This window comes from Chelon labrosus (assembly GCF_963514085.1).
Source record: "Chelon labrosus genome assembly, chromosome: 15".
Classification (NCBI taxonomy): Eukaryota; Metazoa; Chordata; class Actinopteri; order Mugiliformes; family Mugilidae; genus Chelon; species Chelon labrosus.
This window is the reverse complement of record NC_140348.1, coordinates 10,033,711-10,177,889: the sequence shown is the minus strand read 5'-3', so window position 1 is coordinate 10,177,889 and position 144,179 is coordinate 10,033,711. Positions and strand designations below refer to the sequence as shown.

Sequence of the window (144,179 nt, the reverse complement as noted above, 5' to 3'; positions counted from 1 at the left end):
GGCTTCAAAGCTTCAAGGCTCCACAAGGTTTAGGAGTGTGTTTATGGGAATTTTTGATCATTCTTCCATTTGTGAGGTCAGACACTGATGTTGGACAAGAAGGCCTGGCTCGCAGTATTTGCTCTAATTCATCCCAAAGGTGCTGAGGTCAGGACTCTGTTCAGCCCAGTCAAGTTCTTCCACACCAAACTCACTCATCCATGTCTTTATGGACCCTGCTTTGTGCACTGGTCATGTTGGAACAGGAAGGGGCCATCCCCAAACTGTTCCCACAAAGTTGGGAGCATGGAATTGTCCAAAATCTTTTGGTATGCTGAAGCATTCAGAGTTCCTTTCACTGGAACTAAGGGGTCAACCCCAGCTCCTGAAAAACAACCCCACACCATAATCCCCCCTCCACCAAACTTCACAGTTGGCACAATGCAGTCAGATTAGTACCGTTCTCCTGGCAACCGCCAAACCCAGATTCGTCCATCAGATTGCCAGATGAAGAAGCATGATTCATAACTCCAGAGAACACGTCTGCTGCTCTAGAGTCCAGTGCTTTATATCAGTGCATCCGACGCTTTGCATTGCACTTGGTGATGTATGGCTTGGATGCAGCTGCTCGACCACGGAAACTCATTCCATGAAGCTCTCTATAAACTGTTGAGCTAATCTGAAGGCCACATGAAGTTTGGAGGTCTGTAGTGACTGACTCTGCAGAAAGTTGGCGACCTCTGCGCACTAAGGTGGTCTGCAACTTCGTGGCTGAGTTGCTGTCGTTCCCAATCGCTTCCACTTTGTGGAGTACCACTGACAGTTGAGTGTGGAATAGTTAGTGGCAAGGAAATTTCACGACTGAACTTGTTGCACAGGTAGCATCCTATCACAGTCCCACGCTGGAATTCACTGAGCTCCTGAGAGCAACCCATTTTTTCACAAATGTTTGTAGAAGCAGTCAGAATGCCTAGGTGTTTGATTTTATACACCTGTGACCATGGAATAGATTGAAACACCTGAATTCAATTACTTGCATGGGTGAGTGAATACTTTTGGCAATATGGTGTATAAAGAAATATAGAAATGACTTGAGAAGTTGTATTGTCACATGACATTGGTATTTGACAATACAGACATAATTCTTCTGGAAACATCGAATAAGGGTTGAGAGAGGTCGAACTGTGCATCGATCTCAGCTGTCTTAGTTCAGCAGCACAGTTCGCCCTACTTATGTATTTATGATGCCATTAAATTGTAAATCCAACCCGTATTTCTCCATTAATTTGATAAAAGCGAAGAGGGAAGCAGACTGGACAGTGTTTTCATTTCCTGAGAAGAATAATGCGTTTTGTATAAAGTGGCTTTAAGCACGGTCAAACTCACACTGAGTGTTCAGCTGTGCCAAAGTGAGTACGTCTTTGAAGTAATTGAAATCGTATTGCTTTTATCTGTGGCATCCAAAAAAAAAACATTTCTGAATAATGAGCATCCACAGGTGTAGAGTGATCAATATTGCAGCAGGGAGCAGGAACACTCGCCAACAACAGGAGAACGCTCAATACACAACACATTTTGTACATATTTATTTTGTTATGCAGTGTGTCACACAGCAAGCACATTTAATTGAGTGCTATACTTAAGTGAAAATCTGAGGAACTCTGCTTTTCCTCCTTTTTTCCAATGTGAAATACTGAGAAAAAATACTGCAGAAAACAGAGTGCTCCTTATTTTGGCCATATTTAAAGCTGTTGTCTGAGCATGCTCCATCCATTAGTGTTTGAATCTGAAGCCCGCAGTGCTACTGGTGAATGAGAGACGCAGGGAGGGCAATGGAAGGGCATGGAAACTCGAAAGCAGTTCACTGGACACTAAATTCGTGTATGCCTCTGATTGCAGGATGAGTCATCAACTCTAAAATACCATTAAAAATACGTAAACTATTTTTTTTCTGTAATTGATGGGCCAGCCACTGACACACAGGTGACATACGCAAGATATATCTTATAAAGACGTATAATTATGTTAAATTAATGTTAGAAATCTAATGTGAACACAGGACTTTAACAGCAAAGGAGTAAACAGTGGTTTTGCAGTCACGGACACACAATTTATTTGGAGCTGTGTGCTTGTGCACCTGAAGAACCTAAGTTGCATATTGTCTCCCCTTTTCCTCTGTTTTGATTTCCAGTAACTCCCAGAGGAATCGTACCATATATTCCCCAGATAATTCACCATGCACAGTATATGCACTAACCCCTCTCCTCTCCTGTTTTTCTTATGTAATTCTGTGTTCCCAGCCCTTTCTGTCTGTGGCTCAGTATCACTGTGTGATGTCAAACGATAACACTGTTTACTGCACTCTGAACTGAAACCCTTCCAGATAATGATACATACGAGCCTGGGTCATCCGCCTCAACAGCATCCCTTTGAGTTTTATGTTTGTGTATCCATGGAAACAATACAGCGCTTTGTCCCAAGCTCTGTGATGTATCTTTTTTTTTTTTTTTTTTTTGTTTGCCAGATTTGTGCCTATGTATGTATGTATGTATGTATGTATGTATGTATTTCACAGACTGTGTGGTTTGAGAAACATGTGTCAGATGTGATTGTTTTTTTGTTCTAAACAAAGTCCAAACACATGCATTTCCAGATTGTATTTTTCCCCAGAGCTGAAAGGACTCGCTGCCAGCACCCCATCTCAATCTGACAGATTTGTCAACATGTCAGTCGGTTTTGCGGCTGATTGGAACTGGCGCTGATTAAATTTCTAAAAGGAAATTTAACCAGGCTTTTCCTTCTTTCTACCTGGGTGTGATAAAGTGATGAAGTCTATTATGATGATAATTGCATTCAAAGGCAACATTTTGTTGTGTGGAATGCTATTTTTTTTATTTTCCAGGAGTGAAATGAGGTAATAGGACTAACAAACCACACATTGGAAAACATCAGGGGAAAAGTCTCATGTTCCTGCAGACTTCTCCTGTATTAAACCAGATCCCAGCGGCTAAACAAGACCACAAATGACTTAATTATTTCTTGTATTCAGCTCTAAGCTGAACCTTCCAGTGCATACCAGTAGATTTTTGCCAGTCATCAGTTCAGCTACTCTTGTATTAATGAAAAGTTAAGTGACCCCTCATAATCATCTGATTCACTTCATCACATTTCTTTTTAGGTACAGAAAATCCAGAATAACAAACAGTGGCAGTGGGACTGATTATGTGTCATTACAATTGAAGGAGGTGAACTGGGATATAATCTGTCATCGATTTACAATACAGTCCTAACCTCTGTCCCCAAGACGTTTGACCCCTACACTCCTTGAGATTGAGCCTGACTTATAACTGGTCATTAGAGCATCATTCATTAGGGAAAGAGGACAGAGATAAAGAGTTCCCCCCTTAATGAGAGGCACGTAGCTAGCCGTTAACAGTCATGTCAGCTTATGGTTGTTATCAGACACTAGTTAAGCAAGTTTCAACCTCAACTCCGCACCCGTCCCTTAGAACTGAAGAAGCTACTCAGACGAGTGGCAAAACATTTTCATTCATTCATTCATCTTCTGTAACCGCTTGTTCCTGTGAAGTGTCACGGGGTCTGCTGGAGCCTATCCCAGCTCTCATTGGGAGAGAGGCAGGGTACACCCTGGACAGGTCACCAGTCTATCGCAGAGCTAACACAGAGAGACAACCATTCACACTCACATTCACACCTACGGCCAATTTGGAATCACCAATTTAACCTAACTAGCCCATGGATTCAAACCCGGAACCTTCTTGTTGTGAGGCATCAGTGCTAACCACCTCGCCACTGTGGTGAAACATTTTCAAGAAACATTTTCCTTTATATTAGTATTAGATATACAATTAACTATATACACAAAAAAAAAATCAGTGGGATGCCTCACCTTTTAAATGACATTACTGACTTATTTTGAAACCTTGCTCGTCAGCAAAAGGATCAGCTACCCTCTCACTGAAATCAGGCATGTTCTTGACTCCTTTCCTGTCCGGGGTAAAGCATGGCCAGTGCTTTGGGCTATTTGCAGCCAAGGGGTGGACCACCAATACTCCTTGGACAGTGAGTGGACTGTATTGATTATGGTAGAGAAAGGGATGTTGTTTGATCGCCTCCATGAATTATTATCATTATATTAATGTCATTTCTTTGACCCAGAGTAAAAATATACTCTATTTATTGCTAGTATCCCTTAACCATGCTTTCAAATGCCAGCTTACAATAGCTCATTTAACATCTGTTATTCTGTGAATTGTGTGTACTATACCGTTCCCTTCGAGGTGTTGTAAAAGTCAGTTAAAGATTTGTATCATTGCTTGCAAGGAAGCCATCGCATTCCTAAAGGGCACTTTCCAGCGTTTCCATTTTTTCTAATGGAGCCACTTAATGCTGAAACATAAGTCATGTAATGGCAGTATGCTGTTTGCAGGATGGCATGTTGCACAGCAGGAACTCCAGCAAAACATTTAATGAACTCTTCATTTCGCTGATGTCTCCTGGATGCATCTCTCCCTGCTTCTGTTGTGCTCCAGCATGTGTCCGTTTTTAAGAATCTCGCGTTTCAAATTAGAAATGCTCCCAGACACTTGTTTTGTTGCTTTGTACTTTGAGTTGAAATGGCCGCAAAACTGTTAAGACTTAAAAATATATATTTATTTTAGGCCCATTTTCAGCAAATTGCTTTTACATTAGCGACCTCTGTGTCAACAAGAAAAACTCTGTAAGACGCAGGATAAGAGAGTTTTTGATTCCAGTGTTTTAAGTGAAATACTGGAGATGTTCAGGCATCTGTTTGTTCATTTCTCTTTATTTCTAACACATAAACATGTAAATACAAAAGATTTTATAGAATATTAAAATACAGAAAAACCATTTACCATTTAGTCGTGCTATTGTTGCCTCTGGCTTTTTACAGTGTGTTGGCTGTGTACTCGACATGATGCAGAGTTTGTGCTGAGTTGGAGAGCCTTCAGTACTTTGGCTTGGATCACAGGCTGAAGCCAACAGCTACAGTTATCAGGTGAGCCGTCCTTTAGTACCAAGCACGTCTCAGGGACAAAAAAATAAAAATAAAAAGCAGAGCGAAGGCACTCAGAGTACAAGAAAAGAGCAGGAAAGAGGCAGAGCTCACACAGCTCAAATACAGTTTCCTGGCAATGTCATCTCGAAAAAACAACCATGGTGGATGCATGTCCACACACACGTACCGCGTTCCAGGAAAACGGCTTGAGGGAGTCTCTCCTAATCACCAACACAGCAGAGCAGAAGTGATGAGGGTTATAAACCCCAAAGGATGCTGACTCATTTTATTGATGAGTGTACACGCACGCAACACACACGTGCACACAATAATCCTCACTCTTTGCTAGTGCTGTTGCTGATATTTAATCAACGTGTTTTTGTCTGCTCATCTGAACTGGTTCAGCTGAAGGTGTGCAGGGGATTTTCATAATAGACAGAACAGACATTTAGACTTTCAGCAATAAAACACAATCATGCTTGAGACAAATGGCAGCAATAACGCCGTGGCAATAACCTGCTTCGTGACCTGTGGGATTTAAAATATTCAGGTGAGAATTTCAACACATGGCTTTCACAAAGGGGTGATCAAAACTGTTGATCACTCACACAGTGTCTCTGAAAAACCAGTTGCAATATTTTCAGTACATATATAAAAAAAATAAAAAATAGTTGGATGAAGTTAATATATCACAAATCTAAGTGCACAAAGATAGTGAGGAGCCTAGGTGGAAGAAAAGTGTGTTCTAGCAGAAAATCCATCTGCTATGAAAATAAGTATGAAAATAAAAAGGAAACGTAAATCAGATAAATATTCAGTATGACTCTTTAAAACTGCACGTAGTTTCCATTTGTGTGCACTGTTTGAAAGTAGGCTACTTGGTCAGTTCTTTGGTCAGTTTGCAATGTCTCTATTGCTTCTATCTCCCAGACTCTATGAGTTGAGATCAGGCTGGTATCTGGGCCGTACCATCTGTCACAGGACTCCTTGTTGTCCCTGTCGCTGAACATAGTTCTGGCTGACCGTTTGGGATCGTTGTCATGCTGCATAATAAATGTGGGATGATCAGATGCCTCCCTGATGGTACTGCATGATGGACAAGAATCTCTAAAGATAGAAAGTGCCTAAAACTGTCATGCAACAGGCTACAAGTGCAAAACGCAAGAAGATAATTATTAAAACTAACACCCCTCCCTACCTCACAAAGGCTTATCTGCCTATTGGCAAGACAATCCAGCAGCTGCAAAGATGACCACATTTTAGGACTACACTCACAAGTGTAGCTGAAACCTACTGTTTGAAACATAGAGTAACAGGCAAAGAACCAGAACAAATTGACCCCATTTGGATAAGAAGGTGGAGCTGGAAGGGAGAACCCTAAGACCCCTATATGGTAGCGATCCCTGGTTTGTGATCCCAAGGTAGCCACGTCCTATAGCATATCATGCTTTAACACATATTGTACTGTAAATGTAAATACAGTTAATCTCATTAATACACAGGATTAGATGTTACAATCCCTTGTGCCAAAATCCAAGGCAAAACACATTTAGAGGCCCTGTCCAACTGAGAAACCCTAACGAACCTACAGTCATGTGATATGATGCTTAACCTACAATCTAAATGAACTAAGTAAATGCTGCTGGCTTGTATGTCCCGCTCAGCAGCAGACGCTAACTCAAACCTTGTGAATAATAAGCTAACCAAATGCTGCTGGCTAGCTTAACCTACAATCTAACTAAACTAAGTACATGCTGCTGGCTTGTAGGCCCACAGAGCAGCAGAGGATAATTCAAACATTGTGAAACATAACATAACCTAACGCTGCTGGCTTGTATGGCCCGCTCAGCAGCTAACCATAGCTACCAAGCAACATGAAGACATCAGGAACCTGGCCTAAACAACAGCAGTATGCAGCATGTCATTGGGGTTTTCAAGTGGGCACTTCCCTTCACCGATGTTTCGTAAAGTTAGGCCCACGACACCTCGAGAAGGCTTAACAGTGACTTCCAGCGTCCTGGAGTCACCCCCCTCCACACTGCCACTTCTCACCATTTCTCACTATTAATATTAGACAGCAACTAATATTTCAATAATTAGCCTAGTCCTTTTATGAATCACGACACACTCTACCGTGGTTCGCCCCGTTAATGCAGACTAAACCACGAAATATCATGATATATCAAAGAAGATTTGAAACGACTGAGACCATGAACTCACCAGGAAAATGTTTACTGTGGTAAAACGTTGAGTAAGAAGTCAAGTCTTCTTTTTCTTCCATTAATTTTTTCCCAGTCTCTGGAGGGTTCTCTTGTTGGCGGTAAGAAAGACTCCCGGTTTAAGCCACTTTTGCGTCGGTTTCAGTTTTCTTTTCCACTGTCTATGTTTGCTAATGAGTTGGAACAGACCCGGCCCCTTGGATCCCTTCAGTCGTCACATTTAAATCATGTTTCTAACCAGCTCAGCAGTTAGAATGTGCGACTGTAATTAAAACTGGCGGCAATTCAAGGCAACAGTCTTCGCATTTTCTGCTTTCTTGAGTTTATTACATAATACGAAGCTACAGCCAGCAGTCAGTTATCTTCGCTTAACACAAAGACCGAAACAAAAAGGGGATGACACAGGCCTGACTCCATCCAAAAGTGACAAAATCCGCTTAGCACCGCATCGTAAGCTCATAATAAACATAATCTATCGCCTTGTTTATGTGGGCTTTTCCAGGGCTTACGTGCCAGATTTCTTTGTCAGGATCACAGACTGTATCCATTAAAATCCACAGAAATGGTAATACTCCAGGAAGTTTTCAATCTCTGTGCTAAGCTACATTAGCTGCTGGCACTAGCACTCCAAATTTAGTGTACAGACAGTTCATTTCCTTTTAAAGACCGCAGTGAATGTATTAAGCTTCTTACTTAATGCATTCACATCACAGCATCAGACACAATCACATAAAGATAAAGGCTTATTGGAAAAAAAAAAAAGGGCACGATGATGATTGCGTGCATTTGAAGTGAAGTTCTTGATTAATTCATGAAATTCAGACCCCTTTTCGGATCTCATTCCCTTTATCTGAAGCCTTGCATTGAAACTGGTCATTTCAGAGAGCGGGGTAAAGCAGTGCGAGTGCTCCTTAGCTTCAACAACATTGGAGATGGAGAACATGCATGCTTCTGCATTGCAGCTTGGCCAGTCTCCTCCATGGATGCGGTGGCACAAGTGTAATCTTTATAAATTGAGGATTTCTACATGCATTTTACAAAGACTTAGCATATTTTCTAGCTGCTCCTCCAGGTGTTTTTTCTTTCCTTTTATAACAGACTGATAAGACTCTATTCTTTCTTCTTGTTTCCTCTTCCATTATGCGCTGCTCCAATAAATTCATTTTAGTGGGACTTCATGTTACAAGTCTGTTTTCTAGTTCTGCTGCTTTACATAATACCTTGTAGCATTACCAGATGGTTCAGTCAGTCAGACAGAACCATAAATTATATGAACATATGAGGATTGCAATATGAGATTTCGTAGAGACATTCCTCGTCTCTTACTCTATAGAGGATTTTAAGCCTGTATGCACAGAACAGAGCTATCTGAACTTGACAGATCATGATCTTCTGGAGCCGCCAGCAAATCAGCAAATCTCAAACTGATTTATGTTGTTCACTCAAGCGAGATTGTGAGCTACAGTTCATGGTCTCTGTGGTGTATTGCTGTGGATTTTACAAAAGGAAAAATAGATTTGTAGGGTTAACAAAAGGCCTCCGGTAACTGCTCGAAAGAACAATAAATCTTTTGGTACACTCGGATTAAAATGAGGCAGAACAACACACCATAGAAGCTAAATGTCGAAAGAAAGCCATGAAACTTTAAGTGAAAAATAACAAATGGATACGGTTTGTTTTGTTTTTTTTTCTGTGAAGGCACCATCAGTCCAAAGGATGTGTGATTAGTAACATACCAAGCAGCAGACACATCCTTCGTTAATGTGGACGTCTCCAGTAAAACTGACTGGACCAGAGTTTAGTGGCCTTTTAAGCCACTCATTATAAAAGTCATTAAACAGTGCAGTGAGTCTAAAATGTTATAATCAATCAATGATGCACTTAGATATCTGAAGGAGTTAATGAACGTCCATGATTTTTTCCATTCACTGTGAGAAAGTGACTTTGCTGTAATTATATAGGTTCATTAGACTTTAAATGATAGTTCTTTTAATAATCTATAAAGATATCAAAAGCTATTACTCATTGATAAGTATGTCATTGTTGATCAGAAGACCATCAGAGGAAGTCATCAACCTTAAGGTTGCTAGGTGACCAGCAGAGAGGTACTAGATGAAAACTGTTGTTTTTGTATTACTGCTCCTGTGAAGATTTATTTATTTATTTGTTTATTTAACCTGCTTCCAGTCTTCATGATAACCTAGATACATCCTTTAGTATCCAACAAAAACACACACAGCAGGTACTGAGCTTCTCATCTAGGTCTAAAATAACGCAAATGATCATGTTTCACGCATAATTTTCTTACTAGTTTGTGATGCAACTGCAAACAATTACAATGCAACAATTTTCCTATTTTGTGTTTTTTCTTTTTTGAGACCAGGATGCTTCCGAGCAGCAGGTCGTGAAAGGTCAGACTTGGTTTTAACCGACTGGCACTGTGAGGGCTGCGGTGCTGAGGGGACACAGCTGGCTGCTGAGCTTGATTTACTCGTTTCACAGAAGATGTCTCCCCACATGAAGTAGCTGATTAGTTTGTTTGGATTAAAAGAGGCTGTTACAGCGAATAGAAAAGCAGTCGCGGTGACACTGATCAACTCAGTCCTATCTCGGCTCAGACTCCCGGCGGAACGGCAGTCTGTCACACCGCCGACAGCCTCGCCACGAGAGGATTCTCACGGCTGCGTCTCCCTCCCTCTCCTCTCTGATCTGTGTGGGCAGACGGGACTTAGAGGAAGATCATCCCTCCGGTCTTAATTAGGCTTTTTAATTATAGAGTGGAGATACTTTTCACAGAGCCCTGCATTGACTTAACACTTGAGCAAAAATGATAGCAAAGGGAGGGCAATCATGTCACAAAGACGAGCCAAGCAGCAATTCCTATTAATTGATAGATGGCTCTTTTTTTTGCTTTGATTAAAAGACTTGTGTAGCAAGTCGAATTCATTTTTGGTCAAGGAACTTCTGAAAAGATATAATTCACGTTGGCTTTCTTAAAGGTGTTCTTATACGTTTCTACGCTTCCTGTCGTAGAATGAAAATCCTGCCTCGGGGTCTGTGTTTCCTCTGATCCTGAAGGTATTGATTCTCTCATTTCAGACTAACATTCGCAGGGTTAAGGGCCCTTATGAGCCACATCTGTTTGCATGGTTTGGTCCAATCAGCACTGTTGCATCTGGAAAGAGTAACTGTCAGTAACTGCTGCAGGTAAATAAATTCCCTTTTAAATATGTTTTCCCGTCAAAGACAAGAGATGCAAAAGGCTGTGATGTGTTCCACAAAAAGGGAATGTGAGGAACCCAACAACAAAACAACAAAAGATGTTACAGTGTGAAGCAGGGTAAGCCCAACAGAAGCTGATTGCACTGAAGAACACAAGAAAAATCCAAAGAGTAGCAAAAGCCAAAACAACTCTCGTTGCGCAACTAGAGTCGACTACACTAGGAGATGCAAAGGAACACAAGAAAACCACGAGGGTAAAAGGAGGGAGAGCATCTCAATTAGAAGGACACGACCGAGCGAACTGATGAAGGAAGGATGGAGAGACAGGACAACATAGACACAAAGGACAGATGGGATAACGGGAGACAGGTGAAACTAATGGAGGAGCACATGGACTAAACACACAATGAAGGAGAGATGACAAGACACAGGTGAGGACAATGAGGCAGGAACACAAATGAAAATGCAGCTGACGAAAAGACACAGGGCAGGAGATCCTTTCAAAGTAAAACAGAAAGGAAGCACAGGGTAAAAACTGAATAAAAGAATAGATCTACACTCAATATCATGACGGTCTGTTCAGGACTTAATGGGTCTAAGTATTAGCTCAGGGATGTCCACACTTATGTAATTTGGTAATTCAAAGTTCTTATGTACTTCTAGTTTTTTCTCTGAAAAGTGTCCCTCTGTTTTTTCTGTGGCACTGCATTGGTTGTAATTCTTTTTAAATAAATGTGGAAAAGTTCTGACATGATTTATTTGTGTTTCTTTTTTTATATCACAAAAACCCGCAGCTGTGCCATAGAGGTCATATTTCAAAATCTGCTGGCGCAACTAGAGTTGATTTTTTTTGTTGTTGAAATGCAGCTGAAGCTCCACTGACTCCACCTCGGATGAAGGTTTCAAAAGCTCTTTGACATTTGTGCAAAACACTTTCATGTACTTAAGCCTTCGTAATAATCAGTTTTCTCTGTCACTGTATCGATGTGCTACAGTCATGTTTTCAAGCACGCTTTAAATGTCAAACATAATCTTGCGCATGATTTTTGTGTTTTTTAGTCCATTTCTGCCTCATTTCTTGTGTAGCTGAAAAATGATTACATGTCGGGTTGATGAGAACAAAAAAGGACAGCCAGGTTGAGATTTATATAAATATATATTTAATAGCTTTGTTATGAGCGTTGGTAATGGTTTGTCAGATGAAATGGGGGACAAAAGATGTAGGACAGGAAGATAAGGAGAGCGTGGTGCAGTGTTAGATTAGTGTTGATAAGATGGAGCTCATATAGAGGAGTGAAAGAGGAGCCTGAACATCTAGGTGCTGAGAAATGATTGTTATTTTCCAAGAAGAGGCTTTTAAAGTGACTCTGATGGACGGGATGGTGGAGATGGATGTGGGGGAGGGAGGGAGGGAGGGACTGAAGAAAAGGGCAGCAGGGCAGAAAAGATCAGCGCAAAAACAAGTGGAGGAAATGAAAGAGCGCACGGAAAAGGCAAGAAAGACAAGGAAATGAGTAGGAGGTGGAAATTATACCAGGGATTTGGAGACACTTGATCACAATGTTGAATATAAATGCGTACCACTAAGGCTTTGCATTACGGATGCATTTTTTAAAGACAGTAATTCTGGATTTGTCTCCAAGAGGGGCCGAAGTGAAAATGGAACCCATGTGTTAGGATGTGCTTGGGCTGTGTTTTGCCTGGTGTCCCTTCTTGTTCGTATCTCTCTTCCCTGTCTGTGCAGGCTGGGCGTGGCTGACCTAATTCTCCAACTACATCCCCCCATTGATCTTCACCTGCTCTACTCTCACACCTGCACTTCATCGTCTCATAAAGCTCCTGCAGTATTTAACTCTGGTTCACCCTCCCATACTCCGCCAGTTCGTCGTTGTACCTTTTTTTGCCCTGCTTGCCACGCTCAGCCTTCACTCATCTGTTCACCTGCTCTCATTGACCTGCCTGAAGATTTCCCACTGGACTCCTCCTGCCTTGCCTGTTTTTTGTTTTTTTTTGTTTTTTTTGTTCAGGCAATAAAAGCCTCCTCAAAGCCATTCCCGTCGTGGTCTGCGTTGTGGGTTCAGCATCCTGACTAGCGCAAGCTTAACACCATTAGCTTGTGGTTTGAAACACTGGAAGTCGTGTGCACAAAATGCTTGGCGTGGGAACATTAGCCTTGAGCTGTAAGGCAGGATTATTCTTAAATGATCTGTATTTAGTCCCAGGCATCGCCATTATGTTCATCTTTGTGAACGCGTGTTTTCCTACCTCTATGTTTTTGTTCTAAAAGGAACACTAAGGGCTTGACCAAATGTACCAAGCTGTTCCACTTAATTTCTGCAAGAGCTGTGCAGCCAGTTAATTGTCTGAGTCTAATGAGTCTCCTCCTGAGCTAAAGTATTGACAGGCTTTACTTCTAGGGTGCCAGTTATTAAATTATGCTTTGTCAGTAAAATTCAACACACAGTCAATTATGCTGCGCTGCGATTGTGGAGTTTTCTTTAACTCAGAATTAGCCATTTTATTGTATTCGTGTCCCCTTGAAATGTTTCACCAAAACAAGTCCCTCTTAAATGTTTGAGGACTGCATTGCCGGTGCATCCTGGGCTGTCGGGTAATTCGCTAGCGCTGTCTGGATATGCAAATTCAAAGAGCAGCCAAACTCGGACGAGGCTGAAATAAAACTGACAGTAATGGTGGATCACATGGGACTGTGATTCCTCCAGCTGTCTGAAGTCAGTTTGTCACAAGGATGGTGCACTCTACCACACAATCACACAGCCCTCATTTGTTTTCAGCCCAAGTCATTTACACCAGTTGAGGAGGAGACGAGAGGAAGGGCTGAATGAGAGAGGGTGAAAGGCTAATAGGCAGGAAGAGAAGATGAAAGGGGGAGGAGGTTACAGTTATTATTTACTGATACCTTGTACCCTTGGTGAGATAGACATGAGAGTAACCATGGATACCATCATGAGTCATGGGTAGCGCCCAACACAAGATTTATTTTTCTAATATTCTTTTGATTCTGTTATCGAATATTGCCATCTGTGACTACGGTTGAGAAAGATATTGTCATTGACGGATAAATGTGTTTCACTAAATTCAATTCTGACTGTTAACACAGCTGCATCTTTGTCTCACTTTCAACCATGCTGAGTTGATGATTTCCTCTTGTTTTTTTGTTTGTTTTTTATTAACTGAGGATTTCATACTTTGATATGAAATTCCTACTGGAAACAAAATAATCAAATGTTTAATTTTAAGTGAAATCAGGCTTTCTGTGACAGCTCAAAAAAAACTTGCCTTTCTGCAAACAAAAGGATTAAGGATTTATAATTATTTGATGTAAGAGAAAAAGCTTTCATTTGGATACTTTGAGAGAACATGCAAGCTTTGTGCAAAACTAAGTTTGTTGAAAACATATCCTCAATTTTAGATTAAATTTTCAAAGGATATTCCCCTCATTCAATAGTTACCCTTACTGATTCATTCTGAGTCCTCCGGCAAAACGAGAATCCAATATAGCAGCTTACAGCTGCTGAAAATTACATCTCCTTAGCTACATTTGCTCCTTGTTTCTGGCTAATGTAAAATACATCACTGCATGTGCACACAGAGAAGGAGTATTGCCAGAGACTCCAGGGGCCGTATTCCTATTCTTAGCGCAAAGAGTTGCTCCTAGTGGACAAATTCTAAGAATATTCTTAGAATCATGATGTTTTCTTAGAATTTCTCCTCAAAGTTAAGAGTAGATCCTGGTAAAGATGAAAGGTATTCCTAAAGAATCTTAGCTCTTGTGTGTGCAGTGTGCAGTTCAAGATCTCAAAACAGAAATATAAGTGTCTTTCTTTGATTCTGCAGTATCTGCTTCTTGGCGTAAACCAAGAAACTACTTAAATTGAAGTAGAAATAATCTATAAATATAGACAGCTTTAGTAGAGAACACTTCTGTTTTTGTTAAGATGGGCTCTTAGTGCAGCGTGTTACACATACACACACAGTGACATTTAATATAATGAGCCTCAAAGATATGTCACAGAAGCAATAGGATAGGTCAGCTGCAGCAACACTCAAACACAGTGATCTGTACAGTTGATACCACACAGAAGGTCTACACTTCTACGTGTTTGATCAGTTTCTGTTTTGTTGACACACACAGCACTTATTACAGCTACCATGATAAATAAGACAAGTCTTTGTTGTTGGCAAAAATCTTTTAATCTTAGGCAGAAACAAAAGACAGCACAATAAACTCTGAACTAAACTAATAATAAGAAAAAAATTAAACCATCAAATGCTCTGAAAGGAATTTCTGATGAGATGAATCAGTCTATACTTCTATCCTACCTGTCCTGGGACTGCAGATGGAAATTTACAGTTTGCTAAATCTGGTACAGTGTATCTTCTCCCCTGTGATTAATGCATTTTGTACATGGTCCCTGTAAGAAATAAACTAACTGAACTAAACTAAACTAAACTTTGAACCCGATGTCAGATCTGTATTTTAGCCCAACTGGTACTGACTGAATAAAAAAACTAAAAGCTCTCGCCAAAAGATGAAGACGAAAAAGAGCAAACACTAGAAAATTGACATACTAAGTAATTTATGAATGGATATCTCTGTGTTCTTCTATTAGCCGCTGCAGCGTCATTTGGAAATAAAGGACCTCATGGCTCAAAGCCTTCATCTTCAAGTCACAAACCCCACAAGTGACTGTGATGATTAGAATCAGAGCAAGGAAAGGAAGACTTGCAGTGATTTGGTTATAAAGTTGCAAAGTCTGTATGTATGTAGGAGGACGGGGTGGATGGATGGGTTGAATTAACTGGACTTTATCGTGTTTCATCAGCCACGTCCACATATAATGCCTTCGCTCGTTGCCCTTTATTTTATAGCCATCACTTGATCACTAGTGGACGTTGCAGGCTCTGGTTGCCATGGTAAACCTCTTGTGTATTTCCCCACCCCAAATGTTTCAGAGTGAAACAAACAAAACATAAAAATACTGCTAGTGTATGAATGGAGCTAGCCACCTGATTTTTAAAAGGGTACAGTCATCAATGCCGTTCCAGCTTCAGTCATTTCCACTGGTCTTCGCTTCAAAAATTGTGATTAGTTCAACTTGATACCCATCCACATTGTCATCGCTACCTTTGACTGAATTTTATGGACAATGCATGATCTCTTGTTGTCACATGACTGCTGCACCCCTAGGGCCATTTGCAGATACACTAAAGAAAGTTGTGTGTAAGCCCTCTAAATCTACGACAAGGAGAAGCTAAGCAGAGCATAGAACATGAACGTCCATGCTCACACATATTTGTGTGCTCACACTGCATCGACAGAGGAGGGGCTGTATGTAACACTGCGGGTAAAGCAAATACGGTGGATACGTCACTGCGTCACAAGAAAAGTTGACGCCCGTTCAACATTTATGTCGCGTGTCTCAACCTACACTAGCAAGTTTTGGACATCAGCTTGTCGCTTCATATTGCCGATTTCCTCTGGAAATAGGTTGTAGCTTTTTGTTCTCTCACTGCTAGTGGGAATGCACCACAATGGATTGACGATTGGCATGGCTGTCACGTTGCTGGGGTTACTTCCCTTATCTTAACTTACACTTGCACCAAGAAGTAGATTAAAATACAACTGCCGAGACGAAGAAATGAAAATTAAATTACTTAGAAAATTCTAATTTGTTAGAAACAAGAAAAATAATTGAACCGTACAGTAAAGCTGTTATCTGTCACCAAGCATTATCCTCGCATTATCTCCTCACACACTCTGCGCGCTCTACCTCAAAATGTGTGTCATGGGCAGACCCACTGAGCCACCAAATCTGTTTCTTTAAGGCATCACACACAACCTGAACCTCTGCTGAAAGGAAATCTCTCATTAAGTTCAATCTCCATATATATCCAGAGGATTTGTGTGATCTCTCATTACTTTTTCCACATCTGAAGGTTCTGCTGATTAAAGCCTATGTACGCTGGCTGGCCAAAAAAAAGTCACCGGGTTCGAATCCACGGGCCGACTGGGCCTTTCTGTGTGGAATTTGCATGTTCTCCCTATGTCTGCGTGGGTTCTCTCCAGGTACTCCAGTTCCTCCCACCGTCCAAAGACATGCTAGTTAGGTTATTTGGTGATTCTAAATTGGCCGTAGGTGTGAATGTGAGTGTGAATGGTCCTGTCCAGGGTGTACCCCGCCTCTCGCCTGATGACAGCTGGGATAGGCTCCAGCAGACCCTATGACCCTTCACAGGACAAGCAGCTACAGAAGATGAATGAATGAATGAAATAGGTATGAGCCTCCTATTGGATAATTACTGCATGGGTGATTATCTTTCAGTTGACAACAAGTTATTTAACCCCAACTGATGCAATGAGTAGCTTCTCATTTCTTAAACAACCATGTCAAAAGACACATCCTGTGGTCGTGGAAAAGATGCTTTAGAAGGATCAAATCATTGGCATGCATCAAGCAAAGAAAACATCTAAGGAGATTGTAGAAACTACTAATACTGCGTTAAGAACTGTCCAACGCATTATTAAAAACTGGAAGGATAGTGGAGAACCATCGTCTTCGAGGACAAAATGTGGTCGGAAAAAATTCCTGATCGAGTCTGATCGCGATAACTTCAACGCTTGGTGAAATCAAACAGCTGAACAGCTGAGTATCCTTAAGAAAACCACTAATCAGAGAGGCTAACTAGAAAAAAAGGCTTCAGTTTGCTAGGGAGCATAAAGATTGGACTCCGGAGCAATGGAAGAAGGTCATGTGGTCTGATGAGTCCAGGTTTACCCTGTTCCAGAGTGATAGGGGCATCAGGGTAAGAAGAAAGGCAGATGAAGTGATGCACCCATCATGCCTAGTGCCTACTGTACAAGCCTGTGGGGGCAGTGCTATGAAATGGGGTTGCTGCAGTTGCTCAGGTCTAGGTTCAGCAACATTATGTGCCCAAAGAATGAGGTCAGCTCACTACCTGAATATACTGAATGACCAGGTTATTCCATCAATGGATTTTTTTCTTCCCTGATGGCACGGGCATATTCCAAGATGACAATGACAGGATTCATGGGGCTCAAACTGTGAAAGAGTGGTTCAGGGAGCATGAGACATCATTTTCACACATGGATTGGCCACCACAAAGTCCAGACCTTAACCCCATTGAGAATCTTTGGGATGTGCTGGAGAAGACTTTGTGCAGTGGTCAGACTCTCGGACTCAGGCGGTCCAAGGAAATATTAGTGTGTGTGACCTTCTTTTACCCTTGACCATTCCATAACTTTAAGGTATCTTTTCGGTGGCAGTATTTAACAACTAGCTGTATTTCCCCCTATCAGAGAAACAAAATGGTTTGGGTGAGCTACTAGCTTTTTCCTCTCTTTTCAGTCTTTGTGCAAATGTAAGATAGTCGATCATATTCAGCATTCATACATTAGATTGAAACCAAATATCTCATCTAGAAATTTCGTCTTGTAATTTCATCTACAAATTTCCCAAAATGTCAAACTATTCCTTCAACATAAAGAGCACATGTCATCCTCTGTGAAGCAAGTGGGTTCTTCATGTTATGAACAGTTTGCAAAGAAACGTAGAGTGCACATAGGGCAGCTAAGTGATCATGCAGATATCTAAAATATGACAAGTACATCAGCATTCCCTGCATCGTCATAGTCTGCCTTTATCTGTTTCCTGCAGGAGAATTTCCACTAAATATGATATATAGAGTTGGGATTAATTCCAGCAGCAGTAGTGCTTCAGGAGAGGGCCGAATATATATTTAGAGTCCCTGTAAAAACTAAAGACCCTCTACATTTTTAATATGGGACAGGATTTGTAGATTTTATCCTCTTCCATCCCACAATCCTGTTGGAACAGTCAGATTTTCAAACTCATATTGTGTGGACAGCATCTTATTTTAAAGGAATAGTTTTGGGAATATGTATCATCAATTTTTCAGGCCAAAAGTATTTCCAATCTTTCCCTGTTAGCGGGGTTTTAAAGCCAAGCTTTAGTACTTCATGGACAGATATAAGAATGTTCTCATACAACTTTCGAAAAGTTGGTAAGACTACATCTCTAAGTGTCAAACTATTGCATAAAAAAACTTCTCTAGTTCTCTACTTCTCTCTCTACTCTTATTCTAGAAACATATAAGCTACCCAAGACCCTTTGTGGGTGGAGGAAGTCGGACTGGCTTCCAGGCTAGAAAGACGGACATAGGCTGGTAAAATCTAAGCTTCTGTCCTCAACTGATGAATAAAGTATCCAGGAATTAACATATTAAACATTTTGCATGAATAAAGTTTAGTCAAGAAAACAGATGCGTTTATCTCAAATGATTGTCTCCGAATTTGGTAATCAGTTCTGAGCAGATGGGGAGCCTCATTGACTAGGAAAACAGCTGGCGAATAATTTCAAGTGTCTCTTGGCAGTCTCAGTAAATTATAAATTTCAATGCGCAGAGCCAGTGCAGATTATGTCATTTACATTTAAGGAAGTATTACAGAAGGGAGGCAGAGAGAAGGCAAACTAGAGACAGTATGTAAATGAGAGTGCTGATGTTGATGCTGCTGAAGCAGTCCTCTGGAGTCAGCTGGTTTTGACATTTCCACAAAAAAATAAAAATATGAGACGCGACGGCACCAGAAGCACTGGGCTGTCACGCTTTACTGACCGACTGAACTTTAGGAACATTCTGAAATCCTTCTGCTCTGTGGCGTAGCTATATATCACTAAGGTCAAATATGTCTCTTAAATGTCAAGTTGAGAAAAAACTTAATCCAAAAACGACACTTGAAATTGCCGGTGAGTGGCATTTTAGGGTTAAAAATAAATAAATAAACACATGCATCACTGGAGAGTCTGCTCAAATGTCAGCAAACATCCAAGTTTATGTCGTTCACACGTATATTATTTCCAAGCAACACCATTATTTTTAATCAGTAGGTTTCACAATACACAGAGGAACACAATTGATGGAGTTCTCCAAACAACATTTTCTGTCTACAGATTTGTCATTATATTGAATAAACATGTCGCTCAGTGAAAAGGCATGCTTCACTGAACTGTTCTTTGAGCTCTGAAATAGAATGACAAATACTCTATCCTTTGGTCTCAGCTTTAGGTTTGCACCAGTATAGAACAAAGTATGTGGAAGCTGCAGTCATTTTAGCACATGACTAAAATCCATGGGTTCAAAAGTTATAGCCTCCTTCTTGTCCCTCATTTGTTCAGTGTATGTGTTGCTTGGTGTTTGCCTGACTCATCTACTTGTCAAGCTCCTGCGGTGCTGCTGCTATCAAATGGAACGGAAGTGAAATTTGAAATGGTCAGTATATGAACCCAATAGCAGCATAAAGAGGCATAGAATCGGTGTGGAGTTCACCCATTTAATTAGGCAGCCACAGGCAGGAAAACTATACACAGGAAAAACAGGAACAAGGAGGGCAAAAGCTGAACTCTTGGTTAGGAACAGATGACTGAGGTGGTCACAGAGTCAGTATTGGGAAGACAGACAGAAGAGAGTTGGAAAGTCTCACATGGAAAAGAACAATGTGGCGGAGGACTGGAGCGTGGAACTGGTGAATATATGCTGGCCTGATTACAGAGGATGAGGAGCAGCTGTGTGCACAGGTGAGCAGGGTCAATGGAAACTTACTGAGAGGAAGATGGGTGACTGACCTGTGACAACGTTAGCTATAAGTCATGTAAGGCAACTACTGGCATCTAGAACAGTTTAGCAAGCTTGATGTTGGAAATGTAAAGGCATTATGAAAAGGTGTTGCGACTAATTGGACCTAATAACGCTGTAAAACATCAAACAGGATAAAAAATAGTTGGATAAACTTGTGCTTTCGCCTTAACATATGTTAATACACTGAAGTCACTTAAGCTTAAAATGTTCAGATCTTCAGATTCTTCTGTCAAGTAGCCGGCCAGGGCCTTCCTATGTGGAGTCTGCATGTTCTCCCTGTGCCTGTGTGGCTTTTCTCCATGTGCTTTGGCTTCCTCTCTCAGCCCAAAGAGCCTGCCCGTTAACTGATGATTCTGAATTGGCCGTAGGTGTGCATGTGAGTGTGACTGGTTGCTTTTCTTCCTGTGTTAGACCTGTGATAGACTGGAGACCAGTCCGGGATGTACCCCACCTCTGCCCAATGACAGCTGGGATGGGCACCAGCCCCCCTCATGGTTATGGTATAAGAAGTCCGAGCACCAAATGGACGTAATTTACAAAACACAAATACAAAGAAAACTTTATAAAACATCTCAAGCAGAAAATTCCCACTTATGTTCATATGGATAAACATTTGCAGGCAGCGTGTATTATCTGTGCCCTTTTCCCCAGAAGACACTAGCGTGGTACAAATACAACAATCAGCTCTAATGGTTTTCTTAATGATTCATGTCTTGTTGTTGTTTTTTTTAATACAGATTTTTTCTCTGGGATTCCAGCCTCATCTTCCGACTCCAAATCAGCTCAGTTTACCCATCCAGACACTTTTCTATCGTCACGTCTTCCTTCTGTCAGCGACCTGCTTGACCTGCTCTCTGCTTTAACCACAGGTCATCTTCTCCAGCTTGCTACCCTTCATTATATCCATTCACCAGTCTGCCTCTGAGTCATTGGCTGTATACCCACGAATCAAACTAAATCATCATATTTAATCTTTTTAATACGTTACAGTTGATGATTTCATAATTGTGCATCTTCCGTGGTGATGTTTAAAGGCCGACACTGCAGCCACCTCCAGCTTTTACTCGCTGTTTTATATAAATATATCTGCCTTTAGTCTGGTATTCAACAGAAGGGCTGCAGCCCAGTCGGACTGAAATCAAGTTATAGGCTGACTCGGCCGGTCGAGGATACTCCCTGAATGTTTGGAACTATGGTCATGGTTCATTGAGACATCATCCAATGAGTTTTGATGTGTTGAAAAGCTGAAGGCCTCTGCTTCCCCTCTGCCTTCATTCTGCTGTTTCTGTCGACAGTAAAATCGATAACCGAAGCTCCACCGTGTCTCACAGACAAGGTTGTGCTTTGGGTTAGGACTTGTTTCTTTTTCTCCCCATGCTTTCCATGCAGGTTTGTTTTTGCCTCTTCAATCCCGTCAGCATTCTCAATGTCATAAAAAGTTGTTGTTTTTTTCACCACACAAATAACTTTTCTATTTTTTCTTAATCCTTAATTCCTTAATTAACACATAGCTTTTTATAATGCACCCATCCTAACTTTAGTATCTCTGCTTTTTCTGCCTCATTAGTATCTTCTTTTTCATTAGCATCTTCTTCACTCTTTAAATCCACTTCAGCTCTCTGAGTCAGGTGCAGTTCGTTCAACACTAAAATAATCCTTTTTCATATTAAGGCTGAGATTCTGCACGTTCAATGTAGTATTGAGCGTTTTATTTCAGGTGCACAGAGTGTGAAGAACAAAAATGTGGCACTAATTTGGATTTGGTAATTAGTTTGGTTTTGGTCTTTTCATAGCATTTAGAAGTCTGATGATGCCTTTAACAGCACGGTCTTTATAGATCTTTTGAGCAGTCCCGGTGTTTTCGCGAATGAGACATCTGTAATACAGTTAGTAAATGTCTCATTAATTCCAGTCGATACATATATATCTGCTGGATAGGTTTTACCTACATATGCGCATTGGTTGCTGAATGTTTTATCAGCAGGTCAACAGTTATCAGAGTTGAAAGCAGCCCCTTAATTTCAGGCTGGCTGAGCACAACCAACACTTTAGTGGTTGTAGTGACTCAGACCATGAACCTTTAGAGAAATGTGTTCAGTTGAATGAGAAACACTGCGAAACAATCAGTACTTGAGGAGGAACTTTAAAACAGCGGTGATCAACTTGGGAAACTCATTTCAAATTCAAGACCATTTCCTCCACTTCAGTAACAAGCTGGGTGGAAAAAATACTGCGTGGTCTCTCGATACCTGTCAGAGTGAAAGTAATTTTCCCGTGACCTAGCCTGTGATCTTGTACCTCCTGGTTCTCCACAACGTCATATGCTTAGTTTAATTTATTTGAGTTACACTGTGCACACTGAAAAAAAAACATATGCTCTAGTTTGAAGACCCATTGATCTTTCTACTTATGGTTTTCAGCCTGTTTTATTACTGTATGTTCTCAGATGTTGTTTGCTGATTATATCAATTAACCATCTGTTCCCCTGTGTGAACGTCAGTATCGCAATACGCTTCAGTCTTGGCACAAAGAAATAGTGGCTTGTTTGCCTCTGAAGAGACATTTGCTCCTGCTGAATTTACATCTCAACCCGAGCATTTCTCCTCGCTGCTGTTTTATAATTTACACAGTCTCCTACTCCTACAGAGAAGAATTTTTAATAAAAATCCCTCGCAGAAGAGTGGATGAATGCATCAAGGTTGGAATTAAATATTCTTCAGTATGAAAGACTGTCATTTTAATGTTCCCTTCCAGTGTTTTTTCATTTAACTGGACACATTATTTCTGTAAAAGGTTCAAAGTCTGAGTCACTACAACCAATAAAACAGACTGTTTGTTGTGCTCAGAAGCTATGCTGTGACATTTACACTAGAATATATTATTTACAGACATGTGATTTAAGTGGCCAGGTCATGACAATCACATACTTTAACAATATAATGTAATATATTATAACTAAGAACAGTGTGTTGAAAGCTGTGAAACATGAAGAATTTTTAGTCAAATTAACAACAAGAAAACTACAAATAAATGACAAATACGCATCCATCTATTTGTCATATAAAAAATACACCATGCATATTGTAGACCGTGTAGCCAAGACAAGTCCGCTTTAAAAGACAAGCCTCTGGAAAGCGCCTTGCAGAGACTCAGCGGGAATCAGCGGTGAAATGAAAGGGCTATTTCAGAGCTGTCACGTTGTCTGTATAAGACAAGATCCCTACCAGGTAACTGCAATGATTTGAATCCAGCCAGGAGCTATTGTTGCTTTTCCCCAAAACTGCATTTTTTCCCCCTTGTGTTGAATCAAGCAGAAATGCCATGGAAATCTTACTTTAAAAGGACTTGACATTATTTTTCCATTTCCTCTTGGAAAACCTGTTAAGAATAAACTCTGATGCACAAGAATGGGACAAACTGAGCCTTTTATTCTAACGTGTGATTTAGGAGGTTGGTTGAACATGTAGGAGTCTGGAGGTGGTCAGTAATGTTCAAAATGTTCCTGAAAGTTGAAATAAGGCGAGAGCAAAGGGTCAGATTCACTTCGGAGCCTGTTTTTCAGGTGCAGATATAACACATTCACATTAATCAAACAGGCTGAAGAACTGCTTTTTGTGTCACAGTGCATCTCTCTCGTTATTGCTAATGCATATGAGTGAGGATCCCACAAACAAGAAGGAGAGCTTGTAAGTGTTGTTTAGGTTTTTCTGCTGGATTTTTGCCATGAACTGTGTATAAAGATGGATGAACCCACATAGGTGTTTCAAAGAGCCGGTGAATCTCAGTGTGGTGGCTTTAGAAACCACCAACTTGACAAGGTCTGACTCCACCGAACTTCAGGCTACAATGACCAAAATCCTATTTCTACTGTAAAGTTTTAGTGTGGAGTTTTATTATGGAGGTCTACAGAAACTGAATCACTTTTGGAGCCGGTCTTTAGTGGCCATTTGAGGAACTGTTTTTGGCACTTCTACTGTGGCTTCTTTTTTCGGGCCCTGAGGTTTCCGCTTGGAGTCTCACAGTTTGCAGTACTGAGTTTTGTGTACATTACATAGCACAGAACATGTGGTAAACTACTATCAAATCTACAGCACAATGCTGTGTTAAATATCACAGAATACCGCATAACAGTCATACTCGATCAGAGTGTGACAAGGTCTTACCTGGGGAGAAACATGGGATACCTGTGTAAACCTGTCGCCAAAAGATCTTATGGTACAGTCCTTTGTTAAACATCCAAAGTGTGGCAGTATCATAGGAAAAAGTCAGAGAAAAATGAGAACTGTATGTTTCTTGTTGGGTGTGTCTGTCCCTGTGTTTTTCTCACTGGAGATTGGTCTGGAGCTGGGTGGAGCTGGAGCCACTTACATTCACACCTGCAAGCAATGGAGCCTCATCAACCATCTACTCACCTTGTCCATAAAATCCTGGTTCAGTCCTCCACTTGTCACCAGATCGTCTGCTTACCTTTGTGGTATAGTGCTGTGGCTCAAGTCTTTAGTTGTAAATACTGCTGTTGCATTTACTTATTTTGGTCTTCCCTGTCTTCAGCTCTTGGATCCATCTACTCACCAGCTCTGTTGTATTCTCCCTGGAATCCTCACCCAGCTCCGCCAGCCTTCCTCCCTGCTTTTCCACCCCTGCTTTCCCTGGATTCCCCACAAACCTGGTTCTGGTCCATCTCCGTCAACCTGCAAAGACAATACACCGGTTAAATCACTATGACCACTGGCTCTTGGTTTGTGACAAAGGCCCCATTTACACGTACATGCTTATTTTGAAAAACGGAGACATTTACCTTCGTTTGAGCCCTTCGTTTACACGCAAACGGAGAATTCGCCTCTGAAGACGATGCTTTCTAAAAACTCCGGCCAGAGTGGATATTTTGGAAAACTTCGGTTGCACGTTTGCATGTGAACTGACAAAAACGAAGGTTTAGGCAGCCGACATCACAGTATGCGCCAGAATGTGCACCTGCATGCTCCAAAAGTGCGACCTATGTTTATGTTTATTCGTCGCTTGCTTTCTATTTTCAGGATTCTGATTGGCTAACGTGGGCTTGAGCTTCTCGTTACACTGCCACCTACAGGGTTGGCATGCTCTTGATGGCATATATACACGGGTTCGTGTAAACGAAAACTTTTCTGAAAACCGATAGGTGTGCACGATGTTATTTTTGAAAACGGAGAGGATGAAATGTCCGTTTATGAAAATAACTGGCCACGTGTAAACGTAGTCTGAATTTGAGTGTCCAATTCCTATCGGCAGGCGTGACAATTACCACTTAAAGTCACCCCAGGAACATGCAGTACTGCTACCACAGACTTTTCTACAGGCAACGATCAGATTGTTTCTTGTGTGTTTGCTTTTTTATTGAAGCTGGAAATAGTTTTAATTACTGTGCATCTGCAACAACAGGCAGCACAATATAAGGTCGGTCCTCACTCGCAGCCTTAGGTTATTGAATCATCCATCTTACTTCCAGGTGTTCTTTGCCCATGCCTACACAAAACCACTACTTATTTATTACTTATTTATACGATGAGGTGGGGGCCTCAGCGTGTATTTGTGTTATTTATACATTTTATCACATAAATCCATGTAAAGATGAGATGTCTTATACCAGTTGCAGTCCTGACTGCATAATCCATAGACTGTAAAAAAAATGGACGAAACTGACGCTAGTATCTTGGGCATACGGGTGGTGTAATCTTGTGAGTTTGAAGCCAGGGTTTTTCCGACTCTCACACTTTACGGAGTGGTTGTCGTGGCAACTGTCAATTTATGATGTCACATCCTGTTTTATAGCATCAAGTAACTAACGAAAACTATTTTTTTTTTTTTTTTTTTCTGTATGTTTATTATTTCCGTATGTAACGTTGTATTGTCATATTATGACAGCGATTGTTATTCTGTGTATTTGTGTCTTTAAGCATCAATAAAAAAAAATAAAAAAAAAATAACTAAAACTAAACTCCTCAGAAAAATGGACACTTTCACATACATCAGCACTATATTAACTACCTAAAATGCCAGAAACCATCCTTGAAAAAAACAGTAACGTGGCGCTTATGACCTACACTGCAGCCAGCCACAAGGGGGAGCTCTACTTGCTTTGGCTTCACTTTTGAAGAGCTGTCAAGGTGTCCATTTTTATACAGTCTATGGTAAAACAGGAGCTAAATACATCACATGGTCACACAGAAACACATTTTCCCAACTTCGTTTCCTTAATAAATCCTAAAACTGTAAACCTGCTAACATTGCAGAGGCTGCACTTCGGCGCAGCCGTGCTAAATGGTAGCTGATAATGAGGATAACATGCTTATGATGTTTTCCATGTTCCCCATTTCCTGATTTCCTGATGTTGCAGCAAGAGGAAAAGTTAAAGATGACCACAGTCATTATAGTTCAGCTCTGAAGGCTTAATTCATGTCTGTAATCTGTGCTATGACAATCCATCCAATAATTATTAACAGTTTAACTATCAAAATCTCAAATATCCTGCATAGGTTTTTCAGGCTATATCTGTCCCCAGAACTACATTTTCTAGTGCAGCTATAAAGATGAATAGTAAGGGTTTTGTTAATCACAAATAAAGTCCTCACAAAAGTCCAGGGTTTGAGAAAGGAGGAAACTGCTCAGGCTGAGTAGATACAGAAGAGAGTCCTCAAGTTTAAGAAAATGTCGGTCAAGAAGTACGGACAGATTTAAGTATTTCAAGGGTTGTAACATCCAGCAGTCGCAGACAATGCAGTCTCTGGGTAAATGTAAATGGATGATACTCCTAATAAAGACTGCCGGTTTACTGCTAGGAAATGGACAGACAGAGTATTAAGGCTTTTTATCTACTGCTCTCATGAAAAAAGTATAAACTCTTGACACTCGCCGGAGCGGGCCTCAAATCCATTTGGGAGGAAGACGTCTGGAATGAATGCATTACTGAACTGGAGCCCTTTAAATGACAGATTTGATGAGAGGTTGCCCTCATCTGTAATGGCCATCTAATTTAGTTTTCATTAGTTTTTTCCCCAGTAAGTTAAAAACTTTACAACTTGCTAAGATGTTGAACAGAGTAAGACCAATAAAGTCCAATAAATACTTTTAGATGGCTCTTAGAATAGCAAACAGTAGTATCTGGTACTTAATAATGAACACTGACAGTATTACACTGTTTCATTTATTAATCTTGACCGAATCGTCCTTTGATCGTGTCTTTTCTTCTTCCCAGACTGCCCTGAGTACACACACGTAAACACAGGAGAAACCAGATCCCTACTACTGTTTGTGAGCTATTGATCTGCCCCACCTGTTACACTCTTGTAAATGTACATTCACCCCTCATTAATCCTCTATGAGACTCCCAGACGACCAGACACTTACCATAAGTATGACCGCAGGCTCCGTTTGTCCCTCTCTGTTCGTCCATCTGTTGTTCACTTCTTTCCTCGTCTCCCTCTCTGTATCTCGCTGACCCTTGCACACGTCTGCACGAACGGCAGTCAAACAAATTAACTCCAGAATAGCCCCAGAAGGCTGTCTGGGCCCAGCTCGATAAATCACACAAACACAATGACCACAGGGTGAAAGATAACTCCGCAGACATGTCCTGGAGTGGAGACGGTATTGGGGTCTGCAGGTTAGGGTCTGATCGGCGGGAAAGGCGTCTGCTTTTTTTTTTAGCCTTGATGGCAGCATCGGTCTACAGATGGCAAAGTTGGTCCACCTCTTAGAATGAAAGCAGATTAGGTTAGATTCAACTTTAATGCCATTGTACTGTACTGAGCAGCATAATAATAATAATAATAATAAATTTTATTTATAATGCACTTTACATCAAAGATCTCAAAGTGCTACAGGTTAAAAAGAAGAAGAAAAGGTTTAAAAAAAAAAAAAATCTAAAGGGGACCAAAAGCTTTGCTAAAAAGAAATGTCTTTTTTAAAACAGTCAGTGGATTGTGGTGCCCTCAAGGTGTCAGGGAGGGCATTCCACAGACGTGGGGCAGCAGCACAGAAGGCCCTATCTCCCATGGTCCTCCGTCTGGTTCTGGGTATGTGGAGGAAGTTTGAGTGAGTGGAGTGGAGGGAGCGTGTTGTGTTTTGTGGATTGATAATTTCTTTGAGATAGGGGGGTGCGTGTCCATGGATGCATTGGTGAGTGAGGAGGGAAACCTTGTAGTCAATCCTGGTGGAGACGGGAAGCCAGTGGAGTGAGTGGAGAATGGGGGTAATGTGCTCATGTTTCCGCACTCTCATCAGGATCCTAGCTGCAGAGTTTTGGATGTACTGAAGCCTCTGCAGACTCTTGCTAGGAATCCCGATGAGAAGACAAAGAGATGCAGCTTGACATCTTGGCATCTTAGTGCTGTAAGAAACTGTAAAATGCATGAATACGTGCTAAGTAATATGAATAAATAAATACAGTCAAATGTAGTAGGGCGACAAAGGGAGGTCTTCATATGCCTGGAAACTGACACAATTTTTGTTTTATTGTTATTTTTGAAGTTGCAAGTATATTATACATGTTGGCTTAACCTTCCTGTTGACCACGGCTTCCAATTTTGCCTTGGGGTTTTATTAAATTGCAGAATCTCTGCTTTAATTTGAAGGTATTCACATCCAGACTGGAGGATGGGTTTAGTAATCACTATTTTCAGGGTTGTACAGTATGGCAGTGTATATTCAATATATATTTGTAACATGAGTAGGTTTTGATAAATAGCTCAAAGAACAAAACTGTGTCAGTGTCCAAACACTTAAGGATCTAGCTTTGGTGTAATATTTGAACATACCTGAAGGATTGCCACTGGGAATTCTACATTCATGGTTACACGCTGATGCATCTTGACGGGGCAGAATGTTCTCAGAAAAGGCCCGGTAACACAAATAGATTATTTTGTTGATAGCACTGCAGCATTGCTTACTGCAACTGTTACCTCAGTTGCCTCTCTGAAAAAGAAGGTCATGAATCAGAGGAGGCTAGCTCCCTGGTATAAATCACAGTTCAAAGCAGGCAGTCTGAAAGCTGGAAAGAATTTGGCTTTTCACTAATTCTGAAGAAGCTCACATAGCCTGGAAAGATAGTTTAACAACTTATAAAAAAGCTCTCTGTAATATTAGAACAGTTTCTTTCCAGTACTGTAGCCTGGCTGACAAAGAGTCGTAGCTCTGTTGAGCCATCTATTCCTTTAGCCCTCAGTAGTAATGACTTCATGAGCTTCTTTACTAATATAATTGTAGGCATTAGAGAAAAAATTCAAGGCATCCTTCCGACAGCTGTCAGAGATGTACAGTGCCATTAGGACCTAATCAATATTTTTATGTCTTTCTGAGCTCACTTCAATAATTACAGCATCTTGATCCCATTGCAACTAAATTGCTCAAGGAGGCTTTTCCATGAATCAACACCTCCACATTAAACCAGATAAATTTATCCTTATTAACAGGGTATGTGCCTCAGTCTTTTAAGATTGCCGCAATTAAACCTTTACTTAAAAAGACTCACTCTAGACCCAGATGTTTTAGCCAACTATAGACCAATTTTCAACCTTTCTTTTATTTCTATAATTCTAGAAAAAGTTGTTGCTAAACAGTTGTGTGGCCATTTAAACAGGAATGGTCTGTTTGAAGAGTTTCAGTCAGGGGTTCATCATAGTACAGAAACTCTAGCTCCAGTTAAAGTTACCAACGATCTCCTCATGGCTTCAGACTGGAATGGACTTGTCTCTATACTTGTCCTGCTAGGTCTTAGTGCTGCATTTGTCACTATTGATCACAATATTTTACTACAGAGACTTGATCAAGATTAAAGGAACTGCATTACACTGCTTTGAATCAGTCAGACAGTTTGCAGTTTGTCCATATCAACAATGATTCTTCTATTTATACAAAAGTAAGTTAGTCAGGATTCTGTGCTAGGACTTATACTCTTCACACTGTATATGCTTCCCTTAGGCAGTATTATTGGAAAACACAGCATAAACTTCCTTTGCTATGCAGATGACACACAGCTATATTTATCCATGAAACCAGATGAAACGAATCAGCTGGTTAAACTCCAAGCATGCCTTAAAGACATAAAGGCCTGGATGACCCTTAATTTCCTACTCTTAAACTCTGACAAAAGACAAGTCATTGCATTTGGCCCTAAACATCTCAGAGATTCATTCATTCATCTTCTGTAACTGCTTGTCCTGTGAAGGGTTGCGGGGGGTGCTGGAACCTATCCCAGCTGTCATCGGGTGAGAGGCGGGGTACACCCTGGACAGGTATCCAGTCTATCGCAGGGCTAACACAGAGAGACAGACAACCATTCACACATACATGCACACCTACTGCCAATTTAGAATCCCCAATCAACCTAATGAGCATGTCTTTGGACGGTGGGAGGAAGCAGGAGTACCCAGAGAGAAGCAGGAGTAACCGGAGAGAACCAGGGACACAGGGAGAACATGCAAACTCCGCACAGAAAGGCCCAGTCAGCCCAGTCGGCCCATGGATTCGAACCCAGAAGGCATCAGTGCTAACTACCACGCCTCAGTGCCGCCCCATCTCAGAGATTCATTATCTAATCACATTGTTTCTTAGGATGGCATTACCTTGGCCCCAAGTACTACTGAGAAAACTCTTGGTGTTATATTTGACGAGGATATGTACATTATGACCACCTTCATAGTATTGTCTAGGTCTCCTTTGTGCCTCCAAAACAGTTTTGATTCATTAGAGAATGGACATGGGCCTTCTGAGGGTGTCCTGTGGTGTCTGGTAACATAATGTTGTTAGTGGGGGCCTTTGGGTCCTATGGGTTGAGGGGAGGGGCCTCTGTGGATCATCCCAGAGATACTTGATTAGTTTGGGATCGAGTAAATTTGGAGGCCAGGTCAACACCTTGTGCTGTTCTTCATGTGTCATTGCTATGGGGTGGGGGTGTCTGGTCTGGTCTAGGTGGGTGCTACATGTCTAAGTAACATCCACATGAATGACAGGTCCAAAAGTTTCCCAGCAGAACAATGTATTGTTACAAGATGGTCAGTGTTATTTACTTCTCCTGTCAGTGGTTTTAATGTTGTGGCTGATCGGTGTACATACTGTCTAAAGAAAAATGTGCTATAAAGTGATTCACCTGAAGGATTCTGATTAGTAGTGCATGGGTAAAATAGTAATTAGTATCAAGCAAGCTGTCAAATGATGTCAAAGCTGTCAGCCTGCTTTAATGCTACAGTGGTAATACCGGTTCCCATTTTAGTTTTCTTTAAATAAACATTTATTAATTTCAAACCAGTCGACCTTAGAGCAGAGCTATCATATCATCACTCCTATCTATATCCCACTGAGTAATAAATGTATTGTGTGGTCAGATGCAGGTCTATAAATCAGAGAAAATAAATTGTTCAGTGGGTGGCGGGTGGATATTTTATGCATGCATGAAGGCTCTGATGGAACCGATCCACACCATTGCTATTAGCCAGTATGTTTTAACAAAGGCATATAAAAATATTAGCAAACCCAGAATCCATGTAATGTTTTCAGGGGATTTTCTTACAATCTTCTTATCAGCAAATCTTAGACTGAGATTTTTGTAAACACCAAAGATGTTCATATAGTCAGTGAGAGCGCATCGTCATGGTGGTGTTAGCATTAAACTCTGGCCAGCGCTGTGCCTGAGCTCACCTTCACGGAGCTGTGAGCATGACTGCAGACTCTCAGGCTCGGTTCATGGTTGAAACGAGCAGCTTCACAGGACGTGACCATGCTGAAAGAAAAAAGTGTTTATAGCTGCTGCAAACGGCCACACAGAACCAGGAAGAGCCATTCATCACAGAGAAAGGTGAGACATGATAATTGTTTAAATATCGTGGTAATGGTGCACATTTTCACACCTGAAGAGCGACAGAAAAGTGTTACGGGAGAAGTTCAAACCCTCGCCTCTTTCTCACCCTCACAGGTTTCATGACGTGAAAATGTCAGATTGCAGGTGTTGGAAATTCACAGAATAAGCGACTTCATTCCTCCACCTAATTCTGACATGAAAAAGAAGGAGGAGTTTATACAGCTATCAGACAACCTGACCAAGCAGTAGCATATTGTGATCCTCAGTTACATTTACATGCTCGCACGCTCTAGTTTTGCCTTATCACCATCCATTGCACGCAGAGTTTATGAAATGAGATGCACAGACATGTTTGCACTTATATGATCATCCGTTAGACACACGCACTCGGTTGTCACATGTGTCCGTCTTCTCTAGAGAATTCACCACTGTGTGTTTTTGCTCTTGCCCTTTGCACCTGCAAATCAGTGCAATCGTCGTCAGCTTGTGGGGAAAACAGGAGTTGATCCAGGCCACTTCAGGTCACCTGTTAATGAGTCGGCGGTGTCAAGAAATATACACGTGTTCCATCTTCGCCCCCCCCGGGGAGCCCCAGTTCCACATAAATACATAATGAGAACATCAGATGCATAGAAGATGGAAGACTGCCAGACAGTAAATCAATAAAATAAAACCATCTATTCCAGTACAATTTCACTGGCTCCTCTTCTCCTGGGAACACAGTGAGTTACACTGATCAGCCACAACATTAAAACCACTGACAAGAGAGACCTACACAATATTAGGAAGGTGGTCCTGATCAGTGTATTTGTCAGTTATAAGCATCTAATTGTTTATTTAGCAGCAAATTCGCAGGATGTTAACAAGTGTGTGTGTGTGTGTGTGTGTGGGTGTGTGTGTGTGTGTGAGAGAGAGAGAGAGAGAGAGAGAGAGAGAGAGAGAGAGAGAGAGAGAGAGAGAGCAGAGTTTTGGTGCCCCCTTGTGTTAAAAGTAAGAACTTAAAGTTTTTATATTCCCCCATCACTGCAGATGCACATTGATGAAGTGACTCATTCAAACGCTCTAAGTAATAGTGATTTAGTAATTAGTTTACTTTAGTAAGTAAGTAGCTTATAATTAGTTTAAAAATGTTACATGTTTACAGAAAAATTTAATAATCCCATGGATTGTCCAGGTGAATGAATGAGCGAACAGATTAATGGATGTGTTTGAATGTGTCTCAAAGCAGGAGGGAAATTGTACAATTAATAATTTTATTAAATATCTAGAGTTTAACATTTTTGGCAGGTCTTGTAGTTTGCCCTCGAACATAAAGAAAATGTTTTGCGAGCTGTCTGATGGGTGTAAAAATGAAATAACATAACAATACAGCAGTTCTGAATGCGTGAAACAGATGCACAGTGTTTAAAAGAATGATTATCAGTTAGAAAAGTCTATTACAGATAATTGTTTCTATCTCAACTGTCCATTTTGAAATATGTGCTCACAAATAAACACCAGCATGTACAGTTAATTCACTGTAGGATCATTAAGCATAATGAAGTCTAACTAAAGGCTCACTAAACTGATATAGCTTGCAGCAGAAGGTCATATATTAAGCACTGAGAGGAATAATCTAAGTTTTATTTTGCTAAATCAGACAAAACTCTCTTTATAGATGAATCTTTTCTCAAAGTAATTATTCCTTACAGTACTTGTTGTGATTTTACAGGCAGGATGTGTGTGTGAGCTTCTTTTTTACGGTTTATAACCTGAGGATACATTTTTTTCTGGTATGAATGCGACCTTTCTAACTCCGTAACGGGCTCAGAGTGACTCTCTTCCTCTGACTGTGTCTTGGATGTCGAAGGAACTCAATGCAGCATTGTCTCTAAATGACATTTTGTGTTTGTGAGGGTGGTCGTCGTGCAGCAGGGCTGTAATGATCCTCTGTGCATTACAGTCTCGGCAGTGCATCTTCTCACCGACTGCAGCCACAGAGCAGCGGTGGCAGCGCGCCTGCGCAGTGCATCCAGGGGCTCGGCGGCGTTCGGTGCTGAAGTGGGGCGGATGGCAGAAAAACAGCGGCGATGGCCATTACACCCCAGGATTCCCATTTACGATGTCGTTAAATAAGCATCGGGACATCGCGCTTTCACACCTATCCTCGTAGGACACTGACAGCCCGACACAAAGGGGTAAGATGCTGATTATTCTGCGCTAATGCTCCACACGGACTGGCTAGCTGACGTTAGCACGGCGCTAGCTGCTGCTCAGCTGCCACCGCCTCCTCTCGCTGCGAGAGATAGCGGATCTGTCGGCTAACGCTAGCAAGAACAAAGTGGGTGGTGTTTGATTTCTGGGAGGAAAAAAAAAAAATGTCCGTGCGACTGTCAGCCCCATGCAGCCCTCTGTGTAATTACGCTGCTGTCACTCGGTGGTGTCAGCTGGAAGGGGATCCCCTCTCCCGGCGGGTTGGACCTGCAGCGGCTGGGCTCAGATGGTTCGGGCAGCTGCAGGGGAAACCATGCAAAACAGCCAGCCAGCCGAGCAGCTAGCCAGCAGAGCTAGTGCACAGACTGTGAGAGCAGGGTCCGATGAGCCTGTCTGCAGCTTATCTGAAGATATGCACGGGCCTTTCGGGCAGATGCGACAGCGCGGTGCATCCGCCCGAAACTATCCTGTCAACTTTCTCACTTTGAAGTGCATTTTGTGCAGTCTGTCCGAGTTCATTTTTCTTTAAATGTCATGCACTGGAAAGAGATTCTGCAGCGCGCAGATGAGGGAGCACCCACTCTGCAGTTTCCCATGGGTGTGTTGAGTCAGAGGAACCCAGGCTGTGTTGCAACTACATCCTGGGAGACTTCCTGATCAATCTCATTAAGATAGTTTCACAGAATACCATCTGTCTTGTCATCATATTGGAGATTTATATTATTTACTTGTAGGGTGGAGATATTTTACATGAAGACATATTAAATTGAAGAAAGTCTAAAGCACTAGTGTGCACATTGAAGTAGTCCCTGAGGACACTGGTGATGTTATGTTGGCTTCCTGCTTAATTTGCAATAGTAATTAACTGATTACTTAACTTTACTGTCCTTTACTTGTCAAACTCTGTTTTCTGGTTCAGTCTAGACATAATTTGTGTTGAATCATCCAACGACTCTCTGTAACCACTACTTGCTTTGTGTGGCCAACATTCAAAAACCAAAACACAACCCAGTACATTTAACCACTTCAATCAGAACAGACTGGCCCGATCGGAAGGAAGTTTTAATCAGATTTAGAGGGATAATCTAAACCTTTCACAACCCGTTCAGTAGGATCACGAAAGGTTAATAACCCTGTAAATACTTGATCCAATTGTTCTCCTCCGGGTGGAATAAAAACATTATTTCTGTCAATGTTTGCCCCACGTGGGGTAGACGTCAGGCGATGAGTTTCCGGGTGGTACTGAGGAAGCAAAACAATGAGGTGTTCAAAATCGATGGCGGCAGCACCGTTGAATATGTGGCTCTGTCTTGGTCATCTTGTTCTGTTGAACGAATTCAGCGTAGAAGAAAACTACTTCTACAGTTATACTTGCGACTGATTTGACGGCCGACAGCAGACAGAACCAGTTTGCACATGTCAAAAAGACAGGGAAAAAAGAAATATTGTCCATGTGAACGTAGCCATTTCCCATTTCCATAAAGCAAGTCTTAGCAATTATTAATTTAAAACCTGATATGGATCACTTTTATTAAATTTGACCAATCAGTCCATCAACAATCCATTTCGTCCAAGATGCCGCCCTCCTGCTCTGTTTGCTGTTCCAGCCTGTCAAGATTTCCAACACTTTAATAATCCTCCTCTGTTTTGTGAGGAAGCATGTTACCAAAGTTACTTTACGGCCCACTTCCTCCTGGGAACAGGCGGTGGAAAATCTCACAACGCAAAAAGCCTTATCTTTGGACACAACTATGAAAAATCCCTTTTCATAGTCTTTTAAAACACAAGGGAAGCGTTTGTTTTCAGGCCAGTTTAAACTGGCATGAACAGATATTGATGCTTCTCTCACTGAGAGACTGGTTTTACAGTAGAGCAGCGCATTGTGTCATATGCGGTGGATTGTAGCGACACGTGAACGCCCTCTGTTTGTCTCTGCGCTGCTGTTTAATCTCACTTCACATCAACTGAAATGATCTGTTTAGGGAAAATCAAAAAGGCTGACTCTGATTGAATCAAAATGACATGACATTTAAGCCACCACTAAAACATCTGCAAACTTACTCTAACTTTTAATTTTTGTCTCCATGTCGCAAAGCACTACTGATCTGTTCATAACATAAAGAGTCTCCAGGGTCGAGGTCAACATGTGAACGCTTCTAAGCTGCTGTTATGAGTAAGCATGTTGTTGGAACAGTAATTCCTGTATGAAAAACATGCAACCTCCGAGGCTCTGCAGCCATTAGGCCTCCCTCAGGGACGGAGCCCAGCATATGGCATCTGACTGTGATTGAGTGTTGGGTTGCGGCACCAATGATGAGCTTAATCCTTTGCACGATGAATGTTTAAACTAAACGTAATAACGGTGACAGCATCATCAGTCACTTACTGCGTTTGGTTCATTTCCTGGTTTGCTGTATTTGGTCTTATTTTAGCCACATCCCCTAGCTTATCGCAGATACATCAGTGCAGCTGCCGCACAAGAAATACATCTGAGGAAGTTTAGAAACAGTTTGACGCTGCAGCAGATGACTGATGTCATAATGGGTTATGCATTTAGTTAAAAATTATTTCAAATAGTAGGACAAAAGCTCCTTTAATTATATACATTTCCACTCATATGAAACAGGAAAATACTGAATATTTACATTTTTACAAGCAGGAAATGGATATATAACTTCACTTATTGTGAGTTGACTCTCTGATTAATAAGATCATCATTTCAGGTCTTAAACTATGTGGCATCTGCATAGTTTGTTCAGCAGTTAAACCAAAAATGTCGATGTTAAAAAAGGGATTATGGCTGTTATGTTATTGTTTGATTTTGGCGTTTGTTTGAGTAGTATCTTGAACATGTTAACTGGTGAAATAATTCCGACCCTAAAGCTTGTATTTTCTGTTCTTCAGATGCTGTACTGTCACTGCTCCCTGTACTCTCAAGTCCATAAATGACCCTTTCACCGAGACCCAAGGAAGCCTAGGAGGTGACGCAGAGAGAAGCAGAAGGAGCGCGTGAAACAAGGAAACAGGGGGAGGAAGTGGTCACATCTCGCCTTCAGCTCTCGTCTCCCTTTCTGTGCCAGTCGGTCAGGGATGGTGACACCAGTAACCTCTGTTCCTTGTGCTGAAAAGAACCTCCTCGCCTTGCCCAGCCAGTCCGTTAGCCAGACAGATACTCAGACGCTCCATCGGTCGCTCACTTTGTCCACCAGCCTGCTATCATCCAGCAACCTATTACCTCATGCAATGACTGCTCTTTCTGACCTGTGTTTAGGAACTCACTAATTCATGGTAAGTTTAATATCTGTTCGTCACGTTGTTGCATCTCTCAATTTTATTGTCAAATGAACGTTTACACCTTTTGACTGTAAGGCTGGGTTACAGTAACCATAAATGTGTTTAAGACAGCAGTTTTGAAGATTTCAGACCCATGTGGTTACTCGTCAACAGCAAAGGTAGTTTACAGAATTATGGAGGGTGGGTTCTCTCCGGGTTAGGTTGATTGGTGATTCTAAATTGGCCGTAGGTGTGAGTGTGAATGGTTGTCTGTCTCTCTGTGTTAGACCTGTCCATGGTATACCCCGCCTCCCAATGACAGACTCTCCAGAGGACAAGCGGTTACGGAAAATGAATGAATGAATAGTTGGTTTCATTCTGGAAGTAACTTGATCTTGTGTTGCACACAGCAAGTTTTTAAAAAGCAACGTACAGTGAAAAGTGTTGGTTCCCTTGCTGAGATGTTGGAGGTGTGCAGCTCTTCATCCAACAGCTCACTGTGGCTGCTCTTTTTTGTTCACTTACTCTATGCAATATATTTCTAACTGATCTGCTGTCAGAAAATGCCAAGAAAGGACTTTTTGATTTCTTTCTGTGTTATAGACGTGTTTTTGTTGAACAATAGTCGTAAGTTCTAAACTCACCAACAAAACACGTTCCATGTCCTGAGACTACTTAATAATAGAAGTTGACTTGAGATTTTTGAGTCAAATGCTTTTAATGAGAAGCTGAAACAGTGGGAAATGTTTAGATTGCGTTAGCAGCCATCTCTGAACACATCGGTTATCTCCTGATGATTATTTACCATTTTGCGTTAATATTACATTAAAATTTGCATTAAAACCACTGACAGAAGTAAATAACATTGACCATCTTGTGACAGTAAAATGTTCTGCTGGGAAACTTTTGGACCTGTCATTCATGTCGATGTTACTTAGACATGTACCACCCACCTAGACCAAACCAGGCACCCTCACCTGATAGCAATGACACTCCTTGATGGCAGCAGCCATCCCCAGCAGGATGCAGCCTGACACAGACACACACACAAAAACGGTTTAGGAACAATTCAAAAAAACATGAAGAACAGCACAAGGTGTTGACCTGGCCTCCAAATTCACTAGATTCTAAACTGATCAAGTATCTGTGGGATGATACACAGAGACCCTCCCCTTAACCCATAGGACCCAAAGACCCCCACTAACAACATTCTGTTGCTAGACACCACAGGACACCCTCAGAAGGCCCATGTCCATTCTCTGAAAAGTCACAACTGATTTGGAGGCACAAGGGAGACCTACACAATATTAGGAAGGTGGTCATAATGTTATGCCTGATCGGTGTACAGCCAAAGGCTCATTCACCATTGGGTTACCTCATTCATCAATAAATAGTAACTGCACAGACATTTATTTACATGAATATATTCAAGATTGACACTTTAAAATGTTTCAGATGGGAACTTCAAAGAAGCTACATCAACATAACACTAATAAGCCTCATGTGAGTGCTAATGTGAAACAATATGTGATAGCGGTTTTAGAGGTTCAAGGAACAAACAATGTTCGTTTACCGTGGTTATTCTGTCCTAGGGCTTTTACACTCCCTATGACCTTATCAGATCCTGTATGATGATATCCTAGTGCTCCCAATCACCGTTGGAACAAAGGGGGACTGTTTTTATATCGCTGCTGCTCTTTGATGTCACACTTATGCAAAGTAGAAAAGTTTAGATCTTTTTTGAAGCTAGAGGCGGATACAAATGGCAGTGTAGTCACAATCCATAGCTTCTTTTTAATAATAGAAAACAAAAGAACTGTGGTTATTTTTAGGGTGTGTGGGTTGTAATAGTTTGGACCATTTGTACTGTTTCCACCTATGAACAAACCTCTCCTCTCCTTTCTTCTTATCTAGTTTGATTGCACTTGACAAGTCACTGATAACTGATCAAACTGGCAAAAATCCAGTGTCACATCAGTTTCTTACAAGTATTTTTTTTTTGGTATTTGAATAATTATTTGGTCAAACTGCTGTTAAAAAGTAGCATTATTCAAAAGACTTCGTAGTGGGATTTCCACAGATAAATTAGCAAATATTTAAGCCACCATACGTAGCACCTCCTCTTTTAAAAGAAAATGAAAAATTAGGATGTTTTCATCGTGTTTGTGAAGGTTCTCAGTCATCCAGGTCATGTTATATCCAAAAAAACAAAGATGCAACAAGAGTTGGTTGGGTTTCTTGACAAGAGATTGGTGAAACGTCTTTAAGAAAGTCCACATGCCCTTGTTTCAGCTTTGTATTGTAGATATGTTTAAGGTGATTGGATGGATTCTAGTTTCAGATTTGGTTATGTTTTGTCAGTCAGATCTTTTAATACTGCCGGTAGCCCAATGAAGCACACCTGTGGTGCCCCTGGATACTAACATGTAGATGCGTTAATGATATCTGCAGCTTGACATCCTCTTCTGTTGTGTTAATGTTGGATTTTTTTTCCACATCATAATGCATGAGCTGCAAACTCATCTGCAGTTGCGTGACTGACAGTCATTTGTGCAACAGGATGTGATGTTGAAACAAAGTGGAGGCTTCACAGTAGAGCTGGTTTAATGAAGGTTTTTGGTTAGCATCTTTTATTTAAGATTTCACGTTACATTCTAATCTGAAGACTTTACAAAACCGCTGCACGTATTTGACGATTTTTGTGGCTCTCTTTATCCCCCCCCCCCCACCCCCCCACCCCCCAACCTCTCATCTCGGCGTATTTGTATTTCCACTCCACATTTGCATGTCCTGTCAATGCGGCCTCCTTCTCCGGGTTTGGAACAAAGCCGTAGCCTCGCTGTCGTTTTGCATCTCGCAGCCTGTTTTTCCAATGGTGCTGCCTGGTTCGCTGAATAACTGATGGCCGCTCCGCCGGTCAGACGACGGCATTTGCATATCAGGCTGGTCGTCTCAGGCTTACCTGCCGTGCATCATCACTGTAATAAATCACATGTGTGTGCGCACAGTGGAGGGAACGATAGAGACGAGAGACAGGAGACGGCTCCTCTGATGAAGCGCTGTTATTTTTATGTGGATTTTTGAGTTGTTGTTTAAATTTGAACCATGACTTTACAGGTAAGAGTTCCGCTTCCTCAGTAATACTTTAGATTTCCAGAGTGCACGACGCTTTAATCTGTGGTCACAAAAGAAGAATTTTCTCTGATCTTTGCAGATCTTTCCTGGTGTCGAGTTTGGCTCTCAGACAGAGCTGCTATAGTTTAAGCTTACTGCGCTGTATCCACTGTGGGATAAGGACTTTCCCAGCCTATTAATCTATGAGTAGATGATAAATAGCATTAGCAGACTGTATCTTATTATTTCTCACATTAGAATGAGTGCTTAGATAGTGGTATTTTTACTTATAGTCTCCTGAAGGGCTCAGAGGCAGCATGTTTGCAGATAAAGACCGTTGTGCTGTTAAAGCGACTCCTCTCACTACTTCTACCTGCAAAGGACAGCACAAACGCCGGGGGAGATCTGCGGCGATGGTCAGCATAAAACTTTTCCACGACTGACTTTAATGGGGAACAGAACAGTTTTGTTACTCGTGGTTAAAAGAAATTGCTTAGATATAACTGCAGTGGCAGAGAAATAGCTCAGCAGGAACATTTTAGTGGGCAATGCACAGTTCATGCCCAAGTGTGTCAGATTCTAGGAATAGCTGAGAGTCATACATTCTGTGCATATTTTAGAATAATACTCAGTAACATCAATAAAGCATCTGGTAGAAAATGAGGGGAACAAATACGAATGCAATGGACTGGATTTTATGACATATACGCCTAAGGTCTTAAACTTCATCTGACTTGAAGCTGAATAAGAAGAGATCACTTGGAGGTGAACAGCAATATTTATTTAAGGAAAAGGAGAAAAGATCCAGTGTTTGGACTTGACGGTTGCACGTTAGCAGGTCTGCAAAGGCAGAAAAACAGAATTACAATGATGTTTTAAAAGAGGAGGTATTGACTTGTGCTATACAGGAAGAGAGTTTGTTAAACAGCAGTGGCATGAAGTGTTGGTGTCATTTATAAGCCCGCTCAGACGTCAGCGCTAAATTCAGTTTGACCGGGGTCACTGTAAAAGAGGAGCACCACCTTATTTACGCTGTAACACTGTCTGAATCTTCGTGTCCAGTCTGTGGATGTTCTGAGGCCACAGCAGACAGGAGATGGAAGTCGAAAGAGCTGCACTGGTTAATGTGAATGTGCGTGAATTTGTGCATTTGCAACATCTCTGCGTATGTGATACGAAGATGCTGTTTCTGTCTGTGTCCCATTGAAATGCGTGTGTAGTGTGTCAAAGCTGAGTGAAAGACTTGGCTTAATGCCAGAAACCTCCTACCGTACAAGGAAGGGAATCCTCTCTTTCCTGCCTGAGTGCTCTCTATCTCTGTCTCTCTGTGTGTCTCTCTCTCTCTGTTTCCCTCTCTTTCTTCTTTTCTCTCTCTCTCTCTCCTTCTTTTGCTTCATCTGCTTCAGTTTCTTAGATTTATTTTACCCCTCTAATGTAATATACTGATGGTAAGAAAAAAAACAAAAACAAGGGGACCATATTTCTAACTGTGCTCTCTGTCATAGTATTATTCATTTGAGGAGAATTTAACTGTGTTTATCCTCTTCGTTGTGTGTATTCGTTGTGTGTATTCGTTGTGTGTATTCATTGTGTGTATTCATTGTGAAGCCCCGCAGTGTGAGTGGAGTGGAGATGAGAAAAAGGCAGGCGGCTCATATCGAGGCCCCACCCCAGGCCCCTGGACAGCCCCGACCCAATACCTGCTGCCTCTGCTGGTGCGGTTGTTGCAAGTGTCTCTGGTAAGTCTGTACTACACTGTACTGTACTGTACTGTACTGTACGACACTGTACTATACTATACTGTACTATACTGTACTGTACTGTACTGTACTACTTTATACTATACTATACTATACTATACTATGTCATAATGTCCTATACTGTACTATACTATATAGTCATGTACTATTAACCTTTGGTGACTAGCTGGTGAACACAGTGTAGTAGAATTACTTGGAAAGAAATAACCCCAGAAACAACACACAGTTGGCCCTGCCCTTAATCCTGTTACCTAATCTCTGATATTGCACTGATGTTGAGTTCCCTAAAATTCAGCTGAATAAGGGCAGACTTCATACTGACACAGAGCAGGTGCCTGATGCAGTGAGTCCAGCAAATAAATTAACTTTTGCCTTTGAATTTCATTGCACAGAATCCTTTTTTGGAGTTGTTGCTGTCTTTGTTTTTGTCTCATCTTATTTATATACATCATGCCGTCATTGAGTTCCCTGAGTTCTTTCCTATTCACGGCCAGCTTTGCAAAGGGCCGTGTCGGTGATTTTACGATTGAAGAACCCGGATTTGGTTGTTAAATATTGTGTTGAGCAGATTTTCTTCTGTTTTGTACAAGAAACATCTTCCGCGGTAGACGTGTGTGTGTGAAAGGTAATTATAAGAATGTACAGGATGAGTTTGGGTCAACCAGCAGTCAACAATACTGAAGTACAGGAGCCATGTGACATTCATCCAAGCAACAATTCTTGGAGTGAACAGAAATTATGCACCAATGCATTATGCATTTGATAAGACGGGCTTTCAGCCAGTGTGTTAAGTTCAAGGATGGCCCGTCCTCATATTACAGTACCATGTATCAGAGGAGACGGCGCAGATGTGATAGGTGAGATTATGTATAAATGAAGGGCAGGGCTTTGAAACCGTTACAGTGTATTTTTAGTAAAGCAGGATGGTTGTTATGACATCCAGAGGAGAGCCTGTTGTTATTTGCAATGGAAATGGTTTGGGAAAAGGCAGGTATTTCCCCTTTTTAGCCGAGCGTGTGAATAGTAGGACAGTGATACAGTTTTTATTGTTAGAGCTTAAGGCCCTGGATCTGAAGAAACGCTGACTGCTGTGTTTAAGTAGTAGCTTAAAAAAAAAATTGCTCAAGATGTTATGGGACATGTATGTATATGTGCTTTCTATGATAAGAGGTAGATGAGAGGAGCTATACTGCTTTCACGTCTGTGTGTCAAGTATAAGGCTGGAGGGCTCTAGCCTGACGCTGTCCAAAGCCTATGCCTTCTAATTTTCATTAGCATGGCATGTCTTGTTTAATTTAATCTATAGACAAACAGGAAGTTAAATCAGTTTTGGTATTTCAGGGAAGCAGCACTATGCTCAGCAAGATCAACCTTGTTTTGCAGCTTCAGCAAAATCAACCTTGTTTTGCAGCTCTACTACAGTTAATACTACAGTTAAAAGGATTAAAAGTATTATACTGTATTATACAATATGATACGATGGCGTATACTGCCTGTATACTATATACACTGTATACTATATACACTGTATACTATATAATGTATAATTCTGTACTATGCTAAACGATACGATACGATACCGAACTATACTGTAATATACTATATTATACTATACTGTACCATATTATGCTATACTCTATACTATACTAAACCACACTGTACTGTACTGTACTATATTATAACTCTTCCACAAGTTCACACAGCCAACACAACGAAAAATGCATCAGTATCCCAACACTCACAGAATGCCCTGACAGTTGAGCACTAAACTGCCCCACGTTGCCCCTGAGCAAGGCACCAAGACCAGGAGCTGGTATGCTGCTCCTACAGCTGCCTTCACTGAGCCTCCACTCTTGCCGGGAGAGACGAGTGAATGAAACATTGTTTTCAGCCAGTGAATGGTGAATGTGCTGCTTCTTTCACACCACTTCATCTGAAGTGGTGGCAGCTTGTGGACTGTGACTCTGCTGTGTGCTTTTCAGTCAGATGCTGGTGTCGGACCTGCAGAACGAGCCTGGAAAATTGTCTTTGGTAGCCCATGTGTTTATTTGAGGGATAATTTGGAGCGCTCATGTGAGACAGTTGAGGCCTTTGTGTGAGTTACATGGAAATGACTGAAAGCTCTCTGTGTCACTTATTATTTTTACTATGATTTCGAGTCAAATGGTTGAGATGTGTGTGTGAATTAGAGGAGATCTTGTCAGCCGCTGTGCTTGAGTTTTAGCAAGCACAGCGGATTAGAGGTGAGTGTGTGCAAAAGTGTTAACAGACCATTTTTCATTTCATTCCTCTCAGTTTTTCCCTACTTTCCGACCCCGTCCACTCACATACTCTCTAACCCCTCCTCGCTCGCCCTTACACAAGGCCCTTATCTGGTTGGGGTGCCTTCTATTTCCATCCACACATCACATGCAAAACAGCTGTGAAGAACAGCCTGTATATTTAGCTGTATTGTGAGGGCGCCGGGGGGCTGTGGCTAGCTTAGCCCATTACTGCCGCACAATGGGGACTTTGACAAGAGACAGCGAGAGGAAGGAAAGATCCTCCATGGTGGGACAAAAATAGACAGCGCAGTGTGTGTTGCATTGTGGACTCAGCGAGTGTGACTGAGCTACGATAGACAGAGAGGCTACCATGTGTATTTCGAGTGTTGATATAAAGACTTCAACTGAAGCTTTATTGTTTTAGTGCGATTCACAGCTGAGAGAAGTGAACTGTACGAGTGTGGCGGAACCAGTATCTGCTGCCGTTATTGATTTATCTTGGTCAATTGGTTATTTGTTAAAGGAAGGCAACCATCACAAGTTGATGTATCCAAATGGTTTGAAGATGTTCCCATTACTGAGATATTAATGAGAAGCTGGAACTGCATAATGTTTGACTCTTTAAAATATTTGCAATAAATTTTCATATGATCAAACAATTTTAGCTATAAAAGGAGAGATAAGAGTTTTTTTATTTGTGCCCTCTCATTAAAGGCTGTTGTAAAAAATTTCACTGGATCCTCCATTTCCCACAATGCAAATCAGTACGACTCAGGCACAAAGGACACTATTTAGCTGTTTTCACAGGCTGAGTTTTAGTCCAGTAATGTGAACTTATATATATATATAAATGTGGTACATTTATCCAACGAATCCCTCTACTTTTTAGGTCTAACTTTGAAGTAAAGTTTAATAAAATTAAAGTACTTCACATAAATTAAATATGTCCATTTTACATTTGAAACTAAGAGCCCCAGTATTGCTAGTAGTATACTTGGTGAAACAGAAACACACAAAACTTGCTGCTGATACATGAAAGGGACCTGTTACTGTGTTTCTGTTCCTCTCTGATTGACGTCAGGAGTGTGAGGTCCTATTTTTTTTTTTTTATCTGGTGCTACCAAGTCCGGGTCCTTATATTTAAACTACGTATCTCCTTTATCAAGTCTCTAATACACTGTGCTGCTGTACAGTGCAAAATAAGTTGAATGCAGGCCTGCATAAAAGACTGAAAAATGGCCAGTCATAGCTTTTCTTTTAACAGTTTCAAAGTGGATTTTGAATGTCGTCTTTGGAGATTTAAGGTAGGAACCGTCCTGCTTGTGGTGCTGTGCATTGTGAAGCAATTCCTGGGTTTACCCGAGTGCACCGGGGTATTTTGACAGCTGGCGTACCCCTGGAACAAAAGAGAGAGGACTGATAATGAATCTGGTTTTATATAGCTATCAATTAATTAGAACTGACTCCGTCGGCTATGATGCTAATCTTTTTAATCTTGATTAACTTTTGACATCTAGAGTGAGAGGACAGATGGAGTTGTTTGAGTACAGGGAATGTTTTTTTCATCGATGGTTACAAAGGATGGTAGATGCTGATCCACATGTAAAAATATTTCTGTATATTTCAGAGATTATATACATTTAGAATACATAGGTAAGAATAGATTAGACCTTTGTAACTCAAATGTACCATTTTTAACTGCCAGAAACACGTTCAATTTAATTTAAAAATCTTAATCCTCTGTCGCCTCTAATGCAGGAATGAAGACAGGATGGAGAGGAGTGAACGACAAACCTGCACCAAGATGGACAGTATTGAAGCTGCTGAAGAACAGTGAGTACGGTTGTGTGTTCGTGCCAGCATGTTTGTGTGTCTGCACGCCTCCATTACTCTCACACGCTAATGTGCGTGTTCAACTGCAGACACCCCAGCCTGGAAGAGTTGCTGTCGTGGGCACGGAGCTTTGAGATGATGCTGCGCTCGCTGGAGGGCCGGGAGATCTTCCGGGAGTTCCTGCGCTCCGAGTACAGCGAGGACAACCTGCTTTTCTGGATGGCCTGTGACGAGTTGAAAAAGGAGACAAATCCCTCTGTGGTAGAGGAGAAGGCCAGGATCATATATGAAGACTACGTGTCCATATTATCCCCCAAGGAGGTGAGCGACAGCAGAAAGAATGAAAAAATCATTTTGATTAAGGCCTCAATTGTACTCCTTTATGGACGCATACTGACACCCTGGACATGTAGTTGTTCTTATTATGGTACTTTTGAGTTTACATAGGTGACACGTGCAGTTGGACATCTTGTAGTGAAGTTACAACAAAGAAAATTCCCATAAGCCATAGCCTAAATGTTGATGCTCACACACCATACTAACATGCTTCATGGCTGTAAATTCTTGGTCTTGTTACAAACCTAGATACAGTGGCTTAATAAAGTCACTGGTAAACAGCAAACCATTAGTTTATGAATCAAATTTGTTCTCCTTGTCCTCCCAGGTGAGTCTGGACTCGCGGGTCAGAGAAGGAATAAACCAGAGCCTGGCGGAACCCAGCAGCCTGATGTACGAGGAGGCCCAGCTCCAGATCTACACCCTGATGCACCGCGACTCCTTCCCCCGTTTCCTCAACTCCTCCGTTTACAGAGACCTCCTGGCCAGCAGGAGGCGCACCTGCCTCGACACCTAGACTCCTCCGCCCTCCGACATTGCCATCGTACGCCAACAAGACTACTACTTAAACTTCAAATACTACTATGGTGCCAGAAGTTGGGTTTGGAAAATCTCTCCCTCTTTTTTGATTGAAAAGACTGAATGCCATCCAAGATAGCTGGTTGTTTTTGGGGTTTTTTTTAATTTATATTTTTTAAGCAATTTATATCCAGTTCTCCACTGGAGCCAGGTCGGCCTTTGCTGGTTGGTTATTGGTCAGTTTGAGACCATTAATGCTGGCCAGTGATTGTTTTGCTAGCAATTTGTGCTGTTTTGGTTGACTGGCCAACCCACGTATCAGCTTTCGGCTGAAACGGCCAAACTGATGGCCAGCTGTTGGTTAACTGTGGACAAGGACTTCTCAGGCGGTGGGGACAGACAGACAGAGAGAGAGAGAGAGACACAAAAAGGACAAGCCCACTGTTCCTGTACTGTAATATTAAGACCTCATGCTTTTTGCTCACTTCAATAACATGTCTTTAATCATTCCGTTTCACTTTTATTTTGTTTTTCTATGTCCGTCCCATCCCTTGGATTTGGTTTCCCTTTGATTTCTTCACTGTCCAAACGTGACACCTAGTTGCTGGTGGGAGCTGGGGCGTCTTGGCCCATTTAACCAGTAGAAACACTGGCTCTGCATGCAGCTCTCTCTCTCTCTCTCTGCACTAGCTTGACGATACGAGCCGCGGACTGCAACCGTTTTTGAATACTGAGAGGTATTAAGGCAGGGGAGCTGTCTTTCTGTCTGGCTGTCTGTGTTCAGTGAAGGGAAAAAGTACACTTCTGCCAATTTTAAGCTTACTGCTACTTTTTTTATTGAGGAGGTTTGAAGGCTTCTGCGGCACAGGCAGCAGCGGCGGCAGCAGCACCCATCCATCCATCCATCCGTCCACCCGTCCATCCATTCATAAATCCATCCATCCGTCCGTTCAAGCACTTTCCTTCTTTAGGATTCTTTCACTGGGAGAAGTAAGGGCTAGAATTGTGGTTGGGCAGCTACACCTATTATTGTTGTTACTCTTGAACTTTAAACAAAAAAAATATCTCTCCACTGAGAAAATCACAATGCCTTTTACGCGTAAGGAAAGGCAGCACAAGCGCTGCTGGAGTTTTTCTGGAAAGCAACCACAGTTTGTCCAACGATCCCTACCGCCCATCTTTTTTCCCCGTCCCTCCAACTCAGACCATCACAGCCTGACAAGCACAGGTGCCCAGTGTGGGGGAGAAAAATAAAATAAAAAAAAACACACGCCGCTGGAGAAAATGAAATGAATCCCACATTGACTCCAAATAAGTAGTCATCAACATTTTGAAGTTCTTGAGCAGGAAAAAGAGGGTTTACCTTCAAGTGTTTTACAATGAGCATTATTGAAGGCTGGTTCTGCTTGGAGGACGGTAGCAGATGCCACAGACACTAATGTAATATAACAGGGTTACTAAACCCTGGCTTTTGTCTGTAAGGCTTTAGCTTTCGACGACATTTTGGGGGTTGGACGTCTAGTAGGAGCACGGATGTTGGTGCCAAACATGATGTCAAAAGATGCTGTGAAGATATACTGATGTGGCTTGTGCCCAGGCTGTAGAGTATCGACCACTCCAGCCTGTGGTAGCCCTTCAGATAGCTGCTGCCTGCTCAAGACACTTGCTTTTTCCCAGAGTTAGTGAAGAGGGTTGGCGTAATTATGCTAACAGAGAAGTCTACCGTGCTACACACTAGCCTTTTTTAACAAAGCCAACTTGGTTTCAGCATGCTGTAGGCAAGCAGTTAGCATGCCTGTGCTAGCCATGCTAACCCTCCATCCCCACTGCCAGCCCTCACACACTCTGGTTTGTTTTTCTAATCTGACTTTGACAGCATGCAATGATAACAGATATTTGTGTGTGTGTGTATGGTGCAGTTACACACTTAAAAAGAAAAGTTTATGGGGGTCTTGCCAAATGTCCCATTAGCATTTTTTAGTATATAAAAAGATGTTTTTTTTAATGATGTGAACATGACCTTTGTTCCTGTGGACGTGCAGTAGAAAGTGCATGAGTGCAGTATATGCTTTGATTTTTATTTTATTTTTTTTATAAACTGAGCCTCCGAGTATATTCATCATGCCATTTGATGGATAGCTGACCTCCTGGTTTTGGTTGGGTGGTGGTTAGTGCAGTCTTAAAGTGTCAATGAAGCAGTGCCACTCCTCATTGATAAATGTAGGCATCCATGTTGCCGCCTCCTTTAACTACCTGAAGTTCACGTGCCAAGCTTGGTCTAGATCCAATTAAAGAGCAGGTGGAGCGGGATGTCTGGCAGACTTCTAAAGTGCAATTGGATGTACGTAGTGATGATAGGCTGGAGTTGATTTTAGGCTGGGGCTCGCTATGTCAGATTTGTTTTGAATTGTCAGATCTTGTACATTTCGAGACGGGAGTCAGGTGATTGAAAATATTTTAATGCTGCTGTTGGATCATGTAACAAAACTGGCTGCTTCTAGTTAGCATCTGCAGGTTTTACTGGAGGAACTACTAAGGAAATTCAGGGGTTTAGCTGGAGCATCATTGGTGCACATGGAATTGTGGGATTTTGAGTTTTCCTCCAGACTTATTTTTACTTGCAGTATTAAAAATACTAACTAGAGGAAGCTGCCAGTTTGGCTGTCATGTTCCGACGAAAGCTGTTGTGATTTACTGGACGCGAATCATCAGTGAAAGTTGAGACAAATAATCACTCCAAAGTTTTGCAATGTTCCTTATTAAAATGTACTCTATTTAACCTTTGGCAATACAGTACTCACATGCAGACTACATTAATATATCCATTAAGGGCTTGATTGGTATTGCTTGGCTGCTTTAACCAAGAGCTGTGCATGCATGCGCCCAGTTGTTTAGAAGCAGAGGAATACAGAACCAATTCTGATACTGAAGAATCTGTTTTACTCCTCGGAGCGGCTTTCGTTTCCTGGAAACGAGCCTGCTCGGCGTCGTATTCGGACATCTCTGGAACTTTTCGACTCAGCAGAGAATGCCTGTCACTCATAAAGCTCTCTCTTGCAGACGTAAATCCCTCCTCTGCACACGTTTCCTCTTTGCCGAGTCTATATAGTAACTAACACGAGAATGTTTCACCAAGAACCAGATAATGAAATCATGGTGCAATCAAACCAAGTTTACATTTATAAGTAGTGAGATGTGTGTAGCTTATTAGGTACTCAACGGGGAGCTAACCGCCAGCAGGTTTGAAGCTGGTATGAGTCTCTGCCCAGTGCTACAGTCTTGAGTTTAAAACTGGGAGCATTTTACAGGGAGGACAAGCGAGGCAGGTTTTCTGCTCACGTCCCTCCCTCTTAATTTATTGTGACTTTTACAGGGCGTGGATAGAAAAAAAAAAAACACAAAAAGAGTACACGGTTGTTTATTTTTAATAACTGCATTTCAAATGTGGATTTTACAAGCAATGACGATGATGTGAAGTGACGTAGTGTCATCGCTGAATTTAGATTTTTTTTTTAATTTAATTTAATTTTTTTGTCTTTAAATTTCCATGGGTTCCAAGTGAGTGGGTCTTTGATGAAACGTGGCTGTGGTTTTATTAACCGAAGAAAAAGAAAGAAAAGGTTGAGAGCTGAAGTGTCCTGACGGGATGGGAGGAGGTTTGCGAAGCTTTGGCCTTACTGACACGTTTTATTTTTTTCCTTTGTATAGAAAAAAAACAACAAAAAAAAAAACAACGAACGTCTCTGTAGGCTTTTCACTACCTCTCATGTTGGTTAATTTATTTCACATCTAGTTGTCAATGTACAAGTTGTTTTTAGATCTACTTGAAGCCTAACACTGTAAACAAAAATGTGCACAGAAAATGACTATGTATATGACCAGAGGGGTTAAAGAGAGCTTGGCCTAGTCAACATTTTATTTTTTTTTTTTTGTCTGTCTGTATGTATGTTTGTTTTTAATTGTGTTGAGCTGAACTAGATTTTGCATCTCTATAAAGAATTCAGGAATCCACTGTCTAAGGGCTAATCCCATTTTTGCCTATGCAAATCTGTTACTGTGGGTGAGTTGGGAAAGGGCCAGCTAGCGCACCTTTCACCTGTTTTAGATGGACCATGGTTTACATTGCCCTTTGCTGATATTCTTCAATCTTATTCAGCAAAAATGTACGCTTATTTTTGTTTCTATATAGATATTATATATAAATATATATATATATATATAACAAGTAATATACAGAGAAAATAGTATATGCCTTCGTGATGATAAAAAAAGAAACCTTGCTGAAAACAAATAAATGTGTTGTCTGACATTATGTGGCTGTGTGCTGGAGTCTTGGTGAGCTAGACGACTGGAATACAACTGGCAGTTGAGCGACTGTCAGGAAAACTCTCATTACTCAGGCTACGAGAGTAGCAGCTGACCGTGTGCAGTATTTCTGAACTGAGGGGAAAGAAACTTTTATTTATTTACTGTGAGGAGCAACTGCATCACGACTTTCTGTGACAAACGTTGCTACCCTGCTCCAGCCTGTGAGGTAAATGAGGTGTTTGGGCCACCCAGGGCTTGTCCTTGTCCTGTCATTTTTCACTTTAACATTTGGTCATTTTTTTTTAAAGCAAGACTATGTAACTTGAGCCAAACAATGGTTGTTGTTGCCGCAGGTGACGGTTAAGGGCAAAAATAAAACGTTATCTGGAAGTAGCACGTGATAGGTTTATGCTTCTGTGTCAGATCTCCGCTGTGCCGTAGCTCCACACCATCACTGTACCCTACGCTGTAGCTTCAGTAGCAAACCTCTTCAGAAATATAACCACACGTCGTCCAAAAAAATCAAACTCGCCCTCCGCCTGCCTCCTACACAACACCTACCTATACATCTTCTTTTTCTGCGTTGCAATGATTTTGCTAAAAGTTACTAGCTGTGTAATTACACAATAATTCTGACACACCAGCGCACAAGACTTACCAGAGGATATGGCACTCGCATAGGCTACGGTCTGCTTCGTCAAGCCTGAGCTATGCTGTAGCACTATGCTACGTTTACTCTTCGAGCAACAAAAGTTAGAACTGAGTCAGCGTGGCCAGCAACGTAATCGCAGAGTCGCTGTTGAAGTGTTGCTCAAGCGCTGGTTGACGTTGCAGACGTTATCTGATTTACCCATGAAACATGGCAGTGTCGGGTGACGTTTGAATGTTAACTGGTGAAACAAATGCACATGATTGCCTGATGCATCACTGTGTCTGTGGTGCGTTGAGAGGAAAAAAAAACAAAAAACTGAAACCATTTCAACTTTGATATGTAGCGTGTCCCGTCTATCAAGTAGCGTCATAACACCATTTTCTATTGAAAACAATTTGCTGCTCGTCAGAAATAACTGTTGTTCTACATTTATGAACATCAACTCGATTATTTGAAGTACACGGAGAAAGCAGAGAAGCCGCCAGCTTGCAACGTGATTAGAGAACGAGGCCAACACACCAACGAACAACTATATATGTGTACACTGGGGTAGGGCGCCTGCGTAGGCTACGGCCTATTTTCTGCATAGATCTGGTGCAGAAGTATAAACCAAGCTTTAAAGTCAGCAAACTTCATCAGGATAACATTAGCCACCACAAGCTAGTGGTCACACCTATTTTTATTTCTATTTCTTCATTCAAAAGTTACATAGTCTCACTTTGAAGGACTGAGTTGGAGCAAACTGGAAACATGCTAGCCAATAATCTGCCTTGGAGATGGTCACCGTCTATACATGCAGTAAGCAGCATTCATTCATGGATTAAAATTAAAAGTTTCCTCATGCCATGAAATACTTCACGTTTAATCACAATTGTTCCGTTTTGTTGTTTGTCAGTGGAGACTGCACTGAAGCATTGTGAATTTGTGACAAAGTGAGTGCAGCACCGTGTCACCAGAATACAGCAGCAACCTATTTTTCTATTCTTCTTCCTGTTCTTTGTGTAGCCACATCCGGTCAGACTATCACTGTGTTAATACAGTAGCGTTGACATGAGAGCGGAAGTGTGTTTTCTTTTTTCAAATAAAAGGACACAGTAATAAGTTACTCAGCTCTCACTTTTAGCGTCAAGTTGGATTTAGTTCAAATAATTTATTTTTTAACATAGTTTTTTTCACTCCTAACCCAAAATGGAAAATAGAATAGGGAGGTTGATGGTGTATAGATTTTTCTTTCCCACAATGCAGCGTGGCTAAAGATAGACGGGTTTATCGACTGACATTGTGTGTTCCCTTCTGTTGGATTTGGTGCCTCTTTATGCTTTACAACAGACCTCAAGATCTCTGTCTCGCTTTCCCTCTCTTGGGCTCTCACTTCCTCTCTTTGTGACATTACACACACAACACTGTTACTAGCAGCTAGAGCAGAGACAGCCCTGCTATACAACAAAAATCACGTCAACGTTTTATTACTCCTACATGAGAAAAACCTCGTATTGTCTCTTTCGTACCTCTTCCAGAGGTGTTTATGCTACTTTGGGAAAGAGATTACGTTTGTGCAGGTACAGCTTGAAGTTGGTTTTTAACAGTTTTAGGCAATCACTTTTCTCTTTATTGATTTAGATGCCTAAGCCTCTTGGTTTTTGTCATGCCTTTGTAGATAGATTGCAGTCGTGGAGAACTGAACTGCAGGTGAAAATAAAAAAAGATTTTACCGTCACTTTAGGCGACTAAACAAGTGACATTTTTTCTATCCAGCATGCTTTGTGCTAAATAAATGAAATAATTCAGTTATTTGCTATAAACGATACTGTATGAGTATGTATTCAAGTACTGCAGTATGCAGACAATTAAAAATATGAGAAACTCTTTTGAGAGGTTCATATTTTTCTTCTAGTATGTTTGACTAATATCGACGGTTATGGGTACTTCTTGTTTTGAGTGTCTCATGAATTGCCAGAATGACTAAATGACCCTCTTTGTATTAACAAAATATAGACAACGGTTGGTTATTTCCACATGCATGATTTGCAGAGAAATTTTACCAGGACAATGCTTTTTAATCAGGATTCTGGTCAGTCAAGCTCTACTTTTCACTATTTTCCACTGGTTGCTTCACAACTTTTGATGATGACTGTTTTATTTACATCAAGAATCGTGAAATTTGAGCTTTGTGGTCACTAATGGTCAGTGAGAGTGAAATTTTATTTCTCATGCGGAGCCTCATCTGAGACACTGATCAGATGTGACCTCCATTTCAATATACAGAAAAATACAGAAATGAGAAAATGACCATTGAGCTTTAAACAGTAGCCAGTATAAGGGTGAACTCATGAGTCCAGTAGAAAACAGAGCACTGTGTCCCCATCCTTCAGGGTCGTGCTGCTCAAGAGTATGATAGTTTTCATCATGACATGAAAAGTTTCAGAGGAGACTGATCATCAGTCCTTAACTGTAGCATTGAAAAGACTTTTCTACCTTCTGAGCTGATGAAACGGCTCATCTCACATAGCCTCATCTGACAGCGATGTAAATTGGTACTTGAAGACAGAATGGGAACAAAACTTAATGCATTCGGCATTTGTGATGTTGTGCTACGAGAAACCTTACTTCTCTGCATGTGAGTCAGATAGGACAACCTATTTAAGATTGAAGAAATATTTGTGCCCAAATCTAGTCACACGATGTGGACGCAAATAGATTTAAACATTCGGCTTAGATCTGTAAAACTTGTTCTAACATGATGGGTGTGAAAAGGAAAAATTTCTTCATAGACTCTTTATTATATTTATTTATATGTTAACTATGAAGCTACAGGTAGCCGGCTAGCTTAGCTCCATTAAGATAGTTAGCCAAGGCAAACTGGGTGAGACTCCCAGCTTAAGCTAATTAAGCTAATCTATTGAGCCAACATAAAAAATAATGGGTTATAAGACCAATAAAAATAACTATTTATTGTTTATAGTGGGTGATTTGTCAAACTATTCAATGTTGGATAAATATTAAGCTAAGCTAACCGGCGTGTTGTTCCAGCTTCATATTTATCGTCTCGTGCAACTCTTGTCAAAAAAAGCGACAAGCAAATAGTCATATTTGCCAAATGTCAGTTTAAAACATAAAAAAAAATATCTGAGCTATGTAAAATTTTAAAAAACCTTAAGTACAGCAATGCCTCTAAAATGTGCCAAAATTATAATCTCCCTTTTGTTTCACTGTAAAGAGGTCAAAGGAATTGTTGGGATATAAAATCATGCTCTGTTGGACTCGATATGTTCCTGATGAAACACATTTTGTCGTCTTTTCACAATGCTGTTGTGGGTTTGTGTCATCTCTCTGAATCATCCACATGTATTCTACTTATCAACGTGTAACCGACATATTTTTTAAACAGGCACTGAACATTTTTGTGACATGACTGATGTAGATTACAAGCAACCTCATCAGTTCCAGCTGTTCACTATTTTAAATTAGTTTTGTACTGTTTTTATTTATTTCGGCTGATAGCTTGTTTCAGTCATTGTTTAGTTTTTTTTTGTTGTAAGACACAAAAATTGTTGTTCATCAGCCTTTAACTTCATATGAGTTAGCATCACGTTAACAGCGTGCTCAGTTGTGGTACATTTTAATCTACAGTTCTGTCTCTGTCTTTGTTTACACAATGACATCTTGCATTAAAAGAAAACTATGGTAACTGCCCTTGAATATCTGTAATTTAAATAGTGCTGCTAGAGAAAGAAATCTAAATGTAACAACTTACAATAAATACTTAATAGATTTTTGCCAAATGTGATTGTGTCTTCTTTTGACCTAAGGTTTCGGGGATTACCAGTAGATATGACTGTCTCTGGAATGTCTCTAAACTGGAACCCAGACCAGACCCACCCACGAATGTTTCGTGGGGGAAAGTTGGTCGGGAACCGCTCAGTTGGTTATGCGGGCTTTATGCAGGGATGGAAAGACGAGTAACAGAGAGACAGACTTGAATTACAATAAAATGACTGGTTGCTGGACTGTCTGCTTGCATGCAGAGGTATTTTTTTGACAGAAACACACCAGACTCATATGAGTTGTTGGAGGGATTGCAAAGTATTTTTGTACATACATTCATTGTCCCCGGAGGATTGTCCCTGCTCGCTTTGATGACTCCCTGACTCTTTGCTACTCCCATTAACAAGCCAAAGTGTTCACGTATCCAATATATCAATATCTGCTTGATTTGCCAAGCAATGCTGTGTGCTGTCAACACACAACTAGCATTGCAGTAAGCCTAGATAGTCAATAACATTAGCTACACCAAACTGAAACATGTTAGAAAATACTGGATAGGACATTAGATTTGGTACCGATGTTCTCCTCAGGATGAACCTTTGATGACCTTTTAGCTTTTTGTCCAATTAAGCCTTCCACATTTGTAACAGCGTGTTAGCATTGCTGTGGTTAGCATTTAGCTAAATGAACCACTGTTCCACAGTCTCACACTTTGCTGGTGTGTTTAGCGCTAATGCCTTAATTAGCCATTCTTTACTTTCAAAAAGAAGAAGGTGTAAATGTCATTCTAAATATAGTGTACATCTCCGGAGAGGAACACTAAAACCTTCATTTGACTCAGCGTGAATCTAAAGATAGAAGCTCAGAAAATATCTGCATTGAATCAAATCTGTAGGGTTTTCTTCAGTTTCAGTAGGCCATAGAGTAAAACTATTCATACAGGGAAGTAGTTCTCCACAGTGTTTCCTTTGCCTTGGGGAAAATGTTTGACTGAAGGAAAAAAAAAGGTCAAGAATCACATGTTGGCCTCAAACAATATGCAGTTTTCTTTGTAAATAGGGATGTGTGGGGATGTTTGGCATTTTTGCAGACTGGGTAAAACCAAAAATATAGAACTTATTCTCATTTGAAAGCAACAATAATGTTTATGAATATCCACCCAGGACTTTTAACCACAGTAAGAGGCCCCGCTTCATTTAAAAACGTCTTTATTTCATCAACCGGATCCAAGATCATGTTTTCAGACTTTACATTCAGACAACAGGGTGAGACCACATGCTGAGGACGACAAGAGAGGAGGCAGGTTCGTGTGCATGGGTGCTCTCTCTGTATGTGTATATGTATAAGTTTTCTTACAGTCCTCTCTGCGTATGGGCACAAGTATATGGGCATGTGTTCTGTCTCTCTCAGACAGTCTGCTGATCGGCCGGTTCTAGAGCTGCTGAGGCGGACGCTGAGTCCTCTTGGCTCTTGTCTAATTCTTGGCTGCACCCTCGGTCACTTGACTGCGTGCCGTCTTTCACTGTGATGGCAGCGTTGGAATTGGTCGCGTCTATACTCTCATATGGCTCTGATGTCCACTGAGGAGGAAAGGAAGAGAGAGGAGGTCAGAGGAAGGCCACAGCAGAGACATAATAGAATGACATTTGTTTATAGGAAATAAAAAGCTTTTCAGTTTTCCCACAGGGCAAAAATATTGCCCCCGGTGGTTTGATAAGATTGTCGACCAATATTTTTACCTTGCTGGCTTTCTTTCGGATTCCCCAGCTTATCTAGAAATCTATTAAATACCTCTGAGATGCATTAAAACAAATGTTAACAACACCTACTATTTATGAATGCCAGAAAACTGCTTTATGACAATTTTTAATTATAAAAATTGACTAATCAAAAGCCCGGAGACATTTACCAGAAATGTAAATGTTGTATTCCCTTCTAATTTGATTACAAGCTGGAGTAATGTTTAATGCAGCCTTTAAAGTGGTGCTAATGGGAAACTTATGCAGCATCCAGTAGGTTAAAAGTTCTGCCTCCAGGGAGCTTGAATGTGCTTATGGTTCACGTTATATTTATTTATGTTGATGTTTGAGAAATTGGATTTATATGCTTTCTGGCAAAGAGTCAGATGTGATGATACGTTGTTCTGCATAATGAATTATGATTAGCTTAGATTAGTATATGTTTTAGGTTGTTTGTTTAATCTATATAAGAAAGAAAAGTAGATGTGGTTAAATTAGGTGCAATTTGTTTTCTTGGCAGATATAAGAGCGATGTAACCCTCGCCAAAAATCAAATGAGGAAATTAAAAATTGTAAAAAGTTTAATGGTTAAATGGTTTTGCCAAAGTCCGAGTCAAGCTGCTTTTTGGAAACGTTTTAATGATGGGAGTTCGTGACGTAGTCTTGTCATGAGGGTGGTGCTGGAATAAAGGTCAAAATCAAAATCAATTAGGAAACATTCACTGGCTACTGGCCATAAAAATGAAGTGGGCAGCAAATGTCAAATCTTCGTGTCATGGTACATTAAATATCCCTTTAAATTGAAACTTACAAGACATTTTAATCACTATATAATGTGCACTTCTTGTCCTGTACATGATTCTATTTACTGCTGACCGGCCGTGTTGTAACGAGGAGGGTGGAGATGTCGCACCCTGCTGTGGATATAGAAGCAAGCACTCTGTAGACTCGTTCCCTACCTGTGTGGCTCTGCTGCTGGACCTGTGCGAGGGCCCCATGGCGATGTTGACGCTCGACGAGGACTGCGTATCAGTGGTGTTGCCCCCTTCAGCAGCGGACAGCCCAGAGATAACCAGGCCGCTGGAGAAACTACGCTTCCCAAATAGAAGGCTGAGCGTGGATGAAGATGAGGAGACCTGGCAACAAAGGAAACGATGCATTTCTAGCACTTGACACTAAACATGGGAGCATATTTATAGGTGTGTACAAAGTTACTACCTGGCTGGAGCGCTGTTGCTGCTGCGCCGCCTGGAGTTGCGAGCTGATCCCACCTGCTCCAGAGAGACGAGGGACCTGAAGACAGAGAAAGGTCCTCCATCAGTCTCTGTAAAGACACACTAAAGTAGTAACAACAGAGCGAAGAAAGCCGCCTAATAATGTGTGTCCATACCTGGGAGAATATAGAGGCTATAGATGTGTTAAAAGACAGCTGACTGTTGGATAGACGCTGGACGAGCCCGTGGTTGGAGCCTGAGTCCAGGATAGGCCCCGACTGGCTGCTGACGGGGGGGCGCTGACTCTGAGGCTGCACCGAGCGACTGCGGTACTCTCTCCTGGCTGAGGAAACACACGGAAACATGAACGCTAACGCAAAGAAAATAATATAACATGTCACAACCATACAAACCTTTTAAATCACATGTGCTAAGATGGTTGAGTTCAGCCTGATCAACTATGCACTTTACAAGCTAATGGTCATCCCAAATAAGGTAATGCTACGCCGAAAAGCCCTGGAGGGTGATGAACTGAGCATGAATTAGAATTTTTAATTTGTAAGAGGACTGTTGCAGATTTGGTCTTTGTGGCTAATTTCCCCGTTCATGACTGCTGTACAGGATATGAACTTTTATTTGACTTGATTATTACATTACATTTGGGCTTAACGTTGTGTCTAATTAAGGGCGTGGGCGCTTCAAGTGACATGTGAGATTTTGTTTGTCTAGGCATCAACTGATCCAGTCCGGCTCCACCTCTTTGCCCATTTCTGAATAAGGACTAAGGTGGAGTCAGTCAAGATTTCGACGGCCAGAGGCACTCCACTAAGCTCCAAAACCACTCTTCAGGAATCCTTGCGGATGACGCCACAGACGCTTCGTCCTCCTCCATTTACAGTCAGTGGCTGATGTGTGCGTTGATGTGTACCTGCGTTGTGGTGTCTGTGGCTGTGTGTCGTCCTGGCTCTGTGCTGGTAGAGGCTCAGGCTGTTGGACGTGACGGAGGACGGACGGTTGTGGCTCAGCGAGGAGGAACCACCAGCGCCACAGTCGACATCCTCCATGTTGACGCCACTGTTGCAGCTGGTCAGGTTGTCTTTACGCACCCTGCACGACACACACAAACACACACGGCTCTGATTTATTTATTCACATCCACATCAGCGCAAGGGACGCAGCAGGCCATCAAAAATTTAGCCAGCCTTGACTATCCCATCTGGTTAACCACACACACACACTTACGCTCGGAGAGAGATGTTACGTAACTGTGCTAGCATATGTGTCGCATACTCTTAAATTAGTTAAACGTGTTCTGGCTGACGAGGCACGATCCACCTCCTCGGCTCCTTTACTACTTAGTGAAATTAAGACAACACTTTTAACTTGAGGCAGATGAAACAGGATTAACAGTCTAATCTAATCTGAAAGGAAAACTCAGCCCCTAAGAAGCTTAAGAGAGAGCCACACAGTCATGAAGATACACGTCAGCTGACCTGTAGAGGTTAATGCAGAGTCTGTCTGATAAGCTATGCTGAAGGTAATGTGTAAAAGAGCAACTGAGAAGCAAAAGGGAGGATGAAAGTGAGGGAAGGAGGAAAGACAGGAGCAACATTTGCCGTAACAGCAGAAAGCCAAAGCTTCTGGCTGCCCTCCCACTCTGGAGTCCAGCCGTCTCTTCCTCTCAAGCGTGCACTCCCACAGTCCCTCTACATGTATTTAAAACTACATTAAGTTGGCAGACAAATCTCTTCCCAGCACTGACTTCCACCAAGTCAATATCTGTAAATCCAGAGAAGCACTCACTCAGCAGTCGGCCGGGGCATTACGCTGCCGTTCGCATCTTATCCAGAATGATTTATGTCAAAAGCAGCCAGCTGACTTAGTGAACATTAGAAAATTACCACATATTGCAAGCTTTATGCCTCGTCGTGGAGCCATGAAGCCTCCTTTAATGGCCGAGAAACACACTTATCTGATTGATTGAGACTTGAACCACTTTTATTAGAGTTGGTTATAAACAGGGTTTTATACTGAGCAGAAATCTGCTTAAGAAAACCATGAAATATTCACTTATTTGGTGTTATACCACTGCTTCATGCTAATATATACACCGATCAGCCACAACATTAAAACCACTGACAGGAGAAGTAAATAACACTGACCATCTTGTGACAATTCAGTGTTCTGCTGGGAAACTTTTGGACCTGGCATTCACGTGGATGTTACTTAGACATGTACCACCCACCTAGACCAGACCAGGCACCCCCACCCTATAGCAATGACACTCCTTGATGGCAGCAGCCATGGCACACACACAAAAATAGTTTAGGAACAACTCAAAAAACATGAAGAACAGCACAAGGTGTTGACCCGACCTCCAAATTCACTAGATCCCAAACTAATCAAGTATCCGTGGGATGATCCACAGAGGCCCCTCCCCTCAACCCATAGGACCCAAAGACCCCCACTAACAACATTCTGTTGTCAGATAACACAGGACACCCTCAGAAGGCCCATGTCCATTCTCTGATGAGTCACAACTGTTTTGGAGGAACAAGGGAGACCTACACAATATTAGGACATAACATATAATATTGGTTATAATGTTATGCCTGATCGGTGTATATATTTAGTCATGTTCATCAAATGCTCAGGCACAGTTTGCGCCCAATCGAAGGGTTGCCATTTCAATGAATTTCTTTCCACGTTTGGGTTTTAATGCAGCCAGATAAAAGAAAAATATTTAAAGAGGAAAACTGATTTTGACATTATTATTTTTTAAATACACCAAGGGAAGAGGACCCTGAATAATCAGAAAGTAAAGCCAATGCTAGCAATATTTAAACGAGGGCAAGAGGCCAAAAGCGGATGTGACCTTATGAAAGATTAGTTGTAAAGCAGAGAGAAGGAGCATTAGCCCTGAAAAGAGATGTAAGTTCTTCAGACACTTGACTGTACTGACACATCAGTCACATCGGTGAAAATTGGAGGCATTTGTCAGAGAACTCAAATATATTTTTAGGTTTCTGCACCAATCAAAAATTACTTTGTCAACGGAAACATTCTCAAAAACCATAACAACATCTGCCACACGAAGAGATGACATTTAAGAGAAGTAACAGCAGCCTCGGACAGAAACTAACCACTGGGGTTGTGAGAGACCCGCCGAACGTCACACTGTGTGCCGGAGAATGATCAGACAACTTACTCTGCAGCAGTGTCTGTAATTCCAAAATTAAAATCTCTTGTGAAATGATATGTTGTCCAAGCAGAGCTGAATTCAGTCACATATGGCCTCTGAGGCTAGATGAGTGAAGGAAGCTTTCAAATTATTGCTCTAAATAATTGAGCATATTGAAGGATCCTCGGAGGCTGATGGTTGATCCCTAAATGAACCCACAACCTTTAACTTACAGCATCATATTCTTAGTCACCAGAACAAACAAACAAACAACCGTCTGTTTTCTGTTTGTCTTTAGCATGTGAAGAATGCTAATTGAAGAGCAAAGTCACAGGAAGAGTTTTTTGGGAAAGGTTGAGTCTGAGGAGGCAAGGAAGAGAAGACTTACAGCCTGCACTCATGACTTAGGAGGAAAAGAATGCACTGACCGTAACCATTTAGAGCAGAGCCAGGAACGAATGGCCTCCAGGCTCAAAGCCCCTCCTCCAATGCTGCGGAGCGTACGGTGTGTTCCCGCGTATGACGTTGTCAGCGGTGACACGTACCTAAGAAACAAAGACGTGCAAAGGTGAGGTGAGGCCAGGTTTCAAATTTATGCAAACATCACCTTCACGGTACCACTGTCAATGTGGCAGCAGGGCTATGAATGATACATACATGGGATATCCCAGGGGCTGGTCGCAGGACGAGTTGACCATGTTCCTCAGCGCTTGCTTCGAGTTCTGGATGCTGCCCCGCTCCGGGTTACGGTTCCGTAAAAACACCAACTCTTGCTGCTGACCCGCCCACAGACCTCGAACACACTCCTTATTGATCTGCAGAGAGATGAGGCAAAGGGTTGTCTTGAGGACACCTGGCAACAAAGGAAATAATGCAATTCTTGCATTTTCACTAAACTGTAAGATGGGGGTGTGAATGATTGTCTGTCTCTCTGTGTTAGCCCTGCGATAGACTGGTGACCTGTCCAGGGTGTACCCCGCCTCTAGCCCAATGACAGCTGGGATAGGCTCCAGCAGACCCAGTGACCCTTCACAGGACAAGTGGTTACAGAAGATGAATGAATGAATGAATGAATGAATGATTCTTGAAAACTTTATTCTAGCCAAAGACATATTATATACACACATCAGGCATAACATTATGACCACCTTCCTAATATTGTGTAGGTCTCCCTTGGTGTCTGGCAACAGAATGTTGTTAGTGGGGGTCTTTGGGTCCTATGGGTTGAGGGGAGGGGCCTCTGTGGATCATCCCACAGATACTTGATCAGTTTGGGATCTAGTGAATATGGAGGTCAGGTCAACACCTTGTGCAGTTTTTCATGTTTTTTTGTTGTTATTAAACCGTTTTTGTGTGTGTGTCTGTGTCAGGCTTCATCCTGCTGGGGATGGCTGCTGCCATCTAGGAGTGTCATTGCTATGGGGTGGGGGTGTCTGGTCTGGTCTAGGTGGGTGCTACATGTCTAAGTAACATCCACATTAATGTCAGGTCAGAATGTTTCCCTGCAGAACAATGAATTGTCACAGGATGGTCAATGTTACTTCTCCTGTCAGTGATCAGTGTATACAACATGTATAACTGTAGTTTTGGCCTCCTCATGTTTCTTTTCCTCCTCTATGTGCCAGAAATGCAATTTTAATTTAATACAAATGCTGCTCTTTTTCTGCTCTGATTTAGTAAGAATGAAATTTAATTCACCTTTTTGTTCAGTCACACATTCAGAAAAGTGACTGGTGTCTCCAAGAGGAACCTTGTCCAATTATGTTGGTAGAGGTTTGTCATGCTTTGTGCATGCTACAGAGCTAACTAAGCAAACCTTTCAGGCAGTCAGATGGATTCGCATTCAGACTCCAACACACGTGACCTCATGCTTTTATCACCATCTCACATTATTCATTCACTTTCCAGCACCGCACATATTTTGACTGTGCCGAGGCTGCAGCCTTAAAATTGTACATAAATCTCCTCCTCCGCCTCTTTTACCTTGATGACCTTGAAGCTGAGGTGGCGTTTGTACAGCATGATGATCTTATACTCGTCCGTGCCGTCATCGATCATGTGTCTCAGGGTGAGCAGCGTGTCGCGGCTGGATAGCACCGCCTTACGCCAGGCGGGGTCACTCTCGTGGCAGATGACCAGGCTGCTGCGGTAGTTTGTGATGGCTTCGTACAAGATAGATGCCTCCTCGGTCTCCTCCAGACAGGTAAAGTGATCCTGGAAGGACAGGAAAGTCATCGCGAGGCACCGAAGAACATCAGACTGTAGGACAATGTCTACTCTATAGAATCAGGACGATCTTATTTAAATTATGCACAAATGCATTTTTGCAGAAGGAGAAGACAGGGGCATATAGAGGCCAAAGTTACAGTAGAGGGGCACGGCAGCAGCCATTCAAAGCACAAGTCCTGTTTACCTGATGCAGTTTGAGGCTCATTCTGACTGCAGGAGCCACCACCTTCTGCAGGAGGTCCAGGTCAGCGAAAACCCACTCGTCTTTTGTGGCGATGCGGAAGTCGCCTTTAAAGAGGGTGTTGAAGCCATAGAGAAATGATTCCAGGCTGTGCGGTGGAAGGCAGGGGTTTGTGGGAAAGCAGAGAAACAGACACGGGGTTATGGATCTGTGAGGTAATTGCAGTAAATAAAACCCTTAAAAGAAAAGAAATCATTTTATTTTAGAGAGAGAAATCACTTTGAATGATGTGGATGTTTACAGCTTTAGCTGCTGATGCCCTCTTCTGGTGTCTCTGTCTAGCTGCAAGTAAATATGCTCTGCTGCTGAGATCCAATCCTGTTTTAATGCAACTCTCTTGACAGTTCATTAAGCACACTAGTGAAAAAGAATGCAGTCTGATATAACAGTCCCGCTTTAAATCCCCCTTCATGACTGTTATAATGATGAGTTTATGTTGAATCAGAGTGAAACAGGTGGCAATTCAACTCTATGGTTATTTTAGAGGATGTGGTTTGTGGTGCTGTTAAACAGGATTGAATTAAACACTGAGGTGTTTCTGTTATTTGGCTTAATAATAGAAATGTGTGTTGCTACAACACAATACAACTCAATAGCACTATAAACCACAGCCTCCAAAATGAAAACACAGCTGAATCAACAGCTCTCTCAGTTATTTTAAACAAACGCTGGATACCATAACCTTCATGGAGCTAAGATTTAATGCAGGGCTGTTACATTAAAATGATTTATTTTCACTAGTGTACTTAATGAACTGGCAGGTGAGTTTTGCTACTTTTGCCATTTATATAAATAATAAGTAACGTAACAAACAAATGTATTTATTTATTATAATTTTAGATAGATCAACTGTTTGTACTTCATTTTCAGCAGCAGATTGTTATATTCATTAGCTTACCATTTAATTTAAATTATTTTCAAGGTAAGGGAGAAGGGGGTGAGCCCCAGTTTCGCACACAACTTGTATAAGGTTAGGTTGCTCTTGTTACCCCCAGAAATTTGTCTTGAGTCTAAAATAAAATTCATTATTCATTCAGCAAATTCTAAATAAAACGCTAAGACACCAAAGTCACATACACATAACACACACAAATTAACTAATCAGGACAGAGTTAGATCAGCTGCTCCAGTGTTCCACAAGGTAAAATGAAAAGCTTTGAGCAGCTTTGAGAGAGCACAGATAGATATAGCAGCCTTATATCCCTGTTGGAAAAGTACATCTGACAGCGAGGTTAGTCCACCATAGGTAATACACTAACTATGGATAAGTACCTCATACAACCGCACTTCATATGTCAAGAAACCAAACTATCCCTTTAAGCAAGAAGGATCGGCCCTATAGTATTTTGGTTTGTTTCCTGTTAAACGCTCAAATTAATGTTTGTTTCACCACAAGTCAAAATGCCTTGAGGGCTTTAATCTCACATCCGAGAGCAATCACAGGTACTTATTAATGTATCCGTGCTGCTCTTGAACCGGCTTTACCTGTTGGACATGTTGTGCGACGCCGTGCCGAGGGATCTCCTCCCCAGGACGGAGAGAGCGTAAGACAGAGTCACCAGAGGAGAGTCTTCATCACTGTCCACGGGCTGGACACAAATACAAACACATGTGGGCCAAGGATAAAAGTAAACAGAGAGCCTAGCACAGTGTGTTCATGCTGACAAAACTGAGCTGAGGTATATCACAATTTGTAACAAAAATGTGAGTAACTGCTGACTGGATGATGGTTAAAATCAATCTTATTTGTAGCCATAATAAACAGCAGTATAATTAGAGCATATAACTACAGCCCATAATGTAGTTCAGGGATCTACCGTCTCCATCTTCCCAGCACAGTGCTGGATCCACTCCAGGTAGACGTTGCAGAAGCTGGCACGCGTCACCCCCTGCAGGCAGTGCACGTAGTCTTCATCGATCTTCACACTGAAGACCTGCGGCTCGCGCTCGATGTGGTGCCACTTGGTGTAGGACTGCAGCGCCTCCTGAATAGTGGCGTCCTTGAGCCAAGTGGACAGTTTGGGAGAGTGCACTAGATAGTAGATAATACTCTGAGAGGAGACAGGGAGGAGGGTGGAGGATCAGACGAACGCTAAGAGCAGAGAAAGCAAACACCTGTACATCTGTACGTGGATGTGTGCTAGAGCTGCTGAACATATCTGGAGTCACCTATTGGCAAGGTGCCAAATGCAATTACGATTAAAGCATAAGATCGTGACGCATCTGCCAATAAAACTGCTTCACCTTTTGACAGGCAAATCTTTAAAGGCCTGTGACAAGTGGAATATTCAATTTTCAGTCTGCCTCTGAAGAGTGGCTGACTGTAGGCCTATGTCATGAGTGGATGTCTTAACAAAACTACCCAGCTACTGCCGTGACTCATTTTAACTAAATCCATAAATCAGAGTGTGAGAATAGTAGCTCCAGGTTTCTCTGAACTGATGCTTGCTGGTGTTTAGTTTCAAAACACGGATTAGCATTTATGGCTGATGGAATATGGTATATGCTAACATGCTAACTATTCCGCTACTTAGCAGACAGGCTGCTGTCTCTGTCCTGCTCCATTAATAGGTTGAGGAGTTTGTTCGTCCCTCGGGCCACACAGCTCAGAATTTCCCACAGATCAATAAAGTATCTATTCTGCCCAGAAACAGCAGTAAATATACTCACAAATGATCTGAAAAACCTTTACTTGAAGTTCCCTAAACTGAGGCCTCAGTATTCTCACTTCTGGCTGTTTCAGCTCGGAGTGTGAGTGTACCTTCAGGTAGTAGGTGATGAGCAGCTTTCGTAGGTCGTACACTTGCAGCATGGTGGCAGCGTTATTCTCACTGATGCTGTAGCCCTCCAGCAGGTATTTGGTGGCCATCACCTCCCAGGCCAGCCAGCGCAGGTTGAAAGCGGCGTTGCAAGAAAGCATGTGAGGCAAGTGGCCCGGCTCGCAGCAGCAGCACGCATCATCTTCCTCCACGCCCTCTGTGATGGCCTCCACCTCTCGCTGCTGACAGTACGTACCTGGGATGGAGAGACATGGAGGTAATTAGTAGGACAGATAGTCATCTTATTAGTGGATCTGACAAATGGACGGAAGGGGAAGGGACGGTCAGACTTCACCTCTGAACTCCAGACCCCTCAGCTGGAAGGTGACCAACCCGTTGCCAATCTCGATGAGGTGGACCAGGGCGTTGAGGTAGTCAGAGGCCAGAATGAAACAGTCCCCGGAGCTGTAGTTGCCCCATCGGCCCAGCATGAGGTCGCCACAAAGTGAATGCTGCAGTGAGCGAGTCAGGTACTCGTAAAAGATGGAGTTCAGGTTGTTATCATCACATCCTGTCAGAGGACAAAGCTCACAGTCAGGTGGATGGATGGTTGTCGAGGCAAAGGCTCAAAAATGCTCAAAAATCTATAACGCTGAATGAAAGTAAAGGATAATAGGTCTTCTTTAGTTAGAAAGGACTCACCTGTCTCCTTGTCCACCTGGGACACCAGTCTGCTGTTGGAGTTGTCAATACGCTTTGTGCTGCAAGGGGCAGGAGACCAAAATAGTCAAATCTATGCAGCCCAAAAAGAAGTCAAACTTTACAATTCAAGCAAAGTTGACAACGTGTTCACACAAGTCCCACACAACAAGTTGAAAACCCTGATAGAAAATAATCCTTCTAAATCCTCCAAGGACTATTAAACGATATCTGAAAAGCAGATCAATCCACGGCCTCTGAAGCACTTGAAACGAAATACTTCAGGATTAAACTGACACTGTTGTGTTTGTTTGTTGAGCTTTATGTTGTCGTGTGTTTCTTTTTGGTGTTTGGCTGAGGTCCACAAAGACAACTAAGATCCGCCAGAGATAGTTTTAATGTCATGAGTTTCAATTCCAGTACTAAATATAATCACAACAAAGCTGTGCAACTATTTCTGGAGAGCTTTTAGTGAGCTAAAATACACACATCAATAAGTAAAAGGGAACAGAGAGGCTGCACTGTGCAAATCTGAGTGAAGAGAAATGGGACTGGTTGTTCCTTCAGTAAGTAAAATAAAAACAAAAAACCTGAAATGAGTCCATAAATTACATGAAAGAAGTTGTTACTGAATATTTCCTGACTTCCCTGCAATGTAAATGGTAGTAGATTACAAGTATATACGTTTTTCTAAACCAAACCATTTCCTTAAAAGTGGAGCATAGATTTTAGCAAACATTCCTCCAACAGTGCAACAATGCAGCCCATTGGTTTTTAACTGCACAACAATGGAGCGCTATGGTACAGAGACGTAAGCAATACAAGGCAAACTAACTAACTAGCTAACAAGCTGTTTGACCGATTCTTTAAATAACATCTCCAAACTCTGGGCTCACAGTGCCATATAACGTTCACACACCTACAGTGCCACTTAAAAGTGTTTGTGCCCGTCAGAATTTAAACATTTCCGCATGAAAATGATCAGGACATCAGTGGATGATCTCCTGAACTCCTGAAAGTAGACACAGAGAACCAAACAACCAACCAAACGAAAGAAGCAAAAATATTATACTTGTGTATTTGCCTTTTCAGGCAAATGAGCCAATATTAAATATCATATGAGGTTTCAGTATCTGGTGTGACCCGCTTGTGCAGCTACAACAGCAACTAAATGTTCTTCTGATGGTGGATTCATGAACTCAGATATCAGAGGATGTGAGAGAGGCCTTTAGTAGCTTAGAGGGTTCATTTGTGACTTGTTCATCATACACTTCCACAAACATGTGTTGTGGAGATCAGACCTTGGCAAATCCCAGATTTATTTAACAAAATGAGGCACTGGACAACAACACCTGAGTCTGATTATATTGACTGGAAACACTTCTAAACAGATGGAACTATTAGGCCTTGAAAGTAACGTGTAATCCAAGAGTGCCACTTACTCTTGCAGTGCACAGATATGTAATATTGGCACATTTTCCTGAATAAACAAATATAATATTTCTGTTTCATTTGTTTGATTGGGTTCTCTTTTTTCATTTCCAGGACTTGTGCGAAGCTCTACTGATGTATTGAGTCATCTTTATGTAGAAAACTAGAAAATTCTGCTTTTGATGCGTCACTGTACATGTGGGAGAAACTGACTCACTGGCATCTTCAGGGCCTTACTTGTAGTTTCGTTCCCAGAACTTTATGGGCCTTGGATAAGAGGAAATGAAGATGGCGCTGCCCAGGAAGGGAGCCAGCGGCGTGTAGAAGATGGTGGTGAGCAGAGTCTGGAGCAGCAGCATGGCTGAGTCTGCAAACACACACACATGTCAAGGAAAACAAATCGCTTTCACACACACGGACGCGCACATGCAGGTCGCCGAGAAAGGATACGAGGCACGGCAAACGGCTGGGCGAAGGCATGGAAGGCGCTGCCCCAGGCGATCTGCCAGGGGGCGATGTAAACCAGGATGAAATGGAGTTTCAGCAACAACTCGCGCATCTGAACCGAAACAGAGACACTAAATCATTACGGGGCTGAACAGAACTCAGAGGAACAAGGGTCTGAAACATGTGGCGTTAAACACAAACTAAACTAAAGCTAGAGTGACACTTCAGTCCAGATCTCTGGTGTCAGTCTGGTCAACACAATATATTTATAAACACAATAGTAATTCAGCCAAAGCTCCTCCAGAGCAACAGAAAGTCAATGAACTTATTTAACAGGCTGAACTTCCTGTGAGGTGTATACTGACCTGTGGTGTGAACCTAGTGGAGTTCCCCTTCAAATGAAATTCTTTCAAAGGTCACTGATAACCCAATGTGTCAAGATCTGAGTCTAAATGATTATGACTACATTTTTATCTTGAGTATTAGCTAATTTCCGCGCCTACTTGTTGCATATGTGTGATAACTGGATGCTTCCACCATGCTGTCATAACACATAACATGATAACAGTATCGTCAGATGTCTTCTAACTGCTCTGCTACCTTATGGAAGACGATAGACATTATAAAGAAATCCAGCAGGAAGCTCTCGGAGGCGTGCGGACAGTCGAAGTGGAAAAAAACCAGAGTGAAGAGCAGAGTGAGGAACTGGAAGCTGGGGTCACAGAAGGATGTACGCAGGAGTTTCAGTCCGGCAACTGTCGTCAGGAGAACGTCACAGCTGGAGACAAGAGATTAAACATTCGGATAAACGCACTCGCACCTCAAAGGACGCCGTGTTTATCTACAGCTTTGTGTTTTTGTGGCTGTGTGCGTCCAACTCACTGGATTCCCAGCTTCTTGCGGTGGCTGAGGGCAAAGCCGTCATTAGTGAGCGCGCTCAGAACGATGGCGGGGTACACCACGTACTTCTCAAAGCAGAGCAGTCCCACGTACAGGCGTTCAAACCACATCAGCACTGCGTCCTCTAGAACACAGATGAGCATAAAGAGCTTGTAAAGGATTTCCAGGAAAATGTTTAATTGAATCACAACTCAGTAAAGGAATACACACTGAAACATCATAATCTTTAAGAAAGTACTGCAAAGTCTTCAGGGTTCATCACTGCACCAGTCCATCAGTAGGTGTCAAAATATTTTACTGGATACACCAATCAGAGACAACATTATGACCACTGACAGGAGAAGTAAATAACATTGACCATCTTATGATAATTTAATGTTCTGCTAGGAAACTTTTGGACCTGGCATTCATGTGGATGTTACTTAGACATGTACCACCCACCTAGACCAGACCAGGCACCCCCACCCCATAGCAATGACACTCCTTGATGGCAGCAGCCATCCACATCAGGATGCAGTCTGACACAGACACACACACAAAAACGACCTGGCCTCCAAATTCACTAGATCCCAAACTCATCAAGTATCTGTGGTATGATCCACAGAGGCCCCTCCCCTCAACCCACAGAACCCAAAGGCCCCCACTAACAACATTGTGTTACCAGACACCACAGGACACCCTCAGAAGGCCCATGTCTATTCTCTGATGAGTCACAACTTGTTGTGGAGGCACAAGGGAGACCTACACAATATTAGGTCATAATGTCATGTCTGATCGGTGTAAGTGAAAACTGCTGGAGCTACAGAAAAAATCAGAATTATCTATCCTTTGGATACCACATTGAATTTGCAACAGATGTTGTATTTAGGTGTGGACCATTCACCTGACACCAACATCCATAAAGCTACAAACAAACTGCCTTGACATTTGTGTGTTTTACACTTAAGTATTAACTCTTATAAAGTAGGGTTTCTGACCTCTGGGTTCAAATTGATAGTACTCCTTGGTCTTGAGGACCGGGTGGGAAATCCACAACCAAGGGTGATGCTTCCTCAGCTGGGGGATCAGGTAGTGGGTCACAAACCCCACCGTTCCCGCCAGAGCGTACAGCACGATGGTCACAAAGGGCTGCAGACAAGTGTGTTAATAGTTAAAAAGACATAACCAGGCAAAACCTAAAGCAGGTAGGAAGGTATCTCACCTTGAGAGATAAGAACACAGTGCTGGCTGTGATGGCGAAGGTTAGGATGTAGGCGACAGAGCACACGACAACGTCCGACAGCAGAATCTCCTTCTGCGGAGCAAGCATGGGTGGGAGGGAGGGTCGAGCAACAATCGTTTTTAATCCACACGAAAACACATGAGTTTGTCAGGCTCGTTTAATGTGTGTGATTGTTTCTGTGTAATCGCTCCGAGCCTTCGGGTTGTGGGGATCAAAGACACAATCCCCATTAATACTGTAAAAGGCGGCGGGAGGCCTGTGTTCTCTGATGCTTAATTCCCTGTAATCACACACAGTGATCGACAGCAAACGTCTCATTATCTTTAATGCAGTCTGCCTCCGTGCACACGGCGGGTAAGAATTCACAGGTGCACCGTGGTAATGAGTATTGATTGTACGATAATAATTATTGTGAGCCGACATTAGTTAAAACGGGGCTGGACTGTTGGATTAGTGCTAAGAGGAGACAATGGAAAGTGTGTTACAGTTCAGAAAACAACAACACGTCTGTTTGTTTTTATAGCAATCTGTAGTTACCATGGAGTTCTGCAGTTTCTCGGGCAGTGGGTCTTTAATGGCCGTATCTTCTTCCTCCTCTTCCTCGCTCTCCACCAGTGCAGGCATTACCTTTGACTTGATCAGGGACCTGTCAATAAAAAGATTAGAGTATATTAGGTCTAATTGTTAAATAATCTGAGGATGTTTTTGTTTGTTGTTGTTCTGCTATCCTGAATAAAAGCACAGTATTGCTCAAATCTGTGCCCGTGTCAGAGGAATCAGCTTTCTTTTCCACACAGACACTCTGATACTCACATCAGGACAGATGGGTCACTGCTCTGTCGGCTGAGGTGATATGAGAAAACCACCAAAAGGCCGCAGAAACCAGAGAACAAGGCTGGAGTGTGCTGCTCATCCCATGGCTCCTGTAAGTGTGAATCACACAAACATGCACGTTTCTACAGCCGCTCCTTTTAGATCTTCACTTTTAAATCTGCCTCCCTTAGCGCCATTCTCGCATCCTACAGCAGCTTATCTTTAAATTCCCCCGCCGCAGGCTATTCATAACTGAACTAAACGCCTTCCTCTAAAGCCAGGAAGATAAACACAAATTCATTTCAGTACCGGGGGTACAACGCAGAAGAGGAGGTAAAAATGACTATATTTGCTGTACATCCTCTGCCAACTCTGTCTCTGTTTTGTTTCCCACCTTGAGAGCTCCGAAGCAGAAGCCGTACAGCAGGGACAGAGCAATCAGGCTGCGGAGGATGCTGTAGACTGCAGAGATGAGGCTCGTGGCAGCTGAGAGTCACAAGTCAGAGCGAGGATGGAAATACAAGCAGACATATTAAACACTGAGCAGGTTCACATTTAGTCAAAGGCACTAAAATATATTTTGTCCGCCCAATTAATTACCATATATAATCCACTATGATATTCTCAATATTTAGTGTTACAGACAAATGTGTTGTAAAGACATAAAGTCAAGTATCAGGGGCTGTAAATGTCAATTCATAATTAACAGATGCATCAGAACAGAGCATCTATAAATCAAACAATACGAGTGATTTTTATCAACCTGTTCCTCCAAAAAGGTGCATGTCAATCTGCTCCAGCAGGTAGATAGTAAAGGTGTTGATCTGAGGGAAAAGGCCCACCAGGAAGGTGATTGGAAAGCAGTAGGTAAACCCTGGAAAGCAAAATACATTTATTAGCATCTGTCTGGTTGTTTCTAACAGCAAACAAAGGATACGTTAATATATGTGTGTGTTGTGGTTATATTTATCCCTACCCACTAGCAGGTCTCGTAAGAAGCTCAGTATGTCGTAGCAGACGATGGTGACTCCGTACAGGGTGGAGACGGGCAGGTCTTTCATTCTCAGCAGCTGCTCCAGCAGCCAGATCAGAGTGCAGAAAATACAGAAGTAGGCCGCTCGGCTGTAGGCCACCAGCTGGTTGTGACCCTGGAGACACACACATGAACTCTCATGAACACAGAGGTTTACCATGATTTCCATCACATCTGGATTAAAAATACACCTGACAAGAGTTACCAGCACTGTTTAAAGTCAGAGCAGTTATATTAGATTGTACACCGATCAGGGATAACATTATGACCACCTTCCTAATATAGTGTAGGTATCCCTTGTGTCTCCAAAACAGTTGTGACTCATCAGACAATGGACATGGGCCTTCTGAGGGTGTCCTGTGGTGTCTGGCAGAATGATGTTAGCAGGGGCCTTTGGGTCCTATGGGTTGAGGGGAGGGGCCTCTGTGGATCATCCCACAGATACTTGATCAGTTTGGGATCTAGTGAATTTGGAGGCCAGGTCAACACTTTGTGCTGTTCTTCGTGTTTTTTGAGTTGTTCCTAAACTGTTTTTGTGTGTGTGTCTGTGTCAGGCATGTCTGGTCTGGTCTAGGTGGGTGGTACATGTCTAAGTAACATCCACATGAATGACAGGTCCAGAAGTTTCCCAGCAGAACATTGTATTGTCACAAGATGGTCAATGATATTTCTTCTCCTGTCAGTGGTTTTAATGTTGTGGCTGTGTGAATATTCCTTGCACTTTCATGTGTTTTCTCAGTAACATGATACAACTGCCAACAATCCAGTTAGATCAGATCCTAGCTGGGCAAATTGGGTCAGTCAAAACACAGCTGAAATATATTCAAATGGAAAAAGGAAGTGGTTTTTAGACTGACATGCATCAGTAAAGAGGAAGAGCGGTCGCAAGCAGGGACACAGAAGATGTCATGTGCTCCAAACATAATGGTGAATACCATGCAACTCAATGGGATTTTTTTTTTTCAGAGCAGTTTGCTGTGTCGGTAGAAAAAAAACCCAACTCACATGTGTTGGCGAAGCCGCATCTGGTTGAACACTCTGCAAAAGAAACCCACAGATGCCAGTACTGAATCACCATCAACATGAAACCAGTTGAAAACACCAATTTCAGAAGAGAGGAAGTGAGTGGGAGCAGCAAACAGGAACTGGTAAGTGTGGGGACAGTTTTACTTTTAGTCTGCATGAGGTCACCACATCACACATTCTGATCCAACACTTTCCTCAATCGTCAAGCACGTTAGTGCTCAGCCGATAAATATTGAGAGGAGGTTAGCTTAAAACGATTGTAAACAAACATTCACAGAGATTTATGTAATTACCTTCAGTAAAGAATACTGGCAGCTGGCAATGACCAGGCAGAACTGGAAGACCCAGAAGTCTTTGAAGCAGCCATGATTGAGAAGCACAAAACCCAGAAAGGAAACCAGGAAGGCCATAAAGACTGCAACTAGATTCTCCAGGACATCTTGGTTTCTATAAAAAAATAAACAAACAGCATTTAAATCCTGAGGCAGGTCACGGCAGTGCACACAGGATTTTACTGGGCCTATAACCTAGCTAATGAAGACCGTCATGCACAGAATTGGGCCATTCACTAAAAGAAATAGAATGTAAGGGGCTGAATTATTGCTCAGTTGATGGCTACGATGAAAAAACAAGGCATATATTGTCGCAAATCATTTCACTAAATTGACCAAAGCACGGTGGCATTAATGAAAAGGTCGTGATGCATGAACAAGTCCAACAGTATTTTAGACACCACATAGCCAGCGAAATAAAGCATAAAACAGTGTGTGATGCAAAAAAAATAAAAAATTCAGGGGCACAGAGAACTATCAAAAATACAGACAATTGTATTTTATTGTGTATTACCTGTCGAGAAGGGCAAGCAGTGTGAGGCGGTCGTATAAAATGTTGATCCACTTCCCAGGAAATAGTTTGAGCTTGTAATAAATTTTCCTGGTGGGCTTCTCCTGAGTGGAAGTCTCCGACGACTCATCCAAAGAGTCCTCTTCCTGACACAGACATGAACACAAACAACTGACACCTGAATGCAATAAAACGCGAAGCAAATCAACAAATGAACAACAGTCTGCTATTTAAAACCTTGAGGATTCCAGGTGCAGCAAAATCTGAACACAGTCAGCATCACCGTAGCCACATAAAGTGGTCCATTAATGATTCAGTGCCCGTGTTATTTGGGCCTCCACTTGATCCAGACAGCTCATGCTGGTCTGCATCCAGAGGTGATGGACACGTAAACAGCAGCAGTGACTCATATTTATGTGGGGTCAGTTAATCACAGGTTGAACGAGACAGAACACCAGATTTAACAGTTGGTTTACCGACCGTTTTTATACTTGACCTTTATGCTGGCAGATTCAATTCATCTATTTATTGACTGTTGATTTAGGGTTTACTGTTCACCTCATGTCTAGAAGGCGAAAGGAGTGTACACACTAGATGAGATTAGCAATGACGTGGCGACAAGAGACCAGGAGATGAAACAGTGATCCATTCTTTAAGTCATGGCTCCATAACAGCACAGATAACAGATTTATAAGCACTGATAGGTCCTCCAGCTGTGTTAGTTTTAATATATCAGGTTTAGATCATAGATAATATTGGTTTGCAGAGTAAAAGGACAAAAAGTAAATAGACACCTGGAATATTTCAGGGTGCGTCCTTCGTGGCCGAAGCCTGTGTGCCGGGATGATACGTCGCTGAAAAGGGCAGTCTGTGTGACCGCCCGCCAGGCCGTCCTGACACTCTGAGTTGGAAGAAGTTGACAGCAGGTCGCTGAGGAAACACACACACAGCAGGTTGATGTGACTGTGTGGTATAAAACCTGATTACACGGGCAGAGATGAAAATGCAATGCGGTGATTGAGGAGGAGAACGAGCAGGTATAAAAAGCACAGAATGAAAACTGTCAAGAAAACACAGCTTGTTGCAGGATAGAGGGTCATAAGATGACGAGAGGGAGGAAAAGAGCATGAAGTGAAGATTTGACAGCAGTACCACATGTTGCCTGTAATGAGCTCTGCTCCTAGCGGCAGGTTGAGAGCTCTCTCCGCGTACAGCTTGCGAGGCCTGTCTCCTGTTGCAACAAACAGATACGTAAAGCTTGTCAGACATTTTCTGTTTTCTGTTTGGATAAGTAACGTGCAATAACTGATAAGCGGGATTTGTTTAGCGGGCAGACACCCGAGACCGAACAGATGAACACCTTGGAGCGGTTCCAGAAAAATGTCATTTAATCTGCCAGCTTTTTGAGCTGTTTCAAAAGTGAAGCTATCAGCCGCTGGCACAGCCTCCCGTTCATAGTGTGTATTTGCGCAAAACATCTGAATATTGTAAGAGCATCTCAGCTCACTGACTGCCACACGTGACTCAGTTTATCGGCTACTAAAAAATCATCACATTTCTATGAGCTGACGGAAGGATGCGGCTATGTAGAGCACTTCAAATAGGACTAGCTGCTTACTGTGTACAGTATGGAAGGTGTAGGCCTCTTCTTTGTTGGTGGCTTCTGGTCTGCAGATGACCTGCAGCATGGAGCTCTCAGACTGAGACGTTTGAGAAGGCAAAGAATCATAGTCTGGATCCTTCTCTCTATCTGTCTGTGGACTGCAGACAAGACACTAAATCAGAAAAAGATCTGGCCTTGAAATTGTGCAATAAATGTGTTTGGCTGAATTCAGCTGCACATTTTTACTGAAACATCGAGTTTCCTTTACCTGTCAGGGGAGACGATTGGGATGTGTGTGGGTGGTATAGCCTGTAACGTGTTGGTAGGCAGACTAGTGGGGGGTTTGGGTCTCTCTGGTTTGTCGTCAGGGTTGGTCTCTGTTATCGTTTCATCTGGTCTGGAAGTTGTACTCTGATTCCCTGAAGGTTATAGTATTTAGCATTTGTTTAAAAACTGCATTTTCATTTTGGAGGCTGCAGTTTGCAGAAGCTATTTTTTGTTCAGTTCAGTCCAATTTAACAGCACCACAAACTACATCGAATTATAACTCGAAGGGGGATTAAATGTTAACCCTTTTCACACTCTATGGGCTAAATGAACCATTTTTTATACCGAGGGTTTTGGCATCTTTCAGCACGTAATCTTCCGAGACATGCAACGTTAACAAATATTTTCTCTGTGTGTTGGTGGAGACCAAAACAGAGCTGAAAGTAAAGTGACTATTGGAATTACATCCAAAAGAACAATAATATTGCTTGGTTATTTTGGCTGCCTGCGAGTGGGGAAGAAAAAAATCGTTCATAAACTTAAAAGGCATTGTTTACATTAATATACAGTGGTGCTATACACAAAGAGCATGAATTTAATTGCAAGCCGTAAACCGATGCAGACATTTCACACATGGATGCTCTCTCTGCTGTACCTTCTTCTGCAGCGTCCAGTTCCTCTTTTCTCTCTGGCCCCTCCTCTTCCTGTGTGCTGGCACCTCCTGCTCTCATACTGAGGGACCCCAACAAGGACACAAACTCTAAGAAGTTGGATTCGTTGGGAATCTGGCCCTCCTTCGCCTCCAGGTCTGACTTGGAACTGGTCATGGTGGTCTGACAGAAAGACAAAAAATTTGTGTGCATGTATGGGCAGATGGTTTCAGACTAAAAGAGCAGAGGCACAGAAATAGAAACAGAGCTACACTGCCAACATACTGTGTTATGTGATCGATCTGAGAGCAGAACAGCATCTTTCCCGCTGTCCATGCTCAGTCCTCGGATGTGAGTCCTCCCTCCAGGTCCGTAGCGGCACAAAGTTTGAGGCAGGCGAAGGAACCCCTGAGAGTCCACGTTAGGTTCCAGAGGGTCCGTGTCGTCGGGGTGGGAGTTGACGTCGATACCTGACGAGCTGTTATCGTTTGTCAGCTGCGGGCTCGGCGTGCCGTCAGTAGGCATTTGCATGCCAAGATGCTCCTTGTCTTGATCTGGGCACTCCAGTGTGGTGGAGTCAGGACTGATTGTTTCTCTACATAAGTGAAACTCTTCACTTTGGCTTGTGGTCTGCAGCTGCTGCTTCGGGGAGGGGTCGTCCTCCGAGCCAGTCACTTCTTCCCCCTCTTCAGGCTCCTGCTTTTCCTCTTCGGGGGAGTCGAAGGTGATGACTGGGATCTTGATGTGACATTCTCCTGCATCCTTCTGAGCCTTGCAAGTCACACACAGACACCAAAATACTGTATATCACAGAGATACAATGTAGAGCATGGATAAGCTGATACACAATTTATGAGTAGAACTGGTGCATATTAAATATATTTAAGAGGAAATGCACAGGAGAGAACAAGATATTAGAGGATTAAACATTAAAACTAAAGATGAGTCTTACCCGTGCGTTCTCCAGAAGGCTCTGCTTGACACTCTCTTCCAGCTGGGCCGCTGTCTGAGGGTCACAGCTCATGGTGATGATGATCTTGACCGTGTCGCTGTCGTCCAGCTGAACCGACACAGGCCCGGGGCCAGAGTTATCTACCAGAACCACCTCAATTTCATCAGAACAGTAGGTCTCCTCCACTGGCTCAGCCTGAGAGATGACGAAAGGTGGGAAGAGATTTAACGACGATCCTATAAAATCCACTGCTTTGTATTGAAACCTCTTAGTCACCTCTGTCTATGTCCTACCTGCGCAGGGGGTTCTGGGATGTCGATGAATTCATCCTGGTCGTCTTGGGGAGTCTCCAGTGAGTTGTTGTTGGCATCCGAGTGTTCTTTATGCGCCTCACTGTCCTCCTCACTCTCGCCTTCGCTTCCCTTGGAAGAAGGCAAACCTTCGTCAACAGTTTCCTTGTCTTCAGCCTCTTTGTCCTCGCTGTCTTTGTTCTCTATTCTCTCCTGCTCCGAGTCTTTCTCCTCTGTCCTTTCCTGCTCAGACTGCTCTCTGTCAGTTACTGTCAAAGCGCTCTCGATTTCCATTCCTTCTTTCTCGTATCCAGCTTCAGTTTCATCTATTTTCCCGTTCCCACTAGAAGATACAGTCCGCGTTTCGTCTCTTTCAGCTCTGGATGGGGGCCTCTGCTGGGCCTGCAGCAGGGGGGTGGCATGGTCTGGATTGGGACTGGAGAGATCATCTGGAGACGGCTCTGGGCTTGGGTGCAGGCCTTCTTCCAAAGGCTTCTCCTCTGCAGCAGTCTCACCCTGTCCTGAAATGAAATCCAAATTCATTGATTTTAAGTGTAACAATAATTGCTCTAGTCCTAAAACTCCTGCCATGGAAATGGTGTAGTCTTTTATTTGGCTGCAGTGGTAAAACACTTAAGACACGCTACTGAAGCAGTGCTGGACAGATAAATACAGTCTCATTGCAATAAATGAACTGCAGAAGGCGGATCGATCCCTTTGCTATTAAAGACAAATATCAACATTTTGTTGGTCAAACATCTGATGCAATGCACCACAGCGTTTATGTCCCTTTTTAATTCAATCAGCTGACTTTGCTCTGACTAATCAGCCAGTGCATTAGGTCATATATTTACCGGAAGCTGTCAGCTGGTATTGTTGGCTGGCCGCTAGTTCTGTGCTTCTCTGAGCATATTTACAATACTGATGGGTTTGCAGAAAAGGGAATAGTTGTTGGTCTGGGTTGTCTGACAAGACTTCCAGTGCTTCAGGGACGGGGAAACACAGTTTGATTCCAGCGAAGATTGATTTTGAGAAAACACCGTTTCCCCCAAACACGTATAAAGACTGATGAAAAAGTTTTTGATGACGACGACCACATGTTACAATGCAGTTCCTGCTGCTTTTCTACTTTTCATGCTAATTCTGTTAGTGTATAATTGTACTAACTCATTTATAGCATCCCATAGAATTACTATGAAGTCATCTTTCATTTCCTCCTTTGTAGAAGGCTGGTGAAAATGTTTCTGCAGGTTACATTTATAGTCAGTTGCCAAACTGATAACACAATTTGAAAAGCAAATGGAAAGAAAATCTTGGTGCCTCTATTGCAGCTAACTTCATCATACCAAAATAAAAAATTGAAATGCTTCTCCTTGTCAACTTTAGAAACAGTTATTCTTGTTTCGGTCAGTTTCAGTTTCGGTCAGTCATTTCTGTTTTTATATTTTTCAGAATCATTGCCTCTGATATACAACCAGATTGGCATCTGAGCAACCTCTGTTCATTTTGCTCAGAAACATGCACACATCACTTCAAGAAAACTCCAATACCAGCCTTAAATCACAGCTGGACAATAGGATCTCACATTTAAATGCAAACTCTTTCCAAGTGATGGATTTTTGGCAAACTCTAATTAAGCTTGGCATTAAAAAAAACATACAACATACTACATTACTCAGATTTTATCTGATCTTTAGAGACATTTTACGGATTGGGTGGCACTGAAGGATTGTTTTAATGTTGGTTGTAAAAAGCAAAGAGCACCCCTGTCCAAAGTGTTCAGCTGGGTTGCAGTCTGCATCTGCCTAATGACTGACTTCATTGAAAGTTAGACACCCTGGTCTCAACCTTACTCAGGAGCCAAGTTTCCAAGTGACATCTGACGACCGAAGGCTCCAAATTACAAAAAAAAAAAGGAAAACATGGCTCCCGAAAAAATCAAGAAATGGCAAAAAATCACTGGAAATGTATACACCCATGACAAGATCGTCAATATGATTCATTTAGCCCAAGCAAACGGTGAGTCTGACTGGTCAATTAGCAAAAGTAGTTCATAAACAATAGCTAAGCCATAGCATCTCAGCTCTAGTGCAGACCTGCACTGTGTCAGCAATCTGTTTGGTATAAGCATTTTGTTTTGCTAAATGTTCTCAGTAATATGTCCTTGCATCTTAGTTTACATATTTTACTAAGAATATGCAGAAAATGCATTAGTCTGGCTTAAGACAAGACAATTTATGCGCAACGTGTGAATTTAGACATCTATCTCCAGGTCTGACTACGCTTCATGAAACTGATCACCAGTGCACGTATGGAAGCGTCTCAATTAGTTTTGCATTTATATACTAATATACTATTTATATCTTAGTCGAACCAAGACAAAGATCAGCCTTACCTTCCGCAGCCTTCACCTCATCTGACTTTGAACAGTCCTGAAAGAGATATCACAAACACAGTATTAAAATGTGGACACAATCTAGGTCAACACAGCGTTTTCACACTGGCAGGTGTCCGTGTCCGAGACTTCACTCACCACCCCGATGAGTCCCGGGTCGGTTTCGGTCTGCTTCACCGTCACCTGGATCACCGGACTGGGGCGCTTCCGACCCAGCATCGTCATGGCAACGCTGTCGGGGACTGTGCTGCTCTTCCTGTTGGACAAAGATGAGAGAGACGGGTGAAATTAGATGATGGAGGCAGAGATGGAGAGATGGAGGGTTTATGGCAGTCACTTTTAGAGGAAATCATCTGATTCTCTGCCTCTCATATTTTGAATGAATACACTGACTTACAGAGTTGGGAAAGAAGGAAAAATATTATTTGTGTCTGGACTTACTCTATCATTTCATCTCAATTTAAAAAAAAAACAGTCACAAAGAGAACAGGAAGTGAAGGATTTTCTTTTTTAAGTCTCGAAGCAGATCAAGTGTGTCACGGCAGACTGGCCGACTGAAGATCACTGACCTCCCCTCATTAGGTCGCTCATCCACCAAAGCTTTACTGAGTCTTTGAAATGAGGCATAGGCAGAGTCGTATCCCACTTTGAGACACTTGACTTCAAAGAAGGAGAGGAAAAATAGACACAGGCGGAGACTGAGAAGACTAAAAATGGAGACTTGGTCATAGTTATTCTTAGCCACATCAGTCCAAAAGGCGATCTTAATGTTTCAGTTACGTGTTCATAATTAAGTTGTATCTTTGGGGACTTAGACCTATCGCCCAGATTTTGTAATGAATAACGGGGCAGGGGAGCAGAGCAATGAGTAAAAATGCCAGTCCATTGAATACATTTGTATATATCCCTGCTACTAACCTGATGCTGGCTGGCAGGCAGGAGTCCGAGGCATTGCTTTTTTTCTCCTGAGCCTTGCTGAGGTCAGAGAGGCTGCTGCGAACCACTGCCTCGCCCTCGTCGAACATCATGTGCAGGCGGTAGTTGGCCACCTTGATGATGATGAAGAAGACAGTGATGGAGGTGCAGTAGATGCTCAAAGCCATGGCAGTAGGAGGCAAGGCCTGTGGAGATGGAGGGAGGAAGAGAAGAGCTTCGTTACATTCAAATCTTTGGAGTCTCCTGATATCACCAGGACAGTGATTCAGTCTGTCTCCACCGATTTGATTGATCTGTTTTGACACATTGGTACAGTGTACTGGAGGAGTGGCTCATAGCAAAGAACAGGTTAATTAAAGACAAAGCATCTGCACCATGCTGCCTCATGAGTCATACTGATCTGAAGAGACTTGTTTCTGTTTCATTCAGTGTCTGCAGCTTACATTTGCAGACCGGCAAATAGGACTTTGTGCTTTAACTTGATTGTTCCCGAACTTTAAATCATTGTTTTGGATGTGACCTTCAGAAAAAAATGCTAATAAACCTGAAATGTGAAAGATCCCTTGCAGAAAGCTTGTTTTGCAAGAGAAGCAGCAGATGTTTTCATACTGAGTGGAAACCGTCAGTGAAAACAGTTTATATATAACAGTTTATATAGATTGAAGGTGTCAGTCACACATCTGAATCTGTTACTTTGCCTTAGTGACTCTCATTCATGGATAGCACACATTATAGCAGCTACAGTATGATGTGCATGACATATAATCAGCAATGTGTAAAGAGGATAAAACTTTAACTATTTCCTCACATATGGCAACAGACAAACTGTGTTTGTACTCAGATAGATGTGGTACCAGTCAGCTATTAGGATTAGACCCATTTGGTGCATACACGTGGCTGCCATCACATTCATTCATGCACAGCTGAGGTTAAGGTGTGTTTTATTCATGCAACCTTCCTGCTGTATGAAAGGAAGACAAAGGTCAGTGAGGATGTCACTTAAAAGAAGGAGTTCCATTTGTCCCAGTAGACAAAGTCGGGGATGTCTGTATATTTTTAAATGAGCTATATTTATCTCCATTGCAGTCTGTTTACTGCACGTATTCCAAAGGCCGTGGATATATTACTGAACCACAGTTTCTGTCACATCCAAGAGCGGCCATGCGTGCCCTCACTGCATGCATGCGGGGAAAAATACTGCGACAGTGTCCTCTCTTTCAAGCATTTTATCTCTCACAGCGCCGACCACAACAGAATAGCGTTGCCGAGCTGCTCCAAGGATGGGTAAATAAAATGCTAGCGTGTACCTATTGGCACCTTGAGCACCTCACACCCCCCTCGCGGCCTTGAACGTCATGTTCCCCAATACAAACTCACCAGATGGAGAGACAGGGGTAACATCAGAAGAAATATCCACAGATAGAGGTGGCACGAGTTGTTGAATTTGTTCTGGTCCGGGTCGTGGTACCAGCCCCCGGTCAGGGATGCCCAGACTCCCTGACGCAGGGTCTGCACAACCTGGGAGACCATCTCTCCTCCTCTCTCCTCCTCTACGCTCAAGTTGGACGGAAGGATGATGATGCTGCTGCTGCTGCTAGGCTACAATGAAATGATCTCCTCTAATGCACGCTACGCCTCCATGTTGGAGCGACACGGCACGTCTCCGGAGCCTCCTCTTTCATGCCTCGTCGGTCTTCCTCGGCGTTGTCCTCTCGTCTGCCTGTGTCCATCCCGATGTCGGTTCCTGCATCCCTGTTGCCGCGGTCCTCATCTTGTCCTGTTCGTCTCTCTCTCTCTCCTTCCTCCCTCTATAGCTGCCTGTACAGATGCGCATCTCTGACCGCCCCCTCCCTTCCCAGACCTCCTCCTCCTCTTCCTCCTCTGCCTATCCACCCTCTCCTATTATGCGAGTATCACCTTCAGTGTTTGGGATATGTGCGCGCATCCAAACGATTTGCTGGGAAAATGAGGCGTGCAATAAAACCGAATTGTGCATATTTGCATCTATATATATGTAATAAAAATTATGATTAGGACGCTCACGATGCATGTCGGCTAATAGTTTGTTATATATTATATTATATTATATTATATTATATTATATTATATTATATTATATTATATTATATTATATTATAAGTTGATAGTAGTGTGTGTGCGTGTCATCATATGGTCCATTATTCCCATCATTTCACTCGCGGCGCGCTCTCCTCTCTCACATTCCTCCAGTAACTCCTCCCTCCTCCCCCCTACTGCTGCCCAGGTCACGTGTCCACCACTCCACCAATCACAGTGCACCACAGCCAGTAGCGAGAGCAGCAGCGGCGTCCCCAGATCCTCGCTCCAGCCACTGCTCGCTCCGACTCCAGTGTAGTCTGGCGACAACGACGGTGGGGGGCTTGTTTTGATTAGAGTTGACGGATTTTTTTTTTTCTCCCCCCACTCATGTTTCTTTTTTCTTTTTATCCCCGAATTGATGCGCTGAAACCGAGGATGTTTTGTGCGCCTTTTGAGTCCTCGCTCTTTGGTTGCTCTTCACAACCGCGAAAGAGAGAAAATAAATTTGGGAATTACCGATCTTAAAGCGGAGAGAGGAGCAACTTTTCCAACGGGCTGACCTATGCTAAGCTAACCCGCTAGCCAAAAGTGTGGAATGCAGTTGATATTCCTGTTAAAAGTTCACAAGCGAGCAAGTGAGCTGCACGTATCGCGGGTCGGTGACTCTGTGAGACTTGCGAGGGACTTTCTGCGTGAAACCTGCCGCAAGGAGCCTCTCTGTGTCCGGTCGGAGCGGACGGTGCAGGTGCACCTCCTGCGGCACCTGCGAAAACTTGGTAACTTAGCTCCATCGGTTGAGAGCTAACTTTAGCTTGTTCTCCTTAGCATTGACCAGAATCAGACAGTGTTGTGGAGTCGTTTTTGTCGTTTATACTTGAAATGGTTGAAGTCACTAGTTGTTAATGTTCCAACTTTATATTGCCTTGTAGCCGTCAGCCCGTTAAGTGGTGGCATTAGCTGAACCGTATCTGGGCTAATCCTAGCCAGCAGCCTCGCTAGCTAGTTACTGACCCTCACACTTGTACCGGAGTGGCGACGTGGATACACGGTTGGAGACGCTCTCTCTCTCCCGCAGGACTTTGGACACAATTTAACTTTGCCGTGGGTCACGCAGGGAAATTCCCTCTTTTCTCGTATGATAGTCGTGCAGATGTGACACCACGATGATTGCAACAGGTTACATTTTACCGTTTTAAAGTTTTCATTTTGTTCTAAAAGCTCTGCACCCTATGGTGCCGCTACGGCCACCGAGAAATGGATGTCTCGCAGGCCGCTTTCCCAAACGGTGAAGGGCGGCCGGGCGGCGGTGGGACCGGGGAGCATGCCTGGACAGAGTCCCCCACTGTTCGGGCGTGGGCTCACTCAGCCCCGCTGTGCCCGACTCGATCCCTGTGGACGGCAGCGTATGACTACGAGGCCAGCGGCGAGGATGAACTCAGCCTCAGAAGAGGGGACGTGGTAGAGGTCCTGTCCAAGGACGCTGCTATCTCCGGGGACGAGGGATGGTGGACGGGCAAGATCAACCACCGGGTCGGGATTTTCCCCTCTAATTATGTCACGTACCAGCCCGCTATTTACCGGCTCCCCGCTACGAGTGTGTCGGTGGGGGTGCGAGAGCGAGTCCCAAGCTCGCCCGTCCAGATCCCCTTCAGTGAACTGGTTTTAGAGGAGATCATAGGCGTGGGTGGATTTGGCAAAGTTTACCGGGGCACATGGAAAGATCAAGAGGTCGCCGTGAAGGCGGCTCGGCAAGACCCAGACGAGGACATAACAGCCACCGCCGGCGGTGTTAAACAAGAAGCGAAGCTTTTCTCCATGCTGCAGCACCCCAACATTATTAAATTGGAAGGGGTGTGTTTGGAGGAGCCCAACCTGTGCCTGGTCATGGAGTATGCCCGAGGCGGGACACTGAACCGGGCGTTGACCGGAAGGCGAATCCCTCCACACATCCTGGTCAACTGGGCCGTGCAGATTGCACGCGGGATGCACTATCTACACGAGGAGGCCGTGGTACCCATCATCCACCGTGACCTGAAGTCTAGCAACAGTAAGCAAATACTCAAGAGTGTGTGTGTGTGTGTGTGTGTGTGTGTGTGTCTATGCTGATGAAATAGAGATAACAACAATATATTTAGAAGATCATCGATGAACCATAGGAGGACCATGCACCTGTTACACATGCAGCAGACCCTAGTTACTTATTTATAGCTATGTTTTAGTTTGCAACATGTGTTGGTAAAACACATAATAGTACTACAAACCACAGCTTCCAGAATGAAAACACAATTGAATCAATGCTGAATACTATAACATTCATAAAGATAGGATTTCGTGCAGGACTGTTATGATAGAATGCATTCACCAGTGAACCTAATGAACTGGAAAGGGATAAAGCTCACCACGTCACTGGTACAGGTCTGCCCTTTACTCAGGATGGATTTAAAGCCGTGTAAAAACTCTGTGGTGTATGAAGTGGTGGGGGATGCCATCGAGAGGATGTGAAATAAAGTCAGAGTTTGCTCAGCTGGGCTGCCCCCACTGCACTCACCCCCTCCCTCAACCTTTAAAACACACACCTTCCCAGCCCCCCACTCCACCATGAGCTGAAATGTTGTTCAAATAAAACAGTGATTTACCAAACACATGACGAGACACACTCAGCCCACACTGTCAGCTCATGTGCTTGACCAACCAGAGTCAGTACCAGAGTCCAGAAGCTAAACAAAAAGTCAGACATAGCACTTATCTAGTTATAGTAATAGAAACTACCATTTACTTATGGGCTTTCTGTAATGGAGGGCTGGTCTCTTATTGAACTGGAAGTATTTATCTTTTAGGCTTTCATGTTTGGAAAAATGAATTAGATCAAGTCTCTCTGTAACAATGCGTGTAGCTGAACTCGGATCAGTGCAGTAGACCGACTGTTCTAGTTGTTCCACGGACTGGTAATTGACAACAGGCCAGCAAACTTTAGTTTCCCAGGACTGAATAATGAATGGACAGGAGTCGATGAGAAACGGGGTCTGAGTCATATACTCACTCACACAGGCTTCAACTCAGGTGTATTTATGTGTGTAATATGACGCCAAACACTATTTCTTCCTTTTTGTGAGAGACTCCAGAGACTCTTATCAACCTGGGGCCATGTGGGGAGTAGCTCTGGGGTACTTCTGTCTATTTATCTCCAGCTGTGGGAGCCAGTGTGTAAATGTAAGGACCTAACATGTGAAATGTAAACAGACCAGGCCCTCTGTGATCAATAGATTAAGACAGTTTAATTGGATTTGCAAAAGACAGTGTTGCACAGATGTTGAGGGCCCTATGCAGACCATGAAATCTGTGCACGCAGGACAAATACAGATGTGACCATAACTTTTCAACCTGCAAACATGACACAAACTAATTTAGTGTTTCATTTACGCTCACAAGAAGATGTGAGATGTAAGAAGAAGTATGTGGTAAATAGTTTATTTTTCCAGCAGAGTAATAAAACATATTCATTCCATTAAACATTATTATTATTGCATTATTTTAAATTTGATGAATCTGTTTGTGTGGATGTCATGAACTGAGTACAAGAGCCCAGCCTTACAAGTAGTCTTATTTAAGATGATCGTTAATTATAGGGCAGATGGAGAGAAAAGATTTAACTGCTGTTTTAGGTTGTTTCAGCTAATCGGATGTTTGGCGAACATACACAAATAGACCCCCCCACTCCCCCCGATGAGACACAGTGCTGCTAACACCAGTCAGTGTGTTTGTCCTGCCACTTCATTGTGACCCACAGACAGCATAAGCTTTAAGTAAAGAGGGAGAATTTAAAGTTAGGAGAGGTTATTAACTGTGTGTGCTTTAGTGCAGTACTGAGCTCTGTTGAAACCTGATTTCACCAGAAGATTGGTCGGCTGTTAAGGTTTTCTGAGTTCATACAATAGCTAAAACTGGATGCTAAGCTGTTGCTTTGGGTCAGAAGTCTGAGCATCTGTAGTCAGTATACACTGTCATCTAAACAGAGAGAGAGAGAGAGAGAGAACGAAATAAGCTGTATGTGTTTGCTCAAAGCCAGGGCAGTGAGTTCACACAAGACTCTCTCCTACACACAAACACACAAATGGCACCCTGTGGTGTGCTGGGTTGTTTTCCCAGTAGAAAAGGCCACAAAAAAATAGAGTAATACAGCTTAGAGAAATTGTTGCATCTGTTCCTGAGGTCTGTTTGTCTTGGCATTAAATGCGCGTCGGCTAGTCTAACAGAATAAAAGGAGTGAGAATTATCTAGGCGGGGGGTAAAAAGGAAAATGGATAGACTGCAATGAGTGTTAGCAATTAGCAATCTGTCCTTTTTTTTAAGATTTAATCAGCAAAATGTCTAGTGGTGTGGTTGTATCTCTTCTCTGTTCTCCTCTCCATGTAAACCAGGACATAGACAGGTACACGCGTACAGAGAGAGAACAACAAAACTTCGGTCAACTCCTCTGCCTGTCATTTATCAACTTGCAGTGTACACATGCTCCACACAGACAAACATACAGCTATTTGATCAATGATTAGCCTGTAAAGTAATATGTTGGAAGTCAGCAAGATTTGTCCAATCTCTTTTGTGTTTTTCAACCTAATCTGTAAAATCCCAGCCTGCAGGGAGGAATGTTGCTAATGAGGGATAAAAGCTTAACATACGTTTACACAATGGACTGGTCAAGCAGCGGTTGCTAGGCTACTGTGGCCAGAAGAATGGCTAGGACTCGGAGGGTCTCAAAGCCCTCGTTTTGTTTTGTTCCGTTCATATTTAATCTCCCAGAGAGCAGCGGTACTCTTTTATTGCCACAAACTGAGGGGGTTTCCCTTCTTACTTCGTTATTTTTCTCCTTCCTTTTCTTCTTCTTGTCCGCTCCCACTTGTAGCTTATTATTTTTCATGTCTACTTTTTTTCTCCATTTTCAGGCTACAAAGGGTAATGGTTTTAACATCAAGCTCTTGAAGTGATCAAAACCAACTAAGAAGTTATCCTTCTTAGAAGTAATGTTTGGTCTGTTTACTAATACTTTCCTAATGTCAACTTTATTCACTTAATTAAACATGCATGTCATATAGTTTGGCCTGGAACAACCCTGCAACTCCATGGACAATTTCTGGAAAGTTGCTCCATGTAAGGCAGATGTTACTGTGTGTGCTCAGAGTTTGTACATATAATTGTAACGGAGGTACATTCCCCCTAATACAAAAACATAGCTCATACGAGTTTTTCAGGGTTTTAAAGTTAGATTACGAGGTGCATAGGCAAAATCAAGCTGTTGGGATGTAAACAGTACATGTTAGCAGGATAAATATATTATTTTCTTCAGGGATTCGTTGTTTTCAGTCTTCTTTTGCTTACTTTGCCTCTTGTTAGTCATTGTCCCTCCCTTCTTAACCATCTCTGCTTTGATGGAAAAGTTTTCTTCGGGCTAGTACTGGTAAAATACATAGAGCGTCAGATAAGAGCAAGAAATCACAGTGAAACTTGGCTCTGAGCCAGCACACATAACCCACATTAACTAGTTTCACATCTTGGTGCGAGTGATAGTATGCCAGGAATGTGTGCTTGAACGCCACTGAAACCAATGGAGTTCCGTTTGGAGCGTGTGCAACTGCATTCTCCCATCAATCTTAAGCTATTGTTAGACTTCATCACGCCGTCCCACAGCCGTCCCCCTCCCTCTACCCGTATCTCACTCCACTCACCCATCATCTGCAAAAACACAGCTTACAGAAGCACAGGGAGAACTTTTCTTTTACGTCGGTGCACTGAAAGTTGTACAGCTGTGGTAATGAATGCAGAGGACGCGTTGATTCAGAGTTTAGAATAATGACAATCAAAACACAGAAGAGAAACTATTATGAAAGCAGCCAGGTCACAGTGGTAAGGCCTTCGCAGATGACAAATGCACCTGTTATTTCTGTCTCTGCTTGGGTAGCACACAGCGCAGAAGAATTTTTTAATTGACTGATTAAAGTGGTCAAAGGTTTAAGAGTGTATTGTTTAAGTAGAGAATTAATGTTGTCGTGGTTACTGACAGATTTACTATTAGTCGCTCTGGGCATTAACATCTGCTTAATAAACGTAATGTCATGTATCATATCCTATCATAATCATAAGCCGTGACTTTGCTTCTTTTTTAAATTCAAACAGATATGCCCAGCTACTGTAGAAATTAGCGGTCCCCTGTTACACATTTTCTGCCAAATTAAGAGAATAGACTTACGAGCACGCTGCACCGTTATCTATAATCATTGTTATCTTCCCTGTGAACCACCCTACTTCTCTAGGAACCACTTTGCAAAAGAACTTCTCTTTAACCTTGTTTTCCATTACTAGGTCACAATGAGCCACACTACATGTCCACTGAGGAAGCATCCCTCGAGAATCTTTTTTTCTGCCACAAATTTCTCTTGTCTTGCTCCACTTCTGGTATAAGGAGACTACAAGAGGAAAAGTTACCAAAGCTTGACTAGGTGTTGCAAGGCAACTTTTCTCTGGCTTCCTACAATTACCCCTGGTGACACGCAGACAGTTACTGCCTGTCTTTTCTCTGACGAGAGAATGGGCAGAGGGGAGAGAGGAGGAGTTGAGATGCTTTCACTGTGTTTTTTATGACCTCTCCCTGACTGCACCTATTGTTGCAGGGCTGGGTGAAAAGGAAAAAGGCCCACAGCTGAGAAGAGAGCTGCCTTCCAAATCAGCCAATCCCCTCCATTCCCCTCTGTAGCTCCCAAGAACACAGATAGATGCTAATACAGCATAAAGCACTAAATGTACACCTTTAACATTTGATGTGTTTTAAATAGTCTGGCTACGGGTTAATTCAGCTTTATACAGACACAAACTAGGAGAGGAAGAGGACGGACAAAGAGCAAGTGGCCCAAAGAGATGTGACCATGATAGATGGTTTAGCCTACCATTAGCCCTGATCCTTTTCCCATCAACCAAAATGCCTGGGGGCACTCTCATTTCAACCAGCATGGACAGACCAGTCACTGAATGTTTAGCAGCCTTGTTTCTGCTTACTACAGGAAGCCCTCTTATGCTCATGCTTAGTCAGATGGCACAGTTAGGAAAATACTGCCACATCAAGTTAGAACACTGCTCTCCATATTATTACTGCAGACATGGACGGCTTTAGTTATAAACTGGTAGAAGCACATCATTAAATTTAGTTTTAAAGCATTATAATAAATTGTGGGCATCATTAGAAGTGTAGATTCACACAGCGCTGTTGAAACAAATATACTCACTTGCCAGTTCATTAAACAGAGTAAGAAAGGTTTACCACCTTTCACCTATTTGATCAATTTGGAGGATGCAGTTTGTGGTGCTGTTAAACTAGATTGAATTAAACACAAAAGTATTTTTGTTTGCTAAAATGGAGTTGTAAATAATAGAAACTTGTGTCCGTATAACACAGTACAATTCAATAGTACTTCAAACCCCCCCAAAACGAACAGCTCTCTCAGTTATTTTAAGCTAATGCTGAACACCATAACCTTCATGAGGATAAGGCTTAGTAGATTTAGTTAGAATGCATTCTTTGTCACTAGTGTACCTAATGTTTTTAACAAATGAGTGTAGATTAAAAAACTACCTTTGTGTTGCATGCATGGAATACAGTGGTCCCTCGTTTATGGCGGCAGTTACGTTCTAAAAATAACCCGCAATAGGCGAAATCCGCGAAGTAGTCAGCTTTATTTTTTACAATGATTATAAATGTTTTAAGGTTGCAAAACCCCTCACTACACACTTTATACACTTTTCTCAATAACTTGCAAACATACCGCTCTTCAGTCACACTGCCAGATGTATATGTAAATTTGGCAAGATGAACGCATTGTGTACTGTACAAGAGACACCGTACGGAGGAGATTGATTGACAATGGTCTACAGTCCCTTAGCCAATCAGGACGCAGAAGACGACACGGGACTCTCCCTTAGCCAATCAGGACGCAGAAAACAATGCGCTGTAAAAAAAAAAAAAAAAAAAGCATGAAAAATTGCACTAAAAAAATCCGCGAAACTGCGAGGCCGCGAAAGGTGAACCGCGTTATAGCGAGGGACAACTGTATTACAGGTATGATACAGCTACATTAAGGCTATGAGATATCATTGAAATGCACAAAACTGTGAAGGTACTGTGTCTTCTAAAACTTTTCGTTTATCACTGGTGTGCAGAATGTCTGCTGCATATTTGCAGAGAGTTAAATCTCTGCTATTTTTAGTTTATTGACAAGAGAACAAAATGGTCATGTTTGCCCAAAAAGTGTATATATTTTCTTTTTACCTTGAGGCTGTGAAAGCAATGGGAAGAAGCGTGGGACCTGCTTTGAAGGCAGGAGCTCTGCTTCTGATCTTCCCACTGTTTCACCATGAAAGATGGGTCTGCCTCGAGATCCACTGTTGGAAAGGGGAATTAAATGGGGGTTGGACGGAGGGTGGGGTCTGCCTTCAAGGCATATCCATCTCCAGTTGCGCTGAGCTGTTATCCGCTTCCAAACATTTTCTTTTAAAAAGAGTAAGTAAATATAGACCAAGACGAAGAAACAGCAGAAACAACATACAGTTGAGTTAAAACCTTTTCAGGCGTGAAGAACTTCTAAATGAGTCTAAAGTCGTGTTATGATGATCTGATCCATTTTAATGTTTTGATTACACCAGACCAGATTCACACATCAGCTGTAGACACTGGCAAAACTAATAACAGTAATTACAGCATAGAGCATGATTGCAGGATACAGCTGTATTTACAAATGTCAACTATAGTTTATTGTAAGAAAAATAATTTATAGTTGAAACAAACACTTTTAAGTAGGAGCTTAGTATGTTGCCATTTAGTTTGCCAAAAACTTACAGGTCACACTTGGATTAACAACCAGTGATGATAAGCTATTATGTGCTCAGAAAAGTCTTTCTAGCATACCAACAAATTTAAGTGTTAGTTGTCACGCACTTGCTCTAACCTGGGGATATTTTACTGGCATGCAAGTGTGTGAGCTTGCAGTTCTTAAAATTTACCTTCATGGCCTATTTACAGTGAAACTAATAATTGGGTTACACTTACTCCACCTCCCTGTGTTTAAATATCTTATCCAAACAGGTTTTAGATGGTCCAAAGGCAAATCAGTACTCAAGGTTGACTATTCACAACCTAATTTTGTGCATTAGCTCAGCTGTAATGGCTTAACGTGCGATAACTTTATTCTTAGCCTGTACGAACAGGATTTATCTTTCCAGTACAGGGTGGGGTTTTGCCTGGGGCTTGACTTTTAGGTTGACCCTTAACAAAAGGGAGCCAAAGCCTCTCTTTCTTCTTCTCTTGAAGGAATTTTTCAAGATACATTTCAACGTAATGCCTCATGACCTTATTGTCTTTTCGTTTGAGATTTGCTACAATTTCGATATAAATTATGGTATGTTTCCTTCTAGTTATGAAAGTAAAATGTAAAAGGAAAAAAAATAATTTTTAAATGAAACAGAATGGACTTTCCCTGTAGATCAGGCTTATATTTCAAGGTCAGACTAAATAACTTCTTTGTACCTGCAAAGATTAACCTAAGAAGTTAGAAAAGGGCGAGAGGTTCGTTAAGAAATCCACTTCAAAGAAGGTCCGGTGTTGGTGGTGAGCCATTAGTCAGTGAAGTAGCATCTGTCTTCTCTGTTAACCATTTTACCAGATTAGTCTCTTACATCAAGTATTAATTCATAACATGTTTAATGAGAATGGTTTTATTTCATTATAGTGTAATATGTTAGCTGTGTACAGTGATTTGCTGCACTGCACTGATTTGCATTCCCCTCAGTAATTGATATGGTGTGTTGTGCTGTAAAACAAACATAACAGCTTTTAGAGATCTGCCATTTTCAGATTCTTTACACTTAATTAATGGACAAAAACATGTCCATTGCAAATTCACTTTTGTTTGATCGTGGCATAAAAGTGTTTGATCACAGCTCAAGTTAAGTTATGAGGGGTGATTTGTGGCCCAAAGCAGAAGGTGTTGATTTTTCCATCTCTCATTACATCCATGTGCAGTTCAAATTATTCGAGTATTTATGCAGAAAGTTTAAAGATAATAACTTCAATAATAATTCCTGTTGATGGTCATTGAACAGCAAGTCAACACTACCATTATGCAATCAACTTCTATTTCTGTCTCAAGCACGTATCACCTTTGACTGTATAATAAGGTGGACAAACCCTCCTAGATGTCACCTGTGGGGTTTTTAAGATGGTTTTGAAGCTCAATTTGAGTTATACCAGCTTTCGCCTTCTTGCCTGTGCCTGACTCATCCCAACTTGCAGCTTATTCAAAAGTTGTCCAAGAGATGAAGCTAGTAACCTGACCCAACCATGACGTGTCACTCTAAGCAGCCCTGGCATTAACTTGGTATGCTTTTAAGCTTGGATATAATACTTTAAACAGACTGTGGGTATTGACTCACTTTTGAAGCCTGCCTCGGGTGGCCATTTGAGGTACTGCATGGTCACCCCTTGATAACCCTGAATATCTCAATCTGTAGAGATGATGATTGGTTGGTCACTGTTCCTGTGTGTTTAAATGGATGCAGAAAATAAGTGCCTTAAACATAATAAACTTTGAAGCTCAGTTCATTCATAAGAAGCAACACAACACAGTGTGACTTGGAGTGGTGATAGTCCACAGACCAGATAATTTATTAGGTTTGAGAACATACATTACATATAACACGTAATCACGGGTAGTTTGACCAGCAGTGTCTATTTAGTGTTGTTGTTATTAGTTTAGCTGCTAATAGACTCCAGTAGCCAAACAAAATGGCTGGCTGATTTGTGGTATAACGTCAGCATGGAGTCATGTAGACAGGAGCTAGGTCTTTTATCAGAAATTTCTAGAGGGCTGACACTGAAGTCTCATCAAGGTACAAAGAAAGTATTTGGTGTGATATCCTATAGGCCAATCAACACAGGCAGTTCTAAACCACTGTTCTTCTGGGTTGTGTAACTAACCCATCATAAGTCATTATAAACCTACAGAGCCTGCTGGGAGGAATCTATGGAATCACTGAGAGAGGACTTCACAACAGGAAGTAGGAGTATATCATTGGTCTAGTGAAACCTGTTTGTAATGGAATTCCTATTGTTGCAGCCTGGGTAGAGGATCCCCTCTGAGCCCGAGGCTAGTAATGGCACCAATACCCCTGTTATTAGTGGAGACCCACAGGAGTCACACTACAGTTAAAATGCTGCTTGAAATCATTTCAGGCCCCTTGAGACCATACGAAAATTCCCCCCAGTTTGTTTTTGAAAGGAGCTTGTTTATAACCAGGAGTTATCTGTTTAAGTGTTTTTCCCTTTTTATGTGTGAACGATGCATTATTAAAGACAGATTTCCAGAATACACAACCCTTTAAAGGATAATGGGGCTGTATTAGAAATATGATGCAGGAATTTGCAACATTAATGTTTACACCACCGCGTATTTTATTTAATGTCAGCATGCTGTAGATTTGTATACAGCATCTTACACTGGCAAGCTGGAATATTTGTACATAAAGACAGAGCTCAACACAGCAGACTGGCCACCAACTACACAGCACAAGTATAAATGCTTCCACCAGCGGAGGCTCTTAATAGATCCCTTGTGGGTGCATAAACTAAACTTAGGATGTAACAGTGCTGTGGGCATTCAGAGTATGCCTACTTAATGGATGTGAGTACTGATGGACTGGTCAGTACGGAATAGTTAGTCAACGACAGACTTGCTGTTTGTGTTATGGCTGCAAATTCTCATCAGATGCATTTTTGCTTAAAAATTGTCAATTAATCAGTTAACTGAGTAATACTTTCTTTTGTATTTGCCCATCAGCCATCAAGACTCTAGAATTGCAAAAAACTTTGTAATTAAAGTTAGATTTTAATAAATAAAATGTTTATATGAATGTCTTGACTTCAAGCATTTGCACAGAGGAACGACCCCTGTCAGTTCCATATATGCATGACACAGATCTGTATTTAGTATCAGATAATTCCGTGAGCTTGTGAAAGGATGGGAGTATTCATGTACATACATTTGTTTCAGTTTCATGTAGATACAGATACATGAGGAGTTTTATGCATTTGGCCCAAGGTCTCTGAGTTAATTTCTGCCCACGCTATCTGTTCTTCAGCTCAGCAGCTATCCTCCTTTGCACCCCTCCTACACCTTTCAACAGATCTGGTTGAAGTTTAACACGCTTGCTGTGTAGTTATTAACAATACTGTCTTACGTGCGATTGAAGAAGTCCAGTTGGGTTTGTTTCAGCTTTGTTTTGTTGATATGAAAAGAATACTTAACTGTAATGCAGGTACTTGTTTGTGCATGACCGAACTGCGCAGTAAAGCTTTGTGTGCGTGTGTTTAGGCATGTCTTGGTTTTGTGCTGATGTGTAGGAGTAAGTCCAAGGTCAGCAAGTGAATGACTTGCTTCACGTAGTACTTGCACACAGACATAACAAAGCTGTTGTTGAAAACTGTTAACGAAAACTTTAACCTGAGTGTACATGGTGACACAGTACTCAAATGCCTTGATATGTTTTTCAACACTTCCACTACGTATCTTTGTCATTACAACCTTTTTCCCATGGGAATATAAACACAGACCGTATGCGCCAACAATGCCCCCAGGTGTTTTTGAATCTTTACTGTTTTCCTAGACTTTAAGCTCTCTGTCAAGCCACCTAAGGCAGCCTTCATCCTGTCAGATTTGAGCTTCTCTGCTACATTTGTTCGGTGTAGTTGACACAGCCAATAAGGAGCTGCAGTGATAGCCCTGTGTGTAAATAATGAAATGGGACAGTTTGTAATGTGAGGAGAACTTGGCAGTGGTAAAAACAAATGAAGAAAATAATACCAAGAGGATGAAAGGATCAAAGAGTCTGTTTTGGCTGAGGATACACAACTTTGTGGAAAAGGGCTGCGTCGTGTTGTCAAAGGGATAACAAGAATATTTGGCAATTGGTGTATCAGCACACTGAGTAGGTTTATTACCTCTGAAAGGAAACATTGGACATTAGAAAAAATGTTGCTACTCTACTCTGCAGTCATCACCTGGCACAGATTGTGTGTTGTTGAGTAAAGAGGTTTCTCCCTACTCTGTCCCCTGTTTACCTTTTGTAATAATCCTCTACATTTTCCTCCTGGCACAATCTGTCAATTAGCAACTGTTGTCATAATTAATGTAAAGTAGTTTTTCTTTTTAACCTCTGGCTTCCCATCTTATCATTTTAAACTGCAAATCTTGTCAAGACATGTTAAGGTGTTGCTTCAGACTGGAGAAACTATATTGGACATTTTTTCACAATTTCTGTTTACTTTTTATTGAACAAACAATCCATTGATCAGGAAAATACTGTAAATGAATGTAAAGTGGCATGATCCTTTGCTGCAGATCTACATTTTACACCTGTATGACCTGTTGCTCTTAATTTTCTTTTCTTTCTTTCTTTTTGCACTGATTTTTATATTTAACATTATGTATTGGATTCGGGGCAGAGCAAAAATAACTTTGTAGCATCACCAACAATTGGAGTAACATGCCTCTTACTGGAAAGTGATCTACAATTTATCTACATCTCTTTTTGTAAGAACATAGGAATTAGACTAACAGGAAGTTCTCACTCGGTGGAAATAACAGGAACTAAATGTGCAAGCTACTTTTAAATATATGAATAGTGTTTTGATGGTTCTTGTATTCTTGTAGAGCTGTACTGATATTTATTTTAATCGGATACCTCATCCCTGATAGGACTGTGCTTCTGGCTTAAATTGTACCAACTCTTCGACTCATCAAGTGTAAAATAAAATCTGTTAGTCTGATTATCTTTCTCAAATGTATTATTGTCTGGTGCAATCAGCACCAGTCAGAAGAACGTATGTGCGTGTAAGTCATTGTCTTACGTCAGTCCATGACTGGCACAGGGGGTCTTTACTTCGCACGTCAGTGGGGTTGTGGCTTCACCGTGGCAGTGCTCTGAGGCCAGGTATAGTGTTACCCTCAGGTTTGGAGGGTTCCGGTCGTCTTTAATGTGCTAAACAGTTTTACGACCTGGGGACAGGTGCTTTGTGGCGCTGTCAGCCTTCTGTTTCTACAGTAATAAATGACCTGCATACCGCTGTTGGCCCTCTAGAATATCGACTATCATCCCCTCACCTGCATGGTTGTCCTGTTTTTTCTGTCCCCCTACTCTTTGTGTCTCCCTTTCTTTCATTCGCCTTTCTCCTTTCTCCTTTCACATCTGTCACTTTCCTCCAATCTTGTCTTTCCACTTTACCGCCTTTCCCTTATGTATCTTTATCTGCCTTTTTTGCTTCAGTCTAATGTATCGTTTCCTCATCCTCTCTGTTTTCAGTACTATTACTTGAAAAAATCGAGAATGACGACATTGGGAGGAAGACCTTGAAGATCACAGATTTTGGCCTGGCCAGGGAGTGGCACAAAACCACAAAAATGTCAGCAGCAGGCACCTACTCCTGGATGGCCCCTGAAGTCATCAAGTCATCGCTCTTCTCTAAAGGCAGTGACGTCTGGGGGTGTGATAAATATTACAATACACGCTATCCAATATTTAACTATCTGCTCTTTCAAATTGTTGATTTTTTCATTGTTAAATAATTATGCTTTTTCCTTTGAATCTGCACCATCTACCAGTTATGGAGTCTTGTTGTGGGAGCTGCTAACAGGAGAGGTGCCGTACCGCGGCATAGACGGCCTGGCTGTTGCTTACGGCGTCGCAGTTAATAAGTTAACCCTACCAATCCCTTCCACTTGCCCCGAACCCTTCGCCAAGCTCATGGAAGGTAAGTGTGGCCAACTCTGAATGAGTCAAAATATTTTAGCCCTGAAATAACCCACAGAGTCAGCAATAAAACCAAAAACACTTCGTCTGCACCTAAATAACATGACAAAGCTTTTTCCTCTTCAGGGAATCCATTACACCCAGTTGGTTCTCTAGCTAATGGTAATGTGCTAGAATGAAACTCTACACACTCAGATCAAATTTGCTTTCTGTGAGGATTTCTGTTCAGTAGTTGTCTTTTATTGGACAATATTTTAAAGATGGTCATAAAGAAAGGTGAATGTAATGCAGAGTTTGAGTTAGAGACTTTTAAGTGGATTCACATTGAAGCTTTCTCATTACCAAAGTTTGCCTCCGGGCCTTCTGTCTGTTTGGGTATGTTATTTCCTGACACCAGTGTTTGTTAATGCTGTATTTGACTGCATAGACAAATTAGCACGTATTTAAGTACCCGATGAAAGTGTTTTTCAATGTATACGTTGCTTTTTATGTGTCCAGAGTGCTGGGACCAGGACCCACACGTGCGCCCCTCCTTCTCCTGCATCCTGGAGCAGCTGTCAGCCATTGAGGAGGCGGTGATGGCCACAATGCCTCAGGACTCCTTCCACAGCATGCAGGACGACTGGCGTGTGGAGATCCAGGAGATGTTTGACGAGCTCAGGACCAAAGAGAAGGTAGGACGGAGTGATGAGAGTCACAGACACACTGAGCCGCTGTCCTTATCCAGTACACACAGTACAAGGGCTGGCAAGTAATTGCTAGGTAGTTGTTCTATTTTAGTGATGATACATGCAGACTAATCTGTTATTAGGACCATGATATATTGCTCTGGACAGCTTCTTACGGACTATAAAGTTTAATTGGTTACTTTCAGTGTGAAGCTAATTGGATGTTTAAGAAACTGAGTCATTAATGCCAAGGCGTTTTAGCGTACTTCCCCTCGTTAAGACCTTAATCTGCTTCCTGCCTGAGTTTGCTGGCTTAAAGTGGGGTGTTAATTAGTGTTTAGAGAAACAGCAGGATCAGCATACAGAGCTGCTGGTTCAATGAATGGTGAACTGAACAACACAGATGTTGAAAATCCACAGGTGGTGTTGCTTTACCCGATTCAGTTTCTACCTTTTTCTGTACTATACTTTGTTCTCGTTTATCGGTTATGTTAAGCCATATTTAAAACTTTCGTGTTATATAACTTACAGTTACTCTGATTAACCACTTAAACAGATAATCTCTGTTGCCTCACCCTACCTTATGAAGTTTGTACTATATATAAAGCCTGAATAAGTCAAGAGGAAAAAAAAATGTTTAGGTTTCTTTGAGCATTAGCTAACATTTTCCCAGCGCACATACTTCAAGAATTATCTCCTGCATCAGCAAATTTCCATAAATATCTCACAGTAATCTGTGTCTAGGTGGGTGGCTGAAGGGTTTGACTGTAAAGCTGCTTTATGGAAGTCATCCAGTAAGGATTATTATTACTCAGCTGAGGGCAATTAAAGAGAAAATAGAGGGAATGAAGAAAGGGTAAGCCATGGGAGGAGACTGTCTAGTTTTGTAACACAGCCTGAAACAGCAGGCAGTAATCTCCTGAAGCCAGTTCGTTATTGATGGAGATATCTAATACACTCACTCCTCCCTAACTCATAGATGTCTCTTTGCAAGAGCTTTGTTTTTTTTTTTTTTCTGTGTTTATCTTCTGACTTTTAAAAATGTTGAGATGTAACTTTGACAATCAGCATAAAATGGACACAACTGAACAAAGACCTCAGAGATATGTAATGGGCCAGAGATGGTGAGAGAAATACTTTCGAGACGTATAACGATCAGTCACAATATTAAAACCACCAACCAGTGAAGTGAATAACATTGATGATCTCATTACGATGTTACTTTCACACGTACTCCCACCTGAACATTATTGCAGACCAAGCACATCTCCATGACAACGACACTTGCTCAGTGGTCCAGTCCTGATGCTCACATCTCCATTGTAGGTTCTTTCATCAGTGGACAGGGGTCAGCATGGACACCCTGACTGGTCTCAGCTGTGAGCTCCGTACAAAACAAACTGTGATCCACTGTGTGTTCTTTCACCATGATTCAAATACCAACAGTAGCTCGTCTGTTGGATCACACAGCCGAGCATTTGCTCCTCACATGCATCACTGAGTATTGGCCCCCGCCTTGGTTCACTGCTTTTATTTTGATAGGTCCTGACCACTGCAGACTGGGACCACCCCACAAGATCTGCAGTTTTGGAGATGCTCAGTTGTCTAGCCATCTAAATTTAGCCCTTTTCAAAGTCACTTCACTTGTCCAGTTTTCCTGCTTCTAACTTTACAGCTTTAAATTCAGCTATTTATACTAATTGATGTATCCCACTCACTGACAGGTGCCATGAGATAATCAGTGTTATTGACTTTAGCAGACCAGACCCGACATAATGTTATGGCTGATCGGTGTATATGGCAATTTGCATCTACATGATGCCTTTGAATATTGTCTGTTCTTTAAACGCGTACTCAATCATAATAGCACTGCATAATAATCAGACTCAATGTACAGCAGAAACACATCTTCTTTTTTTATTCTTATTCCTTTTACAGCAGCCTGCCGTCTAAGTTCCCTAAAATTCGGTCCAATTTTTTTATATTTTAAAATCTGTGAATTTCAGCCCAAAACCAACCTGATTGAAGAGACCTAATTTTTCACTGCAGCTCCCTCTGGAGCCACAAAAAAATATTTTTCATATAAGCAGTAGTCCTCCCCAACACCTGTAGACTGTGATGTGTAAAGTTTATGGACCCGTCCTATAATAGAAAAGATTTCAGTGTATTAAAACTTTAAGGGTGTTGGTATGCTGCCCCGTGTTTCCTGTCTAGACATGGTCAGCTGAAACCTGACACAGGCATCACTGTCCATATCGTCAAACCAAGTTTAATTTAGTCTAATATCATTGTTCAGTTCAGTAAAACCATCTTTGATGTATCTGAATCTCTGGTTCTTCCAGGAGCTACGTTCCAGGGAGGAGGAGCTGACTCGGGCCGCCCTCCAGCAGAAGTCTCAGGAGGAGCTGCTGAAGCGTCGGGAGCAGCAGCTGGCAGAGCGGGAGATCAACGTGTTGGAGAGGGAGCTCAACATCCTCATTTTCCAGCTCAACAAAGACAAGCCCAACGTGAAGAAGAGGAAAGGCAAATTCAAACGATCGCGTCTTAAACTGAAGGATGGAAACCGCATCAGCCTGCCTTCAGGTGAGCAAACACATCCAGATATCTTGACTTGGCAGTCCTACTTGTAAGAGAATGTCAGAGACATATCTTTTCTGTTCAGCTGGGTGTAAGCTGATTTAGACAGAAAGACGTTACAAGTAAATACTTACGTCTTAGTAGAAGTGCAGCATAAAGGTTTTTTTAAAAAAATAATTTATTTGCCTTGTGTGCCTTTGTTGGATAGCTACAGCCTTATTCCAAAATGGATTAAATTCATTTTTTCCTCAAAATTATACACAATTTTTTTTTTGAGATTTTTGCAAATTTATAAAAAAAAAAAAAAAACAACAACTGAGAAATCACATGTCCACCTGTGGTAAATTCAGTTGACAGGACATGATTTAGAAAGGCACACACCTGTCTACATAAGGTCCCACAGTTGACAGTGCATATCAGCGCACAAACCAAGCATGAAGTCAAAGGAATTGTCTGTAGACCTCCGAGACAGGGTTGTCTTGAGGCACAAATCTGGGGAAGGGTACAGAAAGATATCTGCTACTTTAAAGGTAAATGAGGACAGCGACCTTTGGTAAATGGAAGAAGTTCGGTGACCAAGAACCCAATGGTCGCTCTGCCAGAGCTCCAGCATTCCTCTGTTGAGAGAGTAGAACCTTCCAGAAGGCCAACCATCTCTGCAGCAATCCACCAATCAGGCCTGTGTAGTCGAGCGGCCAGACGGAAGCCACTCCTTAGTAAAAGGCACATGGCAGTCTACCTGGAGTTTGCCAAAAGGCACCTGAACAACTCTCAGGCCATGAGAAGGAAAATTCTCTGGTCTGATGAGACAAAGATTGAACTCTTTGGCATGAATACCAGGCATCATGAGGAATGAGGAAACCAGGCACCGCTCATCACCAAGCCAATACCATCCCTGCAGAGAAACATGGCGGATGCAGCATCATGCTGTGGGGATGTTTTTCAGCGGCAGGGACTGGGAGACTAGTCAGGATAGAGGAAAAGATGAGTGCAGCAAAGTACAGAGACATCCTTAATGAAAACCTGCTCCAGAGTGCTCTTGACCTCAGACTGGGGCGACGGTTCATCTTTCACCACCCTAAGCACACAGGAAAGATATCAAAGGAGTGGTTTCAAGACAACTCTGTGAATGTCCTTAAGTGGCCCAGCCAGAGCCCGGACTTGAATCCGATTGAACATGTCTGGAGAGATCTGAAAATGGCTGTGCACCGACGCTTCCCATCCAACCTGAAGGAGCTTGACAGGTGCTGCAAAGAGCAATGGGTAAAACTGCCCAGTGATAGGTGTGCCAAGCTTGTGGCATCAAATTCAAAAAGACTTGAGGCTATAATTGCTGCCAAAGGTGCATCAACAAAGTAATGAGGAAAGGCTATGAATACTTGTGTACATGTGATTTCTTAGTTTTTTATTTTAAATAAATTTGCAAAAATCTCAAAAAAATAAATAAATAATAAATTCACGTTATCATTATGGCATGTGTGTAGAATTTTGAGGAAAAAAAATTCAATTCAATGTGGATTAAGGCTGTAACATAATAAAATGTGGGAAAAGTGAAGCGCTGTGAATACTTTCCGGATGCGCTCCCACATGTCCCAGCTATTTTTATCTTGATGGCTGTTTATGGTTTATGCCTATAGGGGTGCACAGTATTACAGCATTTCTGACTATTTCCCATTTTTGTGTTCATTTAAAAAGTGTTTAAAATCTTGTCTTTAACAGCTCTTCTGTAACGTCTGACATATCAACCACAAAACAGCAACAAACCAACAGCTTTTCTTATTGTGTTACGCAAACTAATATCCAAAATGTGATGTCTGCCTCTGTGTCTCCAGATAATACAATAAAAAGTAGATAATTAGATTGTCCAACATTATTACTTGCAACTAAGTTAATAAGTTAAATTAAGTTGACTTAATTAACTGGCAAAACATAATGGATTGGATTGAATGTCTTTCTTGTATAAAGAACTAGAGTACTATCTGTCTAGAATAAAATCATCTATCTTGTGTATCTCTAAGACTAAAAACTTTAGCAAACTTAATTGCATTCAAATGAAACAACTATTCTAAACTCTAGGGAGTTTAGGGATCTTTATGTAAAAAGTGACACTCCAAAACCATCATACTATGTTCAAAAGTGCATGTGTCATTATCTGTTGCTTGTACCAGTGTTAAACCTGTCTGAGGTTGTGATAACTCTGTGGTACCAATTCATATGTACATGTTTCACATTGCAGATTTCCAACATAAGATCACCGTGCAGGCGTCTCCTTCCATGGACAAGAGGCGAAGCCTTCACAGCACCAGTTCGTCTCCTCCCAGTAGTCCCACACTCATCCCCCGGCTACGAGCCATTCAGCGTGGGTTCCGTTTGTTTTTTACACAGTCAAGTTTTCCATAATGGGAAGTTTCAAGTCGCTCTTTTATTTGTTTTTGACTCAATCCACATATTTAAAAATGAAATGATTCTCAAGAAATCTGTTTTCTGGGAACACAGGAAGAGTGTTATTCACAATGACCATGTGAACAAAAGCTCCAGAGCCACGAGCAGTCAGCCAGTTGTTTGAACAGTTTGATAAAGACGTTAGTCACGCACCAACGCCCTTGTAATAACAGAAGCACATTCCTCTTGTGCATTTATGGTAGATGGTAAAGATCAAATGGATAGCGCAGAGTGTCGCACAGATTAACTGTATCAGATAAAGGTGATTGATAATGGATCAAAATTCTGCCAAAGAAATTAAATTATGTGCTTTTAAAAACACCTTAACATTTCCTTAGTCAACATAAACCGGATTAAAACTTCAAGCTATTTGTTTTCAGCAGTGTACCTAATTAACTGGCAAGTGAGTGTACATTTAACGGAGGAATGCGCATTTGTTTTTAGGTTGATTTCCTGCAGAGAAAATCAAATGTGTAGACTCATTGTCATGTTAAAAATGTCCTGTATAATGCACTGAGATGCACTGAAAATCCCTGTGAACGTGAAAACACATAAACCTTTTAATTTACATCCCCAAATACTGTATAATCGTGTATAAAAACATTTACACATTCAGAGCAGAGCAAGGGATTTTATATTCATGGCTAAAACTGTCGTGTACGTCTCGTGTAGGTTGGAGGTAATGTGTATGTTTCCCTCCTCAGTGACGTCCCATGTGAGGAGGGAGAGTTTGTTTGTTTACCAACAGGATGTTGATCTGACCAGTGAGCTCACAGACTACTCTGGGTTCGGGAGGAAAGGCAAGCTATTGGCTATGCACATGTAGCCTGGGGCGTGGCTTATAGCACCAGACGCCGCTCGTGATGTTTGGCTGACTTTGACCATTTAAAGGATTTGATGCCTAACAGCTTCCCACCAGTGCAGATTTTTCTGACGTGTTTGCTGCTGGTTAAATTTGTTTCATGGGTGCTTAACTTAACCTGGAAATCCAACAAGCAGTGTGTGATAATGATGAGGTGTATGCCACAGACATGGGCTATTCTTCTGTCCAGATTTGTTTAAAGTTTGTGTTTTGGCAGTGCTGGTAATTAACACATTTTCTATGGCCCCAGTCTGTTGCATTTTTTTGGTGACTCCTGCCTTCACTAACGTATTTTCATAACTTTACAACAATTAACCAACTGCTGTGAGAATCTTTTATACACTATATTACCAAAAGTATTCGCTCACCTGCCTTTACTCATTCTATGAACTGAAGTGCCATCCCATTCCTAACTCATAGAATTCAATATGATGTCGGTCCACCTTTTGCAGCTATTACAGCTTCAACTCTTCTGGGAAGACTGTCCACAAGGTTGAGGAGAGTGTTTATAGGAATTTTTGACCATTCTTCCAAAAGCGCATTGGTGAGGTCACACACTGATGTTGGTCGAGAAGGCCTGGCTCTCAGTCTCCGCTCTAATTCATCCCAAAGGTGTTCTATCGGGTTCAGGTCAGGACTCTGTGCAGGCCAGTCAAGTTCATCCACACCAGACTCTGTCATCCACGTCTTTATGGACCTTGCTTTGTGCACTGGTGCACAGTCATGTTGGAAGAGGAAGGGGCCCGCTCCAAACTGTTCCCACAAGGTTGGGAGCATGGAATTGTCCAAAATGTTTTGGTATCCTGAAGCATTCAATGTTCCTTTCACTGGAACTAAGGGGCCAAGCCCAGCTCCTGAAAAACAACCCCATACCATAATTCCTCCTCCACCAAATTTCACAGTTGGCACAATGCAATCTGAAATGTACCGTTCTCCTGGCAACCTCCAAACCCAGACTCGTCCATCAGATTGCCAGATGGTAAAGCGTGATTCATCACTCCAGAGAACGCGTCTCCACTGCTCTAGAGGCCAGTGGCGGCGTGCTTTACACCATTGCATCCGACGCCTTGCATTGCACTTGGTGATGTGTGGCTTGGCTGCAGCTGCTCGGCCATGGAAACCCATTCCATGAAGCTCTCTGCGTACTGTACTTGGGCTAATCTGAAGGTCACATGAAGTTTGTAGCTCTGTAGCAATTGACTGTGCAGAAAGTCGGCGACCTCTTTGCACTATGCGCTTCAGCATCCGCTGACCCCTCTCCGTCACTTTACGTGGCCTACCACTTCGTGGCTGAGTTGCTGTTTTTCCCAAACGCTTCCATTTTGTTATAATAGAGCTGACAGTTGACTGTGGAATATTTAGGAGCGAGGAAATTTCACGACTGGATTTGTTGCACAAGTGGCATCCTATGACAGTTCCACGCTGGAATTCACTGAGCTCCTGAGAGCGGCCCATTCTTTCACAAATGTCTTGTTTCACAGTCTGCATGCCTGAGTGCTTGAATTTATACACCTGGGGCCAGGCCAAGTGATTAGAACACCTGATTCTGATCATTTGAATGGGTGAGCGAATACTTTTGGTAATATAGTGTAACAAGGGATTGGTTTCTGATTGTTGATTTGCAGAACTGAATAGAAAATAGTCTGGTTCGTAATGTTTTCTAGTATAAAAATTAGGGCTGCAGCGAGTCAACTTGTTCACACTGAAGCATCACAATGTGTCCCTGTCCAGATTTGGTGGCTCTTGGTGGCTCATGTCATTTCAGACATCCCTGAAATGATGAGACAGAAACACCTATATTTGGACTTTTTCAGTGAGTTTTGTGGGTCGGTGGTCAGAGTCTGGGAGTCGGCATTGTGTCCTCGTCTGTTGTTTTTCCTCAACAAAGGCTCTCTCGAGCAGATGCTATTCGCTAGCATGGCACCACTGATTTACACTGCAAGTTGAAAGCAGAATGTTTCTGCACATACAAACCTATAAAACTAAACATAGATTTCCCTTAATGTTACTTTCTAAATGGTTGTAAGCCACATTTGCAGATAGAAATACAGCTTTATTTCCAAATTACAAACAGCACAAGTCATATTAAATCAACCCCATCATCTAATTAATGACAGAAAATAGTAAACAACACCTTTCCTAATTATGTCAGCACTAAATAAATCTTAACTTTTGTTTAATAGTAACAGCTTGAAGAAAGTTAAAACTTGAAATAGTCACTTCATTCATAGATATAATGTAAAAATATGTCAGATACTCCCAGTACCTGAAATATACACTTGATGAGGGACTGATTCCATGCAGTGAAAATCTAATATATGTACACTCAGTAAACATGTTTGAATAAAAGTTCTATTTATAATTTAGTGGTTAACCAAAAGATAAATGAACTTATCGAAAATAATAGTTTGTTGCAGCCTTAATGAAAATGTTCAGTAGTAACTTTGGACCTCCCTGTCATTAAAATACTTAAAAGGTTATATTTAACCAGTGTAGGATGGACTTAAAATCCCTCAACCTTTAAGAGAATACCCTGGATTTATGTGACCAATTACACTTTTTAAGTATTTCAACTACAGAGAGAAGGAGAGAGAGATTGCTCTTGGAATTATCCAAATGGCACAATACCTCTAATAATAATCCTACTAACATGTCTGCTCCCGACTCCCTGTCTGGGCTGTGGTTTCTCCAACTCTTAACAGCTGGCTGCTGTAGTCTGAGCCTGTGGTAACACTTGAAATCCCTGCGTCAACAGTTACTCAAGACGAGAGCAACCGTACATGGGGCCGCAGCTCCCTCTTCAGGCCAGAGGAGTTTGATGACGTGAAAAAGGGAATCAAGAAGAAAGGAAGAACCTGGGGCCCCAGCTCAGTGCAGAGCAAAGAAAGGCCTGCTGCCGCCGAGAGGTAGAGTGTACTTACACACACGAGCACGCACAAAAAAAGCAGTGAGTGTCACGCTATCTGGGTGGAGGCTGGTTCCTGTTTCACAATAACATGACTACATCCTCATGTTAAAGGGTCAACACTTATTTTGGAGTCTCCATTCTTGCACATGTCTCTGAAAGATCACAGAGCAGATGATGGAACGGCTACTTTTGCACTTCTCTAACATATCTGTTAAAAATGTCCCAGCTGAAACCAGCAGTCTTACAACATCAGCTCAGTCAGATTCTCACAAACTGGCTTAAAGGTTTGTTACACCTTCTTTGAGCTTCCCTGTCAGTAAGCTACAAATCAGTGTAGCTAACACAAACTATTTCCTAACTTTTCTGCATTGCAACAACGGCAGAATCTAAATTCCGACACAAATATATCATGTCCTGAAAAAAAATTGTGAGTAAATAGAGTGTATATTTGCATCAAATCAGAAATCTGGAGTAGTACATTTAGAGAATCTCCAGTCCTAACTCAAACATACTCACCTGTTCACCTGTGTACCTTTGCATTGTTTTCAGAGTGCGTCCTCTGTCAGATGGCAGTAACCCCTGGTCCACCAGCCTGGTCAAGTCTCAGAAGCCCGTCCCCCTCGCTGCCCTGTTTAATGAACAAGGTGTGCTAAAAATCTTGTGGTGGTTATGAGGAATTTCAGCTTACATAAATATCTTCGAATTAGAAAGGGTCACTCGTCCTTACAATGTTTGATTTCCGCTTATGTGTTTCCAGCGGGGGCCGGTAAAGACGAGGCGTTCTCCCAGGAATGTCCCGACAGCAGCTCCAAACCAAAGCAGCTCAAGTTCCCCAACCAGGTGTACATCGATCTACCTCTGTGGAGGGACGAGCAGCAGCCTCAGAGCCCCGTCGGGAGCTGTGGGACAGGAGATGCTGGGGTCGGGGCAGGTCAAGGTGGCCCGCTGGAGACCCCAGACGACCCCTACACCACCACGTCCACCTCTTCCACCTCCACCACCCCGCAGCTCACACCCACCAACAGCCTGAAAAGGACCTCAGCTCGCCGCAAGACCGACTCTGTACTGTATGGCTGTGGGTCGTTGCTTGCGTCACTTGTGCTCGGTTACGACATTAGAGAGGCTCTCAAACACTCGACGCCTGGGGAGGATTGTGAGCCCCCAAAAGAGGAGAAAGAGAAGAAGAAGAAGGAGGGCTTGTTCCAACGTGCCACCCGGTTCCGCCGAAGCACATCGCCACCTGGTGGTCGCTCCCGCAAAGACGAAACGTCACCGTCGAACCATGTGACAGCCCAACCAGTCAATCTCATCTCCATGTCAGCCATTATGGAATGCAACTCCACCAAGTGTCTCCTGCAGTCGGAGCTAGAGGTGACAGAGTCTAGGCCTGGGAAGGTGGAGCATGTGACCGTCAATCATCACACAGAGCCATCCAAACCCGGCACAGCGGCATCTACGGAAGGCCAGAACATCAAGACGCCGCCTAAAACACAGGCCCCAGTGCAAACCAAAAGCCAGCCGCCAGACCAGAGCAACCACAACACAGGAACACGTCTGCGCAGGAAGAAATACACCAACAACCACAACAGTGAGTAACAAAGCAAAGGAAGTAAAGCATGTGTGTACAGCTTTTAAAAATGCTCTCATTTACAATAATGAATGTGTCTGGTTACAGCCAATGGTCCTCCCACTCTTCCTCCTCCAGCCCTCCAGGGGAAGCAGGAGAAAGAGAAGAATGGAGCGTCAGAAAAGCCCTCAGAGGCCTTATCCAGACCACGGCCAGTGTCATTTAGGGCCAAACCCCACACCTGGGCCCTGCTGCGAGGACGCAACAAGAGCTACTCCCTGGGCCACTACTCCGGAGAGAAGACGGTTAAAAACCTGAACATGGTGCTGACCTCTGACGTAGGGGTGGGCTGCTCCCTGCTGGACATGGACACAGAGGGCCAGAAACGAGACTGCACCGTGCCGCTGTGCCGCATCCAGAGCTCCCCAGGACGGCCCACCGTCTTCGAGCTGGAGAAAGAGTTCCTCTCTTAGGAGCCTCGAAAAGCGACCTGCTGTGATTACAACTCATCCGTTACACTCGAGAGAACATACTGAGTTTTGGGCCTAGAACTCCTGGAGGGTTTAGAACCAGGCTGCCTTTGTTTCCAGTTATTTTTTATTTTTTCTAAAAAAAGAAAAAGTTCTATATAGAACTATAGAACCCAGCTTTGTCTTAGTTCTAGAACATAGTGAGGTCAGTGTTCTAGAGCGTTACCAAGTCTGAGGCTTTAGAAGACGGCTGTGACACAGTTCTAGAATGTGCACCCTCATCTGAGTCTGCCTTACTCTGCCTCGTCTCATTCTAGAACAAACACACACACACACACACACACACACAGTTCTCAGATCTGCACAGAACATTCCAGAGCTCTTCCTCCGATCCCTCGGTGCTCCACTGCCACCTTTGTTCTCTCATTTCTCTCTCTCTCTCTCTCTGTCACCCCCTTGCTTCCTGTCTCGTCCTGTCGGTGCAGCTAAACGTTGACCGCCGCTGCAGCTTTCTCAACACGATACCCTCACCTTTTTATTTATATATATATTTTTATAGGTAATTTAATATGAAGAGACTTGACCTTACCTTAGCGACCAGCAGGAAGTACATTCCATGTCAGTTTCGAAGCTGTGTGATCACGCTTTTAGATGTTTCGACTTGAATCATGCATGCGTGCACCCTTAAAATGTTGAACAAAACAAAAAAACAAAAAAAATGATGCCTTGTTTGTAAATATTTCTTTTTATCCTTTATCGGCCTAATGCTGGCAGTTGTTTTGTATTGCATATATGCTGTTTTATGACTGTTGGTAAAAGTCAGCAATGCTGCAGTACAGTTTGTGTTCCGGGGGCAGGTTACGTACTGGATTCATAGTAGCGATGCACGTATGTCTCCCCCCAGAACGCCCTGAAGATTTTTTTTTTTTTTTTTTTTAGAGATGCGGGTAGAAAAACACTGGACGTCGTACAAAGCAGAAGTGGAATCCTCTCATTTAAAACACGTGGTCATGAGTTGCTGATACAGATTTTTCAAAGAGTATTTATAGAAATGTTTGTTTGGGTTTATATTTCCTATCCTCAGAACACTTCAGCCCTGATTGTTAACATCAGGAAAACCTGCCCCGAATGAATGAATGAATGAATTTAGAATTAAATGCCCCCTGATGACGGCTGATATTTTTAAAAATGTAAACACAATTATTTTACAGGATTAAAACTTGAAACAAGCGTGTAAAACGGCAATACCTGTACTTTAAACTTGACAGATCCTGTGCCTTCAAGTCTTATCTTTAAAGCTCAGTCTGTGTCTTAGCTTTCAGCCCCACTTCAGTTTAACTGTGCCTCACGTTGAGTTAAGTTCAATTTATGGTTTTGTTTGTACATTTTTTTATGTAGCATTAAGCAAAAACCCAGGTAGCAGGTCTGGGGATATTTGAGAACAGCAAGTGAAGACACGTTTTTAATATTATACTGTAAACTTCCAACAAGTTGAAAGATTTCCTCAGGACTTACAAAGGGCTCAGTATCATCATGTGTTTAAAAAAATATATGTTCTCCAGATTTCTGTTATCTGAACTTCAACTCTTAATTGTTTGTGGATGATTATAATGCCCCAGACGTTTTAGAAAACATGTCCCACTTTTGAAGGATTGAAGATATGAATTCCCCCAATGGTGTAAATATAACTGATTCCTGATGTGTATACCACTGCTGCGTTTTATGATGATTTAGAATGTGAAGTTTCCCCATGCTCTGTATTTTGTGACCACTGAGTTTCAAACCAGGTCCAACACTGTAAAGGCCTTGCTAATCATGAAGACAGCTTTTTATGAATTACCTGTAAATACCACAACACACTGGTACTGAACAGTCCCCTCAAACCTCAATAGACGGTTTGTCTTCCAGAGTCACTGAACTTTCTTGGCTTGTTGTTAATGATGACTCAGACATTCCTCTGCATGAGACAAACTGCAGCAATAATATTTGTGAAACCAGCTTCCAGTAACAGAACATTCAGGCGTCTGGCTATGGGACCAAATTCAACTCGACCAGCACTGAGGCTTCTCTGTCTTCAGGACCAAAACCACTAAATGAACTAGCTGCTAGTGACGAGTCGTTACAAAGAAAACTTCACAAAGAACCTCAGAGCGCGGCGCTGCTGCTGAAAGACCCCCCCCTCTGACACATTTCCGATCAAATGACTTCCTGTTTGAAAAAAAAACGGGACTCTTCCTCTAAACAACTCATCACATTGAAGGTGTCAGAGTTAGATTTGAGTACATCTGTTTCCGTGAACGGTGTTTTGTTATCATCACAGTATTTCACGCCTGATTGATCAAAAGTATCAAGTTTATTGACATTTTGAATAAAGTCTGAATCAAGACTAACATCGTCTTTTTGTTTTTTTCTTTTCCAGGCAGAATTGCAATAATTTTGTGCAATCTTTTATCTGGAGTCTGTCCTCACATGTTTAATTTCCTCTGGATGTAAAAGTAAGCAATGCAAGAGAAAAGTCCACCAAACTCAAGTTGCTGCTTTTTAAAAGCCTTGAAAGCACAGGTATTATGAGCAAAGAGTAAAGGCCCCAGCCAATGGTAGATGACTATTAGACTATGAGTTTTATGAGGCTTTCTAATGATAAAAATGAATATTGTATGAAGGAAATGTACATGTATAATGTACACTTATTCTGATGTATGAGAATCTATTGAAGCTGTTAAAAGGTCTAGTAACAGCATGGTCATCAAATATGGTCTGTATTTTTCCGGAATCAAACCATCCTACTGCTTCAAATACAAACGACACACTAAAAGTGTATCAATCCCAGACAAATATAAGGTTAAATACCCTTGGAGTGATGTTACTTTAAAATATCAGTGAACAGCTAGAATTACTATAACTTTTTATCTGTGGCTATATTGTGTTGGGGTCCCAGTCAATGAAGGAAATAAAAAATAATTATAGAAGAACACAAACATCATCAGTTAGATCGTTGGGAAAAACTACAAAAAGGCAAGTTGTGGCTAATTTATTAACATTTGAGAATGAAATGTGCGGAATTATTGGCAACACATGTTTATTACACTGTTTTCTCTAACTACTTTAAAATAAATCTGTGATCCTCCATTTTTCTAAAAGCATTTTTGGATAAAACTCTTGTATAAAATAAAGATCTTTATAAAAATAAGGCCAGACAAACAGAATAAATTCATCTCAATGGCTCTACTTCACTGTGTAAATTAGCTAGCTGGATGAACACAACAGAACTAACCAAAATAAATCAAGTCTCAACTCAAGGTACACAAGCAGACAGTGACAATGGGACCTGAGTTACAATTATTTTGATGATTATTTCTAAAAATCTTCCCACGGCGAGCAAAAGGTTGAGTGGAGCAATGCAGAGAACGTGTCCTTGAGTCTGAAATCCTTCAAGTCAAATGTTCTGGTGAGAACCGTTTCAGAACCACATGTCAGATAATAAAGTGCATCACTTTCACGAGCACGGATATTTGTGGCGGCAGTCGTTGAGGTAGCGAAGGAAGATTGAAGCTGAAGTGATGGATGACGAGTCCAGTCATTCAGTGAGTCTGCGGCACGAGAGAAGTACAATTAGATGATGGAGAAAAGGTGAAGACAGAAAAATGAATAAACTTCTAAAAATAGTGGCAAGGGTGGAGTGAGCAGAGGTAATTATAGGCATTGTGGAGAAACTCTCCTGCTTAGATTTCTCCTCCAGGAGTTTCATTTTCCCTCCCTCTTTCTGTCTCGCAGCCTCGGGCGATTGTTAAGTGACAGCTGATATGTGACTTCTCTTTTGGAAGTCTTTTGTTACGCCAGAGATGTCACCTTTCACTTGTTAACAATACCATCCGTCGTCTGTGTGCAGCACGGGCTCGATCACAGAAATTAGACGCATGCAACACATTCTCACGGATATAGTAGCTTGTTCTACTACAGCAGGATCATAGACACAAGTGTTCATACCTGTGCGATCAGATCGTGAGGACACATTTGACGGAGCTACGAGCGCTGCTCTTGGCCTGTTGAGGGATGAGGGTCTGGGCTTGGAGGCAGTATTTTTCTTTGTGGTTCAGCTCCTTCAGAGTCAGCTTTTTAGAACTGCAGTCAACCTCAAACACCTCCTGAAGAAGAGAGGGGCTCCAGATTATCAGTCACACACACAGGAAATGTGTAGCTGAAGGTGCAGTTTGACAGAAAACTTTGCATTAAAGGACCACTGCGTGGGATGCAGTGCCATCTAGCGGTGAGGTTGTAAATTGCAACCAACTGAATAGCCCTTTACCAAGCTGCCACTTCAATATAAAAAACAGGTCTGGGCTACTTTAGAAACCCTTGAGTGTAAATAAAGATGGATGAATCTCATGAGATTGCTGACAAGATATATGTGTCCAGTTTTAAAGCTCAGTGTAGTGACACCAGTCATCGCCATCTGGCCAGTGCCTAAGGTGGAGCTGAAGCAGGCCAGGGGTCACCTAGACAGATCATTTATAATTTAAATGGATGAGTTATCAAACTATAAACCCCAGATGTTAGCTATAAAGTCCAAAACAGATTTTATGCCAGGCTGTAAACATGTTTATTTCTGCTGTAAAGTATTTTAACATGTTGGTCTATGGTTGATTAACTCACGTTTAGAGCCTCAAGTGGCCATAAGAGGAACTGCTAACAAAACCACAGACAACAAATGATTGTACGCTAATTAAAATGCTATTATGAATATTTAATTCCAATTCTGAAAGTACAATGACCTCAATCCCACACACTTGACCTTTAAAGGATAAATATATGTGGATTATAAAGTTGTTCTTCATTTTTGTTGCCATTGTTCTTGTTTTTTTTTTTGCCATTTTTCCGCTACTCTTCCTCCTCTGCCTCACCACCTACTTCTTCTTTCCCTTTGGTTTCTTGATAGCAGTTCACCAAGTCAACATGACTTTCAGTGTAATTTAAGTAAAAATTCAAAAAGTCTTTGCGTATTCAGACTGCAATGCATTGAAATGTAGGTTGGCATATTCCTGAGCCTATTGGACGAATGAATAAAAATGAACTGTTTCAAATTTAAAAGACAAAACTATTTAGAAGTATGAGGGAATCTTCTTGGCATTAAAATAAAATCAGATCAATGTTACGGCTGTTATGTGTGTGTCAGTACCTCTTCTCCACTGGGGTGTATGAGGTAGACCTTGTAGAACAGACTGCTGTGCATCTTCCGGACCAGCACTCTGGGCGGCTTCACTCGGACCACAAGGCCTTGCTCTGTGAAGTTCAGCTTCAGCACAGGAGGACTGATTTTGGCTGTGGGGATAAAAAAAAAAAAAAAAAAAAATACATTTCAGTTTATTTGTGCAAGGACACACTCAGAGTTGTGAAAAAATACAATGCAAACACACAGAGAGGAAGCAGAGGTTATTTTATTGTCTTTAATTTGAGGAAGGAAACTGACCTTTCTTTAAAGTGTGTGGGGACACGTTTGGAAGGTCACGTTACGCAACAACTGTTATACATTTAGAGGTTAATGACTTTATTTTAATCGTTGACCTAAATTTTGGATTATTTTTCTTGTCCTAGAGGCATATAAAGAACTAGCTTCATCAGTGTCTATTTCAGGTCGTGGACGCTTCCGTGTTTTGCCGCATCCGTTTGGGGAAGTGAGAAGACAAAGAGAAGAGGACGCAGACGGCGAGGAGGAGTTGCGCAAACACTCACTGTCCCAGCGTGGGCTGAATCTTGGGGAGAGGGCCCAGGCTGACTTGCTGCTGGAGGGCACAGAGGAGGCGCGCACTCTGGCGTAGTACCACTCTCTGGGCTCAGAGGTCACGCTGCTGAGGTCGCACTGATGCTTGTGGATCCCCTGACAGCCGTCCACGTCCAGCCACTCGAGCTCGCCGTAACTAAAGGAGATAAGCACAGAAAAAAATCAGCACGGGACCCTTTGATTATATGCACTAAACGTTTTAGAAACGCTGAGTCACAAATAAAATCTCTGCATTCTAGTTTATCTTTTAATTTCCAAGATTATTAAAGTGCATTAATTAACCGTCAAAAGTAAACGCTTAGAAAAACCGACACTGTTAGACAAGAAGTAGTGATGCGTTGATGTGATCTTGCAGCTTAAATGAACCTGCATAACACTCTTGACTGCACTTTGTATTGTTTAAATGAATTCATCGTGTAGATTATTAGCCTCTGAACTGGAGCGCAGTTGAAGTGTAAAGGTGTAGAAGATACCTCCAATAAAACACAAACATCTACACTTAAATACACCTTGGTGATGGGTAGTTGACGTTCAGTCTTCTTTAGGGATTAGAATTACGGCTGGAGTGAGATTGCTTTGTTAAAGGTTGCTTTGGTTTATTTAAAAGAAAATAAGACTCGGTAATAAACCTATTCTGATTAGATGGAACACTTATTTCTGCAGCCGTAACGTGGTGGGATCAAAGGAAGGTTTACTGTATTTTATTTTGACCTGAAAAGGGAAGGAAATTGCAAGATAATTTATAAATCATGTGCAAAAAAAAAAAAAAAAAGGAATCTGTGCGGTAACTGAGTACATTTTGTAAATGTAAATCATCTTTAATAGCCAATTTTATATGTACACATTTATTCTCTGCCATTAACCCGTCAGTTTAGTTTGGTGAGAAGCCAAACATACAGTTTTAGGACACCTTACTCAAGTTGCTTGGTTTTTACAAATACAATTAAATAAGGTCATCAGGTCACGGTTTCTTAAGAAGAAAATAAGCACTTTAACTTTGACTCTCTAAGTGTATTTGCTGATAATAACAATGGTGTAACGTCACATAATAACCGATTCCCTGCTAAATGTACTGTCAGTGTGTGATGTCTTACATCTTCCACTGGATGTAGTACTGCAGCGAGGAGCTGTTGGTGGGTGGAGTCCAGTGCAGGATGTTTTTGTAGTCCGTAGAGTCAAACCTCACCTGGGCAGGTGGAGGGAGCATTGCCGGAACTGAGGAAATGATTCATTATGTATGAGTAAGAGAGAGAAAAACACAGATGAAAGAAAGCCTTTTAAAAAGAACCAATAATCTTGTTTAATTATACAGCTTCAATTCAGGCCCTAGGGTTAAGTTTAAGATTTCAAAGTTTAGTTGTATATAGTTTAGAGCTAGAAAGAACTAGAAAGATTTATAGGAGATAACAATCTAACAGAGAGACCTTCAACCTCCACAAGAAAAAAACAACTGTGCTCAGTGTTATGTAACCCTAGCACATGATATTGAAAGTTTTAAAATTTAACTAGTGCTTCTTTTGTTCAGATCATATTGTGCCTCTGAAGTGGGTGCCTTCCGAAAGACAAACAATGACTTTTTTTGAGGTCGTGTGTCTTATCAGAACAGGACCTTTATTCTCCTTACAGACTTTACAAAATGCAAACTCATTATTTGCTCCTGACGCCCCGAGCATGTTACATACTCACACTGCTCTCCTTGCTCTTAGCCCCGAACAAACACTTCACAAAATCTCCACTTCAGTTCAAAATCACTGAAGATCCTGACACAACTACAGCGTCTCTTAAATCATTTAGAAACGAGAGTGGCTGATATACGCTGTGGTGTGACATAACAGCTGTATGTAATGTCAAGTGTTTTTCCTAACAAGAAGCAGCTCCCATAAATCTGTGAACTCCACTCAGGTAAAGGTTTATAACACAAAGATTGAGCTGAGAGAGATTTAGGGGAGAGAAGTAAATCAGCGTGAATTTGTGATAAAATCAGATAATGACAGCGGCCGTTATGAACACGTACCTTGTGCCCTGATCCAGACGGCCAGGTTTCCAAGCAGGACGGCTGTGAGCAGCGGACGAGTCATGGTGTTGAAGCCGTTCGTGGACTCGCAACAAGCCTAACTGGACTGGATGCTGTCAGCAAACCCTCGCTCCCTTTAACAAGCCCTCAACTTCCCCCTGTTTAGCATAACAAGGATGCTGGGACCATACATGACTTTGCCTTTCTACTTTCTTCTTTTTTTGTTATTTTGTACAGAATACATTACAGTGATGGATCAGCTTACCAACGACCCCTGTGTTTCTTGTTATTGTGTGTCTTCTGGTAAACCTAACACCTGATGTTACATTCCTGACAGACCTGTAATAATAAAAGACCACACCTTCTGCTTTCCTGGAATCAGCTTCAAGCTTTATCTGGTGAAAAAAAACTTTTATTAGCAGCAGCGATTTAGCCCTCAGCAGTTGATGTTTGCGTTTCATCAGCACCACTTGTTTTGCTTTTGTCAACCCTCATTAAAGATTCAAATCTAAATAGTGTCAAATTAAGCATGAATGCTGGACATTGAGACAGTCCAAGTGTCTTTAAGTGCAGAATATCAAGACCCCAAAACTGAAACAGCAGAGTGGAAAGCATTCATTGTTCATTTTAATATTTATCATACTGTAGTTCTCTAAACAGATCTGCAATTGTTCTCTCTAAGCTTAAACACTTGCCACGCTGCCCTGCCTCAGGATGACCCAGTTTTGGGTGATATGTTACTGGATGCACTGATAAATGTCTGCCAGCCTAAACTTTTACCTTTTACTGTTAACGTGTTACGTAATTTCCCTCGGGATTAATAAAGTATCTATCTATCTATCTATCTATCTAATAAATAGTTCTTCTTGTTGACAGTCTAGACAAGAGCTGTCAAACATGACAGCTTACATCTTATCTACTTCTTTTCTCACACTTCATGTTTTGTGTTAATTATTAATCATACTGTTATTGGGTAAAACATATTTACAGTATCTGCTGCGTGTTATCCAATTACACACTGAGTGAACACTAGCAGAACACTAGGTAATCCAAATCAAGAGTTTAAGCAGCTACAGACACTGATCAGACATAACATTAGACATGGGCCTTCTGAGGGTGTCCTGTGGTGTCTCGCAACACAATGTTAGTGTGGGCCTTTGGGTCCTATGGGTTGAGGGGAGGGGTCTCTGTGGATCACCCCACAGATACTTGGGATCTAATGAATTTAGAGGCCAGAACACCTTGAGCTGTTCTTCATGATTTTAGGTGTTATTAAACCGTTTTTGTGTGTGTGCCTGTGTCAGTTTGCATCCTGCTGGGAATGGCTGCTGCCATCAAGGAGTGTCATTGCTATGGGGTGGGGGTGCCTGGTCTGGTAACCAAAAAAAAAAAAAAAAAAAAAAAGAGAGAGAATATGTAATGTATTGTAATGTAAAGTGTGTGAATAAAAATCTGCACTTGCTAGATAAAAATAATGAATAAAAGGTAAGCCCAGTGTATCGGAGTAAAAAAGGTTGAAACCACCAACTAGCTAGCTATCCAGATAGCTTGAGTCACGAATAGCTGAAATAGTTAAAATCTATAAATAATTGATAAATCATTCTGAACTTACTGCTTAAATGCAATAAATAAATAAATAAATAAATAATAACCTGAATGTGAAAAAAGGTTGACCTCATCAGCTAGCTAACTAAACGCTAGCAGCAAGCTAACGCTGGATGAATAGTGAAACCACTAAAATACGTGGTTAAAGTTGTAAGCTAAGATAGGAATCAGTTATTAAGACAGCAGTGGATGAAATATTTAATTAGCTGACAATTATGGATAAAGATTTGAAATATTTTACTAAAAGTAATGTATAAATACAGTACACGTAGACTCTCAAAGCGGTAACTGTAACGTTTAGCATGCTAGGAAGTGTATGGAGCTAAAAGTAGAAGATATGTAACTTAAAGTGTAGATACAGAGTAGAAATAAATAACTGCTAACCATGATAATATCCTTAAATATTTATTTAAATGGCCAGAACAGGAAAGGTATATATGAATTGACTGCTAACATATGTAGGTACAGTTTAAATAATTAGAAATAATAAATGGTAAACTGTGAAGAAACACCGTTAGCCGCTTAAAGCAGTGGAGTTAAGGATAACCCAATGAACTAGCAAAAAGAGTCTGAGAATCACCGATACCTTTTCGTAATATTTTACAATTTATTTAACCACGTCCACTTGTATAGTATTAGAACAACCTTATGCTTAAATAAATTTTGAACACGAGGTGGTTTTGAAGGAATTTATCAGACAGGCCTGTGGACGAGAGTTAGTCAAAAAGTGGTTGCTGTAAATGAATAGAAACGCTGAGCTCTTCTACTACGTGCAAACCAGATACCAAAACGCATTAGAGGATAAACAGGTGAAGTCTGTTATTGAACATTACAGGAAGCAAAAAAGGTCTCCTACTCCCACACACAGGCACAGAAGAGGAAGGAAACATAATTAACAGACGAGCAAACGCACAAAAGACGTGCCCATCGTCATTCATGTCATTGGTTCAAGAGGAAGGAACATTGTGGATTTCTCAAATGTCATGAAACCTCATGTCATGTGTGTTTCTTCCCTTGCGTACAGAATGACAGGACCTGATTTAATTTAAATAGAAATGTAGGTGCCACTGCAATAACCCAGCTGCTCAACTACACTGAAATGCCAACTTCCCTTCCTTAATGGGTAGCGATTCATAGCACACTTGGACCAGAAACATTAATATTAGCAGGGTGTTCCACATCAGCTTCACATGTGTCACATCACAGTCTTTATTAAAGCAGGGAAGAGACGTGAAAAGGCAAATCATTTGCATACACGTTTTTGATTATTTTTTATTGAAAGTGTTAACAGTAGGTGGAGGCACTTTAAACAACAAGACATACACTGAAACAGGAAGCAATGGAAAGAAATGCTTGAGACCAACACTCAAAAATGATTTCCCTCATTACACGATAAAAGTCATATTTACACTATGGTGCAGCTCGTATTCATCTGTATCTATAGAGGCACGGAAGCAGGAATTACATATAAAACATTAAGTGAAAATTTTCAATAAAGGTATCTCGCACTCTTGTAGTCCGTGTTGCAGACTTAACACAACACTGATACCCAGAACTAAACAGCAGATGGCACCAATGTGCCGAAATTGCACTCATTTTTTTTTAAGAAATTAGAAAATTATTTGTAAAAGGATGAGTCATTAAATGTAAACATTGTCATAATGTATGGACTAAAACAGAGGGAAGAAGTTTGAGTTGTTGTTATTTAGGTTGGGTTATAGTGCTATTATGTTAATGGTCTTTCCAGCTTGAGATCAAATGTGGCCCCTGAACTAAAATTATGATGTGGATGGGGAAGGATGCCTGGTTTGTTTGCTACTTAAACTTGCCTCAGTTTGCTGGCTCTCTAAATGACAAGCTAACTGAGTAAACAGTCTGAGCAAACAGGAAAGTGTTGTTCACTTAACAGTCTGGAAGAAAGGTGCAAAGTTTAGCAATGCTCACCTAAAGCAAACTGTACAGCGGTGAAAAGCAACACCAATGCCAACTACTACAACTACTCTCTCTTTCTTTCATGTTAACCTGAGCAAAGACTGGACTTTACACAGATCCATTTATCGCATGCTGAGGTACAACCAAAAATCTTGTACAACGAAAGCACCATTTTCTTATTACATGACGAGCCTTGTTTAAAAGTACGTGCAACTGCAAAATGATATGCTGAGCATGGAAAGATTAAGAGAACACATCATATCAAACGATCTATATACAGTAAAATGGCATTTTTTTGACCTAGTAACGTTCAACAGAGACAAGGAATGAGCAGTCAGTATGTCTCATTTGCTCTCCAAATAAAGGATGTAACATTCAGTCAAATCATGGTCTTGGACCTGACTTAACCCATTTCTCAGCAAATGCCATTTAATACAGGACAGAAGTCACACTTTAATTACATTTTAATGCAACTTTGAGCTGCTAATTAGAAACTGAAGCATCTCAATCAGATAGAGAAGAAAGGTGCAACTTCTTATAGCAAAAAACACTTCACAGTGAACACACTAACCAGTTCAAACAGATGAACAGATATGGTACTGTAGTACTGTATTACAGGATTATAAAGATGAAACAGCAAATGTTAATATTAAACCAAGACTAATAATGGCCTGTTTTTTGGTTCCATGAGCTCCACCGTGCTCGCCGCCTTTTCTGTCAATGGCCTGCAACTTACCCCGCGACTTTCTCTACTATTAAGGATTAGTTCAGAGAAAATGGCTGTAACTGAGTATTTTTGGATTATTATTTCACATCAGAATACAAAAAGAAAATTTGCATTTCCCATTTGTGGTGCATGTTAGTCATGTTAGATAGATTTGGACTTCTTTATTTGTTTATAAGGGCACACAGCGGCTAAAGTGCTCAAAAGTTTAGGTAACAGAGATAAAACTCATATAATAATGCTCTCTTTAACAGTTCTAATATAGTGCAACACTTGATCATAATCACACGGGTAAAAAGGCCCTTAATTTGAATTGTCATAAAATAAACAAAGAAAACTGATTACAGTCAAAAACAAAAAAGTCAAATGGCTGACATTTAACTTCTATTGACGAGAGTTGTTTTAAAAGACCAATTTGAAAAAATCCATGACTTCTTCTGATAAAAATCCAGCTACATTCACCACAGGCTGACGGAAGAAAATGTTTAGTTTTGTTTAATGTGCCATTATTTAACGACCTTATTTTATTTAGCTCGACTTAATTTTTTTTTTCTACATCAATAGTATGACGCAGGCTCGCCTTGAATTTCACCTCATTTGACCTAATGAGCAAATGCAGAACCGTTTTAAGATGTCACCGGTTCCAAGTTTAGCTACGGTAGCCCTCAGTTACTTCATCTGGCCCCAGCGCAACCACCACTGAACGCCTTTCATAAGCAGATGACTGCTCATTACACATAAACATGTCGTATTCGTCCATTTTGTTACCTGGCATGTACTCCGACACTTCATCCTTTGGTTGCTCTAAATCATCTGAATCATCAGACACATCTCGATCCTCACGCCACACGCCAATACGAAAATGAGAGTCATTACGCTGAAAAGGGAGTACGTCACGGGTGAAGTCTTCCCTGTCCTCCTCGTCTGTGTGTGTCAGTAGTGGTGTGGGTGTCGTAGGCTCCACTGGTAGCACGTTGACAGGAACTGCTTGCGCGGTTTGCTGCATCACCGGGCTCTTAAAATTCTTAAGATGCAAATAGGGGAGTTAATAAGGTTCATGATGACCCTTCTAGCAAAACTCAAGGATTTCCATTTAAATCTTCCATTAGACTCAGAGTCAGATGAACTTACCATGCAGGCGGGAGTCCTACTGCGTGGTTTGGTGCCTTTGCGGTACACCATGTAGAAGATTAGCACAGCTGTACCCAAGACCAACACGCCGATTCCAACGTACAAGTACACGTAGTCTAGACAAAACAGATAGAAACATCAATACGCCACCCAGACGAGCATGTTGCAGCTCAGAATCTAACTCAAACTCAAGAAAGAAGAAACCCTGAATCATGGTGAATAGATTTTACTGTAGGATATTTTGGAGAACTCCCTCAGAGGCTTCGTGTACTCTGCAGCCAGCAGAGAGGTACTACAGTGAGCTGTAATATGTTGGAGACATTAACACGGTTAGAGATGAGACATGATGTGTGTTAATCTTTCTGCTCTTCAAGGGTTGTTAAGTTAGCATGCTGACTGGACATGCAGAACAGGAGCAAAAGCTCACGCAACTTTATGTGAATAATCAGAGTGTGAATTTTGGAGTCATGGCTAAAAACATGGTTTTTGATGTCACAGACTCATGTGGATACTTGTGCCAAATTTAAAGGAATCCCCTTAAGGTATTCCTGAGAGATTGCATTCACAAGAATAGGTGGCAGAGAAGCACAGATAAAAACATGAAAAGAAAATTTTACTTTACCATTAAACGGTTCTGGCAATGGATGAGTGCAGTACAGTTCTTTGCCCTCAAACAAAACTTGCATCATCTCCCCCTTAAACTTCAGACAATGTTGTTGCTGTTCAGCGTCCGCTGGCAGTGTATGCTCACACACTTCCTTCTCACAATGGATGGTGAAGTGTTTCTCCTCCTGCACACATAACAAAGGCTTCTTAGCGATGGACCACAACACTGATACAAGTCATTTGTATACATGTTGAGCAACGTTGAGCTCTGTATTAATATTGCGACTGATAATAAAACAACTGCTTCTGGCAAACAAACTATAAACCTGTTGTTACTGCTTCATGTCTGTCATAACCGACTAAAGGATGGGTAGAAGATGTTAAAATACAGGCAGTCTGACCTGGTGGACGATGATCACATCATAGGTAAATTCAGGAGGTGGTTGGGACTGCTGGCTCATGTGCCCATGGCGCTTCGTCTTGGCAGGTTTAGATATTTTGCCGTCTAACATCTTTTGACGGTACACCATCCAGGGATGATCGAAGCTGAACAGCACAATGTTATCAGGTTTGGCAGTGATGTTCACTGAAGGGAAATCAGCAGAGCCTGGAAACCAACACGAACATGCCTTAAACAATGCGATGCAGGAGACTGAAATGTTTAGAGTATCAACAGAACAGAAACTAAACTTTCTTTCAACGTTTGCTGTCTGAATAACCTGAATGTACTGAACCCATAGATATATATTAGGATTAGGGATGCCCCTTAAATTGATGGTACATAGCTGGTTCTAGTGACTGACCCAATCCTATGGCCCAACTGAAATGTAACAACAAATACTGGAAGTTTTTCAACAGATAATAATGACACTCCTGACTTTTTGGTCAGGTGCCTGACATTTTCTCTAGCACCAGTAGCAGGTCAAAGGCGAAATATCCCATCACCTACAATATGAATCTTACTCTGAGGTTTGCAGCAGGGAAGTCTAAATGACTAAAGCGATATCTTGACTTGACACCATGGTGAAGATTTGTGGTTTTAGGTGAAATGTTTCAACAGCTACACGATGAATTTCCCAGATGCCAACACACACATTAATGTCCCCTTCAAGATTACCTGTAAAAACTTGCTGATGCCAAACATTACAGCTGCTGAAAATCTGAAAATCTCTGATGCTAATGTGAAGCTCAAAGCACCAAAGTATTTAAGTGCAGTCCCACAGAGCTGCTGATATCAATGTGAGGTAAATGAATACAGACATCAATACTCACACTTGTGCGTAATTTCTACGGCATTTTGGCTATAGCTGAAAATGATCTCTTCACCATCATCTGGGGAGGGAGCAGACTCATTCTGGCCGATTACAGCAGTGACTGTAAGCATATAGGAATTTAACTGATTGAAGGAACAGGGCACTTCAGCTTGCAGAGTGGGAGGGTCGACCCAAAGTACTTTGGGAAGCCTGGTAAAGCAAATAAGACAAAAGAAAATTTGAGCTTTGGCAAGACAATATTGATAATGTCACACTATTTCATCACAGCTCCAAGCTACTGTAAAAGACTAGATTTCCAACAGAAATTGAAATAAGGAGTTTGAAAAAAAATGTCTACGATAAAATAAGCATGAGAGGTTTAACACATGTGACTAAATGTGACAAGAAGCTTGTACTCAGTGGTTTTAAACACATAATAACCTATGCTTGCTTATATTTGTAGAAATATGGAAACAAAGTTAACTTCCAAATTTGTGCTAGTATGATTATCTCAAAAACATTAATTGTACACATTTGAAACCTTCATATTTACAGTTTATATTTGAAGACTTCAAGTAAGTTTAACGCAGAGATCAGGCAGACAGATATTTGACTGGAGGATTGCACTGTACAAAGAGAAAAATAAAACTCGTACTCAGAAGAGCTGAAAATGTCGATCCTAAATCTTAGGCCAGGCTTGAATTCATCATAGTCCCACTGGAGCACGTTGGTGAAGTTGCGGCACATGAAGGTCACGTTGGTCGGGGGTGCAACTGCGGAAAAGAAAACACAGAAATGAGACGATGAATTAATATCAGACCACCAAGATGCTGTGCCATAAGTGGACCTCCAACTCCCAAAAAGGTTTTTAACCACTTCCACTTTTTGGGAGCAAGTCTGGAAAAGTTAGGTAGGCCGGGTGATTAATTACCATCATTGTCATCGACTCACCACTAGAGGGAACAGTGTGAAAACTGGTGACCAAAGTGACAGATGAGTGTTTTCTTTTCACTTATCACATAGATGCCTTAAATATCTTTAAAAGCAAATGCTGGAAGCAAGAGCAGACAAAGCTCGGATGTTTTAATCGCTGTAAACATTGTGGCTAGGAAACAACTGGCAAATCAGCAGCACCACTCCCTGAACTTGAATGTGAATCAGTTATGTCCTTTAGTGCGAAGGCTCATCTGGACTGAGAAGAAACACACTTCCTAACAGCTCTTCTCAGTGCACACACTTCCTCAAACTGAATCAAGGGCGGCGGAAAGTAGGAAAAAAAAAAAAAACAGACAACATGAACCCCTCTTTCTAACGGATCTTAACTTCACTGTAGTGGCTTGTAATTTAATCTAACTCTAAAGACAATACAAATAGAACAGATTATTTTAGCAGTCGGTCTGATCAGCACCGTGGATAGTAATGCATCAACGTGTTTACACAAGCCTGATATTTCCACCTTATTACAGGAAACAGACATGATTCAATGCATTGCACAACACAACGCCACAAAGACACACATCAGTGATTCCACTGCGCATTTTTAGTTTTCTTTTTGTGGACAAATATAAAATCCACTTCTTTCCTTTTTATTTGCAAAATTATCACAACAGAACCAGATCAAACCAGTTGTATAGAGTGAACTTTGAAGCATTCATCATTGTTTTTCATGTGGTTTAATTAAGCGATACCGGCAAGACTGTTGTGTTTGAGGGTTTATCACGGAGATTTTTCATTAGGCACACACAATGCTGTCTAATTTGATTTCCTTTGACAATATTATATGAAATCAGAGTGGTTCACTGGACTGGACACACACATTATCTCTAATGAGATTTTCTCTTTCAGTGCAAAACATACTAAAACTTCAGACAAGCACTGAAATTAAAGTAAAAAATAAAGTATCGTCTGGGATCTACAACATAAGAAGCTGGACATCAATCAGTAATCAGTCTTCTCCCATTACACCCACACACTTGTGAATCACTTTAATTATCATGTCACTTATGTGGGGCGAAAAAAAAAATAAATGTACATCTTGGTTTCGTTTCCTCTGTGAACTAACACTTACACGCATGCACGTGATAAAATCCGCCCTACGCAAACACTGAAGTTCAAAAACAAACCTAGCTGTGAGGGGTGAAAGAGAAATCACGGAATTCAGAGACACGCACTGTAAAAGTGATAACCGCAACAGTAAATTTGGTCGCTGAGGGCTGTCACCACACGTTTGCTCTTATGCACACATATTTAACCACACTCCCAAAAACTTTGACGACTATTTCATCTTCTAGTAGTTAGGCAGAGGTTTGCTGGAACTGCAAAGAGCTCGGGTTTTGATTCTGATAAACAGACCCCTGTCAATTTCCAATGAGATAGTATTTAAAATGCCTTTACTGGCTAAAGATTACAGTGACAAACCCCTTTGTGCATCAACAAAATAAAGCATCCATTTGTGGGCGGTAAAACATTAATAAAAAGCTCCTTCACATCCGTCCATCCTTCCTTCAAGTTATACATTTATAAATCTGTCAATCAGTCAAAACCCCTGCTGAGGAAAAGCACTAATTCTTTGTTAAACTGTGTCAACTTGTGAGGAAGACAAAAAAAAAAAAAAAAAACAGTCAAGACTAGATTTTGCATTCAAAGCAAAACCGTCAACCAGAGGAAGAGAAAGCAGATGCTACCAGATATTTTACAAAAGTAGGTTACTTGTGACGTTCAAAGAACAAAATGGCTGCAAAACACTTTCATGAAACAAGCATAGGTGAAAATGAAAAAAGTTTAACTCAGCAAATCTTCATATGTTCTTGTCTTTCTTAAGTAAGTTTTAAGTTTGAGATATTTAATTGCATATTTTGATCAGATTGCTCTTTTTATGCTGGATCGCTGACTGACTGTGAAACTGCACATACACTGCAGTGACGGTAAAGCTCACATGACACTTTCTGTCAAAATGAAATTCGGCTCAACCACAGCGACTGAAACTGACGTCAAAAAGGTCTACAGGAGGGGTGAAAAGGAAGTAGATAGAGAACATCAACGGGGTAATAAAGACAGAAAGAAACAGCAAAAAACACATAGAAAAGTTCATATAAAGAAAATGTCACCGCCCAAAAAAAATAAATAAAAAAAAAATCATGTATCTGCATATCTACACAACCAACACGATCATGTTCACAGCAGAAATCAGCGGCGTAGTTACTGACGTCTATGATGGATAAATCTTACACACTGTAGGTGAACTGGGTCAACAACCCCTGAACAATTTTGCAGAGGATATTTAGATAAAAGCCAAAATGGCACTGAGCCATCATTCACCTGCAGTGCCAAATCAGACCGCACGCAGGTTCAACAGAATCACTTCAGCCCTCAGACCTTGCATTAATATCTGACCTAGGTAATCCAATAGGCAAGTGCACAGATTTCAGTGCCTGTGTTCGCGTCAGACACTAAAATGTGCCTCCACATGCTGCTCTAGACAGCTCTTCAGGGTCGAGATCAGCTTCACGCTCTGTATGCGAATAAACACCAAATCATTTGGGCTAACAGCTAATGTTTAAATGTATTTAATTATTTAGTCAGTTAGCAGCGAGAAGGACAGAAGGTTTAAAAAGGGTTTCATTGCTAATGAAGAGACATCAATTCCTCCCTTTTCAGGCCATCGTTTATTTTAGTATTTTATGTTTGTTTTTTCTAATGAATAAGGGCAAAAGTCAGCTGTTCAGTAGATGGTCTTTAATTTGACTCAGGACAAATTGTGTGTTGAAGTTACCAAAGCAAAAGGGACGAATGCAGACAAATGCGACCCAGACCACCTCCAAATGTGGTCAGATTTCTTCAAATGCGATCTCAATGCGTCCTGGGTGTGTTCACACCTGTACTTTTATGCTGGTCAGCTGTGATTGGATTCCCCAGGATGGAGGTCTGGAAGCTGACGGGACGGTGGAGCTTCTATGGAGTTCTGGATCTGCTTCACACGTGGATTAACGTTGTTTCCTTTGTGTCGTGTGAAACTAGTCTAACAAGACCACAGCGTGATTTTCAATGAGAGGATGCGGGAAATGGTGTGTATTTTAAAAAATTATTATAAATGTATATATATATATATTAAAACCTCTGCTTAGTTGTTGGTGACATGATCCATTTCAAACTTAACTGTTGAAACAACAAACGTGTTATATAGCTCTTGTTCTGTGTTTAAAATCCACAGTTTTGTGATTGTTTTTTTTTTTTAGAGATGGAACACATACAGCCATATTATCTGGCATTCACCTGAAAAATGATCAGTCGTCATTACAGTTAATTGATTGTCTGATAACTGAAAATCGTTTCAGCTTTTCAACAGTATGTATTTGATCTTGTTGCCAAGAACACACGCCTCACTTCTTGTAATCCAGCAGTTCAACCTATCACAATTTCTCATCGTCCGCTATCTCATGTCATGATTATATCTGCAGAACCACCTGACTCTTGAATGGGAAAGTCTACTCTAGGGTAGAAAAAAAAAGCACATTTAAATATGAAAGTGTATGTCTTCTGGGAAAGTCCCAGCCACAGTGTCGCAAGTAGCAACAGTACGACATTTCAATTGTGTATTGTGAGTTTTAGGACCACAAGTAAATAATTCAAACATTCCCATCTCTGTGCCCTCCAACACAAAGTAACAGAGGGCTTCCCATTATTTTGACAACTAATCGATTCATCACAATATGAACAAATCTAGACCATCTGTAAGCCACGTTAGCAATATCAAACCCACACAGAGACGTCATTACATACCCACATACAGTGCATATGGTCCTGTAAAAGAGAGGTTATTGATCAGAGGAAACTACCTCCAATGTATAATATTTCTAAAATGAAGTTAACCGGTTATGTGGCCATTTAAACAGGAATGGTTTGTTTTAAGAGTTTCAATTGGGGTTCAGAGCTCATCATAGCACAAAAACAGCTCTGGTTAAAGTTACTAACCATCCCCTCATGTTTTCAGACAGTAGACTTGTCACTATGCTCGTCCTGTTAGATCTCAGTGCTGCATTTGACACTTTTGATCACGATATGTTACCACAGAGACTTGAAAGTGTGATCAAGATTAAAGGAAACTCATTAGACTGGTTTGAATCCTGTCTGTCGGAGAGATTCCAGTTTGTCCAGGTCAACAATGATTCTTCTACTTGTACAAAATGAATCGTCAAAATGAACACTTAAAAATAACAATAAACAATAAAATTAATCAAAGCACTCAATGTCACCTTACATAAAACAGCGATACACAAAGCATGAGAATAAAACATACAATGCAATATTACAGAAGCAAATTTAAGTATACACAAATGAGCGGGTTAAATGCAGTAAGCTTTTTTTTTTTAAAAAGACGTGTTTTGAGTCTGGATGTGAAACATGTCAGAGAGTCTATGTTTGGAATGTCAGGTGTGAGAATGTTCCAAAGGCCTGGGGCTGAGCCACTGAATGTTCTAGAACACACGGCGGACAGTCACGCAAGTGATGCAATAAGTTGGGTGGCTGAGGAGGATCTGAAAGTATGCAAGAGTGCGCACAATTGGAGAAGTTCAGACAAGATATGATGGAGCTTGGTTGCTAAGGGTCTGGAAGGTAAGTAGCAGGATCTTGTATTCAGCGCGGGATTTTATTGGAAGCCAGTGGCGCTGCTGAAGAACTGGGGTGATGGGTCCGTGGGGGGAGTTCGGGTGATGATGCCGCCTGCAGCGTGGTGGACCAGTTGAGGTTTGTGTAGATATTTGGAGGGTAAACAGTTCTGTGCTAAGCCCAACACTTCTTACGTAATACATGCTTCCCTTGGGCAATATTATTAGGAAATACATTTAGATTGTCCAACCTGCCTAAGATACCTCTTATTTTAAATCACTAAACCAGCTAACTCACCTGTAATGGAGCTACCACTGTCACTAACAGGTTTATTCATATTTAATATCATGTAACATGCATCAGCTATATCTTGTATTTGTATCACAATTAGATTCTACGTGTACTCCTTAGTCAGATGTATGTATCTATGACAGATGTCTATTCATCTTGTTCCTCCTCCTCCTCCTCCTCCTCCTCTCTCTTTTTCTGTCTCTACCCGGCCGGCCTCAAGCAGATGGGTCCCTTCATGGGTTCTGCTCAAGTTCGTTGAGCCACCATCGCCTTTGTACTTGCTCTGGGAGTCTCAGGCCAGGTTTTGTAAATCGTTATTGTTAAATTTATTTATTTACACGGCGTAAAAAGGTCAGGATGCATGACTTTCAAGAAAAACATCCTGTCATTCAGAGAAACAATACCAAGTGTGTGCAGTTCCTTCAGCAGCAGACTGCTGCAGGCCCTTCATCCCCACTGCCGTTAAGCTGTGCAATACCAGCCTGAGTCAACAACGTTAGACTTGGCCTTGTTTTCATTCTTTACAGTCATTTTTTTGCACATATAAAATCTTTTTGCGTTGCTTTATGTTGCACGAACCACTACCTCGCCATCTTATGGTTTTTATAGTTTTAGCAATTATTTATTTGTAAAGTTTCCACCACCATACTGTACATACAGAATGTCTTTATATTCCTTTTTTGTATACATTTTTCAAATTTCTTTTTTTTTTTTTGTAACTTTCCTGTCAAATTCGTTATATTATTTGCCAAATTCTGTGCTACTGTGACGTATGTGGGATAAATAAACGGTGTCTTATGTCTTGTGATCTCTCACCATATGCACTGCATTGACAGAGTATGCAGAGCCTTACATATTTTGGACCCTTTGTGTTGTAGATTTACACGGATAAAACCACCACTGTGTTCACTAATCTACAAACTTTACACCTTTATATTTTTGAGTCAGTACTTCTGCATGCATTACGGCATTTATTCTTCCATCAGCTCCGACCAGTCACCTAGCCCCTGATGCTGAGGGGCACCACTATAGCATGACGCTGCCACCACCATGCTTCACAGCAGGGATGGTCACCACTGAAACCAAGGCCCTTCTTGCTCAGTTACTCGGTTCTGGTGGATGGCTGACTTTAGAGTGACTACAGAAACTTTCCAGCCTATGCCAGACAGCAACCACTAAAGACATCTTAACTGTCAGTTTAGTCAAAGAAGAAATTAGTGCAATGAGGAGATGCATAAAACAGTCCAAATCCGAATGCCAGTTCTGATTATAGCATGCTTTGAGTTAAGATTTACAGGTTGATCATTTATTAAATATAATTTCAAAACGGCAACAAAATAACCAAAATTGTTCTACCAAAAAAAAAAAAAATAACCAGGATACATTTGTCCAGTTACCAGATTTTCTTATCTGCCAATTTTTCATCTGCTTATAATAAGAAGCTAGGGCAGTGCTTCTCAAATAGTGGGGCAAGGGGGCGTAGTGAGGTGTCAGAGGGGTGCTGTGAGGTGTCGGGGGGACGCGAGGGGCAGGGTGAACTTTCAGTATTAATGTGAAAAAATTTCTGTCCCCTGGGGAGGCATGACAGAAAATAATTGAGAACCACTGAGATAGCGGGAACACTAACAAAAAGCTGACATGTGACTAATATAGAGAGGGCGGCTGTGGGAAAGGAAAACTGCACTGCAAGATAAGCAGTTGGAGGTGGTTCTGTATTTTGATAGTTACTCTTACATGATAATGAACATGAATTGGGGGTAGTGTGGGCCATTAGCAGTGCAGAGGCAGCAAATAAAATGCTTCAGCTGCATGTTTTTTGATCGGCTACTTCTGGGATTCTGAACTCGGGATTTCAATTCCCCTCACAAATTTCACTTCGTGTTTGGGAGAAGAAAAAAAACAAAAAAAAAAAAAACTGCACGCCGCCACTGCTGTGCTAAAATGGAAACAACACAAGGGTTGTCTTAGACGTCCAGGACAAATCAGCTGCATTTGGGACGTTTTGTCACTGGGATTGTAAGAAATCGGAACTTCTCAATATCGAGACAGATACATTTAGAGAAAAATAACTTTTTAACTTTTAAAAATGCATATTAAAATAAATAACTCTCCGCATTCTGTTTACATTTTGAAGTAATCTTCCTATCTCTCGTCAATTTTGAAGCCCTTCATCAGTCATTAAGCCGTGTTAATGCCAATGCCATGCTGTAACAAACGAATATTTTCACTGACTAATAATAAGTAAAGCACATAACTGAGAAGCTTGAACAAGGGAATGTTTGACAAACTTTTACTTTGTTTTAAGAAGTGCAATGTCCTCACAGTACTCTGCTTACAGTGCACTCTGTGTGCCCAGATCTTAAAGCATCCATCTATCATCTGTCTTGTAGAGGGCTGCATTAGGTTATAGAGCAGGGTATAGACTAGACGCCGTGTGGGACACCTAGCGCAGACAACACTGGAACAATACACAACTGCTTGGCGTCTGGTGCGCCATTATTCTGTCTATGTCGTCAATTACTGTAGCAGCCTTGCCTGACCTCACCCTTTTATGTAGACAGAGACCCCATGAGCTGAAAGCCATTTGGATTGTAAAATAACGAGTTATTGCCCGAACCTTTAAACCCTTAAATTTCTCGGAACGTACATCAGCGAGGACCTTCACAACGCTACGGGACATTAACAGAAGCAGGGTTATCAGGAGAGCCGACTACATCCTCAAGGACAATACACACACACACACACAACACTACAGGAGTGTGAAATCCAAGACAACGCGATACATGAACAGTTTCTACCGTCGAGTCATCAAAGTCCTGAACAGTTCATATAACACCATCACTTCCACTGACTGCATATTCAGCACAAGGCAAAGGGCACTTTCTCAAATTCAGGTTTTAAGCTTGGAATTTCTCTTGCACCTTGCTTTTTGTTCTTCTGTAGGTTTTAGATTGATTTATTTTTTTTGCTTATTTACTTTTGTGAAGAAAGAATTTCACTGTATGGTCTAAACTGCTGTTTTTATTGTGTATATGATATTAAACACCTTCAATCTTAAAGCACACTCCTTGCTGCTGAAAGCCCCCCAGTTGTGAATCTTGTCTTTAGCACATTTGATGCCTATTTACAGTATTACTAATGTATTTGTATGCAGCTGAATATCTGATGTACCATAGCAGATTTGTTTTTGTCTTGTTTTTTTTTTTGCATTGTGCAAAGTTAACTTCTTGCCCTTCATGATGCACAACACATCCGCCCGTAGTTTGTTAAAAAAAAGAAAAAAAAGGGACATATGTGCAGCAATCTCTTGCACAACCAAAAAGCCTTGAGTAATAGTGAAAACTACAAAGAGGAAATAATAAAGGACCCATTAAGATGAAGCCAGTGTGTCCAGTCTCACGTCTTTATATATAAGACGTAAAACTAAATTATGTGTTTCACACTCACATTTGGTTGGTGTAAGAGGTCGTTTTGAACACACACCTTTTGTTTTACGTCTTATACATGATTATGTTGAATATTCTGACAGATTTTCAAGTTAATAAAGCACAACGTATCAGCCATCACACTCAGAAACTACACATTAGTTGGTCGGCAAATTCAGCTTTACGACACCTGTCTAACAAACCAAGAAAGACAATTCCCAAACACCTCAAAAATCTTTTTAACGTGGCTACAAGCAACAGACCCCACCTCGGGTAGCATGCTAACTGTTAGCTAGCTGGGATTTACCGTGTTTCCCAGTATCGTGACGCCAGCGGCTCTCCGCTTCAAATATTCACACATAAACAATTCAATAAAATGTCGACTTTCTTTAACGGATTCGTTTGAAGAACATAACAACGCGTTTCAGAGGGGTGTAACACCACGGCTCACGTGACGGACTCCGCATAGGGTGAAGTTAGCCAACATGCTACTTACCGTTGGATCCGCCAACGGCCGTCCAGAGGAGTATCACGGGAATGGGAAGCAGTCTAGCCCAAGCCATGCCAACAGCTTGTTGATTTTCTTCTTAGAGGTAAGGCAGAAACTGACTAGATCAAACTAATCATATCGGAGCCACAGGAGGGTGAGTAGCTGAATGTAATCGGTGTTGTCCCAGAGGCAGAGGCCGTACTCGAGATCCGTCGAACCACAGTGGAGCGGATATATGGTTCTGCCTCTGATACGCGACACTCCTATGCTGCCTTTCCCAACCCTCGGAAATTTACACCTCCTGATACTTCAAGGTCAGATTTGCTTTTGTTTTCATTTCGAAAAGGAAGTGTCACAAAGCTGCACAAAATAAATAAATCGAAAACATAAGCAAAGGCATATTGGAATTGCTCAGTAATTTATCTACTTCAAAATGAGTTTCAAGCAAATATGATTTTCATAAACTGTTGTTAATGAATCCCTGAAATGTTTATTTTCTTATTTTCTCGCGGTGTAGTCAACACATTTTGAGTGTTTATATTCCAGCTTTATTCAGATATGTATATAGTGTAAATTTCCTTTACATAATTGGCTTCTTTATGAATATTTATATTCATATGACAAAAACATATGTTATCAATAAAACATTGCCAAGCGTCATGCATTAATATTTTCTCTGGAGTACAAATTTGAAAACAAACTGAACCTCAAAAATCTCATAAATAACCTTGATATCATAACCATCGTATTTACCTATTCTAGCTCTGCTAATCTCAACAATTTCGGTACAATAACGGGTCCATTTCACTTTTGAAGTCGATGCTTCGTGATTCACTCGAGCTCAAGTCCAAATACAGATCTGTCCGACGGCACTTGAATGCAGCAAAAGTTGGCTCACGTTCTTTTCACGTATCGGGAAATTACCACGGACCGTTTACAAAAATTGACAGTTTTCCAACGTATTAAAAAACAAAAACAAAACAAACAACTCCTTCCCATAAAGATATTTAGTGTTTAATTTTGTTGACCGTAAAAAAAAATTTAAAAGTGGGGTAAATATGACTTTTATACAAAGTACGGATTTTTTTCTAAAAAAAAAAAAAAAAAATACAGAAAAATGTGGCTCTGTTGTGAGCATGCGCATACCTGCATATGAAATTTCATATGCAGGTATGCGCGCGTGTAACATTATATTAACATCTCATCAGAACAGTGTCACTATGAAAGACTCCTTTACTGTCAAAATAAATAAAAATGTGTTATTAAACATATCATCTTTGTTTCAGGGGTTTACACACAGCCTCTGAGTGAATTCCACAGGATGTGAGATCTAGCTGTGGATACTTCCCACATCCTATGACGTCGGCTGGATGTGTGAGTTTTCCTCCCCATCCCAGCCTGAAACTGACACACTCACATAACAACTCCACAGCGGCAATTTGAGGTAAGTAACGCACCAGAAACCTGGAAACTAACTCTGTGTTAGCACAGATGAGCATTTATAACAGCTGTTAAAGATGTATGTTTGTGTCCTCTGGTTAATTTTGTGAAAAGGTCAGAAAGCCGAGTTCAGCTCTATACTCTCATGTTACATTACTTTCCCCTGTCAGTGTTATGTAATAGAGACATTCTTGTTAAGCTGTAAACTGCTCATGATGCTACACAGTCACTTTCCCTGATCTGACCCACTGTATTACTGTAAATTTGAATCACTACAAGTCCACATCTGTGACTCATTGATGAACTAGATATGTGGCCAGACACTAGCTCTGTCTTATCTTAGTGGGTGAAAAGTCTTTTCAGTCCAGACGGGTTGGAAAACCCCAAAGAAATCTACCATTTTCTGAAAATTTTCATTGAGCACGGATGTCCAAACTGGTGTTAACGTCAAGAAAAATACTTCTTCCTCCTCAACATCATCAGCGTCAGGCACTTTAATAACAAACCATCATCATCCTGCTGTTGATGTTGTGGTGATTCTTCTTTGGTGTATTTGCTTCATGTCTGTTTTGAGTATAGGTGAAACCACAGGCAGCAGCTGTTGAGCTTAGCTTAGCATAAAGACTGGAAACAAGGAGGCAAACTCTGGTTTTAATGTGTAGTATAAGTGGTAACACCAGCTTTGTATCCGGTTGCAGACAACGTAATGCACATAGTCCTCATGCATATAACACAGCTGTCGTCGCGTCTTGTGTGTCCAGTATCTGACGTTGCATACAGCTGTTTCTGATCCAGGAAAATGAGGATGTTTATATTACACTTTTTTCTTGAGTTTTCTCACATTTTCTCTCTAAAGATTTAATTTCCTGGACGAACATCTGATACAGGTTTACAGGAAACTCCTCCTTTTGATGATCTCCAATTAAAACAGGTCAGAAATTGGGGGGGAAATGCCATACAGTGTTTTTGTTAAACTCTGTGCTTGACACAGTCAAAGTATTGAATGATTAGTCCATAGATTGGCGAGTGCTGATTTAGAACTAAATTTCACTTTGTTCTGTAATGTGTTGGTCTGGGGTGGCACCATCTCAGCTTGGGGTCTTGGATGATGTTGTGGGCTCTGGACAGTCAGTGTTTTTCTTTTTGTTTGTTTTTTGTAATGTTGGTCAGTATGCTCTCTGTGGTGCTTCTGTCGAAAGTGATTGAAGATAAGAGGGGACGTGTGCATTTCGGCTGTGCTCAGTGGGTAGAGTATGTTGTCCACAAACCAGAGGGTTAGCGCTATTGAACCATGGCCTTGAGCAAGACACTGAACCCTGAGTAGTTGCCAGCGTGAGAATGTGTGAGCGCTTGTGTGAATGAATGAGAAGATGTGTCATTGTGACTGTAAAGCGCTGGAAAAGAGCTATATAAATATAAGACCATTTACCATTTACCATCCAGCACATAACCTGTATATACTGCCGTGATTCTGTGTTGAGGGACCACGTCAAACTGTCAGTTATCTGCACCCCTTTGTTATTGATGAAGAGTGATCCTTTGTCACTTTGTCTTTTTGCCATTCAGAAGTACACCAGTCACCTCACCTCCTCTCTATACACTAGGTCATCATTGTCCCAGATTAGGTCCACTACTGTTGTGTCATCTGCGTACTTCACAGTGTGATTGGTAGCAAACCCAGCACAGCAGTTGTGGATCATCAGGGTGAATGGCAGTGGACTTGAAACACAGCCCTGGGGGAACCACGGTTCAGATGTCGGAGATGTTGTTTCCTACTGAGGCCGGCTGTTCGCCATGCCCGTTACACCAGGATGCACTATAGGAGGGGGGCAAGCTGAAGGGGTCAGTGTGATGCTTTGACCCAAGTTCTGCTGGGAGATCTTGGGTCCTGCCATTCATGTGGATGGTTCTTTGACACATACCACATACCTAAGCACTGCTGCAGAGCACATACAGCGTTTCATTTAAAGTGCTTTCCCTAATGGCAGGATAATGCTCCCCGCCACACGATGGTTCAAGAATGGTTTGAAGAACACAACAGCGCGTTCGTCTTGTTGACCTGGACTCCAGATTCCCCATGATTTTAATCCAGTCAAGATTATATTATGAATGTCTTGGTGTCAGATGTCACACCTTCAGAGGTCTACCGGAGTGCGTGCCTCAAGTGGTCATGTGTGGCAGCACACAATATTAGGTCATAATGTTATGGCTGATCATATGTAAAAATGCCCTGCCTCAAGTTAATAAATAATGTGTCAACAACGTCTATTGCATCTGACTTCAACTGAGATATTTTCAGATATTTTTTCAAAATCTAGAAAGTACATTACATGAACATAAAGAACCCTAAAAGCCCCTTAAACCTCGCTGTTACTTCAGCAGCTCAGTATGTACGAACTCACACTGTGCAGTCAAATGGTGTTCAGACCCATTTTAATTTACACTGGAGACATTTCCAAAGATATGTGGAGAATTTGGTGTTTCAAATGACACATGCGCCGGACATTCAGAGTATTTTAATCTGACCGAATAACAACATCGTATGGCTGATACGGAATATCTGTGACACAGTCGGACAATAATGTGGAATGAGGAGATTATTTAAGTCAAAACAAGGAGTTAAAGTTATTGTATATGATAGTTCTTTTTTATTTAATGTACTATAAGTCAGGGCCAAAGGAAGAATGTAGTGGTCAACTCTTTAAAAGTCATGTTGCTGTGATATTACTGCCAAACCAGAAACTCTACCCAGACCTTTGTAAAAGCCAAGATTTCAAAACAGTGCTTTCCCTGGAATCTCAAAGCAATCTCCACACTTATAATTTTCTAAATGCGTGTGTTTGTGTGTGTGAAATTCAATGAGGGCTTTCAGTGCCAAACAATGTACTGTAAGTGTAGCTCAGGAAGAACACACCCATCACAGAGATTGTGTGTGGGTGTGTGTGTGTGGGGTGTGGGGTGTGGGTGTGTGTGTGTGTGTGTGTGTGTGTGTGTGTGTGTGTGTGTGTGTGTGTGAGAGAGAGAGAGAGAGAGACAAAGTCCTGATCCAAACCAGCTGTGACTTCGTCCACATCCCATATCTTCATGTCTTGGTATGAAAACACTTAATGGATGAGAAACACACAGGCCGGCTGACCTCAAAGAACTCCAACATCCAGGAACAAAGATCTCCTGTGCGAACGCTGACCTGGCCTGAAAGGTTTATTTACACAGCCCGAGCATTTTGTTCTCACATAAACACACCTTTCACGCACACATACTTGATTTAATGGTTGGATTTTTGCCGCGGAACAGTCAAGGACATAATGTAATGTTAAACTAATTTCATGTGGTGATCTAACGACCCACGAGGAGTTCACACCCACTTCCCCCCAACCAGCTGCGGTTAGTCAATAAGCTGGTAAATCATCAAGGGAAGTAAAAGCAGCAAAGATGTAGTCACACCAAAAGAGAGAATTACCAGTGAACTGTGGTGAGAGAATTCAAAGCTGTTACAGAGTGAGGTACTTAATCATCAGTCCGTGTATTGCCTGCAGCAAGCAGACGTGCGTATGTCTATGAAGATTCTCAGTCATCCAGGTCATGATTCATCCAAAAGCAAAAACAATGACAGCTAGATTTTCTTGAAGACATTGCGTCACTCTGCCGATTAGCTTCCTGGAAGTTAGAGGAAGTTCTCCAGAGTTACCTGGGTGGTAACCTCTGTTTTCACAATCAGTGGTACAATAACAGTCCATTAATGGCCAGAGACTCCAGATTCAAGATTTTTGGGGACTGATGTAAAGACTGTGTTGCATTCCTCACAGCACTGAACTGCAATAACTACACATTGCTCTGCTAATATTTGGGCGTGTAGGCTTTCAAAAACATTTATTTTTTATTGGTCGTCATTGATTCTAAAGGCTAGTGGCCTGAGGGCTAGCTGCAATTAGCTTGGGGCTATGATCTCTGTCAGTGTCCGAAATGCAATATGCATAATGTGGGGTCCTGTTTTAGATGAAAAGAAAGCATGCTTTGCTTCTAAAGCGAAGGGTTGGATGAGTTATAAAACTCATCAAGTACCCATCATTATGTTGAATGCTAGGGTGTAATAAAACTGATGCAAACCCTAAACAACAAAGAGATGTTTATAAGATTTTTACAAATGTAATGACAAATTTAAACAATGTGCATCGAACAACTTCACATCATCACAACAGACACTCTGAAGTAAAGATGACTTCCTGTCTGTAATACTGCAGGCACCATGTCAATCCCTCCCAGAGCTGAAGGTTTTGGCTGATACAAAACTGGGCCGTTCACGATGTTGCCTCGGACAAATGTGAGCCTCGGAACTTGCCAAGAAAAAAAAGCCACAGAAAGGCTAGTCAGTCTGTCAGTGCTCAAACACAAAAGGGCTGTTGCTGCAAAATAACAACAAGCAAGGAGTCATTTCCAAAGCATGTCCAAACTCGCATCTTCTCATTTCAGGACAGCTCAGCCCAGCTGCACATAAAGAGTTCTTTTGTATTCGCAGGCGTGGTCGGCACAATAAAACAATTCCTGCCATATCTTCATTTCATTTTTTGCTCTCTGCTTCTTTTTGCTCATTCACTTTCTTCATCTGTAATCCTACCATAGCCTACACATTCCTTTAAATGAAAGTGCATAACTCATAGTAATTTAGGACAAATTAGTTCATTACTTTGCTTTTTGAGTTATTACATCTAAAAAAAGATACACACAAACAGATTAAAATATACCGATCAGCCATAACAGTAAGACTAGGCAGAGAGAATAACACTATAATCATGGCACCTATCTTTGTGTGGGATGCAATAGGCAGCAAGTGAACATTTTGTCCTGAAAGTTGATGTTAGAAGCAGGAAAAGTGGACCAGTGGAAGGATTTGACTGACTTTAACACGGGCCAAATTGTGATGGCTGACCAGTTGTGTCAGAGCATCTCCTTAACAGCAGCTCAAGTGGGGAGTTTTCAGTCCCCAGTGCTCAGCACTGCTCAAAAGTTGTTCTAAGAAGGAAAAGCAGTGAAGGCTCACTGATGCACGTGGGGACCGAAGCCTGGGCATGTGGACCAATCCAGTGGTATACTAACTGAATACTGTAGCACAAATTGCTGAAAAAGTTAGTTCCTCTCATGATAGAAAGGTGTCATAACACATAGTGCAGTGCATCAAGTCAGGGCTTTTGTCTCATATTGAAAGTGTTCCTCTTCTCTTTTCTTTAGGCCCATTTTCAGTATCCACTCATGACCACCAGTCAGTATGCTGCCTAATCCTCCCCTCCAGCAGTGATGCCTGCCTTCAGCCCTCCTGCTCCTCTCCTCTGTGTGCTGCTGTGTGTGTCTGTAGCTCTGCAGCGCTCTGACCTCCACCTTGCCTATGTGACCCACAACAGCTTCTTCTACTACTCCTGCAGCCAGGATCCGCAGCCGTGCAGCACCTCCTCTCTCACAGACTGCATATGCAAGGACATTTCGCTATCCGCTCTGCACCGCCCCCAGTCGCACTCGTCTCCCGTTTTCCGTATGAGACGTTTAACCGTTTGGTTCACGTCGCCGTTGAACACAGCACGTCTGCTCAACAATTCGGACGTGAGGCACCTCACCCTGATCCACTGCGGCCCCGGGGGATCTAAAGGGACACCTGCTTTTCCCCAGGAGGGGCACTTTGCAGTCCAGCACCTGGAGAGACTGACGGTGGTAAACCTCCCGCAGAGGCCGCTACATTACTGCCCAGAAGCAAACAGAGCTAAAAGCACAGACTCTGACAATGGAAATAGATACAACAGAGATAGAGATAGAAATTTGGACCTGACAGCAGACATGAAGAGAGACTCCATGACTCTGTCCTCAACCGAGATCCAAGACATCTTCTTGGGCAGGGAGCTTGGAGCGGCGTATCATGAACAGGCCAGACTGTCAATAATCCACAGCTCAGTGCTGGAGTGGGGAGCAGAAGTCAAAGCCTACACAGTTCAGACTCACATAGACAGTGATGGTGCGCTGCCTTTCCCTGACCTCCACTTGCCAAAATTACCGGAGACATCTGTCATATATGTCAGCTTTGTATACTGAGCCTTAAAAGAGGGAGCATCATCTCCCTCTTTCTTTGCAGGCCTCAGTTCCATAATTGCTTTATCCTCTTTAAATGGAGATGAGATAGTTACAAATGATGTTGCTTTTAAAGTTAAGCTGCTGACAAGAGAAAAGGAGAAATTTATATTTGAAGCAAATGGTTTAATCAACTAATTTTCTGAAAGTTGCATCATGGTAAAATCAATCAACTTTCTTTGACAGAAACTGAGAAAAAAAAAATTATTGTGTTTGGGAGAGTTTGCATTTGTTTTTACATTCTTTTTCTGGGACCCCTCTTAGATTTTCTTGTGCAATATCTCAGATCATACTTTTGCCAAGTGGCCTAAAACTAAATATGTTGACTAAGGAGAGAGCCCAGAACAAACTGTCCTGTGTCTCTGCATGGTGTTTATGGTAAAAGGCAGTGGTAAAAACAGATCTTCAATTTTGTTAACCAGCTGAGCGTTGTTCATTCCCCTGTTCGTCCTGAGCTTCAGTCATGATGTGAATCCCACTAAAGCCCCTGGCCAGCTGCTA

The 144,179-nt window shown here is 41.7% G+C and overlaps 5 protein-coding genes across 6 annotated transcripts; 2 read left to right on the top strand and 3 right to left on the bottom strand.

The window, feature by feature from the left end:
* The first annotated feature begins 36,994 nt into the window (after positions 1–36,994).
* rgs17 (regulator of G protein signaling 17) lies at positions 36,995–55,013 on the top strand. Its single transcript, XM_084561865.1, has 5 exons — positions 36,995–37,471; positions 42,179–42,309; positions 46,353–46,427; positions 46,517–46,748; positions 47,092–55,013. Exons 1-5 carry the CDS (start codon positions 37,469–37,471, stop codon positions 47,278–47,280), a joined length of 630 nt encoding a protein of 209 aa, XP_084417991.1. The 5' UTR covers positions 36,995–37,468; the 3' UTR covers positions 47,281–55,013.
* A 2,112-nt stretch (positions 55,014–57,125) lies between these two features.
* Positions 57,126–84,514, bottom strand: pcnx2 (pecanex 2). 2 transcript variants are annotated; one of them, XM_084562090.1, is made up of 40 exons: positions 84,255–84,514; positions 82,860–83,062; positions 82,080–82,197; positions 81,942–81,978; positions 79,550–80,067; positions 79,257–79,451; positions 78,590–79,075; positions 78,310–78,487; positions 77,656–77,806; positions 77,403–77,545; positions 76,937–77,015; positions 76,579–76,714; positions 75,788–75,930; positions 75,235–75,388; positions 74,921–74,953; positions 73,859–74,030; positions 73,646–73,756; positions 73,277–73,368; positions 72,883–72,992; positions 72,607–72,715; positions 72,049–72,141; positions 71,825–71,975; positions 70,830–70,971; positions 70,548–70,725; positions 69,951–70,059; positions 69,738–69,867; positions 68,073–68,131; positions 67,726–67,941; positions 67,373–67,626; positions 66,429–66,662; positions 66,097–66,200; positions 64,555–64,699; positions 64,125–64,355; positions 62,799–62,956; positions 62,570–62,686; positions 59,889–60,067; positions 59,137–59,303; positions 58,965–59,039; positions 58,706–58,882; positions 57,126–57,587 (listed from the first exon to the last, which is right to left on the bottom strand). In XM_084562090.1, the coding sequence occupies exons 1-40, from the start codon at positions 84,405–84,407 to the stop codon at positions 57,414–57,416; spliced, it is 6,414 nt and encodes a 2,137-aa protein (XP_084418216.1). In that variant the 5' UTR covers positions 84,408–84,514; the 3' UTR covers positions 57,126–57,413. The 2 variants fall into 2 exon arrangements, with proteins under 2 accessions (XP_084418216.1, XP_084418217.1); XM_084562091.1 differs by having other exon boundaries at positions 79,257–79,445.
* A 1,608-nt stretch (positions 84,515–86,122) lies between these two features.
* Positions 86,123–113,947, top strand: map3k21 (mitogen-activated protein kinase kinase kinase 21). The gene is made up of 11 exons (XM_084561947.1): positions 86,123–86,982; positions 99,330–99,510; positions 99,629–99,777; positions 100,275–100,450; positions 102,787–103,027; positions 105,258–105,380; positions 106,168–106,263; positions 109,081–109,231; positions 109,783–109,877; positions 109,991–110,821; positions 110,909–113,947. The coding sequence occupies exons 1-11, from the start codon at positions 86,190–86,192 to the stop codon at positions 111,271–111,273; spliced, it is 3,201 nt and encodes a 1,066-aa protein (XP_084418073.1). The 5' UTR covers positions 86,123–86,189; the 3' UTR covers positions 111,274–113,947.
* A 78-nt stretch (positions 113,948–114,025) lies between these two features.
* On the bottom strand, positions 114,026–119,271 carry il22ra2 (interleukin 22 receptor, alpha 2). The gene is made up of 6 exons (XM_084561514.1): positions 119,064–119,271; positions 118,144–118,264; positions 117,001–117,185; positions 116,447–116,589; positions 115,258–115,415; positions 114,026–114,860 (listed from the first exon to the last, which is right to left on the bottom strand). The coding sequence occupies exons 1-5, from the start codon at positions 119,125–119,127 to the stop codon at positions 115,266–115,268; spliced, it is 663 nt and encodes a 220-aa protein (XP_084417640.1). The 5' UTR covers positions 119,128–119,271; the 3' UTR covers positions 114,026–114,860; positions 115,258–115,265.
* Positions 119,272–121,357: 2,086 nt separating this feature from the next.
* ifngr1l (interferon gamma receptor 1-like) lies at positions 121,358–136,345 on the bottom strand. Its single transcript, XM_084561864.1, has 7 exons — positions 136,134–136,345; positions 126,970–127,087; positions 126,334–126,524; positions 125,463–125,668; positions 125,078–125,246; positions 124,456–124,571; positions 121,358–124,348 (listed from the first exon to the last, which is right to left on the bottom strand). Exons 1-7 carry the CDS (start codon positions 136,198–136,200, stop codon positions 123,974–123,976), a joined length of 1,242 nt encoding a protein of 413 aa, XP_084417990.1. The 5' UTR covers positions 136,201–136,345; the 3' UTR covers positions 121,358–123,973.
* Between the last annotated feature and the right edge of the window lie 7,834 nt (positions 136,346–144,179).

Coding starts and splice junctions, on each gene's coding strand:
- rgs17 (XM_084561865.1), top strand. Junction 46,428..46,516: donor ATTGAAGCTGCTGAAGAACA/GTGAGTACGGTT, acceptor GTTCAACTGCAG/ACACCCCAGCCTGGAAGAGT. Junction 46,749..47,091: donor CCATATTATCCCCCAAGGAG/GTGAGCGACAGC, acceptor TTGTCCTCCCAG/GTGAGTCTGGACTCGCGGGT.
- pcnx2 (XM_084562090.1), bottom strand. CDS start 84,407: ATGGTCTCCCAGGTTGTGCAGACCCTGCGTCAGGGAGTCTGGGCATCC. Junction 73,757..73,858: donor CTTACGAGACCTGCTAGTGG/GTAGGGATAAAT, acceptor TTTGCTTTCCAG/GGTTTACCTACTGCTTTCCA. Junction 59,304..59,888: donor CCACAGACACCACAACGCAG/GTACACATCAAC, acceptor GTGTTTCCTCAG/CCAGGAGAGAGTACCGCAGT.
- map3k21 (XM_084561947.1), top strand. CDS start 86,190: ATGGATGTCTCGCAGGCCGCTTTCCCAAACGGTGAAGGGCGGCCGGGC. Junction 99,511..99,628: donor AAAGGCAGTGACGTCTGGGG/GTGTGATAAATA, acceptor ACCATCTACCAG/TTATGGAGTCTTGTTGTGGG. Junction 103,028..105,257: donor CCGCATCAGCCTGCCTTCAG/GTGAGCAAACAC, acceptor TTCACATTGCAG/ATTTCCAACATAAGATCACC.
- il22ra2 (XM_084561514.1), bottom strand. CDS start 119,127: ATGACTCGTCCGCTGCTCACAGCCGTCCTGCTTGGAAACCTGGCCGTC. Junction 117,186..118,143: donor TACTACATCCAGTGGAAGAT/GTAAGACATCAC, acceptor TATCTCCTTTAG/TTACGGCGAGCTCGAGTGGC. Junction 115,416..116,446: donor TACACCCCAGTGGAGAAGAG/GTACTGACACAC, acceptor TCTCTTCTTCAG/GAGGTGTTTGAGGTTGACTG.
- ifngr1l (XM_084561864.1), bottom strand. CDS start 136,200: ATGGCTTGGGCTAGACTGCTTCCCATTCCCGTGATACTCCTCTGGACG. Junction 126,525..126,969: donor GACATTTTCAGCTCTTCTGA/GTACGAGTTTTA, acceptor TTGCTTTACCAG/GCTTCCCAAAGTACTTTGGG. Junction 124,349..124,455: donor GTAGGACTCCCGCCTGCATG/GTAAGTTCATCT, acceptor TTGCATCTTAAG/AATTTTAAGAGCCCGGTGAT.